The sequence below is a fragment of the Agelaius tricolor genome, unplaced genomic scaffold (genome assembly GCF_023055355.1).
Source record: "Agelaius tricolor isolate 1412-34295 unplaced genomic scaffold, bAgeTri1.0.p SCAF_4, whole genome shotgun sequence".
NCBI lineage: Eukaryota > Metazoa > Chordata > Aves > Passeriformes > Icteridae > Agelaius > Agelaius tricolor.
The window spans coordinates 43,929,053-44,073,231 of NW_027269264.1; the positions used below are offsets into that span (position 1 = coordinate 43,929,053).

At 38.2% G+C, this 144,179-nt stretch overlaps 4 protein-coding genes across 11 annotated transcripts; 3 read left to right on the top strand and 1 right to left on the bottom strand.

Annotated features, from left to right (window-relative positions):
- Positions 1 to 45,346: 45,346 nt before the first annotated feature.
- Positions 45,347 to 88,312, bottom strand: NNT (nicotinamide nucleotide transhydrogenase). Of its 3 annotated transcripts, none has more exons than XM_071425449.1 (22): positions 88,267 to 88,312; positions 87,086 to 87,280; positions 79,772 to 80,001; positions 78,442 to 78,659; positions 77,803 to 77,890; positions 77,114 to 77,202; positions 76,110 to 76,297; positions 75,222 to 75,355; positions 73,293 to 73,484; positions 72,200 to 72,353; positions 71,184 to 71,345; positions 70,286 to 70,396; positions 69,411 to 69,556; positions 67,686 to 67,881; positions 66,867 to 67,100; positions 64,753 to 64,913; positions 63,650 to 63,829; positions 59,462 to 59,621; positions 58,016 to 58,097; positions 50,363 to 50,481; positions 49,552 to 49,667; positions 45,347 to 48,271 (listed from the first exon to the last, which is right to left on the bottom strand). In XM_071425449.1, exons 2-22 carry the CDS (start codon positions 87,234 to 87,236, stop codon positions 48,122 to 48,124), a joined length of 3,261 nt encoding a protein of 1,086 aa, XP_071281550.1. In that variant the 5' UTR covers positions 87,237 to 87,280; positions 88,267 to 88,312; the 3' UTR covers positions 45,347 to 48,121. The 3 variants fall into 3 exon arrangements, with proteins under 3 accessions (XP_071281550.1, XP_071281549.1, XP_071281551.1); XM_071425448.1 differs by having other exon boundaries at positions 88,182 to 88,298; XM_071425450.1 differs by lacking the exons at positions 45,347 to 48,271; positions 49,552 to 49,667; positions 50,363 to 50,481; positions 58,016 to 58,097 and adding an exon at positions 60,818 to 60,955 and having other exon boundaries at positions 59,483 to 59,621; positions 88,182 to 88,298.
- A 57-nt stretch (positions 88,313 to 88,369) lies between these two features.
- Positions 88,370 to 115,348, top strand: PAIP1 (poly(A) binding protein interacting protein 1). 2 transcript variants are annotated; one of them, XM_071425454.1, is made up of 12 exons: positions 88,370 to 88,524; positions 89,846 to 89,963; positions 93,282 to 93,463; positions 98,650 to 98,838; positions 102,175 to 102,287; positions 105,441 to 105,552; positions 107,118 to 107,243; positions 109,232 to 109,338; positions 111,305 to 111,422; positions 111,557 to 111,611; positions 112,220 to 112,313; positions 113,952 to 115,348. In XM_071425454.1, exons 2-12 carry the CDS (start codon positions 89,933 to 89,935, stop codon positions 114,043 to 114,045), a joined length of 1,221 nt encoding a protein of 406 aa, XP_071281555.1. In that variant the 5' UTR covers positions 88,370 to 88,524; positions 89,846 to 89,932; the 3' UTR covers positions 114,046 to 115,348. The 2 variants fall into 2 exon arrangements, with proteins under 2 accessions (XP_071281555.1, XP_071281554.1); XM_071425453.1 differs by lacking the exons at positions 88,370 to 88,524; positions 89,846 to 89,963 and adding an exon at positions 91,659 to 91,920.
- Positions 115,349 to 118,212: 2,864 nt separating this feature from the next.
- CUNH5orf34 (chromosome unknown C5orf34 homolog) lies at positions 118,213 to 128,673 on the top strand. Of its 2 annotated transcripts, none has more exons than XM_071425451.1 (12): positions 118,213 to 118,540; positions 118,816 to 118,905; positions 120,898 to 121,541; positions 122,139 to 122,234; positions 123,286 to 123,409; positions 124,255 to 124,346; positions 124,561 to 124,630; positions 124,928 to 125,098; positions 125,493 to 125,581; positions 126,314 to 126,406; positions 127,293 to 127,333; positions 128,085 to 128,673. In XM_071425451.1, exons 1-12 carry the CDS (start codon positions 118,346 to 118,348, stop codon positions 128,276 to 128,278), a joined length of 1,899 nt encoding a protein of 632 aa, XP_071281552.1. In that variant the 5' UTR covers positions 118,213 to 118,345; the 3' UTR covers positions 128,279 to 128,673. The 2 variants fall into 2 exon arrangements, with proteins under 2 accessions (XP_071281552.1, XP_071281553.1); XM_071425452.1 differs by having other exon boundaries at positions 118,213 to 118,393.
- Positions 128,674 to 128,906: 233 nt separating this feature from the next.
- On the top strand, positions 128,907 to 143,719 carry TMEM267 (transmembrane protein 267). 4 transcript variants are annotated; one of them, XM_071425457.1, is made up of 5 exons: positions 128,907 to 129,075; positions 131,100 to 131,274; positions 131,664 to 131,708; positions 132,831 to 133,218; positions 139,230 to 143,719. In XM_071425457.1, exons 4-5 carry the CDS (start codon positions 132,895 to 132,897, stop codon positions 139,563 to 139,565), a joined length of 660 nt encoding a protein of 219 aa, XP_071281558.1. In that variant the 5' UTR covers positions 128,907 to 129,075; positions 131,100 to 131,274; positions 131,664 to 131,708; positions 132,831 to 132,894; the 3' UTR covers positions 139,566 to 143,719. The 4 variants fall into 4 exon arrangements, with proteins under 4 accessions (XP_071281558.1, XP_071281557.1, XP_071281559.1 ...); XM_071425456.1 differs by lacking the exon at positions 131,664 to 131,708 and having other exon boundaries at positions 128,910 to 129,075; XM_071425458.1 differs by lacking the exons at positions 128,907 to 129,075; positions 131,100 to 131,274 and adding an exon at positions 131,284 to 131,520 and having other exon boundaries at positions 131,666 to 131,708.
- The last annotated feature ends 460 nt before the right edge of the window (positions 143,720 to 144,179 follow it).

The following is a 144,179-nucleotide window of genomic DNA, read 5'->3' on the forward strand; positions in this document are numbered from 1 at the left end:
TTTTCCACTAGCTTTTCTACCAAGATGTTTAGAATCCATTTGCATGGGAAATGCATTTCATCAATAAAAGGTTCCCCAGTTGCAGCTAATACAAGCAGTTGTACCAGCCTCTGGTGTTTTTGAAATAGTCTGGACAGTTACATACGTATCAAAATTATTAGAATGGGCTGCTAACTTATGATCACTAGTGGGAGAGGATTTGCAAGAGAGGAAGAAAGTGGGTAAGGACAGGATAAATGGATGTCAAATAATATTTTATTGTTCCTTTTCTGCTTATTTTATTTTGACTACTCTGGTTTACTGCCTCTTTTGTATGTGTCAGAAGCTATACCAAAATGAACACTCTTCCATAGCAGGTGAGGCTGCAAGATGTATGTAGGCTGTTTTTATGATAAAAGCTCCTTTAAACATTCTAGAATTATGAAAAAAAAAATATTAACAATATTCAAGTGAATACATAAACCATGGTCTTCAATAGACAGCCAAGATCTGATACCAGGGATATAACTGATCCAGGAAGGGAAATAAAGGAAGTTTTCTTTTCTTAAAGGATAGTGTAGTGACAAACCTATTTCATTTTTTAAAGAGAAATAATCAAAAAATCAAGAAAAGGGCGGTTGGGGAAAACAAGCAATCAAAGGTAGTAAATGCAGCAGTTTAATGGAGGTGGCAATACATAAGGAAAGTTTAGATCACCTAGATTAAAGTTGTTAATGAAACTTAAATTCTTACATCAAATTTAACAGTTTGGAACTGGGCTTCACTGAATCCTGTAAATCACCAAGTTACACACTTGAACATTCCTAAGACACAGATTTTCCATTTAGAAGCAGAACTCTATGTGACTATAAACGTTTTAGCAATGGAGTGGAAATCATTACAATGCTTTGCATTTGTATTCTGCATCAACAGGAACAGAAAATTTACAGCCTGTGCATGTCTTCCTGTTTTTTGTTTTCATGTTGGAAAGAAGTCAAGGACCTCACTTTGCAGGCCCCAGCTAGAAGTCAATAAGAGCAGGAGCAAACCTCCAAGCCTCGGAACACCAGACACTGTTACATCACAAACTAAATGCACCACTTGGATTATCTGCTGTTTAAAATAGAACTCTTTAGCATGCTATCTATGTGAATAAAAGCATAAACATTTCAGCTATCAACTCATCAAAACCACTTGAGCAAGCATAAAATATCTTCTTGGCACCAGGTAGTCACTCTGTCCTCTTAACACGATTTCTCTCTTTCGAACTTACTCTTCAGCCACATGCTAATGGGTTCATCTTAAGATAGCAAAGCCATGCATGCTTTTAATATCAGACTTCCTTGCATTGGCAAGAACTACAGATTTTTTGCTGACAAGACATTTTTACAACTATATGAATGGTACATCTTTGTTTAGGGGAGAAAAATGAGGTGAGTAAGAATTCTGAAACACAAATGATGCCATGTGAGTCTAAACCAAGTGCAAGCATTACAAACCACTTCACAAATGCAAATGAAGTAAAGTGAAGAAGAAAATGAAAGTGCAGCTCATCCCCAAAAATGCTTTCTTTGTGTTTTTTCTCTAAATAGCCTTTATTTTTTGCAATTTGGTTTACATTTCCATGCTTATTTTCATATTTTATTTTTTATTTTCCATGTTTATTGAGCAGGAGTATCTGAAGCAAACCAATTCTTCACATTCATCTATTCATCTTATTTTTTTAATTTCTACCTCTGTCCTTGGCTATTGTTATTTATTTGTTTCGAAGAACTAGGCATGGCCTCTAAAACCACAGATCCAGCCCTTCCTGGGGCTGGTCACAGAGTCTACCAGGCACAGACTGAAACTCTCTCATGACAAATGCTGCTGGTGATTGAGTGCATCATGAAGTGGAGCACAAGACTCCTTCTGCTACAAGAGGTCTGTGATGACAGGCTTACAAGGAAACAAGGATGTCTTCCCTTTTCATCCCTAAGACAAATCAGCATGGGTTTCCTCTGTTCTGGCTATCCACCAGAAAGCCCTCACCCATTACTCTTCCCAGTTCCCTTCGCAGGCAGGCACATACGATTTTCAGTCCACTCAACCATTAACATCACCCCTTCAACTACACTCGTATATACACACACCCTCTTCCCCTTCAACTGAAAGCAGAAAAATTAGAGGCAACTGGGGAGAGCAGATTTCTCCCTAAATCTTTGTTGCTGAAGACAGCAAAAGAGCTTAATGAGTGCCTTGGCCCAGAGCCCCAGGCTGGCTTGAGCCGGCTGCTCCTGTGACGACAGCATCAGCACGGTTTTATTCTCAGCTCAGTCAACACCTCCCCAGCAAAGGACTTCAATCACACCAGATGCTGCATTCACACAGCAAGGCACACTGTCTTCCTGTCTATTCCTGCGGGTGACATACCAGAGAAGATCAGGGAGAAATACAAGAGAAATCCATGCCTGTCCTAGACTACTGTGGTCAGATAATTCTTTTTGGATTTGTATCAAATTCCATTTAATGTCATCCATTTCTGTGGTCTCTTTTTTCCCCCCTGCCACTGAGGTCCTCTCAGCTGTCCCACTGACAAGTCGGCCTTTTTCTGATGTCCCCAAACGCCTATATGGACACAGTATCAGATAAGCACTGGGATGAGTGACTGGGTTAACTGATAAAGTTGTTAATTAAAGCTCTGTTTTCAGCACTGATGAAAGATTAACTGGGCCAAAATTTAGAGCACAGGGGAAGTTTTACTTTTAACAATATACACTGTTTGGTAAATAAAAGGCTCGAACAATTTCAAAGATAGTTGTGCCAAGAACCTTGCAAAAACATTTTTTTATTTATCTCCTCAGATAATTACACAAACGGTGCAATTCACTGTAAAGCTTTGTAGGTTTAACTTTGCAAGTCTCTTGTAAACACTGAGGCTAATTCACTAAAAACACTATGGACTGAAAGCACAATCATTTCATAATCTTAACCATTCATTCCCAATTACATATTCCTAGCATTTCAAACTGGCCAAAAATCAAAATTACTGGAAAATTGAAAGTGGGTTTAAAAATAAATTCTGTTTTCTCCGGTGTGAGGTTAGATATGCAGTTGTTGGCAGGACTGTACATGTAAGATAATGAAATCATATTAAGATAATACTTATCTTAAACTATGAAATGGACCCAGTATAAACTGCATGGGTCTCAGGATGAGGTGACTGAGCCTGAACTGAGTTCCTGTGCAGTCCATAGAAAGGCTGCTGCTTTTCTTTCTGGCACTGTCACAATCACCAAACAGTTCATCATTACTGGTTGTATAAAATACTATGGAAAGTCTAACTAACATAAGCTGATATACTCCTGAGGTTTAAAAATATTCTTTGGCGCCCCAAGTGCTTACACACCTGTTTTGTTACTTTTTCATAATATTCTCAGATGGAAAAACACGTAGGTAAATTGTGAAGCAATGTGATGAGCTAAAGTGAACTGTGATGAGCTGGATTGTCTGAAAATAAGCACAGTTTTCCAAGCATGTTTTTTATTTAAATGCTGCAACAGTGATTATTTACTGTGAGGATAATAGAACAGATGGTGAACATTTAGCTGACCAATATTTACTGGTTGCACATGCAGTACATCAGGACTTTTATAAGCATTGAGGTAATGACTTCAAATCACAGCTTGTTTTCTTCCTTTTAGGCAGGAACTGTTAATAAATAGAATGGAAAATGAAAAGTGATTACCACTTAAAGATTACACTTAGGTCTTGACTACCTTGCATTTGATTTGTTCAGTTTTCATAACATAAGCCTGGGCTGTCAGGTCACAATGAAAGCAATCATTTATAGTCTATATTAAGTTTAATTAAAAAATGCGTGATGCAAAAAATCTGATTGCATGTTCTGATCTGATCCCAGATTACAAGGACCTGAGAGAGGTGTCCAAAATGGCCCCATCTCTACTGATAAATTCTAAAGGTGCTTTGTTTTGGACTACTCATTTAAGAGCAAGCTTTAATTTGCTGAGACTGTGCTCTGTTGGCATTATCACTTGAGATAATCTACATCAATACACAGGTTTTTTGAAATGTCAGAGCCATCACTGATGGTGGTTTTGCTCCTTGCTAATTACATTTTGAAACAGGTGAACTCATTCCTTTCAGTTACCCTGCAGTAGTTAATTGACCTCTTTGTGTTGTATTGTCAAGAACCATTGAGAGATGTTTATATTGTAGCTGTGGTCTGTCTGTGATGAGGCAATTTCAGAGAAAAATTAAAAGCCACATGGGTGTTTCTTGGTAAAGTGTCTGGCTTATCTTAATGATCTAAAGCTGTTTTGCAACACAGATATCAAGTAATCATTAAAAAGCTTGGCTTGACACCACCAAGGATGGAATATCTTCCCTATCCATGGAGCAAATACATAACAGCACCACAAGTACACTAAACTGAAAACACAAGGTCTATTCCCTAATTTAGTCCCCAAATGGAGCATGCCAGGTGGCACTGCTGTGTGACTCTTCTTAAATATCATTCACATTCATAGCAACAATTTTGTATTTCAACAACCAAGGCTAAATTTTTTAAGGTTTTGCCAGTCTTTTACTTCATAAACATTTATCTTTTTTCTTCATAAATACTTATCTCCTTATAAAGCTCTGTATTCAGGTACCAGTCTACTTTTTAAAAGCTTTTTGATTTCCTTCCTTTCCTTCCAAATTAATTTCTACTTTTATTTGAATAATTTAAATATTTCCCCTTTAATTTCCAAACTAATTTATTTTGTTTCCAATTTTTTACCACCTCCTGTTCCACACTGATGCCCACATATTTTCAAATTTTAATCCTTACATATTGTTTTTTACTTAAGATTGCTGTTATCTAAAGCACTCTAAAATTGTCTGAGAAGTAATTGCTTAGGGATGTGGAAGTGAAAGGTCCATGGAGAGTTTTGTTAATAATTTTTACATAGAATGTACAACATAATAATTTTATGACAGTAAAAGGAAAGCAATTAAATCAATAAAGCAAAAGAAAATATGGAAATTTATTTTATAAAATATATATTAAGGCTATTTAGATTCCCAAATTCTAAAAGAAAAACTCTAAAATAAGTACTACTGCACAGGGTGGTGCAGTATGATGAAAGAATGATGAAAAATGAAACACACACACAGAAAGGAAGAACTCCCGGCCTAGGAGGAGTGCCTTCAACCACAGACCCACAAAGAATGGACAACTCATTGGCTCACTTCCACATACAGATAAGCTGACAACAAAGAGAGGGACTTGAAAATGGCAGAAAACAAACATAAAAAATTCAGAGGTCATTTCTGTTCAGAGAAAGATTCAAAACTTGAAGAATTCAACAAATCTGTAGTTTGTCACATTTTCTTCACACCTTTTTGATTCTGTAATGTTGCAGAGCATTTTGAGAGCTGTAAATAACAGAGATGTAGAGAAGGGATTATTCTAGCAAACCTGTCAGACACATATTATCACAGATGTCTGCCCTCAAGTACCTGGCTCATACCAGGTTGCGGTATGACTGCTCTTCAGGTAAAAAGTGTGGAGGGGATTTTCCTCGACCTTTACACTTCAACCCTAACCCAGCTGAAGGTTCTATGGAATGGGGTAGGAGTAGCAGCAAACACTAATACGTATGCACTGATATTGGCAGAAGCCCTGAGAGGCAATGCCCTGCTGAAATGGAAACAGGAGGCTGGCCAAGCAGAGTGCATTGGAACAGGAAAGCAAACCCTGTGAACACAGGAAAAATAGGATGAGGCAAAACACTGTAATTTTGAAGTCTTGTTTACAGAAAGGCCTGTGGATTACTTTCCATGAACTGCTTTTCCTCTTAACTGTGATTCCTACCTATGCAGGAGTTGGACTATCAGCTTCTGCAACACCATTTCACACACCACCTTTTTCTCTCTAGCCAGCAGCATGTGTGTGCTATCTCTACAAGGCTGCTTGGACCAAGACATAAACATGATTTCTACCAATACTATGGATTGTACAATACATCACAAATGAACAAACTATTATCAACACTAGGAGCTATCACTATATTTATGGTGACAACTGTGTGTATCCAATGGGCAATTAAAATAATGTGCTATTTAAATAAATCAGCTTATTTTCTTTTCCTTGTTTGTTCTCTGAATATCCAGTCAATTTCTAACCCATGGGGGTTTTTTTGGAAGTAAGGAGGTTGTTTAGGAAAAAAAAGAAGAAAACACTTAATTGTCCACTTTCCCTCATAGCACTGCTCAAAAGAGCAGTGAATAAAATCTAGCTTTCACTGCCTTCTCAAGAATCTTCCATGATTTCTGACTCCACCAAGTAAGTTTCAATGATACCGTCCAAGGTAAGACATCAAATGTTTCATGTCCTTGACATGGTGCTGCCATGGCTTGATACTAGCATGTATGCAATGCTCTGATTTCCTATGTGCTTGATTAGAAGTACACAGTTCTTCTCCAACTGAGCCAATAGTCTTACAAGAGATCCTATAAGACCAAATGCCGAGCCAGCTGGATATATTTTCCAATGACGTAATTCAGTTATGCTGTCTACTCAGAAATTTGGTTCAACACAGTATATCACAGAATAACTTCTTTTATGGTTTACCTCACAAGCAGCCTGTGATCCTCTACTACCTGCACACCCCACACAAAAAAGACTTTACATATGGCAAAAAGAGTTCAGCTCTTCTGCTGCCTTCAGCAGGGTTCACAACCTATGAAAATGGCAAAATGCACTTCTGGATCAAATATCCCTTCAAATGCTCTGACAGGGAGATGCCTTGTTGTGACAGACTGGCTTTTACCTGTGCCTGCAGGGAACACATTAGCCACTTTCCTTCCAGCAGTAAGTAAACAGCCAGCCTTCATGTATGGCCTCCAAAGGAAGGTTCTTTGCAGTCATGTTTGTACTGACAGCTGCTATTTACATACCTTTGAGAAGGGCAGTGAGTCTAATTCTCCATATAAGTCAATAGGCCTACAAGAGTTCTAAATCAGGGAATAATATTTCTTGCAAATAAGCCTAGAGTATTTAAAATAATCCTAAATAAGACAGCATGATTATTTCTCAAAATAGCAGGAGAATGGATTGACTGGAAAGCTGGATTTCAGTTCGTCCAGATGTATGCAACAGAATCACTTTTGTTTTCTTACAGCTGTTAAAAAGTTATCCATCTTAGCTTTCACCATGGAAAATTACCAAACTCAGGGCCAGTCATGAATGGCACTAGAGTCAATTTAATAGAGACAAAAATATGTCTGAGGCAAAACTGATTCAGATGCAGAAATGATTTATAACACTCTTTCCCCAGTTTCAGCTCCTCTTTCCCCTACAGTCCCTTTAAGCTCAAATATCTGTAATCTGGCATGCAGCTAAAAGAGGCCTCTATGGCCTGTTTGAAAAGACAGGAGAAAGAAGTGTTCATGTATTAGAACAAAAGAATTTGAATAGGTCTCCAAATATGAAATAAATACTTACATATTTTCTTTTTCTACCACACATGACCAACATTACTGGAGCCTTTTCTGAGCTGAGCAGAAAAAAGGCACTCTTTCCTGTATACTCAAAATTCCTGTGTCCTTTCTAGCAGACAAGCAACCCCATAAAGCCAAAAGATAAAAGACAGCAAAACAATATTTTGGGGTTTTTTTGCCACTGAAATCACGTGTTTTACCAAACAGGCTTCTGTGAAAGCATAGCAGTATATAACAAGTAAAATAATGCTATGGGAGAAAGGTGTTCACCTGTTATCTTCTTCATCACCTTCCTCTGCAGTCTATTCTAGATTTCCAGCCTTAGTCCATTCATCTCAATTTAGGACAGTTTAATCATCTATTTGCCAATTCCACGTGGAGTTCTAAAATACCACTGCAAACAGCATGCTTGGATCATCACAGTAAATTATTCCCATGGTGGCATTTACAAGTGAAAACTGAAATAACATTTTAAGAGCTTTTTCCCCTTTTTTCTTTGATGCAAGGGTTCTGCTGCTTGGAAGCACTGCCAGACTCGGCATTGGGTGGAGTCCTCTGTTGAGCAGAGACCAGACCATGCAAGAGGTAACAAAAGAATTCAGTCCCATGATAAATTAAATCATTGGCCTCACTTCTCAAAGAGTCAGCAAGGATCTCAGCTAAAGCCAAACATAGTAGCAGTTTTTCTCTGTGATGCAAATCCATCTTCATGATGATCTGGACCAAGACAATCTGAGAAGCTTTAAGTTAGCTACAAATTGAACACTTTGAAAGAAAAGAGGTCAAACTAAGATGAAAAAAGATCAATAAAAGAAATAATTACAATACTGACCATGCAAGACAAAGCCTGGTCTCTGGAGTACATGAGAGCTCATCATCTTCTCCATTGACTTGGAAAGAACCTGAGCAGCAAAGTGGGCTAGAAATCGACAAGCACCATTTGTAAATACATCATGAAGTTGTTAATGTGTAAGTACCTCTAAAACAGGTTGGTTGTGGGGAAAAAACTTTATGGTGCAGCAGTGTGTCATACTTGCACTGAAATTACCATGTTCCTCCTTTTTTAGAGACTGAAAGTATACTTCTGCACTGGAGTCCATCCACATTATCCCAGCAATGACTCCTCCTTTGGGAAGTGTCATTCTGGCATATCACTTACTCATATCCTTGCTTGCTTAAGAAAGCAGCCAAGATCCATTGGTTTCTGATAATATTTTTTTACTGGAAAAGTGGGTTTTCTACCACTAAAGCCACTGCTTTGACAAATTATGTAGAGGAGCCAGTGGAGGGTGGAGAGTATGCAAAGTACACCACTCCCAGTTGAAGAATGTGAGCAAAAGAATGACAGAGACCATGATAAAAGTTGATCGTGTGAGTAAAAAGGGCAAACCACTACCACATGCATGATGAAAAGTCAGGAAAGATGTTGTCCAAAACACGACTCCCAGGAGAGATGAGATCACACTAAGCGGGGGAGGAGGGTATGTACAGGATGTTGTTTTGTAACTGTCTAGTGTTTTCCAGAGTAAAAGTGATTGTGGTTTGGCTAAACACAAGTTTCTTGCCTACCCACTGCTTTATCCCTAAAGTCTAGAAACAAGAGCTCCACCAGCAGGTAGGCTCTCTGGAAATGCATCCAAGCAACATGGATGGTGCTGGGAATACCTCTTGTCATTGAAGTCTGTGTCTGACCCAACCTCCCTATTGAGATGGAAGTGACTGCCCAAGAGCTGTAGGACTGCCTCACAGCCCTGAGGGATAGAACCAGACTGACCAATACCCAAAACTCAGAAGCTCAATCCAACTGATTTGGTCATAAAACATCCACTCTCACAGTGGAAGGAAAGGACTGTAACATCCTGCTTCCAAGCTCAGTCTACATTCTAAGCAAGTTAACTGCTCTTTCCTAAAGAACTGACAGGCTAACAGTATGTCACTCTAAGAGTGAAGCAAGTTTGTTATATAATAGTTCAAGTGTTCTGTAATTTGCTAGATTCTTTATTTGTGTTAAATTGCTTTTGTAGGGGCAGAGCTTTAGAAGAGATTTTAGTAATTTTTAACTTTTCTGGCAGTAAATAAATCCAAGCTGCTCTTAGAGGCCCTTCTCCTTCCTTTACAGACTTCTCATCTCTCATCTCCTATCCACTCTCCTGAAAATTCTATTATCTTAATCTCAGGGTACTCATTTCATTTGCCAGTATTGCTTTTCTTATCTTTTACACTCTTGACTTCACTATGTAATTGTTAACATTTCTCCTCCGCATTTAATGTTTGATTCCATGGCTGTATCTCCTTCTTGCTTTGCATTACTTTTCCTAGTTCTCTATTTCATAAAGCCTTCTAGTCTGTTAGTTTTTGCAGAGTCAGCTTCCTTAAAGGACTCAGCCTCTGTTTCCATTACTGCCAATGATAAGCTCTGGCATTCTGTTCAGAGTATGAGTATTGATACTAATTATTCTTTCAATCTTTATCTTTTGTTTATCCCTTCAAATATTTTATTCCATCTTGTCAACTGCTCTGTCATGCTACTAAACTTTCCTCTGGAACAGCGTAGTTTTCTTTCTCTAATTTTTTAGTCTCACTCTTTGCTCAATAATAAGACTGGTTAAGTTCTAAAAACTAGCAGTCTTGTACCCATTTTTATTAATATCTTGTCATAGTTTAGGAATGGTACTCTCCAATTTAGTGTTCCCACTGAAACCACTCTAAACCATGCAGCACTGCTTACTCCTCCCTCCCTTCCTTGAGGCAGGGACAGGAGAATTGGAGGCACCAAAGGTAAAGATCACAGGCTGAGATAAGAACAATAAACTAGAAACAGCAGTGGGATAAGAAAACGAACAGTAACAGTAACAGTAACAATAAAAAAAGAGCATGAGAGGCAATTGGTTCTCATGGAAATGCTCATCACTATACCCTGAGGAACCCAAAAATAGCTGGCCCTCCTTACCCTTACTTGAAAGGGACTCCCTCCACCACTCCCAGAAAAAGAGATGAGGTGCTATAGAATAAGGTCTGGATCCTGGCCATGCCCCCTCCTGGTTACTGCAAACATTAACCCTGGACAGAACCAGGATGTGGTCCTACCTGCCAGTGTTAGACGTGGGTTTCACTTCCATTAGAAAATCACAGCACAAAAGTGAAACAATTATCAGTTGAAACAAATTTCACATCACTTGTTTTATACTTAAATCCACTACCTTGCCTTGTATGAGAGAAATAACCCTCTGAAACCTTCCTACTCCCTAATTTTCTAGGTTTTCTTATTTCTACACATTCTCTGATATTGCAATCCATTAAAACCACTGTAGGCTTTGTAACTATATTTTGGAATTCTGCAAACTTAGCTACACAGCAGGATTTCATATTTCTGACTTTCTGTTTCCTACCCCAGTTTTCTCTAAAGCAAGTTTACACTACTAAAATGTATTTCCTTGTGAAAACTATTTCTTGTCTTTATTTCAAGGTTCTGTCTATCTCTGTTACTTTTCATCTGCAAAGACTTGCATCTATCTATGTCAGCATGCCATTTTTGTTTCTCTCTTTGTTATTGATGCAATTAAGAGTTTGGGTCAGAAAGTGTCTTGCTTTTTTCATAATTCACTCTATAAATATGTCACTATCAAGCAAATTATTCCAAGTTACAATACACTTTCAGTAACAACTGCTCTGTGATTCATTACTTGGGATAATCAGAGCTCAGAGAAAGTTATTATGTTTTCTTATACACCATGCAACATTTAATGCAGTCATATAGTGCCTATCAATGGTTAAAAGGATCTTCTAAGTCCATTAGGGTGACCCATTCCTTAGGTTCCCAGGAGGGTTCCAGAGGCCCTGCACAGAATATGTGTGAGCCTCACTACACTCCCAGCATTGACCTAGGGACCAAAGACAGCCTAAGGATGGAACAAAAGTGTCTGGTGTCCTGTGCTCAGCTCTCATAGCTCCACACAGATTGGAAATTAAATGTAACTTGGCTGAGACATCAAGCTCAATGAGAGCTCAAGAAGACCGAGGAAAGCAAGCTGTTTGTTATCCATCTGCCTTCCCAAGAACACAAAGAATGGGAACAAATGTTTTGCTAGCAAGATGGATCCACAAATCATCAGGATACTCAGAGTGCATATAAGGACAGTCTGCCGTGAAGAACAGAGTACCTTACACATCATTAGGACCACACCATGCATGTAATCACCTAAAGAGGTGGATAAAACAGCACAAAGGATTCACACAAATGTTATTTAATCCAAATGCATTTCTTTTTTGGCTGTGTCTGGACTCATTGCAACAAGAATCCAAAGTATACAGTTGTCCAACATAAAATACATGTAAAAACCATCACAACTTATCTGGTGATCTGACCTAGTTAGCTGAAGGCAATTTTATAGTGTCATAATCATAATTTAGTTTTATAACCTAATATATTTAGTAGACTGTTCTTTTGGGGACAGTTACAATAGACAGCCAAGATCAAATATTTGATAAGATTTTATGGCCACAGTGGCATGTAAAAAAAGTACAGGCTGCAACCTCAGAGTCATGCAGTAGTAGACCAAGGTGAAGGTTTTCCAGACATCCAAGTCAAAGAGGAATGCAACTCCCTTGGTAAGTTAACAGATATACCCAAACTGGACGAAGGGCTGACGAGCAGCAGTGTATTTTCCTGTAACAGAAAACAGCTTCCAAACCCATTATCATGTATTTTCACTTCCCACCAAGGTTGTAGGGGAGACCAGTGCCTCTATATGGAGGCTTTAAGTTCTTTTCATGCTGGAGAGAGAGAGAGAGAGAGAGAGAGAGAGAGAGAGAGAGAGAGAAGAGTAGCATAGAACATCAAGTGGATTCCTACTTATTGTCTTTTCTCTCAAAAAGCACAAATAAACTTTCATTCTTGGAGTGCTCCTTTATGCCGAATCAATAGGAACCCTTTTTTTGTTAATGTGGGAGAAAGAGTGTGTGGGGTCTGAGTGAAAAAAGAGCACGGGATGTTCAGACTTACTAAGCTGAAAGGTCACACACCATAGGCCACCAAACAAGAGAGTGGCATTGCTGGAGGTAAATCAGCCTCACACCCAGAGCCCTTTTCCACACCATGACATATGCCTGAATTAATGTAGTTAACTTTTTGACACAAGAGAGGACATTTGAAAATGAGAAAATTCAATTGTAGAGATAGAAGAGCTACACAATTTTGGTTTTACTCATCAGTGGGAAGGTAGTTTTTATGTCAGTGAAATTGGCAAGACTTACTTGCCTATGAAAGCAAGATTTAAAATTTTACATTCTCTTCTGTAAAAGAAAAACATGTACCAAGAAATAAGCTCAGAGATATTAAAGAGAGATGATTTTCCATTGGGACTTGAAATTAAACTGCCACTACAAATTTATTAGATTTGGAAGTGGCATGAATAAATATTCCAAACATTTATTATGATGGTCTTAGTAATGTTCATTACTATCTGTTGTAAATAGCTACAAAGAGAGGTTTTTAGCCAGCTAGATGCACAGAACCTCAGTGGCCTGCAGCCAGAGAGGTCAGTCAAAGCATTGCTTTGCATTAACGTCTCACAGGCTACCCCAATTCCTGCCCAGCTGCCCAGAGTTCCAGTGCTGCTGGGGCAGCTATCAGTAGGAGCATCAGTACAGCATCATAGCAGCCCTTGTTTTCACCAGCAGTTTGCAATTCCCGAAGACTTTCTTCATCCTTCTCTGGAAAAATTCCCCAGCAAGAAGTGAAGCTGCTTATTCTTCTGCTTATCATTCACAACATCACACAGAGCAGGAGAGGGAGTCATAGTTGGTAGCAAACGATTTCCAGAGATATGACCAGCAAAGGGACTGAAGAAAGGGGCCTGCAGTTCTCAGTGGCATTGCATCTTTGCTAATCTGCATTTACCTCCCATTGACATGAACAGATTTTCATCTACAAGAGTAGATTCTGTCATGCTCCATGGCCTCTTTAAGTTACATGAGCTGCTGTACTTTTCTGGTGCCTTGCTTGACAAAAAGAGAGTTTGCAAGCAAAATCTCTTTTTGGTCCTTACAACATACTATGCATTTTTCTCTTTCATCTTTGGATTGAAATTTCTAAAGAAATTAAATGAGCAGGGCAAAGTAAATCAGCAGAGCATAATGTGACCATTAGCGTATCAACTGTAGTGTGTGCGTTTATGAACCTGTCACTCAGAGATTAGACCAGACATGATTCTCTCATCAAAGGCTTCAAAGTCAAGCCTGAATACTCAACTGACTTTCCCAAGATGGGATTCTCCTACTCTCAAAACAATCATGTCATTTCTGTCTGTGCTGGAGAACCGTCTCATATAATGCCACATCAAGTATCATTAGTTTGCATTACTGAAGCCAACTGCTCCAGCATCAAATTTTCTGGTAAGTTCCAGTGTGGCTGACTTCCTGCCTTGCAATTTGCTGACAGAGAACATTAAGGCATCTTTTCCATATGTGTTAGGACTGCTGTAAGTTCATTTACAGTTCCAGTGAACTGTCATCCAGTGCAGCCCTAAGGCTTAGAGCATTTGCTGGAGAGCTGTGTTCCTAAATCAAGCACTGGGTTATTGTACTGGCACATTGCTTAGATAATCTTTCATCTAAACTTAACATCACTATATTTATTGTACTTACTTCACAAGAATTTTATAAAGCTTAATTAATACTTGTAAGTCTTCTGGCTTAGATAACAGTTCCTGATAAAATGCAAAGTATTATCACACGTATTAAAATGGCTTCACAAATTTATAGCTATATCTAAAAGTAGCATTGGAACCGTGTTAGGGCACTCTTGTTATCTTGTCAAGAGAAGCTAAACTGCTTGCACAACTAATAAAGCTACCAATGTGATGAACCTTTCTGCTCATATTTCATAAAGATTGATGCCGTATTTTAAAATGCGGAATTTTTTTTTCAGTTCACAGGTTTGTTAGGGCAAGGCAATGCTTTCCACCAATTAGAACAGAAACTCAACTTTTATTCATAAAGCTCAAAAGATGTTCTTCTGCAGATTAGTGGAATTTCATCCTTATTAGAACCTGCTTTTTTACTTCTGCATTTTAAGTCGTGAACAAAGTCAAAGGATACAAAGTGACATGTACAGAAAAATGTAATAGACTTTAGCTGTTCATGCTGGTCAGATGCTGTCTTGGGCATAGTGACCACAAAAAGACAGGTTTTGACTCTTACCAAATTAAGAAAGATGACCAACAAAACCTCTACCTTCCAGAGGGTGGCCTTGCGCTGTTCAGGACACTGCCTTGGAGAGTCCCCTGGGAAACAGTCCCTAGAAACACAGGAAGACTGAAAATACTAAAAGAAGGAAATCTTAAAAGAACATGGAAGCAGGCCGTACCTACTGCTGAAAAACAAACTATTGAGAAAGACTGGCCTGCCTGAACAGGGAGCTTTTGCTGGAACTCAGAGAAAAAGCACAGTTTATGACTTTGAAAAAGCTCAGCTAAAACTCCATCTGGCCACTGCTGTGAAAGGTAATAAAAAGGTTTTTTTATAAATACATTGACAACAAAAAGATGGACAAGGAAAAAATCTCCATCCTTTATGGACATGCAGAGGAACACTGTCAGGAAGGGTGAGGAAAAGACTGAGATACTTAATGCCTTTTTTGCCTCAATCTTTAACAGAAAGACTGGTGATCCTCAGGGCAACAGGCCCCCTGAGCTGCTTGACAGGGATGGGGAGCAGAATGAATTACCCATAAAGGAGTAGTCAGTAACCTGCTGCATCACTAAAATACCCACAGCTCTAATGGGCTGGACAGGATTTGCCTGAGGGTACTGAGGGAGCTGGCAGAAGAGGCTACCAAGCCATTCTCCATCCTTTATCATGAGTCCTGGCTAACCAGCCAGGTCCCAGTTTGACTGGATGTTGGTTATTGTGATGCCCATCCAAAAGAAGGGACAGAAGGATGCAAGGATCCTTTGGTTGGGCTTTTCATCCCAACCTCATTGCCAGGGAAGGTTATGGAACAGATCATCTGAAGAGCCATGATTCAGCACAAACAGAACAACCAGGGGATCAGGCCTCAGCACAGGTTTAAGAAGGGCAAGTCCTGCTTGGCCAACCTGATCTCTTTTGATGACCAGGTGACCCTTCTGGTGGATGCTGGAAAGGCTGTGGATGTTTTCTACTTGGACTTCAGTAAAGCCTTTGATACTGTTTCCCATGGCACTCTCCTGGAAAAGCTGGCAGACAAGGCTTGGATAGATACACCCTTTGTTGGGTTAAAATCTTATGGGATGGCAGGGCCCAGACAGAGGATATTAATACAATTGGTCCCAAGTGGTGTTCCCTAGGGCTCAGTGTTGGAGCCAGCCCTGTTTAATATCTTCAGTGTTGATCTAGACAAGGGCATTTAGTCCACCCTCAGTTAGTTTGACAGACACCAAGTTGAGTGGGTGTTGATCTGCTGGAGGGCAGGAAGGCTCTGCAGGGGATCTGGACAGGCTGTGTTGATGGGCTGAGGCCGATGGTGTGAGGTTCAACAAGGCCAATGCTGGGTCCTGCCCTTGGGTCACAACAGCCCCAGGCAGTGCCACAGGCTGGAGAGCCACTTGGTGGAAAAGCACCTGGGGACACTGGTCAACAGCAGCTGAACATGAGCCAGGCTGTGCCCAGGTGGCCAAGAAGGGCAATGGCATCCTGGCCTGGATCAGCAATGGTGCTGATAGCAGAACTGGGGCAGGAATTGTCCCCCTGTACTGGTGAGGGCACACCTCCAGTGCTGTGTACAGCTTTGAGCCCCACAGAACAAGAAAGACACTGAGGTGCTGGAGCGAGTCCAGGGAAGGACAAGGGAGCTGGTGAAGGGTCTGAAGGACAAATCCTGTGAGGAGCAGCTGAGGGAGCTGGGGTGTTTAGCCAGGGGAAAAGGAGGAGAAGACCTTATCAGTCTCCACAACTGACTGGAAGAAGGTTATAGCCAGGTGGGGGTCAGCCTCTTCTCCAGGCAACCAGTGGCAAAACAATAGGAAATTACCTCAAGCTGTGCCAAGGGAGATTCAAGATGAATTTCTTCAGTGAAAGGGTTGTCAAGTATGGGAATGGGCTGACTTGGGGAGATGGTGGACTCAACACCTCTGGAAGCATTCAAGCAGCCGTTGGACACGACAATTAATGCTGTCTATGATTGTGCCAATGAACACACCAGGTTGTGTTCAGTCAAAGGTTGGGCTTGATGATTTCAGATGTCTTTTCCAACCTAAATCATTCTGTGATTGTGTGGGGCAATTATACAATATTAGCAGTGATTGAGTAGCTAACATTACAGACAGCTTTTATGAAATAAACTGTATCAACCCTACGGAAATTATTTCCTTTTTCAAAGAGCAAGACTAATGACAGAAGCTGCTTGCCTCCAGTATTGCCCCGATAGTCAGGGACTGAAAACAGTAATGCAATGCAAATCCTTAATTTTCAACATGAAAAAAATTCCTAACCACAAAACAAAGAAACAACAACAAAAAAAAAAGTCATGATCGCTCTTCACAAACCTCAAGCTTGGCCATTTCTGTTATAAGTGATGGGAAAATTTCCTTTCTTACCTTTACTCTTTGCTGTTAGCTAAATAACATCTGTCACACACATTCATCTCATAATCACAAATAAGATAATTTTAAAGATCTTATTTAAAGATCATCTTAAAGATGATACTCTTTAAAGATGATCTTTAAATAAGATCTTTAAAATGCTCATCTTAGCCTCCATGCAGAGGGGAGAAGCACCTAGTGAAATTAATGGATAGGGTTCAGAAGACTAAGTTCCTGTTTTAGCTGCATAAGAGCCAAATAAGGTTGTGAGAACTGGAAAAAAACTGCATTGCCAATTCCTAGCAGGCGCTCCATAAGATTCTAGCAATAGCTAGATTATCCTAGGGCATGTGAATACACAAAATCCAGTGTGTCCATCCAGTGTGGTAGGTGCAGTCAGTAACAATCTTGCTGCTCCATAGACATACTGCAATAATGCAAACAAGTTCACCATTTGCACTTGAGAAAGTATTGGAAAATCAACTTAAGAACACTGGTAGCCATATATGCAACTACTTCTGAGTACTGTCTATAGTTTGACAATTAGTAGTATTTAATCATAATATAACAAAACTTTTAATCATCATTTTTGATTGGGGAAGAAGGTAAGGAGGAGGAAAGGAAAAAATAAGAAGGCAAGGAGAAGGTAAGGAGAAGATAAGGTAACTCTACTTACAACTGTAGAACTTTAAGGGCCCTATGTAATCCAAACAAAACTGTACGGTTGTTCTCATCTTCTCTTTCATAGTGTTAGCAACTCACAAGTTTTTATCAAGAATATTCCAGTACATTATAATTTTCTCATCATCAAAGCTCATGAAGAATCTTAGTTTATGGTTTACAAGAGTGGCATTCAGCCCTTACCTTAAACACTCAGCTTGTATGCCCAAGAAATGAATCCTTTCTACAGAATTTAAGCAGACAGAATCTCCCTCTACAGGCCTCCAAAGACACTCCTTGATTGGAAAGATATCCTGGAAGACTGTCCTGATGTGGTTAAAATGAAGCCACAGGTTAGGTGACCTGGGTACAACATGAAGTTTCTCATGCTGAGGTTTAAAAAATGCCTGAATGTCCCTTATGTCTAAAAGTTCAAAGTCCAAGGGGAAAGCATGGGGCATTTTATGATGCGTCAAGTCATGATTTTTAAGTTACTCTCAGTATCTTTGAAGTCTGTTTATTTAACATCCAGAAGTACTGCATAAGCTCTCGGATAAATATTTCAGCTCTCAAGTATGGCCCGTCACATGTTTTTCTCTTTAAATGAAGGCTGAGCAGTTCCTTTGCTTGATGACATTAATGGCAAGTGAGCAAAAGGCTGTCTAAGAGTAAGAAGGGCTGACCACATGCTTCCATGCACTCTCAAAGCCAGAAGGGAATTCAGTGTGTTTGGATGAGCAGCAGTGTGTTTGGTGGCTGATGTTTATGGCCTCTGCTGTGTCGAGAAACAAAATGTGAGTTAAACACTGAGGAATTTTCTTCTCTAACTTCAGTGTTGATGATAGGGATTTCAATGCTGCCATGTGGCTGACCAAAAGTTCTGCTCACTGTGAACATGTGTAAACACAAACACAAGCTTGTCAAGCTTTGCAGAAACCTTGAGCAGGGATTTTATTTTCTCCTCTAAAAGTCGGTAAACTTACAGGTGCATCTCAAGCGCTTCTGAGAGTGCCCCTGACACTCTTCCTCTCCAGTACCAACAGCAGTTCTGTGTGTTTTGCCTGCCTTGGTCACAATACCCCATAGAACAAGGGCCCAGATTCTCCCCATTTTATGATGTTAAAAATGGACTGTCACAAGGCCATCTGGTATATTCTTTGAAAGGAATTTGGAACATATTGTTTACTGGATGTTAGCAGCTACTTGAAATTGAACTTTTTCTGTGTGTATACATTACCATCCTCCAATCCCACAGGAATTATACACAAATATCCAGTTCTAGTGATGGAAAACATGACAGGGTGCATTTGGCAAGGATTTTTCATTTAGAACTGATTCCCTTGCCAGGAGGTTTCAAGGCTCATGCAGCATTGTTCAAATGGCACCTACCCTTCTGCAAACCATCAGTGTGGCTGAAAAAGCTTCCTGATTACATCACTTCTTTTCATTTTTATACCATTTAGTAGAAGTTTTCTCTGGTGGGAAAAAGGTAGGATTGTTTGCCTCAGCCCCATTAAACTTTCTCACACAGCCTCCTGAACCAGTTCAAATAGATTTATTTGAAAAACTCAGATGTAATAAGAGGAAAAATGGCCCAAAGCAGTGATTTTTGGCCTTTTCCATTTCTGGATCTTCAAAGTTTCTGCAGAAAAGATGGGAGACATGTATGGCAAACATAAGCTAAGCAAAGCCTTGATTTCATTAACTGTCTTTCAAAGACTCCTCATAGAAAAACACTGTACTAAATCGTTAATCACAGAAATTAACTCATCCAGAATTTTTCTCTATAAATCCAGGATGTTAGTCCTGTGCAGGGTTACTGCCCATGATTTGGCCTATACGGCCTTCGCAGATAGTTATTAACAAAATCCTATCATGGAATAAAGGAAAAGATGTCTTCTCTTCAAAGAGACATTTGTCCATATGGCCTCAGCCTCAAGAGTACATCAGAGTTTATAGATTTTGAATGTATGCTATACATACATGCAGCCTACTCATTTTTAACAGCGGAGAATTAAAGAGCAAGGGAATACCATTCCATGTATTTTCAGAAACTTAATTCCAAAGGAATTAGAAGCACACCAGAAATTTTCACTTCACAGTGGAGAGAAACTTCACAAGATGTGATGTGAAGCAAGATGCTCACATAGAACTATAAATCATAGAACATGATGAGTTGGAAGGGACCCATCAAGATCATACAATCCAATTCCTGCCCTGCAAAGCACATCCCAAGTGTCACACCATGTGCCTGAGAGCACTGTCCAACTACTTCTTGAATTCAAACAGGTTTGGTGTTCCAACCCCTTCCCTGGGGAGCAGTTCCAATGCTCTGGGTGAAAAAACTTTTCCTGACATCCAAGCTGAACCTCCTCTGACTCAGCTTCAGGCCAATCCCTTGGGTCCTGTCACTCATCATCACTGGTCACAGGAGTGAAGAGATCAGTGTCTGCTCCTCCATTATCCCTCGTGAGGATGCTGAAGACCACAACAAGGTTTTCCCTCAGTCTCATTTTCTCCAGGCTGAACAGACCAAGTGACTTCAGCCACTCCTCATCCAGTTTCACCTACAGACTCTTCACCACCCTCATGGCCCTCCTTTGGACCCTCTCTAATACCTTCTTTATATTGTGGCACCCAAAGCTGCCCCCAGCACTGGAAGTGAGGCCGCCCCAGAGCAGAGCAGAGCAGGACAATCCCCTCCCTTGCCTGGCTGGTGATGCTGTCCCTGATGCCCCCAGGACACGCTTGGCCCTCCTGGCTGCCAGGGCACTGCTGGCTCATGTTCAACTTGCCATGGACCAGGACCCACAGGCTCCTTTCTACAACACTGCTCACCACCATCCTATTATCAGCCTACACACACAATGAGGGTTGCCCCATCCCAGTGCAAAATCTGGCACTTTCCCTTGACAAACTTCTTATGGTTAGTGATTGCTCAGTCTTGTAATTTATTGGGGTCTCTCTGCAGGGCCTCCCTGCCCTCAAGAGGGTCAACAGTTCCTCACAATTTAGTGCTGTCAGCAAACTTACTTAGTATTCCTTTGAGTCCTGCATCCAAGTTATTTATGAAGATATTGATGAGCACAGGGCTGAGGATGGAGCCCTGTGGAGCGCCACCAGTGACAGGTCACCAGTCTGATGTCACACCATTGACTGTAACCCTCTGTGCCAGACCCTGACCCAGCTGCTTGCTCAGCACATGATGTGTTTGTCCAGTTGTGAACTGGACATTCTGTCCTGAAGGATACAGTGAGAGACAGTATCAAAAGCTTTGATGGCATCCAAAAAGATTCCATCAACAGGCTTTCCTAGACCAACTGGGTGGGTTACCTTGTCATGAAAGGAAATCAGGACTGTGTTGTCCTCCAGGTGTTTTTCAATACCTCCCAGAATAATCTTTTCCATAATTTTAGTGGGCACTGAAATAAGACTGACGAGACTGTAGTTTCTGGGGTCCCCTTTCTTGCCCTTCATGAAGATCAGGACAACATTCACCAGCTTCCAGTCAGTTGGAACCTCTCCAGATTCCTAAGATGGCTCAAAAATCAATATTCAAGAGGGGCGTTGTGATTAGCCGGCTCTTTGAGGACATGGTCCCATTCAGACCCCTGAGGGGCACAGCCCACAGGTGACTGAACCTGCAGCAGGGACACTCCCATGGGACTGCAGCCCTCAGGGGACCCACACTGCAGCAGGGACATCTCTGCAGAACCAAAAGGCCCAGGTGTTCCACAAGACAGGCAGACACCTGAGAGACTATGACAAACAGGAACCCACATAAAAGACACTAAGAAGCTGTGTAAGAAAAATAAACCCAAAACAAACACAAACAAAAACAAACAATGAAGAAGAAAATAGCAGCAAAAAAAAAATTAAGAAACAAACAGCACCAATTGAAATGCTGTAAGAAGCAAAGTGCAACAGAACAAAATAAATAAAAGCACAGCAGAAAAAACAGTTATATACACAAGACCCAGACCCAGATCTTCTGTGTCACCTATCATCTGACAAGAGTAAATGGAACAGACTGACTTTAACCCCAACAAATACAGGGGAAGTCAAGCCTGGGAAAGAGGGAGGGAAAAGTTTTTAGCACATGATTTTTTTTATGGCTGATTTTCTCATTTTTTCCTCTCTAGCCATATCAATGTTCAGAAGTCGATGTGAACTGGACATAGATTAAGCAAAAATGCCCTGAGAAGAAATGTTTTGCCCATTGACTGATTCTTGGATTCTCTGGACAATAGGGTGTGTGCTGCCACAGGACAGGTCAGCCCAGCAAAGCTCCCATTTCTCTGAGTGGGAGCACATATCCCTCTCCATAAACACTGAACTGGAACCAGAGTGCCTGACTCCCATCAGGTGTCCCAGCCAACAGTTCCCTTTAACTACTCCAACATAAAAAATCATACAGAGCTTATTAATCAGCCCAGCCCAAAGCTAAAGGAATAAGGCAAAGTATTAATTATTATACTTGGAGGGAAAGGGGAACAAGGATTTATATTTAGTAGTAAAGAACTGATGCCCAATAATAAAAAAATATACATTAGTATGAATACTATCAAACACAGAGTTAGGTGTTTGTCACATTACATATGAGGTTTTAGCATTCAATTCTTCTTTCACCATGGTGGATAGTAAAACATGCTTTTATTTCAATTGGAGGTGAATGGAGCCATTAAGTGGAGTTGAATTGTTAGGCCATATGGTCTCTCTCCTTGTAGGTTTCTTCATGTTGCAGGTATTTGTTTCTGTTTTGTGTTTGTATTTACATAGTCTTGGCCTTTTTAGTGCCCTAAGGAGACATTTATAAATGGTCATAACACAGTAACCCACAAAATTATAGGCCTATAAATTATTCCCTCAGGCATTAAAAGAGCCTGGGAAAATACAAACGCAGACAGACTCAAAACTTTTATTTAACAAATTTTACACCATATTGATTGTGTTGAAAAAAAAAGTGAAAAACTATTTGTCTTGTGGACATATGCCATTTGGTGTGTAACTTACAGCACACACAAGAACAAACTAGGCCTTCCATAATTTCTTACCAAATCCTAGCTGGTGTTTTTCTAACATGAATGTTACCAAATGACAGTGTACTTACTTATCACATCATTTCCAAAGTGAAACACTTAAAAGCCAAGAAATTAATAAAGGACATCTGAAATCTTAGACTTTTCACAGAGAAGAAAGGAAATACACTAATGGCCTCTATTGCAATGGTACCCTAGAATACCGCACTCATTGGTACTTTTGTTCTCAGAGCTCCTCTCTAAGACAAGGGCATGATGTTTTAAATCAGGGGAAAATCAAGGCATGAAACAACAGACTTGGAAAGATGCCCAACTTTGTAGAACCAGTAGAAACATGTGATCACTCTTCCTTTCCACACCAAAGGGGCTCCCTGCAATCCCTCAAGACTGTATTCACAGCCCACAGGAGTGCAAGCAGGTGGTTGATGAAGAAGCTTGCTTGTTTGGGTTGCCCATACAGGCCCCTAAAAGCAGAGCATACATATCTCAGAGATGTAGTACAACCACACCATTATGCAACAGATTAGGACCATCCCAGCCCCCATACTTTGGGGACCAGCTCAATAAAAGCCTCACAACCAGCTTGCACAATGTCTACCATGCAATGATGATGATGTGGTAAGGACAAGGGTAGTGTGGATGCAAAGCATTTTGACACACCACTGAGTGACCCAAAAACCTGGCAGCTGAACTTGGGCATGTCACCAGATACTGCCTCAGTCACACCAAGAAACGAGAAGCTGCATGAAAAACTAAGTGCAAGCCCAGGAAAGCTATGCTGTGACTGACTTTCCGATTGCCCTTAGTTTCAACTGCAGACTCTCCCCAGAGGTTTCCCAACATGCCCTACCCTACTTAGCCAGTGTACTTAGCCTACTTAGCTTTGGGAAGATCCCAAAAGAACGTGGTGTAGCCATGAATAGTCTCAATTTTAAGGTCTAGTCAAGAGATACTAGTTTCTTCACAGGAAGATTCAGACTAGAGACGCGGTGGCAGAACACTTTGAACTAAAGTTTGCAGAGGACAAATGTCTCCACATTAATCCCAGAAACAGTAACAACAAGAAAATGTCTTTTTCAGTTATATCCAAATGATTTTTGACCTCTTTGTCCCAGAGATTATGGATTTCAGATGGTGATATTGGAAGGCCAAATAAAACTCAAATAATTGGTGCCCTGGGGACCCCCCTCTCTCTGGGAGACTGAAATCATCAGTAGACTGTATTGCAGGTCCTGATTTTGGCACCCATTAATGTGAAATCAAGCTCAGGGGGAAGAATCTTAGATTTCACCGTAAATATTTTACTTACAAAATTCATGGTTATCCATTATTTTTCTTGCTACGGTACTACCGTCACAAGATTTGAGGATTTCTTTTTTTCACGCTTTCTTCTGAAAGGAATGAAAAGTGATTAAAAAACTATGTTTTTCAGTAAGATGAGCTACTAGGAAGGGACATTACATCTGCTGGAGAGATAAATGGAGCTGTCTGTCCACCTGCATTTATGGGAGACTCTGCAGGGTAGTATCCTGGGGTGTGTTAGCTCTGCATGATCTGCAAAGAAACAGTCCCAGCTCATGTCAGGAGTGAAATAAGGCCCAGAATGGCAAAGATACATCACAGTTTCTCAGAGGGGGGGCTTTGGGCAGAGCAGAGAGAAAATAAGCTGCTAAGGAGCAGACCCCTGCAAAATACACTTCCCTGCTAAAGTTCTGTGCACAGATTTTTTTTCTAGAGCGTAACAGAAATTTCTGATTCAGTGTTTTTCCAGAAGGTACTGATATATTGTTCCTGCCCACAAAAGATTTCTATAAGCAAGAGGGAGAGTGTTCTATTCAGCCTTGCTGAATGTTTTTGGCTATAATCACAGAAGGACTGATATAGTTTGCTGGCCCTGAGGCCAACAGCCATGCACAGTGCACACCACATGCATCCCCTTCCCTATCCACCCATGAAGAAAGGGTAGAAGAATCCAGTCCAGGTCCTGGGAATGGTTCCTGGAAGGTCTCACAGCTGGGTCTCCTCTGTGAGTGTACCAGCTGGTATGGACCACAGCCAGGAACTATGAGAGTTGTTTTATTAGTACAGCTATACATCTCATTAATGTATCTGCAGCCACTTAGAGCAAACTTGGGCCAAATGAAGGTAAAACAGATCTACTTAAGACCTTGATCCTTACGGTCATTGTGCTGTCCTCAGAGGAAAATTAAAAATCCCCCTAACCGTCCATTAAAATGTTTTTCTGAGTCTGAAGCAGAATTCCATCCAGTTCATTTTGTTTCTAACAGCAAACAATTTTAAAACTCAAGGGCTTACATTCACAGAAATGAAAGATTATTGGCATCATAAATTTTATCACATTAATACTTATAAACCTGCTTCCACATTGAGTGCAGGTTGTGCACAAGTACCAAGTATACATTCTACTGGATATTTTTATAAAATCAGTTACTTCAAAAAATATGAATTATCAACATTTGATAGCTAAGAGCTAATTTTTATTTGCAAGTGTATGTTCAGTAAAATTCACAGAAATAAGATGTGATTTAGTACAGACTACAGACTGATGGCTTTAAACAACTTCTTACATTGCAGAGGTCCCATAACAAAACAAATCAACAATTGTCTAGAACTTGAAAATCACACATTACTAATTTAAAACTTGTACAGAAAAGTTACATTATGTATTAAGTAATATAATTTAATCAAAACCCTGAATTCAGAACTTCTCAGAAGTGACCTCCATCTATATTTTTAAATGAAGTTATCACACCCTTTAAAATATTATTTGTTATTATTAGTGTCAACACAATAACATTGTTATTATAACTGTCAACAGCCCAATTTATATCATGGAAAATAAAATCTGAAGACAATAAATTACACAAGGAGATTTCATTCAAATGTTGGATACTCTTATTCTACATAAATTCTTACAGGGGACCAGATCATGCAAGCAGATGCAGAAAACATCAGAGTTTTACTGAAAGAATATGCCCACACATAAAAAAAATTATTTATCTCAGGGGAATAAACTTCATTTAGAGGTTACAACAGAGCTACAGCTGTATGAATTTAAACTTTACTAACTTGAGTTTTCTGCTTTCTAGCAGGATTTTCACTGACAGCATGAGCATGCATTTCAGTTCCACATCCATCCTAAATTTAACTGAATCTCTTTTGATCACCATTTAATTTATTCTCCATGCAGAGTTGGAAGTTGGAGAGCCAAAGGCAGTTTTTCTACAAGGGGCAGAAGTAAAAGGCAACATTTTGCAAGCTGGCCAATCCAGCTACAGGCAGCAAAGGCAAGAAAATACAACACAACACTGCCTGTTGTGCTATAGGTCACCTTAGCTGTCCCAGGCTGATGAGCATTCAGCTTTGGGAGGGGTGTAAAACACTACTCTGGGCTCTGCACCAGCCTGCCAGAGGGATCTGACAGCTGGCTGCTGGGAAGAGGTGAGAGCCAGACTCCAAGTGCTAGCTGTCTCAACCAGTTCCATGGCTTCAGAGAAAATCATTCCTCAAGACTGTCCCTAGGAAGTGGCTTCTTTTCATTTAGAAGTTATTGCACACCAAACCATGTGACCCCTTTTATGTAAAAAAATTGTTTTCTATGCTTTGGTATAATTTTAAGATGATACTGTCATTCATTCATGGCAATAGTTTTGCTGAGGAAGACAGCAATTATGTACAGAAATCTCATACCAACTTTTGCCTCAGTTTAGAAAATATCAAATTTAGTCATTATTTGGAGTTACTCAGTCCCCAGTTACTATGAGCAATACAAGAAAACCCTCATCTTTTCAGAACCCACAGTAATTTGCATTCTTACATATTGCACATATTTATATGTCTACTTTGCTGTCTGTGTTTTGCTGTGCCTGGCCATCATCTTCCCACACCATCTCTGTTCTCTGCAATAAAAGTTAAGCTGTTGATTTGGGGTTTTTTGTGCTGTACTCTTTCCAATAACAGTATAGACAGTCCTCCAGTTTAACAGAATGAGGCTAACCACATTTGAAACAGACAACATCCAAAACATGAATGAGTTTGGTGCCAGCAATCTATTTAATACCTGCGAGCTGAAGAGTTTAGTTTCAACCTCTTGGTGTTGTACAACATTCAACCTGAACACAGGTTTAATCTTTTGCATTGGCTGCAAGAAAGCTCTTCCCAGTTGTTGCATTTCAAAATTAACCTGTTTTATTGCATTTTTTCTAAGTGCCCTTAAAGAGAGAAATCTTGCAAGAAAACATTATTTCCAGGGATGCATTCTGGTAATACTTGCTTTGCAGAAGTTACCTCCAAGCCTTCTATGTCAATGTTTCTGGTTTCAACAATAGTCATCATCCTTGATGATAATAAAATACACAGGTTTTAGCAGACTGCAAAATGTTCCATAAGAGAAGATGCAGCTCCACAGTCCCCTTCCTCCAGCCAGTTCTGGTTTATATCTACCTGACATTCTCTATTTGCATGCACCCTCTTTTATACATTGTTTAAATACAGAGTAAGGTTGCTGCTTCTCTAGCAGTATAAATATACAACCTAGATTAGATAATCTCAGTCTCAGTTCATTATTCAATCAAATAATGAATTAGCATAAAGTTTCAGTTCAGCAGCTGAGGAGTCAAGCAGCATATTACAAAGAACTTTTTGTCCTGATTTTATGAAGATTTAGAAGTGGAAGAAGAAAAGTATTGTCTTTCTTAAGGCTTCATTTTAAGTAGCATTTCAAGACTTTCATTGAATACATAGTTCATTAAAAATGGTAAAGTTTTACTCAAAGGGTACTTTCAGTTCTTTGCTCCATTTAGGTTTTAACAGGATTTTGGCTTTCTTCCATTGTCAGAAAGTATTGTTTCCAGAAATCATCATTTATTAGAGCAGTAAGTCCTTAAAAAGTACCAAGACATGCCAAGAGGTGAACACCATCCTTTCTTTTTTGAAATTTTCTTAGGAATACAGGAAAGGTAGTTCAGCCTCTATCATCATGCCTGGATCTGTGTTTCTTCCTTCCAAACAGCTTTATTGATCCCTGTGTCATTCCTCCCAAGAGAATGGCTGGGGTGCCTCGGAAGCCCTCTCATTATGTAAGATGTCACATCAGGAGCACACTGGAGAATAGCTGCATCATTACGAAATGTCAGTCTGTGAATCAAGGCTCCCTTGCAATGCCAGTGCTTCACAACAGTTTGGTTGTGTCTCCTGTAGTATCTCTCTTCTGGTAACTAAATATTTTAAAATCGTTTATATTGACTCCAGGGACAGCTGTTGAGGAGAAAATTCCTTATTTCAAGCCAAATATGGAGTTCATGGCTTAGCTCAGGAATTGGACAATACCCAAGAATTTGTTAGGTTTTCTTCCCCTATGCTCTGAATTGTCCAATATCCCTCCTGCCTTCCCCTCCGCCACAAAAACCCCTCTACAATAAGAAAACCTAAAGCATATCCAGAGTGCTTACTATATGCTGACATTCCCTTAAAGATACAGTGTCAGCATACCTTAGGCCTAAATTTTGAATTTAATAGTAAAATTTTAAACAAAAATGTGAAGTTAATACAAAATCTAAGGTGATTTCAAACCGCCCCAGCAAAAAGAACTGTTCAAATTTAAAGTGTTCTCTAATGTTGTTGCTTTTCTAAGAAAAGTTTTACACTATAAAAGCTGGTAATTGAAACCAAATAGATTCTTTTTCTAAAGTCCAACACACAGGCCTGCTCTCACTTCACAGGCAGGAAAAAAACGCAAGGGGAAAAAAAATCTAACTAAAATATATTCAGAATTTTCTTTTTTAATGTTTTATCTTATATTAATCACACCTCATATCAATATTGCTTTTCATTAAAGCACCTACAATCTGGAAACCTATCACCCTTTAAAAGAAAATACATTCCTTTGTCCTAAGGAAGTGAAGCTACCATTGGTAATGAAAACAATAATATATCTTCCATTTCCACTAGCCAAATGTCTAGCTACTTTTCCTGTGACCAATCATAACAAATACGTCAAGAGTATTAAAAACACAGGAAATACTGATCAAATTCTTTTCCAGAAAAAAAAGGAAATATGTTTATAAAGTGAAGCATTTCTTACAGGAAATATCTCCATCTGAACTTACTGTATAAAACCTGTGTTGCACATTTAATTTCTGACAATTTTTACCTTTGTTTTAAAATGCAGGACAACATAAGAAAGTTTCAATTTCCACAAGGTGTTTGGAAAATGATGCTTATCAAGATGGTATCACTCTGCACAGCTAAAATCAAAGAAGATTTTCTGTGAATCACATACATCACATAAATAATGTCACTGGTATTTTGTGAATGACACTATACATCAGTACCAATAGAAAGGAACTTGATAGCAAGGAAAACCAGTATTTTGTCACTAAAGTAAGGCACTATCAAGAGTAAAAGCAAATCTGTAACTGCTGGCCTCCAAGGCACAGGTGACTCAAACCAAATAATGCTTAATCCTTGTGATATGTGAAGTATTTTGAAGATATGCAATTGGAAATACCCGAGCAGTTATGAGTTTAAAAAAATGTTTCTTGGGTTTTATTGAGAATTCTTGGTGGAGGCAATATACCTGCGGGGTGTTAGTCCAGCAAAACCAGCTTTACTTTGGCCACTCACAATGGTCAGAGACCTCCACCCCACAAAAGGTTTGTTACAGATGTTTATTTGTGCACGATCAGTTTGAGATAGACATGGCCAGCAGGAGCAATAAATTTGATCACAGCACTAAACTCACCAAAGATGAAGATGCACTTACTCCCCTCTCACAACCCATACTTGTACACCCCTTTTCTAAAAGCGTGTGCCTGGTATAATTACAATGCCAACGTGTTAGGGGTTAGTATTTTACCTTTGGTTTCCCTCTCAGGGAATTTTGTCCCATTTGTTGATAACAGAGACAATAATGACCGGTACTGAAGAAAACAGAAGATGTTCACACGATGGAAGGGCAGGAGTGCGCCTGGCTGCACTTCTATGTTAGGTGTTTCTCTTAGAGGAGTAGAGATAGGGCAGGATTTGGGCTGGGGTTGGGTGCAGCTCCTCGCTCGCCCTGGCTCTCCCGGTGTTCAGGGTGCCAGAGGCCGCGGTCGCTGTGGGGAGAATTCGCCCCCACTGCGGGGCTCTGTCTCCACTGCCTTTCTGCTCCTGCCAGCAGAGCTCTGCTCACAGCAGCGGCCGCTGCTCTGGGACCTCATCCACACCCAACCTCACCAAGGGGGACCCTCCAGCATCTGCTCAGGGCAGATGCTGAAGGGCAAACCCCAGTATCCTGAGCCCCTTCTCCCTCGAAGGGAGCCTCTCCCTGCCCTGTCTGGGAGCCGGGCTGCCACTGGCCAGCCACTGCGGTTTCTTTGACACTGCTCTGGGTTTTTTGCTACATTGTAGCCACATACCCTCTGCCTGCAGGGACGCCCTGCGGTTCCTGATGTCTCTTGCTGCCCCGGGTGAGCCCGCTCTGCCCTCCCAGCTGCCGCTCCGTGGTTTCTGCTGCCAGTCGCCTTCCCCACCCAGCCCGCCGCCATTGCCGCCGGAGGGAACCGCGGCCGAGCCCGCGCAACAGCGCCCCCTGCAGGCGCGAGGAAACAGCGCATGCGCCCGGCCGGGGGCCAGCAGCGCCCCTGCTGGCGGCAGCCGGAACTGCACCAAAGGGGAGAGCGCCTAAAGAGCGACGAGAGCTCCCTGGACTTTCTGTGTCTGTTTTGTTTTGTCTTTGCTTGTTTTCCTTGTTTTCCACACATACACCGGTAAAGAACAGTTGTTCCTTCTCCCATATATTTGCCAGAAAGCCCCTAAATTTCAAAGTTACAATAATTCAGAGGGAAGGGGGTCATAGTCTCCATTCCAAGGGAGGTTCCCGCCTCCCTTGGCAGACACCTGTCTGTCGAACCAAAACACAAGGTCAGTTTGAAATACAATAAAAGTGTGAGATGTTTTTGAAGTCCATTCTTTAAGGACTTTCTTGGAGACATGTCTTAGTCGTCTGAAGAGGCAGTTGTCTCCTCGTGGCTTACACACTCTACTTCCGGAGCGTGCTCTGAGCAGGAGGTTATTTTATAGTTATTTGCTGACATTTTGTGTGCCAATCTTGTTTTAAGATGAAGCATCTGTATAACTGTATTTTGAAAGGAATATAGTTTCACTCAGCCACTGGGGTTAAGTGTCCTGGGAGAATTCCCAGTGGACTAGCATCCCAAGGGCATCACTCAGCCCAGGCTCAAGAATTTATTTGAAGAATTCTCTGGTAGGCAATACCAGAATTGTTGGCACAACAAATGTCAGGAGACTTGCTTTACATATAGTGGCCCTCTTAACATTGATAGAGGGGGACCCAAAGAAAGGGAAAAATCAAGGCTGTCTTTCATGGATCTCATAGTTCCACACTTGCTGACTCTGAGCTCCTCAATCGTGTTCTGGTCTGCCCTTCTAACACGGATGTGGTAAAACTATTTGGTCTGACAAATTTGCAGTGCTCCTGTTTAGCAAAGTACTTTTCATAACACCTACAGGTTATCACCTACCAGCGCTTTGGCTTGTATAAGCATGGGGCCATGATAAAAAGGTCACAGCTTACACATGAAGGAAAAGAAAAACATGTAAGTGTTGCTGCAGTTTTCTAAAGTGGAGTCCTGGAAAAATTCATGTAAACTGTGCATAGCTGTAATGTGAAAGGGGACATTTGTTTCTTCAGAATGAATTACTATGGTGCAAGAATTGTCTTGGCAGATAAACAGAACATATTTGCCCAGTGTGTAAATAAGTTTTTCTTTTGTAAAACTTCTAGTGAATAAGTAACTTTTTGAAAGGCAAAAAACACTCCATCTCTTTAATTTCTGTATCGAGAGACATACCTGTTCCTTAAAAAAAACAAAAAAAAAGGAAAGAAAGGAAAAAGGAGGTTTGGAATTTTTTAATTCTACCTTTTGACCCCAGTGGTTTTGGCACAAGTTTCAAATGTCAGACCAAAGAGTATTGCTCATGAAAAAAAAAAAGCTGGCAAAAGTAATTCTCCTATCAGGGTCACATTCTAGAGTTCAAAATGTGGGAAAAATGATAATTTTTCCCCATTTTCCTAAGAGATTACTCAAATAAATATTTTTTAATTAGAGAAAGCACTGCATGTGACTTTGCCCATTGAAATGCATTCGAGTGTCTCTCTGCACAGTTTTACTTGCACAGTTTCTCTGGGAGGAATGCCTGCCTTCCACAAGCTGTGTGCGAGCTGGCGCTTCCCCCCTGCCTGACCCGGGGGAGTGAAACCTCTCCAGACCCAGGCAGCTCTATAGACAGAGATTCCTCCTGCCTCCAGCCCTGAGAGGTCTGTGCGCAGTGAGATGCAGCGTGAAATGCGGCGTTACCTGCCGGTCACCCACAGCATCCGTGTGAGTGCTGAGGTGCACTGGCTGTGCTAACACCAGCCTGGAGCTTCCAGCTGGGCCTGCCCTCCTGAGCCCACAGTCAAAGGGGTTTTCTGCTGCAAAGGGATCTTTCACACAAGCATAACAGAGCTGAGGCTAAAATTTGCCTCACCAGAGGGAGAAGGGTGGGAGAAGTGAGTTCTGCTCAGCTGAGCCAAGATACCTTTTTCCTCTAAGCTATGGTCACCTCACCAGCCTGGATCCTCTGACAGAGGATGTTCATACTCCATGCAAAGACTTTTTTTCCCAGTTTAATGGTAAGTCTATCAGGACATGGGATTCAAAGCTTTCCTGGGTGGTAGCATGGAACCTAAGTGTACCCACTGTTACGACATGAGTAATTTTGATACTTGCCAGAACTCAACAAAATAATCTCATCTCCTTGCCTGCTTTCTTTGGAAAAATGACTTTTAGTTACACTATTTTGCCTGAACTTTTCTTCTCTCTACTTCTTTTTTGAGTTGCCGGTGGCAGAACTGCTTCATTATTTGCTGTACAAGAAAGAAGAATTGAAAAAGGGAAAAAAGCCTGTTTTAATTAATTGCCTATCAGGAGCTTAAAGTACATAGACACACACGCTTTAAAAAGATTCAACAAAACAAAACCTAAATAAGTTTTTCTTACCATTTTTTGACACTCAGCAGGTTGGAAGTTGGTATTTTCTCATGATTCACGTGGAGATCCACACACACTTTAAAAGAATTAATGAATATATCACCCCAGAAGACTAATGCATGCAGAACACTAATGCATGCATTACTCATTTTGCCTCAGCTTGTTTGAAATGTTTGCATGAAGAGGAACTCAAGTAGGTACTGTTTCATTTCATCACCTACAGTGTCTGTAACCTGACTGTAGTAAAATTTACAGCCCTGGGCTCTTTTATGACTAAAATACTACTAGCTTAAGGATCTGCTGTATTTTTGGTATCATTATGTACATGTGTTTCTGTTGATACCAATCTGATACCAATCTATGACTTCACATAATGTGATTTTAAAGCTAGGAAATGCTTCCTTAAATTATGTTTTCAATATTATGGATCAGAGGTAGGAGATACTCTGTGAAACTTGGAGAAGAGCTCCTTTGGAAGCAACCTATACAAATCAAGACCAGCAAGTTGCTTATGTCTACTCATCTGTAATTTAAAACTGGTTAACTCCACAAAACAAAAAGACCTATAGGAGTCCTAGACAGGTAAATTAATAAAAATCCAGCAAGGTGTCTCTCAGTTATCCAGCAAAGAAAACTGGGCAAAGTGGAAACTTCACAACACACCAACCCTGCCACCTTTTTGTTCTTGTTCCTGAAATTCCTTATCATATGAATTAGAAAGCTGCACAGAAAAGCCCCAACCAAAATAAAACTACCTGGAATAGCTTGTTTGTGATGAAATCCACACTGCTCAGAGGACAAAAGGGAAGTGGAGGAAGAGGACGTGAAACCATAATACATGTCACTAACTACCTGCAGTCCCCTGCCCCCCCAAATGTGAAAGGAGACTCAAGCTGAATATTCCTGGAGGAATATTCAGGAATAGGAAGTAAGAAACTGTGAATACAGCTCCTACTAAAAGCAGGGAAGGAGATCTAGCACATGAAAGCCTTCCTCCGTGAACAGCTGTCATGCAAATGCTAGCTGTCTCCTTCCCTATCTGAATTACTTTGGGAATATTTGAAATATCATGGTATAGCTGCTAGAAGAAAAAAATATGTTAAAGTGTACAACTATAAGCTAAAGGTCAATCTTTTATTTTTTTCTTTTTTTTTCCAGTCCTCACATGTGTGTGATTACAAAAGGTCCCCTCCTATTTTTAATTAAAATTCAGTGCCAGAAAGCAGCTTACAAGCTCCTACAGTTCTTGTAATCTATAGCACAGTCCTTTAGGGCATCATTTACCAAATTTGACCAATATGTTTAACTGTTGAAACAAAATTAGCAAAGGTTTGTATTATACACTGCTTGAATTGTGTGTAATTAAGAGTAAACAAGCTCTGTTGTTTCCATTGGTATCTAATATGGTGTTATAATAAACAGAAAGAGACAACCTTTGCTGTTGGGAAATTTGTACTCTACACAGTTATGAAAAACTGGGACTTCAGACTTCACTGTAGAGTATTAAGACACAACAGAACTGAGGAGACAAAATTCCTTTATAATAGATGTGATCACTGAAAGACCCTTGGAAAGAGACCATTCTTTAACAAATCATTCTCTAACAACAGTAAAGCCGGTAAGCAGCAAATACCTGAGACTCTACAATGCAGTAACCCTGACTTGAGTTTTAATGGCTGATGACATCAGATGCAGAAAACACAAATAGAAGGGAAACAATCATTATTTCAGTTTTAAACACCTGTAGTATTTGATAACATTGCTGTAAAAAAACTAAAAGTTGTCCAAAGCAGTAAATAAAACGTCAGGATAGCAATTTACTATAAACAGGTGAAAACACAATAAAAACAAACAAATACAATTGTATCAAAAACTTATTCATGGACCCTGCAAAGACACTATCACTTCAGTGTTTATGCACTGCACAATGCATAAGTGAACTTATGCATAAATTTCAAGGGAATAACAAGTAGGAGGAAATGGTTAACAATAATTACTGGTTTTTAGATTGGATCCACACTTGAGCTCCCATTCTTCAAGTCAAATGCAAGAATTTTGTAAGATGCAACAATATGTATTTTCATTTTGAACAAGTTTTGGTTAGAAATAAAAATCAGAATTTATTTTTTTCACTGGATGATTTTTAAAATGTTTTTTTCCCAGATGATAGGGAACAATTTTGTTTGGGTGTTTGTTTTTATTTCCAAGAATGCAGTAACACTTCAGAACAACTCAGTTCACATAAGAAGATCATTCTCAGCCTGAAGTCATCATGCTGAGAAAATTTTAAGAGCTGACACCTCAACAAGAAGCATTTCAGTAGAAAATCACATTCTGACACTACAGAAAGCCCGTATTGACATAAAGTCACTAACTATGGGATATTATATGTACATATAATTAATATTATGCATTCTCTATATTTTAGATTATTTTACAAGTCTTCATATTACATTTCATGAATATATTTGGAATTAATTTTTTTACATAGTTATACTGACTTATAGTTAACTTACAGTAAACTTTTACATAGTTTACATACTTACTAGAATGATGAAAATTTAGCCAGGAAAAGAAGTGATGGGACAATGTGCTCTGGCTGAGGGTTGCATTGACACCTAGGTGAAGGACTTGACACAGTTATCTGAGGATCAGTCAGGAAAAGGCCCTTCCTCCTTTTATAACAGTTTTTGATTGCTGTCAGATAGATGATGCAATTGCAGAATCACACAGACTCAGTTAGGCTGGAAAAGACCTTTGAGGTCATTGAGCCCAACCTGTGACTCAACACCACCTTGTCAACTAAACACTGAGTGGCAGTCCAGTCTTTCCTTTAACACCTCCAGGGACAGTGACTTCACCACATCCCTGGGCAGCCCCTCCCAATGTCTGATCAACCCTTCTGTGGTGAAATTCTTCCTGATGTCCAACCTGAGCCCTACCCTGGCACAGCTTAAGACTGTGTCCTCTTGTCCTGTCACTGGTTAATGGGGAGAAGAGACCGACCCTACCTGGCTACAGCCCCCTCTCAAGGGTGACAGACGGGCTGTACATCCAGGCACAATTCTGCTTGCACAGCACATGGCCAGAAAACTACATAAGCCCATACCCTAAAGGACAGTAAATATTTGACTGGTGTTGACATTGCCCACACATTTTTTTCCAAGATGTGAATTTCCTTAGCTAGCTTTTCTGCAGTGAACTGTCTCTATCTCAAGAGTAGAATATTTCCTCTTGGGCTTTGTTCCTTTCTATCTTTTCGCTGTCCTTATGGGGTTTTAGTTTTGTTTTGTTTGTTTGTTTGTTTGTTTTGGGTTTTTCCTGCTTTTTTTCCTTTTCTGACTTTGATGTATCTTTCTCTACACCCAAATTTTCATCCTTAAGGCAAACCTACACACAGAAATCAAAAGCACTGTTGTGAAACCATGTTTCTGTTGGTTTGCTGTGCAAGCAAACCAACATGGTGCAAGTCACTGTTAATGCTACAAAGGGGATGGAGACCAGCACTGTAGCAGGAGAAATAGGACCCTCTTTATGGCTTCCTCACAGTTCCACATTCCAGGAAAAGCCAGCATCCAAACTTAAGAAGAGTAGCATAGGCAAAAGTCAGCCACAAGCATCTTGTGGCTCCAAAGTAACAAGATGTCACTTCAAATTAAGTTCTCTTGATTTTCAGATGAAAAAGCATAAGGCAGGGAAAGGAAAATTCTGCTGCCCGTGCTCACTTAGGCACCATTTGCACGTTCCCAGCAGACACGCTAACTATTGTCTCTGCAGCCACATAATGAGCTGCTTAGATGTATTTATGTGGAACAAGTGACATCCAGTGGCCGGTACAGTCAATTACCATTCAGCTGTCAAGCCAAGTGCTCCAGCATCCACATCTTTCTTCTTCCCTTGTTCTGCTCCCTCTTTAGCCCAAGTGCCCAAACCAATTTTTCTGACTGAAAAGAGCTTCTTCAAAGCCCTCACTAGAAAAATCACATGGGAGACTGACACAAGGATTAGGGAGGCACAGAAATAGCCCAGACTACATTTAAATAAGGATTTTGATGTTCAGGTTTGCAGTGGAATTTGACTACAAGACTATATATTTTGCAGGTTGTTTTAATCCTCAAAAAGGCAGAATGAAAGTTGATTTCCCAAAGGCAGTCTGATGAAGTTTGCTACTTGTCTGATATTCATCAATTCTCAAAGTGCTGCATAGAATACTCTCAAAAAACACAGCTGAAATGAGAGGGCATATTAGAGATTGTATCTAAAAAATCTCGACTATTCTGGGACTAGGAAACAGAACATAGCTGCTGCATTAGGCATTTTTTCCTGGTATTCTGTATTCTGTTATGGGGTATTTTCACACTTATAAACTACATTTAACCTCATCTTTATGAGCTCAAAAATCAAGCATTTTCATACTAACTTTCTCAGAAGAGATGGTTACATAAAAACCTACTAAATCATCTCATTAACATGTTTTCCTGAGAACTACTCACAACAGCATCACATGGGCAGAATGTATACACCAGAGAAGATGGGGATGGGCAGATCTTCCACCTGGACACCCTGGAGTGATTCCTGTGCACAAGGACAAGGCCCTGCCACAGCATCAGGGACTTAGACCTTGCTGTTGTTCTTACCACCAGCACTCTCTGAAAAACGACACAGCACAGAAAATCAGGTCAGGTCCTATCAAAAGGCAGCTGCTGACCATTTGTGCCATGAAAACTACTACATGTCACTTAGGGACATGGATGAGTGTAAGGTTTATGGTTGGATGCAATGATCCCGGTAAGCAATGATAGACTACAAGATATGTAATTCTGTAAGAGGCTGAAGTGTTTCAGTTAACTTTAAAGATATATTTAATAAAACATTCAAAGCAAGTACTCTGATTTGAATGTTTTATTAAATATAAAAATATTAAATATTTTTATATTTAATATTTTATTTATTAAATAAAAATATTTAATATTAAAAAAAACACCATACAGTATTTTAAAAATTTTGCCCTTTTTTCCTCTCTTGAAATCTCATCTATACCTATTTACCATGCATACTCTTTTTTTGCTGTTGCTAACTTACAGGAACAAGATTAATTTGTGCTGTGTCAATAGAAACATGTGCATTCCATTTTAAATTCTTATTTAAGAATTTTCAAGATGTTACAATTTACAATAAGATTAACAAATATTTCTGCTGGAGAAAAAGGAAAACAGACATTCATTTAAGAATAAATACCAGAAAAAAAAACCACACTAGATATATTTAGTGCCATATTATTGTTCAATCATTTCAGATCCCACAGCAATAAGAAATTTTATAAAGGTTTGCCTGACATGCCATGGACAGCAAGTTTTGTAAGAAGAAATAATGTAAGACCTAACGATATAGCTTGGAAAAGGACCAGAATATTTCAAGCTAAGCATACTTCAAAGCTAAGTACAAGGCCATTTCTGACTAGAGGAAGAAAATGAGGGCTGAAAAAAATGTGTCTTTTCCCAACTACAGCAGTTGCCTAATAAAAGATGTCAACTCTCCCTTTCATTTTTAGTCTGTTATGACAACAGCAGACCACCAAACAATAGCAACGACCAACTCACCAAGAGGGAAAGGTCTTTTTCAGAAGACAATGCCATAGCTGCTCCATTACACATTCTGCACGAGGTTAATTCTCAGTGGTAATGCAAATACAAGCTAAGCCAAAGAAACCTAACTCATGTTTCTGGAACAAGCTTTCAAAAAAACTCTCTAAATATGCAACCAGGCAGCAACATATATAAAAGTCTTGGATACTTGAGCAAATATGTTTGTGGAGATACATATCTACTGAGACATAGGTTTTGACAACATACTGCAACACGTGCAGAGCACTCTACTCCCACTGTTTAGACATCAACAGTATTTATTTCTACAGAATTTTAATAAATGATGGCAAAACTTTGGCCTTTAAAGGTCTTCTTATTTTGTGGGAACTCGTGTTCCACACCCTGAACACTTAAGTAGTGATTGGGGTGACAAAGATCATAAGTCCTCTTGTAAACTAGTGCTACCATCACAGGGCAGACAAGAGGCAAACTGGGACTCCCCTGCTCAGAAAGGTCTGTTATTAAGGAAAGAAAGGTCTGGTATTAAGGGTCTTTCTTTTCCACCATCCCTTGTTTTGGGATGCTGAAAATATTTTCTACACAGCAAATACAATCCAGTAAGGGGATAATGGTTTATCTACTTATTAATCAGAAAACATGAATGTCATATAGAAACATCTCAACATTTACATTTCTTAAATGCCTTTTTCTTTTTTGAAAGCTTGTGAATACTGTAACAAATCATAAGTACTTCCTATAAGGAGTACAGAAATTTTTGGATACAGCATCAAATTTACACTGGATAAAGTATCTTTTTTATTTTGTAGAAACTTTCTTATAAAAACACCAAAATTTTTTTGGTAAAAAAGATGCTCTAGATACCCAACTCCTATTTGTCTCTGTTCCCTTCCTATTATATTTGTATTCAACACAATTTAATTGCTTGCAAAGCATGGTAATTCTTTCCCATGTTTTTATTCCTACAAACTATGGCCACCTCCTCCAACGCAAAACACAGACAATTAAGAAAATTACCAAAACTAATTTTCACCCACAAAATGAATGCATCAAAATTTATACTGCAAGATCATCAGAGTAATTTCCAAGGCAACTACAACTAGTCTCAAAAGTAAAAGCCATGAGGGAAACAAACTTTGGAGCTAGGTAGACAAAAGCAAGTTGATACTAACTAAGCTTGGAAATAGAAAAATATTAATGAACATAAACTCTGGCAGAATGCTTTGGTATTTCCTGCAAAGAACATAATTCTTCAGGGATGGTAAACCTAATGTCAAACTGATCAAAACCTGAGCTACTTCCCTGTCTTAACTTTGTAATATATTAGATAAGTCTTGAAAAGAATCAAATCAGTATATTTTGAGGATAGAATAAAAAAGATATTGGTTGAAAACTAAGGCTCAAATACTAACTTTTGCACCTCACTGGTGTGGGATTTTTTTTGAGGAAAGAAAAAGCATTGTCTGCAGGAACAATTTTAACAAAACATCCTCTCAAATACATGTCTTTCATATACTGAACATACTCCTAAATTAAAGAGACAAGTAGGCTAACAGCTTTTACAGTTGTTTGGAGTGAGAAGTTACCTTATCCACAGAAGCCTGTGCTACAGGTTTATTAAGATCTAAGGGTAGAATACCACCTTACAAACACAAGAGCAGCAAGGGACCAGTCTGTAGACTATATGTGTTCCAGGTTCTGGCTGGCAAAAGATCCAGCTTTCTTCTTTCTCTTTTTAAGAGCTGACAATTATGAAAACAATTATTTTGAAAAGAATGCATGCACAGAAACAATGTGTTGCTAAGGCTACTACTTACTTTATTTAAAAAATGGTTGCTGTTTGTAAGCCATTGTACGTTTTCTGAGATGGAAGGATATCACGCCCCTCCAAACACTGAGATTTAACTGTTCAGCCCAAAGCCACAGAACTTGTCCCTGAATAGAGTGAAAGAGAATTGACTGTTACAGCTGTCAAAATCACCCTCTCTTGAAAATTTTCTCATTTCTCATGTCATCAGCAAAAGACATAAAATTTCAGATGTCTCCTTCTTATTCAGAGGCATGCACTGCAACTCATTAGGGAGATCAATCCAGTGCATCTGCAGGATAACCAAAGCAAGGCTTTTTATGTGCACTGTTATGCCGTTTATTACACTAAGGTTCTAAGCTATATTTTGGTCTTCAGTCACTTCAACTTCATCCCAATATTGTTTTACTTAAACTTTTAATAAAACTAACTTCAATAAATTAATAAAATTAACTTCAAGGAATTGTAACATATGTCTAACATGAAGACTATGTAGTCCCAAAGTAACACAATACACTAGGGCATGTTTCCACATTAAAACTGGAGCTTCTCACTCATATCATGTCCCATCCAGGCTGTAATGAACGTAAGGGGCTACCTGTGCCAGTGCCTCACCATCCTCACTGTAAAGACAAATGAGCAGCGGGCAAGTAACGTTTTAGGAACAACCACAACAGCTGGTCCAGAAGAAATGAAAAGCTCCTTCTCTTTTCTAAAACTGGCAGCAGAATTAGAGATACAGGGCAGTAAGTTGGGGCTACTGTAGGGTTTCCTGTAAGAATAACTCCATAAAAATCTTGCCAAGATGACTAGCTCCTGAGGTAGACAACAGAAAGTAGGTGCCTCAGAAAGAGTTAACATTTAAGTACCAAATGTCATAATTTCTCACAGAACACAAAATGGAATGAGTAGGTAAAAGGCATCCTGCAGGAAAAAAAAAAAATGGTTCCAAGGTCTACAGCCAGAGTTCAGCAGCTCCATGGATCACCTTAACACTTTTCACAGATTAAATTAATCAGGTATAAAGTGTGGCTTATGATATCTCTTGAAAGTAAAAAAAAATAAGTCAGTGTTGCATCAGCAATATGACATGAAAATTATAGCAATTTATAGCACATTGCATTTGTTGACATGTTTTACTTTTTTTCGGGTTTCAAAACTCAGATATAATTCAATCACATGAAATTATATGGTTCACTAAAATAACCTTCAATTAGTCAATTATTCAATTATTATTTTGGGAGACAAAATTATAGTGAAAAATAAGGTTGTTGATGTTGATGAGAGACTTCCTGTATTGTGTCTGTACATCAATAAATCCACCATAAAACTCTTGAAAACTGAAGTTCATTGTTCCATGGTCCATAACAAAAATGAGCTTCTGAGAATGTAAAATCAGAAAATTAAATGGCTTTTCTTACCCACATCTGTAATATTTTAATAAGGCGAATAGGCAACTGCTAGTTATTACTGCATGAGACAACTTTAACATCTGCTTGAGCTTTTTATATTCATTAGCTGTTAGTTTCCCTTCTGTTAGGGATTTTTTTAAATTATGGGTTAGACTGACCATGTAATAGAATAACTTAATTTCATGCTGTGCTGAAGTTCAACCTCAATCTTCTTTCAGAAAACATTTCTTATTGAGTGTGAAGCCCCTTCAGTCCTTCTTTCCTCCAGTTCCTTTGTTGCTTCCTTTCATAGGGAAATGGATGGATAATAACCAGTTTTATGGGGTTTTGTCAACAAGGGACAGGAAAAAATGGTCAGGAGACAGACAGGGCCTTTTTCACAGTATCATGTCTAATTGCAAAACATCATACTTAGTAAATGTCATCCGTAGCACATCTAACGGAACCGCATCATGTATAACCTTAATTTAAAGCCATACTTACATGTGAGGTTTGATCTTTACAGCATGACCCCTTTAATTCTCTGACATACAATTCTTTTCCCCTTTTCTGGCCCATTTTCACCCTCTTATCAAAATGAGTAACAGACATATTTTGTACCTTGTTTACATAATATTCTAAAAACAGTTGTAGTTGGTAAATAAAGTTTAACAGCTATTTTCCATATCATTTTCCAATTAAAACTGCTTTTCAGAAGTACAGTCTACAGAGTTCAAAAAAGTGTCAAGAGGTGGGAATTCACTCAGTAATGGAGGATTTACACTGCCATTTCTCTAATAAGCGAGTAAAAATGGGGATTAACATGTAATTTATATATGCTGTGCAGAAAATTGGACTCTGAAGTGCCAGGTTTCAAAGTGATATAGAGGCCTATGTTCAGCCCGTGAGTGTATGGGGTAAAACAAAACTGATGAACTGTCACTAAAGGAAGAATACAAAATGACCTCTTCATATGTTCAGTTGAATAATATGATCCCACTCATTCTCAAGGAAAATGTGTCTCCAGGCAAAAGTGAAAAAGACAAAGCAGAACAGTTGTTTCCTCTAACACTTTTTTCTGATCGCTGTCTTCCCATTAGCTAACATTCCTCACTATCATTGCAACTGGAGAAAACACTATTTCCTTAGAAGTCATTAGGATGATCACCCTGGAATAAGGGCTATAAATTAGTCCCTTAATTTCTCAAGTAATACCTTAAATTAGTATTTTAGGATTGTTTCTGCTGCTTAAAAAATCATCTTTTTGAGAACTTAGAGCTTGAAATATTATTAACTCCATTTATGGAAATATCTAATTGTGTATTTTCCTCTCAGAAAGAGCCATGTATCAAAACAGCCTAAGACATCAATGCAATATATCCTCTGGGCAGCTGCAGAGCAGTTGGATTATGCAAGCTATTACCATTTGTAATTCGTTTATTCATAAACCACCCCACACTAATCATATTGATGGAACAATACTCATTGCAAGTCTTATGAAATGAGTATTTGAACTGCACTTCTTAGGTACAGAACAGAGGACTCAGATCTCCTACTACTCAAATCCCCTTCTGTAAAGTTTTCCTGCAAATTTGTAAGCTTACACAAAAACTCACATGCACTGATAGTGCAAAACACTCTTGATTTTGAGCATTTCTTTGAATTTAAACGCTCTGTTTACTTACTACAAATAACTGAGGCTTAGAATGGAAGATACTGAAATATTTCCCCTTATTGTTTCTCATCACTGCAGATCTGGAAGACTTCCTCAACTGGCACTCTAGAAACAAACCTAGCAAACAATGCCTTCTGTGCTGAGGATATGAAATTCATTGCTATTTGTTTGAGGATGTTTACTATAGATGACCCCTAATCTAAGTCCTACAGACTAAATGTTCCTTCATGGTGCTAATGTATCTTCTGGCTTAGTTTCAAAAACATCCTGGTTTATGTGTTCCAACAGTGCCCTCCAACAGAATCCAAAACTTAGCAAGTGGATAAAACTCCAGATGCTGGGGGTTTTAGTCAAACTTCAATACAGAAGCAGGTTCAGTCCCCAGTTTCTCTGTTTGAATGGACCAGAATTACATGCTTGCTGCATGATACCAATATAGTGGGATACACATGACACATTAGACTGGAATTTCAGAAACCACATCTTATACAGAAGCAAGAATCTGAGAGACACAGATTGATAGATCACATAATGGAAACCTTGTCATTTTGGAAACCTTGTTATTTTCTAAACAGTAAAAATGCCCTACTTACAAAAGATTTCAAAGCCAATTTAACAGCACAAAAAATGTTGTACTTCTCAGTACAGAAAGTAAGAAATGTTTCTTCGAAATACCATATTTTATAAATTTAATTTCTGATCTAAATAAGTCTCTGGCTCAAGAAGAGTGGAAAAATGATGGGAAATAGTTGTGCTTCAGTTCTGTTTTCAGTCCATCTTCCCCCCACGCATCCCCTCCTTTCAGCCTCCTCTGATGTTCAATGCGGTTTGTCTAAGATAACACCAGGTGGGTATTGCAGAGGGGACTGGACGCTTGCACAATTAATGCATTCCAGAGATGGGTAAGCACATCAGCCTGCTAAAGGGTATGAAGTGCTGCTGGAGACTGGAACAACTGGGCAAACTGGTCTCCTGAGGTTGCAGGTAATTCCAGTAAAGGAAATTCTAATTACAGTTGAAAAGGAAATTCCAATTACAATTTTAAAAAAATAATTCGTTCCCCACTGGAAGAATTGAACACTGCAACAACAGGGAGGCGGACACCTCCACCAAGAAGTTCAAATGAAAGCCTGTACCAATCTAATCAAATTGGATCTGTTTTCAGCAGGGAACTGATGCAAGTTAGCGGATCTTTCCAAACTAAATTTCTCTGTAGCTTTAGTACTGTAACAATTTGTATTAACAGAAATAAATTTAAAAAAAAAAAAAAAACAGCAAAGGTTGAAGTTCTCAGTGAGTCATGGACACACACTGCAAACTGCAAAAGCTCCACAGCTGAACAGAGACAAGTGTCCTACATACTCTCATTCTTGCTGCACTGTTTGCCATGGCCTGATCAGATTTTCATAGCCTGCTTGAGTCAGGCTAGAGCAAACACCTCTTGGGTGATAATAAGAGGTTGGAGATAGGGTAGAGAGAGTAAAATCTTCAAAGCAGCAGTCAGATCCACAAGACACAGGCTAGATCTTTACCCTCTGTCACACTACAAACCCGCAGGCTCTCTGTATATGCTTCCCTTTTTCCATTAAGGGCAAAGACAGGTTACTTCATGGGCCAATGCCAGGCTGCAGCCTCTGGAAGAGACCTCCAGTCTGGGCTTCACCAAAGCTTGAGGAAAACATGAAAGGTGTATTGTCAGACTTGTGATATTACTGAACAGACTGTCAGATGGCTAAAATTATTCACTTATCACTCCTTTGAAGGTAGAAACTGGAATCATCACAGCAATCAACTCAACAGTCTTGCAGAACTAAAAAACAGTGGAAGCAAATCTACATGGTATCTGGCTCAAAGGGATATTATTCATCTCACACTGCAGCTACTAGAAAATTAACTACTCAGTTAATTAGCTAGTCAGTTATTATAGCTTTTCTTTTAACTTTTTTAATCTCAAAAAAGCAACACATATCTTGTTCAATCACTCTCAGTGGTCTAACCCTTTTCATTCACTAGAAAAGCTAAGTGAAATTGCTATGGCCAGGTGACAATCAAACCTAGAATGAAAAAATGCAAAGAACCAATGCAATTAGAAAAGAAAAAAGAAAAATAATATTTTATTATGATTTCCATTCACTACAGCCTTTAATCTCAACATCTTTTGGTGGCAGCTTGATTATTTTAACTTTCAAAAGTAACACTGGACTAGTTAACTACTCAGGAAAAACAACAGAAGAAAACAAACACAGTGATCAACAGAGAAAAATAACTGGCTTTTTATTAGCACTTCAGCAATTATCTAGTGTTCCACGGTAAAGCACATGTTAAAGAGAACCGTGGTACTACTTACCCAAAGTAACAGAATGGGGTTTTTCTCCAAGTACAAATGAAAAAGTGTTCCCCCTCCCCCATTTGCTATTTTTTAAAGAAAAGCTAGATCTTTTATTAGCTATCTATGAACAGAGACATGATGCATACTGCAGCTGGATACTTGAAGTTTGACAAGACAAAAATTAATGCTTTAGCATGTTAGATCCCTTCAAATCCCCTTTTTTTCTTTTGCTTAGATAGGAGGGATATGGAGAATTAATCCTTGGTCTTCCCTCTTCTCCAATTTCCCTCCTATTTTTTATAGACCTGAAGGAAAAGTTGAATACAATGAAATTGAGAAGCCATACGTGCTACATTCAAATATAGCTGTCACAGTGTTTTAAATTAAAATTCAATTACAAGCCTTTTCCTGCAGTATACAACATAGTGCTTGCATGAAAAATTTTGTCAAATCATAGAAAAGAGATCTGCAAAAATGACAGATCTCCTATATATTGTTACATTTTTAATGTATTACCTGTTCAAAATCTGTGTTTTAAGTGATCTTCACATAAAAACAGAGGTAGCCAAGAAGAAATGCTGTATTTTATATGAGGTCTCTATGCATGGTGTAATAAAAAAATGTTTGTTCTCTCAACCAAGATGGATTAATTTCAAGACTTTCTTCGTAATAGTTTGTCTTCTCTAACACAAAGACAGTGATTTCTTTTTTGCCTTTTCACCATGGACAGTTGCTATATCATTATGGAAATATGACAAATTCATGTTATTAGGCAAATATTTGAATTTCAGTCAAGGATACTTACTAGAATAAAAATGAAACAGCAATCTATGTCATAATTTAAATTTGCTGGATTTATTATGGAAATTAAATAGTGCTTTTAATTAAATTAGCGAAAAGTCAATCAAAGCACTGGATTTTGAGTTTAGTATGTTTCTGTGCTGTCCAAACAATAGCTTATTTATTTAGAAAAAAATTCCAATGAACTTCAGCATCTTAAATATAGAAGCACAGAACAGCTTGGACTGTAAGGGACCTTAAAGACCATCCAGGTGCAATTGGAACCCCATGGGCAGGGAACCTTCTGCTAGATCAGGTTGCTCAGAGCCCCATACAGCCTTGGCAATTCCAGGGATGGGGAATCCACAGCTTCTCTGGGAACCTGTTCCACTGCCTCATTATTCCCACAGCAAAGAATTTCTTAACATCTAGTCTAAACCCATCCTCTGTTAGTCTGAATCCATTCCCCTCTGTCCTGTCACTACATGCCCATGTGAAAAGTCCTTCTCCCGCCCTCTTTGGGGTCCCCTTTAGGTACCGCAAAGTGCTACAACGTGTCACCCATGCCTTCTCTGCTCCCTGCTGAGCAGTCCCAGCTCTCTCAGCCTGTGCACACAGGAGAGCTGCTCAGGGCCTGTGATCAGCTTAGTGGCCTCCTCTGCATTTGTTCCAACAGGTCAACATCTTTCTTGTGTTGGGGGCCCCAGAGCTGAAGACAGCATTCCAGGTGGGATCTCACAAGAGCAGAATAGAGAGTGAGAATTCAAATGTGTTTTTTTCAGCATCACAAGAATATTAATTAAGAAAGCATCACTAAGCATCACTACTACTAAAGTAGTAAGTACAATTAAAAGCTAAGTGAACAAACTGAAACACTGTGGTCCAAATTCTGTGAACAGATAGGTATGCAAGACATTCTGCCTGTGCAGAATTGGACCATATTTTTTCTCAGACACTTAAAAAGGCAACGACTGGAAATGATGGACAATTTAGCAGCTGCTTAAAATAGGTAAGCAGTGCAAGTAAATGTACATTTCCTTGTCAGACTTGAAGATTACTTGGCAAGTGCCTGATATCCTGTGTTTCATTTAACATAAGTGTGCACCATAAAAAGTGGAACCGCATTTTAAAGTAAAGTAACTTTCCTAAAATGTTCCTGATTCACAGCATCCATACAATCCCCAAAAGAAAAAGAACATTATGCTTAGATCTCAAATCATGTACACATCTAGTTCAGAGAATGTCCTGAGTTTGAAGGGACATGCAGGGATTTTCTTCTGCTTGCATCTGTTTGAAATTTATTTTTAAGTTTTGATGAAATCAAAAGTTGCATTGTCCATACCAGCCAAAAAACAGCTTTGATGATAAGACTGAATACAGTTTTGGCACAGTATTTTTTAGTGAATTTCCATGACAGAAGTACAGACAGTAAGGAGAAGGAAGTCAGTAACTATTTAAAGATGGCCATGAGTTATTAGTTTCTTCTTGTAACAGCTCAATGTTGACCTTAAAAAAAAAACATTTTTATTCTCTTATGCATTGTCTCGTTGGAGATTTAGTTTGAAGGGCTAATCTGCCCATCTTTTTATAAAAGTCTATATCCCCTGACTGAACTACATCTCCTAGGAGTCAATGCAGTCTTCCCTAAAAGCCAGCTGCCTTAGGACATTGAGAGATGCTTCCACCTCTCATTTTCTGTGACTTCTGTGACAAAACTGTAGTCGGCAATATGAGCAGAATATAAATCAGTATTTAGCTTTGGTATGATTCCCTGACTTTGGCCTGCAGGGCATCACAGGTCTTTTTAGCATCTCCCAACAACATGGCAGTATTGGGCTTGTAGAAGATGGGATTGTCCACCGCTGCATAACCAACTCCCAGAGATCTCTTCATTACAATGACCTGCACATAAAGAGTTCATGTTTGAAACAGCAAAGCACAGCCACCACCCTTCCACAAACAAAGGCAACACAAAACCAACAAATAAAGAGAAACCTCTGACCAAAACAGGGTGCTCACTGCTATGAAAATGTATTTCAAATTTTAATATAGAAGACGAACTGATATCCAGACCAATTTCAGAAACATTTTCTTGTTAAAAACAATGTTATATTTCAGATTAAGAGATTGTGGACATTGCACTTTATTCCATGTAATATTCCATGCATTTACTTTATTCCATGTAATAAAGTCAAAGCATGGCATGTCCACTGATGACCATGACATTGAAGGGTTTTGAAACTTTAATTTTGAAGTGTTGAATTCCCTGATAGCAACAAAATTCAGATAAGTGTTCACACCAATACTTGGTGCAACAGTGTCTTTACTATTCATCTGTATTACTTCATACATAGGACATAAAAAAAATAGCCAGTTTTACCTATTGAGTGTATAATTAGTTAACCATGGCATCTTTAGCAGAGAAACTGAGAAACTTTATCTTAACTGTGTCCATTTTTATTTCTCAAATTGCAGTACATAGCACACACTGCTATAACAAATTGCAATATCAGCACACACTGCTAATAAATGTATATGCCTGAGAACTTGAATGGATAACCCACAGAACAACTGAGGCCAGGACTTCATTCAGAACAAAGTATCAAAGATTTCACACCAAAGAAACACAAGTATATGTACTTTAGATCAGAGCAAAACTGTTAAGGTAACTACCCTGTTGGTTCAATTTGGATAGTGTAAGTGCTCTACTTGTCTCAGCCATGCATTTTTTAGGGGTTTTGTTTGGTTTTTTTTGGAGGGATGTTTGTTGGTTTTTAATTATTATTTATTATTTTATTTAAGCATACTATTCATTCTTGTATTTCTACCTCAGTATTAAAGTTGTCAACTATAAACTTAACAAAACAGCAATTAGTACAGAAATGTTTCAGGGCTGTGGATGTAAGCAGACCACCATTTATTCTAATCACATTCTAGTAGAAGCAGCCTAACTGATCTTTTCTATTGCAGTCATCACTGGTCTCACTAAAGCACTTGATGATGATTCTAAAATCATGAAAAGTGCATCACACTTGCAAAGCACTGACCATTTTATTGGACAACCTGAAGAAAAGCTTCTTGTGGAAACCAGAATAGTGGAAGAATCCTGTTAGCTTATCCTACAAACCATGTTTTTAAAAGCTTGGTAAAGGTAGGTGATAATTCAACCCCATTAATCTCACCTGTTTGGACTTCCAGACCTCAAGAACTGGCATTCCAGCTATGATAGAGTTCGGATCTTCCTGAGCTGCTGAATTAACTGTATCATTTGCACCAATTACAAGGACCAAGTCAGTCTCTGCAGCATGACAAAGAAAATAACACTGATGAAAAATTATCTGAAATTGAAACATTGAGGCTGATGCACATTCTAGGCAGATCCTAGAATTCTAGGCCCCTAATGGTTAAGCATGCTCACAAGTATTTTACAAACTTCCCAAGCAAATTATATGTGAGAGTTCAAATGTGCTGCCAGCTACCTCTAACAAACTACACACATTCACAATCCAATTCAACCCTGCCACAAAAAATTTAGAACCTTTTTATATTTAAATGTGGTTGAATGCACACATCACTTCCAAATTTTTTGTGCCTGGCTTTTCTTTTGAATATTCTTCTGAAAAACCTTTAGCAGCAAACTTCTGCCTTTTAAATAAAAATGTAAAAAAGCAAGAAGTTGCCAGTACAATGCTGTACATGACAGGGTCAAGTCATCCACAATAACTGACCCAAAGAAGTAATAATAATTTTCCTCTGCAAGGACAGGGCAGTAAGAGATAAGGATACAGCATTTGCCATTTACTTCACAACTATAAGAAATTAAAAAAAAGCTCCCCCTACCTACCACCCCCACAAAAAGACCTCTAGTTCTCTACAAAGAGAAACTGAATGGCTTGACTTCTTGACTTTCTATTGTTAAAATCCCTGTGCAGTGCAAAAACAGAATCAAATCAATCATCTAATCTAGTGGAAGCTTATGGCTCATGTGCTAACCTGGGAAGTCTTCATTGATTTCATCCATTTCCAGTACAATATCATAGGGAACACCAGCTTCTGCTAGCAGTACGTTCAGCTGACCAGGCATACGGCCAGCCACAGGGTGAATACCAAACCTAAAAGGGAAGAAACTCCATTAATAAGTTTGGACTACTGTGTTTTATACATTAAAACTGTCACCTGTGACTTAGAAGGCTGAGAAGTTCTTAAGTATAAGCACAAATGGAAATTAATGAAAAGAATCTGTTAAAATTTAACAGTTCACCTTCCAAGCAGTACTGTATTTCAAACCTTGTGACAGATTCTTTTGGACTTTTAATAAACGATCCTTTTAACTCCAAAACTACCATCCACATTAATATGTTTTTCAGGTCCTTTGCATCACTGAAAACACCACAGTGTTTAAATAAAATTGCCATGAGAAAGGCAAGAGACCATGCCACCTTTCAGAAGCAAAACTACTCCTAGACCTAGAGATGCCCTTAACAAATGACTTTATTGACTCAGATATGTCTAGAGTATGTACAAGAAACACTTGTACGAACACTTTCAATCCAACAGAAAAATTAACAGCACAAGACTTCGAGCACAAGAGAATGTCTAGCTGAATTAGGTTAACATGCCACTTTCTTCTCCGGATTGACCTTAGGAGGAAATGAAAAGAGGACCAAAAAAAGGATGGGGAGTGAAAAGGTAAAGAGCTAAGAAACAAACAGTTTAAGCATAAACATTTTTTAAAATGTTTTCAGAACATCTCAAAAACAACTTAGAGAAAATACACTGCTCATGAGTTACTAAAGCTTCAGACAGACCAACAGACCTGGGGTGCTCAGGCATGTATGCAGCTCCCTAAGATTACAAACCTGAAAAAGCCAGAATGGAGATGTTAAACTGGTTTAGCTGCAAACCAAAGACGTATTTCGTTAGAAGCAAATCTGTTTCCTGTTGTTACTCTTCTGATCATCTACTGGCCCTTACAAGCAAGGAATATCCATGCCTACTGTCATGTGCACTTTCTGTCTTTCCATCTCCAAAGCTATCACCAGATGGAATACTGACTCATGCACACCAGAAGTGCCTCAGATTAAGATTGTATGGGGCTGAAGATAATGTTTAATTCAGAAGTCTACAGATACTTTGGAAGAGAAGGAAAATAGTCAAATAAATGCTTGGATTTTTGAATTATTGGATTTTGGAAGAGAAACTTCTGAACAGAAATCCAAGTAAGTCAGGAATTAAATGAAAGTAATTCAGAATTCTTCAGAAAGGAGAGAATTACTAATAAATCAATTTGCCATGACAGATAGATTGTCATATACTTCTATTTTCAACTCCACTGCAATGGGAATGACTGACAGACCACGAGTGACAGTCCAATCAACCCAGATCACTTGTGAATTAAAGACTGAACAAATACATCCTTAAATGGGCAACTGAGCACTCCATCATCAAGGCAACATTAATACAATAAAATACAAGACAATTGGAACTCCAGCAACAAAATTAAGGACATATGATTAATCCACATAATGCTAGATATAATACAGCTTTAAGCTCTAGGTCAAAGAGTAGGATAAAAGCTAGTTTTAGAAGGAATGCTTTTAAAGAAGAACGGGAATAGATTGTATTCAACTAGTAAACATTTGGAACCCTGTTGCAAAGGCTAATACCTAGAATCAGAAGGAGAGTAAACATACAGCACAAATTACTAACAGCTTATGTTTCACACCACTCACTCAGTAACACAAGCCATGTGTAGTACTGCAGATAGATCTTAAATATACCAAATTTGATCACTAACAGTACAGTAGGAGAACTCTTATTCTGAAGTACCCTTGAGAAAACTCATCACTCCTCTGGCAGTGAAAATAGATTTTCCAACAAAATTCTTTTTTGTGTCTAATAAAATTATTTGAGTGCCTTTGTGACCAAAGCTGCTTTGGCAATACACAAAACAAAACACTCGTGAGGTTTCTATTAAGTACTATATACACATACAATCTTATTTCAAGGGCTGGAAAGCCAAAATTTAAGCTGCCAAGAGAATGAATTTCACCTTTGACTTCGCCATTCCTGGCAAGAGGCAAGGAAAGAAGAAAAGAAAGGGCAAATTATCTTCATACAGGAAGAGTTATGGCATGAACCATCAGTAGTTAGAGACTTCTGACAGACTCTGCTTGAAACCACATACTGTGTATTCAAAAAGTTTGAGAAAGCTGCTCATACAAAAGCTTTTTTGGACAAATATTGAAGTGACTCCCAAAAGTCTGCTTGTAAGAGTCTGTTAACCAAATATGACAGTAGTCTGCCAGTACTACTCAAAATTGGATGTGCAGGAATGTAAAAAAAGAGAAATTTAAAATTATAGCTTCTCTAAGATGCTCACTATGTCACAAGGTAACACTTAGACACTTCTGGATTGAAATCAGCCTATCCAATAGAAAGCAGGATTCAGAATTCAGGTAACCATGCAAAATAGATACTAAAAATCCTTGATGGCTTCTAATAAGTCTAATAAAAGCAGCAATCTTGTCTCCAACTCACAACAGCAGCAGTTCTTCAAAGTTACGTGCATTTCAGCAGGAACATTTTGTTACATATGCTGTCTCAGATGTTCATAACATGAACCTCATTCATATTCAAAAATTTAACACAAATTATTTTAAAAGGGAAACGTTTTATGGCAAAAGTGCTTTCAAGTGAAAAATTGCGAAGTTTCTTTGATACTCTTTTGTCATCAGTAATGCAGGAACTCCCTTAGATTGGTCGGTTTGTTTAAAAATCAAGAAGAAATCTTAAACCACAACACATAGTTGTGTATGACTTGAAGCATTATTCTAGTATTTCACTGAAATACAGAATTCAACAAGAATTTTTTCTTTTGACCTTGAAAACATAATGTGGGGCTTGCTTACCACCAACAATTGTCAAATACTGAAGTAAGTGTACATCACCTTGCTACTTAGACTTCACAGGTAAACAGCTTGAGGCAAGGATATTCAACTCTTTTAACCAGCCTCTACTGAATACCTTTTAGATTTATAGTTTTATAACGACAACACAGTGCACAAGTTTATGTTTTGAACTTTTTTAAGTAATACAAAAAGTGCAGCATTTTATTTTAAATTTAGGCTAAACATCTAAAACATATGACATACACATATCTAGCACTTTCAGCACAGAAAACTGCATTTGGAGTTGAGGGGGATAGAAAGGACTGAACGTGGCTGAAGTAGTATGAACTCAGCAATATCAAAAAGACAGCTATAGCATGAAAAATGATTGAAAAATCTCAAAATATAAATTACTTTTCATACAGCTTATAAAGTCAGTATCTATCTTTATTACAGCTGGCTAAATAACATTCTTGTAATCAAAAGTGAAAGAGCTGGCTCACAATAGCAGCACCTAACTCAGTACAGAAGTGTTTCAAGATCACTTCATCAATGTGAAGATAGGGTTCCAGTCATTATACCAGAGCTGGGCAGAGCAAAGTAACATCTGCCTGGTGCCTAAGTGAGCTTACTCAACAATTTAAATGTCATATTTGCCCAAGGGTTTGGCTTCACTTACAGGTTCTCGCATCTCATTCACTTTATTTAGACACCTCTCTGCAGCTCTGTTTTCAGTAAAAACAAGAATCCATCACTCTAGGTAACGGGAAGGGAAAAAAAGCCACCAACAAACTATATGAACAGAGAAGTACATCATTCAAGTATTCCACATCTTGAATCCTGCCATGTAACAGTTGCAGTGCAGCATGACTTAGAGTATAATGTTTATCCTAGGTATGGACAACTGTAAGTTACAAGCTAGCCCAGCTAGCTTAGACTTACTGCCATGCTGAAGGCAACATATGCCCCCAAAACCAGTCCTATGGCATGGATCCAGCTTGGTGGCTCTGCTGCAGTCAAGCCAGTTACATTTAAATTAAGTTAGACAGCTAAATTACACATACTTAAGTAAGGGCTGGTACTGGCTCCCTATTTCCAACCACTATAGCTTATGACAGCAGGGGCAAGATGCAGATGGATCTTAGCTCTGCGCAATAGCCTTCCCAAGAACCCAACTACAGGCAAAAAACAGGACCCTGCTTCCACAAAGCATCATATACTGACCTAGTAAGGTCATCCAGAGGTGAGCTGACACATATGGAACCAACAGCCCACCTACAATACTCCCCCAGGAGAACACAGTTACAGCTGCATCCTTGCAGAAGCCATCAGACACTGCATGGCTCGCAAGTTCTAACTATAGCAATAAAGCACTGGAGCTAAACAGACCTGTTGGACTTCAGCTGTCCCTTCATGTGCAGCATTAATAATTCAGAACCCACACACCAAAGTTGATTACAACAAACCAAGAACTGACACACAGGTACAGTTTCTGTTTTCATGCTGTGTATAATAACTCAGCTTCCCAGAAACCTGCACCAGTACACACTGTCCTTATGCTTCCTCTCATCAGTGACAATAATTTCCATCTTGCACGGGAGCTACACAGTGTGTTAAGGCTGCTTGGGACAGCATCTTAATGGCTCATCCTTTAAAATTCTTCTAGATTTTCTTGTAGAGCCACAACATATGATGGTTTTAAATTAATACCATAAATAGTTTTAGGTAATCAGGCTTATTTATTAATTTGCAGATAAATGTGTAACTGATACTCACACACATGTTCTATTACTTACAAGAAATTAAAGAGTGGAGAAAAAGATCAGAACACTAAACACATCTGATTAGAGTTCAACCACTGACATATCAATAAGAAAAACTTTAAAACACAGGTACAACATTAAATCAATACTACCATATTTTCAAAAATGTAGAAAACTCTTGTTTTCATGTTGTTCAAAAGTAATTACATTCTCCATCATCAAAAGACAGAAATCCAAGTCCTTCAAGATATCTACCTTTAAAAAGGTAAAAAAACCCCAAACCAGTACACTAACTTCCTAGCAACTATTTTGAAAAGCTGTTAAAGAGGCGATGTGCATGTCCTTAAACTATGAATTCCCAGAAAATCAACTTATTAACTATGTCATTATTTAGAAAGTCTGCATGAAGCATAATTTTAGGAGTCCTTCCATACCAAAATGAATTTTTCTTATCAAGAACATCTTATTATGTAGGAGAACAAAACACAATGACAGAAAATGTCTCAAGAAAGTTATACTGTGGTAAAAACCAGGACAATTACCTGGATGTGGATATGGAGAGCATCAACAACCCTTGCATATACAAGAACATACAGTTTTAGACTGTAATTATGTTTTTATATACAAAATTACTACAGAACATAGTTTTATTATATTGGAAAAATCAGAATTTCACAACCAGAGTTCTACAAACAACATTATATGTGAACTTCAACATTACTGATGAACTTCAGTAAGGCAAGAACTTTCAACAATTTACTTACTTCTAACTTTGCAGAAATACAACACCAGTTGTAGAACAGCCATTTCCTCTCCAAGGCCAATAGATTCAGGGGGCTATGGGATTTAGCCTATAAAAAGTTTTGTTGTTTATCCATCCATGACAAGGGAAAGCTATACTCAAGGCTCAGTAATATCCAGCTTTCTCTGTGACTTTACTAATGCATTAAAGATGTGATCTGCTGCAAAACCATCTCAAGTGAGCAATGATGTTAGCTATGCAACTGAGTAACTAAAACAGTCTAAAGTTTCCAAAATCTCTCCTGTATTTCTAAATTTAAATCTTAGTCAAAGGTTACGCATCATGTTATATAATCTGCGGTCTTCAATGAGAATGTTATGGCTATAGGCAAAGCAAATTAAAACAACAGCTTCTCTGGATCAGTGGTGAGCCATGAAACAAAAAACCAGACCATATGACAGTCGCAATTTTTCTTGGCACACGATGGGCATTACAGACTGATGCAATCCTGTGTCCATGCTGGCAGCCCTCCACAGCGTGTGTGTGTGAGAGTGTCACTACATCTGGATGGTGAGTGCATTAGGGTCCCGAGGCACTCCAGGCCTACTGAAACCAGAGGACAACAGCTGCACTCAATGAACACCATGGGAGCTCAGCAAAGTGATGAAAGGCCTGAATTACCACAAACTGTAAATACAGATTTATTTCATTAAAATACTAGGTAACCACTGCAGCGATCCCTTCCTGAAATTGATTCATTTTAAGTATAAGCCATTTATTTCAAGGATTCATTCACTTTTCTCCCCTGCAAAGCCAACATAAAAGGCAAAACCAATTTTTTTCTTTTTTTTTTATTTCACCAAGGTTGGTCAAAAAAGAGCTAACCCCCCAGAAGCACTAAAAGGAAAGCCAGAAGTGTACAAGACTGTCATCGCATTAGCCATGAAAGGGTTTTTTTGTTGCACAACTAAGGCGCCCTCAAATGCGATCTGGACACAAACAGAGCTGTTGCTAAACATGGAGAATCTAGGTGTGAAGTCTGCTCCAGGAAGCAAATACACCACCACAAACCCTCATTTCTCATATATGCACAAACAAATACATCCATAAAGCAATTTTATATGCAAAATTGCAAAATCCTGGTTAAACACTAACAAGTTATTGCTGCTAAACCCTAGAACTCTACTGTTACCCAACACAATGCTGTAATATGCTGCAAAAGCTTACAGGCAACTTTTTAATAAGGTTGGAAAAGTAGTGGAAGAAGAAAAACAAAACCAAAAAACTCTAATTACTAGAGGAATGATTCCAAAGGGAAGTCACCATCTAATTGAAATAAACATATGGAAATCAGAGAATGAGTCTGGCTAACCAACATCTGCCAAAATACATTGTTTGAAATGAAAACTGAGCCTCAATTGATTTTAAAATATTAAGTTATCATAAATAGAAAACAAGCAAAATTTCAAACAATCAGCAAGATAGACATAATGTTTGCTTTCCAGTACTTTGAGAATCTATAAGGTCTACAGAAAAACTGAAGGAGAGGACTTGAGGCCAATACTGGAAACCTAAGAATTATCTCTGTTTTTTGGAATAGCACTCCAGCAGAATAAATTCATGCAACTGGAGACATGCACTCCCATAATCCTTTCATGAGATGCTCAACAAACTCTAATAGCAGTCTTGTCTGCAACAGCAAAATCTTACAGGAGCCCCATAAGTGTAGGAGTCCTATAAGTTGCTTAATGGTTAGGACTATCTGCCATAAGAGGAGAGGCTGAAATCTGGGATTCTTCTGCCTGCAGAAGAGAAGGATCAAGGGAATCTTATCGCTGTATATAAATATAGATGAAGGGCATCTATATTAAAAAAAAGATAGAGCCAAATTCTTCTCAGGGATATCCAGGGAATGGGCAAGAGGCAACAGCTGCAAATTGCAACACAGAAAAAACTGGTTTTACCCTAAGGATGACTAAACATCGTAAGAAACTGCCCAAAAGAGGTTGTCAGTCTCCATCAAGATATTCAAAATCCAATTGGACAAGATTCCAGGCAACTTCTCGAGTTGATCCTGGTCTGAGCAAGGGGGCTGGATGAACTAGATAATCTTCAGAGGTGTCTTTAACTTTGCTATTCTGTGCCTCTGTCAAAGCTGAAAAAAACGTTAAACCAAAACTAGCGGTTTTAATGGAATGAAAGAAAACAAAACAAACCACCTGTAATACTTCTCATCAAGAAAAGCACTTACCTAACGTTTTTCCCTTGTTCTCTCAACATCTTCACCAGATCAGCTATTGGGTACTGAGCTTTTGCTGCACACAAGCCATAACCTGAAAGAATTCCAAAATTTTAACATATTTTCCTGTTTTAGTGCAGAAAGACCAGTTGCAGACAATAAGCGCACCGTCCACACACAGAGATGTTCTCATAATTAAAAATAATGAAAGACATTTAAAAAACACACATCAGATTCTCCTACATTCCCAGCCTGACCACGGTAATTAATCTCTTTTTTGATCTCCTGACCACTTACAGTGACTTGACCAGTCAAACTACAAAAGCACTTATTTCACCTTCACAAAAAGACATGTTCCTTTCTATATCATCCAAAAGGATGTTTCAGACAGGTATTTTGAAAAATTGATAAAAGGGTGACTGTCAGGTTACTTCACAACCATTATCCTCAACAGAATTTCAATCTGCTTAATGCAAATCTAGTAGCTAGATATGGCTTTTAGCAGCAAATAATGTTTTCAGTCTCTCTGAGCTAATTCATCAGAGCAACCACGTCCAAGATAAAAATAAAAAACATTTATTATTAATGGTGTGCTCAAGGTTTGACCACAGGAGAAAGAGGCAAACTCCTTCAAGACAATTGCAAGCTTCATCAGAAAAAAAGATAGCTTACAAAATTAGAACCCTACCTCACTGATGGTCTCTTTAAATTTGAAGCAAAATTAAAGATAACTTTGTATTTTAGCATTCTTCACATTCCAGCGCTAAAATGAGTTTAACATGATAGTCATGCCATTTAGTTGAAGGAGAAGTCTTAAACTGTCCCCTATCTGAGTTTTCCTTTCAGGGAACGTACTACTAAATGATGTGAACAGCCAACATAATCATTTCAGACAATTCAGGTTTTGGTTTTCAGGTTGGGTTTTTTTACTTTAATTATGGTATTTATATTTACTACATTTTGGATGGGGGTTTTTGGCCTTTCTTTTTCATAAACAAATGCAGAATTGAACAAGTACATGAGAAGTGTAAACAAAATCCTGTTTTTCAGGATTTAACAGATCTGTCGGTACAATTGGTACCACTGGTACCACTACCACACTGTAGTTGTGCTTGGAATTCAGTTAATTTTGTGTACAGCTGTTATGGTGTAAGCTTAATTTACAAAAGATAGTCTTTGTTCTGAAGAATTTAAAATGCAAATAAAAAGGACAAACTTTGAGGACACATACACAAAGAAAAATGAAGTGGCCCACATCTCTGCACAGGGGAACGATATCTGACCGGGGAACAAAAACAAATCACATGGACCCAGTCAACGTTTGATATGCTGCTGCCATACTGCAACCTCTTTGCTGCTACCTTTTTTTGGTTTGTTTTGTGTTTTTGTTTGGTTGGGATATTTTTTTTTAAATCACATCTTCTGAACATCTTGTTGTATAAGTCAAGAGAGTCTTACCTGGAGTAATAATAATGCTATTAGCTTCTTTTATCATTTCAACTGCATTGTCCAAATTGATTTCTGTGTGAGTTCCAGTAATTTCCATGGGTTTCCCACCAGCTGTTGATGCAGTGCCATAGCCCCCAAGAATCACATTTGCAAGGGAACGGTTCATAGCCTAAAAGATAGGATGGTTTTGGTCATATAAAGATGAAATCCAAATATAAAGGTGAGACTCCACAAAGAAAACTTCTGAAAAAGACTTCTGAAAATATTAAAGACTTCCTGACAATAGTCTTTATAAGCTGGTTTTGCCTTCTTATAATCCAAAGACTCTTAAAACAGGGTCTTTAAAACAGTTTACCACGGCCATCACCAAACATCAGCTTCGAACACATTACATTACACACATAGTGGGAGAGCACCAATATTTCTCAAAAACAAAGAACAAAACTATGCAAATAGCAAATATTGGTCTCTTTTTGTTCTTAAAAGGGAAGAATATGAAAGAATGCATATTTGATGACAGAGTTTCTAAAAATTTTTTTACATTGATATATACACACACACATTTTTCCAAGATATTTTCCATAGTTTTTAACCAATTTAACATGTAAGCACAGCACTGCTCCATGACAGCATGGAATCCACAAAACTCTTACAGGTAGTACTGAAGCAAAACTGCTACAGCAACAAAACAGGAAAACACAAAAGCAGCTAATCAGTCGCACTGAACCAGCCACACTGTAAAGAACTGAAGGGGGCCATTGACTTACTGGCTGACCACCAAAGGAAAACAAGAGATTTTAACTAGAATGTTTAAGAGAAGAACACACCCTGAAAATCTGGCTCCATTAGACACATAGCCAGGAAAAGCCATTGGCTAAATGCTTTCTTTGGCATGCCTGCTTGTGACTGTGGTCCCAAAGCAATATCTGTCAATAACTAGAAATAGGAAAAACTTGTAACTGCAGGGGATAAAAAACTTTAGAAGCAGGAAAGGAAGAGGATAAAATGCTACTTTAATTACACATATGAGTCATATATCTTCTGTACTAGCTGAGAAGCCACGACAAAATTTAGGAATGGATCTGGAGAGTCACAAATATAAGTAGGAAGAAGCACAAAATTGTGCTTCCAGATGTCCATTCTCCACTGACATTTCAAATTATGCAGCTTCACAGTTTTTTTACTATAGTCTCAGAAGATGTGCCATTCTTTGAAATTTATTATCTAGCAAATAAGTAAAATGATGATGTTAGAACTTCTGTTTTTCCTGAGAAGTCCTCACTGTTTCAGATACTGTAAGGGATGCACACAAACATGGTGACATCAATATTTTTCACTGTCTGCAGCACACACTATTTCACATACCCTGAGAACGCACTGCCTTTGGCATCTATCTCAACATTTTAGCAGTTGTGTCAGGTAAGACAGCCTAGACAGAAGAATACCCTCTGCAGATGTTGCACATGCCAAGCTTACAGGGAGGAGAGCACTTCCTACACATATCTAAACCAAAAGACAACAGTTAGACCAAGTCAAAGGGGGAAAAAAAAAGAAGATAAAATATTATTAGAAATCTGAGAAACAGCTAAAAGCAAGCATAAGATTGAAGTACCCTTGCCTGGCTCCACTGCAAAGAGCCAAGAACTTCCAAGAGAAAATGCGGAAGGCAGAGAAGAGCCAAGACCTTATCAAGCAATCATTAACCAACATATCTGGGACAGTGTGAAAACTCTTCTGTAGCCTCTTCCACTTTCTTTACCACCACACACCACAAATATGGAGGTATAAAGTGCAAGTGGCAAAAAGCCCTCTACGCCGAGCACAGACAAATAACAACAATGGTCAGGAGTTTACAGTCCAGGGAAAATTAAATACCTGAATCCTGAGAACTGCAAGTGCTTCCACTGTGCCCACAGAAACTTCACAGCTAGTATACACAGGAATGGTCAGCATAAAATTTGTAAGACTAACACAGTTTGTCCCCTCTCTTGCTCTGTTTCATCAACCCAGTTAATGGTTCCTCTTCAACCTTAAGTTTCTTCTGCATCCGATAATGAGTCTAATACCAGAATTGCAATCATCAAGTATTCCCTCTGGGTAAAAAAGGAGGGACAAGGACATGCTAACAATCAAGTGTTCTGAATAAAATGTATTGTGTTGGTGTCTTAAAAGAGTCACAATTCACAGGATAAGCAAACAGTACAGGCCTTTGCTTTTTGAAGTTAAATTCCCTGTCTGTAACTCGGTTATCAACTGAGGCTTTAAAACATTAGCTGGACTGACTTTGGATAATTAGGTAAGTGTCAATAAATATACTAGTTTTGACAGAAATCATACTAAAAAGTAGGGGGGAAAACCCAAACCAAATAAAAAACCAAAAAAACAAAAAAAAATCCAAAAAAGCAAACTAAACAAACAAAAAAAAACCCACCCAAAAAACGAAAAAGCAAAAAAATAAAAAAAAAAACAACCAAAAAAAGAAATTGACAAAAAAATCCCCCCCCTAAAAAACCTAAAACCCACAGGAAAAAAAAAAAGGACAAAAAAAGGGGAAAGGGAAACTTTTGCTTCATTAGCACAGGTTGAAACACCAAGTGCAGAATTTATTGAAAGTCTTGAGCATTTCCTTCTCCTGAAATGCAGCTTCAAGACAATGATACTGAATCCCCTGATTATAACAATGCTTTCTAAAGTAATGATTTCCATTAAAGGAAGTACAGCAGAAAAGAAAAATTCTGGGCTAAGAGCATGTTATTCTGCTTACTGTGCAGAAATTATACAAAATTATTTTCATTTTACTGGTTGATAAACTTCAGTTGTCTAAGCTTATATAAAGCAGCACAAGATTTCTAGACACTACCTCAAAAACTAAACTTCCTGTAATCTGAGAAACATTGGGGAAAGCCACTCTGTCACTGCCTAACTATTTTGCTAACTACTCCCCCAGGCTTCCTATTTACCTAGGTTCCTCCAACCAACTCTATAAGTATTTCAAAACTCTCTTGTGAGTGCTAAGAGAGTGAGCAATATTAAGAAAGGAAAGAGACAGTAAAACAAAAATGAAGGTATAGATAGACTACTGGTAAACACACACCAAACAGTTCACATTTTCCCTGAAGTTTACAAGAATTTGATTCTTAAAAGAGTTTTTATTCTTGTGTTATCCATAAGCACTATTTTTCCACTGATGTGGACTAAATTCCTGAATGTATACAACTCAATACATGAGCTACATAATTTGATTTCCTTTTCATAAGGAGACAGAAAATGCTCAAGGAACAAGATTCTTTGCAATTCATACTTAGAATTGTTAATTTTAACTCACTTTCATGTAGTTTTACAAGAATACCTTTTTAAGTTTTTCTGAAGTTTTTCCTCAAGAATGATGAAAAAGAATGATACTGAACATTCCTAAAATGGTAACAATACTATTTATCAGTGGAGACGAAGTAAAAGATGATTGTCAGAGCTGACCAGAGGAAAACATCAGACAGGAGATCAGTGGCACTGATCACACAAGAGCACAGGGGCAGAAACAAAGCAGGATTACACAACAGAGAATGAGAAAGTTGGCAGCTGTGGCACTGCAAACTGTTCTCTTTAAACTATTACCTCTCCATCTTTGAATACAAGGCCTTTATACAAATGTTGCAGAGAAAAGGAGGTCATAACTAATAGCACAATACAACTCACACCGAGATGAAGCTCAAGCTTGCTGACACACAGCACTGAACTCGTGCAGGCCTGCTGCCACCCCGTGGTACTCCAAAGTAGCTGCTCTGAAGAAAAGGGCACACTTTTCTGCACTCCAAAAACCAAACTGTAAATCACTGCCTAACCAACGAACACACTTATTAAAGTAGCTCCTGCTACATATTAAATCTAGCTTAAATTTAACCACATTTCAGAAGCTGTATGACTGAAAAAAAATAGCTGACCACAAGTAATCATACTTTGAACCCAGATTCAAATCCTTAATGCTTAAGTCAATGCAAGGGCTTTCCTCAGTTTTGAGATATGTCTCTCACCAAATCAAAAAAAAATTACTGACATCTAGTCCAACAGTTTCAATCAAGAATTTTCTAGTCTGTAAACATCTAACAGTTTGAGATCCATTGGCTTATCTTCCTAAAAAACATGGTTAAAAAAGCTTTTTCATTACTCAGCAAACAAGCAGAGTTTCTATTGACTTCTTACCACACACATGATGTAAGAGAGGATGGCCCCAGAGGAGCCGATGAGTGCACCAACAATGGTCAGCAAGTTGTTGTTCAGGAGAAAGCCCTCAGCACACAAAGCCCATCCAGAGTAACTGTTCAGGACAGTAATAACTACAGGCATGTCAGCACCTCCAATAGCTGCTGTTAAAGTGACACCCTGGAGAAGGAAAGAAAATACTTCACATCAGCAATCACTAAGGAGAACACTCAGAAAAGACACTCAACCTGCAGCACCAAAAAATAAATATACAATCATAGAATGGTTTGTGTTGGAAGGGATCTTAAAGATCAGCCAGTCCCAACTGCCCTGCCTTGGGCAGGGATATTACCCACTAAATCATGTTGGTTAGGGTCCCAACCAACCTGGCCTCGGACACTTCCAGGAATGGGGCATCCACAACCTTTCTAAGCAACTATCAAGTTACTTAGAGCCTATTCAAGTATTGTCAGTGTAGGTATTCAGGCTGAGAAGTGGACTCACCAAATCTGCCTTTTTAGAGAGGACAGGAAGGTACCCCACCATTTAATGCTCAGCTGAGTCACGTTTTTTTACTTGCAAAATTATCCTACTAGCTCCATGGAACTGTTCATACCATTATGGCATTCATATTGAACAGTCTTGCAGGACTCAGTTTACAGAATGGCAATATTCAAGGTAAATTTTGCAACACTGGTGTACACTGGCATACTCTGGTGTAGGTGAATGGCAGAAGTTACACAAGGACATCATCTCAAGAGGTTATAATAATAATCTGTAAATCCAGAGCTCTTTTAGGTATTTTAGGGATTAGCTTTCTAAAAAGTCTTCTCTAACATCACTCTGTCGTATAAAAAGCTTCATTAATCAGCAGCTGCAAAAAGTAAGTATAAAAATGCATTCCAGTTCTCTGGAACACTTCTGGTTTACACCTAGATCTAGAAAAGTCAGTTGCTGACATTACTGCAAGTTACCACACAGGCAGGCACCATGCTCACTGTGACTCAGGATGGCAAAATATAATGCATAAAGAGGAAACTTGCAAGACTGGAGAATAAACTCCTTTTGTAACTTGTTTCACTTTCTACAATTCCTCAACTTACCATTATGGCTGAGAGTGCTGACACAGAACCCAGGCAAGTAATTCCTGTGGTGTAAGAAGGATCAAGCATGTAAGGTATCATCCCACCAAAGCTGGCAGCCAGCAATCCTGCATTCAATGCATGCCGACCAGGCAGGAGCAGAGGTGCAGAGTTCAGGATACCTGCAATCAAACACATTTTCAGACATGAACATGTGCATTCAAGGAAGCCTGTTGCTAACGTTCAGAGAAGACTGAATAACTCAGCAAAAGAAAAATTTAAAAAAAAAAAAGGGAGGGGTAGAAGATAAAACAAGTTAGTTGAAGCTGAGATTTTCTGCTGACTCAGAACTGCAATACATTCAAACGTCCTCTAGATTCTCAAATATTCTTCTTTAAACTGTATTTACTTCTTATTTCACTGAAGTGCTCCAGAATGGCTAGAAAAATCTCTTTTCCTTTTGAAAAGCCTTTTTATTTTTCCTTCAACAAAGCCCTTCCACTTTATCTCCAGGTCTTTGTATGTTGAATATGACATATAGTAAAAGGAAGCTTTTAGCTGGAACTTCTACACAAGGATTATCTCAGTCTCTCAAAAACTGTGTGCTTAAAAAAATATGACTACACAGGTAACACCAAGTACAAAACATTCCTATTTTCAAATGCATTAATTTCACAACTACCCTCAGTCACACGGAACTCCCACAGCTTCCCACATCTGCAGAAAGTTTAAGGGAAAAGGCAGTTCAGTATTTGTGTGATTCAGTTCAAAAAGACAATCATATTTATTTCATACTAGGGATGGTTTTTTTTCAAATCACATGGCAAAGGGCTGAAACAATGCATGTTTCCCAGTAATTACTTACATCAGAAATAAGTGTCTCATTTAGATTTGAGAAAAAAAATTAATTCTCATTTAAAATTCATTTTAATTTCATTCATTTTAATTTCATTTCATTCATTTTAATTTTCTCATAAAAATTTCAGAAAAGCTGAATTCAAGGGAAAGAATGAACTGACGATCTCAGCCAGGGGAGTCAAAGTGTGTGACTTACTACCCTTTTCCATACCATAGGATCAGTAGTTTGCTAATACAGACAAGCTTCATATTTCATACTATGATGATATGAAAATGCAAGGGAGAAAAAAGTAAACAGAAATAGGAGAGCAGGCTCGAACAGGCAATGAAGTTTACCAGGGACATGCGCACAAATCACTGAGGAGATACAATGGAGAGAGATAAAATAACTCAGAGGAAATAAATTAATAACTACTTAGCAGAGATACATCAGAAATACATACTACTGACAAATCCTTCAAAAGATTATTAGAGAAGACAGCTTTCCATCCTTGTCATATTTCCTCCTTCAAAGGCTGGTCTCACAAACATTGAAGAAAGCAAAGAGATGTTTCCCAAAGGAACTATTGCAAAGTTAACAACAAGATTAGTAATAGGAAGCTCTTAGCCCAAAATTCTTAGTACAAGTATTATTTCAGCTTCTCAAAAGCTGTGTCCTTACAAAACCAAAAATAAATGCAATAAAGAAACCTTTGCATGCATAACAACCAGGAATTAGTGAGTATTTAACTTAGAAAACATATTTGCTAAAACAGCAAGAGGCATGGAGCATGGAGTCTGTGCAATAGGTAAATAGACAGTGAACTGAATGGTTTAAAGTGAGGCAGCCTCAATACTGCAGGCTGCCTACCTTAATGAAGATTTCAGTGTTAAGAACAAAATCCTAGAAGTATTACTAGTGCTCACTGAATACAGTAACATGAGAGTTTCAATCAAAATTCTGCTCAGAAATACAAAGTTGTGATCATAAAAGTTCATTAAAATTAATTTGAGAAAAAGCATCAGGTAGTGTCTAAACACCAAAGCAAGACTTATTTCTAGACAAGATGAATAATAATATGTCAAAGCACTGAAGACAATCTTTCATAATTAAAGCTGTACACAAATTAAACAGAATTAGAAACAAAAAAGTACACTCATAAAAATTAAACATTTAAACTTTTACCTGGTCCAAAATACAACCGTTTTTTTCCAATTACATAGCAGTCTGAAAGTAGAGCCAAATCCCGGGGGAAGAAAAACCCTTTAACAAATATTTAATTCTCAGCAGGTCTCACCTTGCAGTTTTCCATACGCAACAAGAGAGCCACTGAATGTCACTCCACCAATGTACGTGCCAAGATACGCCACAATCTTGGTGAGGTTTGCAGCAGGGTTGCCGGAGAAGTGAGGATATTCAATCATGTACTCTGCTACACAAGTGAGCACAGCAGCCAAACCAACCAAACTGTGGAAAGCAGCCACTAGCTGAGGCAGATCTGTAATCTGGATGCGTTTAGCAATTGTCAAACCTATTGAGAGTTGAAGACAGAAGGGAAGTCTTAGAAAACACAGCCCACCTGTTCAGCTAGAAATTAGTACAGGATGGTTCAATGTGCAATGATTACACATACACAAGTCTGTTCCAACTAGAAATCCCTATGGTATTGAACCAAAGGTTGCACATGTGAATTTTGTGCATCATGAAAAATAGAAAGATTAAAGCATATCATGTGCTAAGAAGCTTCACCAAATATTGAGAAATTCATTGTTTTCTGTGACCAAGGCACAGTGTGAAAGAGAGAATTTCACAGTATTCGGTCAGGAACTGAACAGAAGTACAAAGTTGGGCAAGATCATTTACCTCTGGACACAAGTTTTCCTATCAGAGATGATGTGGTCCCACTTTTCAGTCAGCACATTCCTTATCACATTGTGAAGCACTAACAAAAGCCCTGACAGTTACAATATTTTGTTCACACAGTTGCCGAATAATTTTGCACAAGCCACAAATGTCAGTTAGTCAATTCACTTGGGAGCTATACTGTATTTTATGTATATACAGGTTGCACATATGCATGCATGGCATATAGATTGTTAGTTCATCATACACATACCTATGGTCCCACCAAGTGCCATTGCACCTGACATCTGTGCCAACAATGCAGGAGTGGGATTAAGGCTTCCAAGAGTTGCGGCTAAACCTCCTGCAACACCAATCATACCCAAAGCATTTCCAAGACGAGCTGTTCCTTGGGTAGACAAACCAGCCAGGGCACCAACACAGCACAGTCCTGAGCCTAGATACATCACCTTTAAAGTAAGAAAAAACATCAGCATGAAGTAGTGACAAATTGCATTGCTATAAAACATCTCTGATAATTACACAAAATGACTGATTTCTCCAGAATGTGTTTAAGTCACAATTCTTAATTAAAGTCAAGAAACTTTACAGGATGAGGTTTTGGCCAATTAAAATGTGATATCTATAAAGATTTTTCCTCCCTTGATGACCCTTTTTTATCTGCAAAATGACTATCAACTAAAGCCAAACCAATGTTTCTCATCAGTTCAGAAGCAACCTTTCCTTTAGCACACAAATCCAAAACTATATGGTCCTCTTCATTATAGGGATAGTTTCATAATTTGTTTATGGCAAATTTGAACTAAGAAATAGCTTTGATAGTTCTGAACTACCAGCAAGAGTGTGGCCAGAAGGAGTAAAACTGTGATCATTCCCCTGTAGTCAGCACTGGAGAAGCCACACCTTGAATCTTATGTCCAGTTTTGGACCTCTCACTCCAATAAAGAGCAAGTCCAGAGACGGTCAACTGAGCTGATGAAGCATCTGGAGCACAAGTCTGATGAGGAAGGATTTGGGGGTGTTAAGTCTGGAGAAAAGGAAGATCAATGGAGACTTTATTACTCTGTACAATTCCTCAAAATGAGATTGTAGCCAGGTGGGAACTGGTCTCATCTCCCAGGTAACAAGTGAGAGGACAAGAGGAAATGGCCTCAAGTTCATGGGGAAGGTTATATTAGCTATCAGGACATTTTTTTCATGGAAAGCATGGCCATACTTTGGAACAGGCTGCCTAGAAAAGTGATGGAGTCACCATCCCTGGAAGTGTTCGAAAAAACTTGTGGATGTGGTACTTGAGGACATGGTCTAGCGGTGACCATGGTGCAAGGCTGACAGCTGGATTTGATGATCTTAAAGGTCTTTTCCTACATTAATGATTCTGTGGCATTCTGTAACTGTTGTTTCCTAAAAGTATAAACAAACTTACATGAACTGAGCTATATATGTCCAGATAATTGACAAAACACAAATACATTACAAGCCTCTGCCATAACAGTATGTTTGGATTCACTTTTTCCAAATGCACAAGGCAATATAAAGTGATTTTTCTTACTATTAAAACAAATGCAAACGAAAGTTTACTATAAAAAGTGTTATAGGTAAAATCCCTGTACATCCCTCTGCACTGAAAACTGATCCCATCCTTTTTTAACTGTCATGCCAAGTTGAACTTTCAGAAACATTTAAAACAAAGTCTGATTTCTGAACTTACTGTATTATTTAGACTGCAGTTTAGGAAAACAGTCCAATAAATAAAAGCACTTGCTATGTTAACACAAAACCAAACAACAACAGAGCTTTTAAAGTATGTTAGCTATGTGACTGCAAGCTTACAGTTAATCAGCTTCAGATTGGCCTTGTGGGAACATGCAGCTGATGGAAAGACCTTGGATTATTTGTTATCTACTCCTCCACAGAAGAGGCATGAAGAAACATAACACTGAGTACTGGGCTAAGAGCCATGAAGTTATCGTCTTACTTGTTCAATGTAATAGCCACTGCTGAGAGCAGCTGCATAGCCTCCTACAAATACACCACCAGGGAGCAGGTACAAGTAGTTGTACTCAGGAGGGTCTGTAGGACGTTTGAACATATCCAGCATTCTCTGTGTAACTAAAAAGCCACCTGGACAAAGTAAAGGAGCAATTTTAAAAAAATAAAATCTGAAATCAAGCATATACCAAATTATAAGAGAAATATTTAGTAATACCATATTACCACATGATTCAGCAACCAATAAAGCTAGTAACCTGGAAAACTACATGAAACAAAGGCATAATCAGTGTTAGATTTTGCTGTCTCTTTTAGCCTTTTCAGAAGAAAAGGAGGAATTGCTCTAGCTCCATACTCTGCACTGACTGTAGGGTACAGCTTAGTTTATGACTGCACTCTTTTCCCAACCTGCTCTAGCAAAAGCAGTATTTCTAAGTCACGTTGCTCACTTTGTTGCCATTTTATTATTGAAGCTGGGACTTCTGAAGCTCAAAGAAACAGAATTTTATTCTATGCTGCTAGTATGTATTTCAAGTAGGAAAATTAATACAAGTACAAATCCTCTACAACTACCCCCTTGGGTTACACAGGAAAAAATATTGTATATAATCACCAGCCAAATTTATGAAAGGAAAATGCACATTTAAATAATTCCTAAAAGAGGTTATTCCACAGGGTATGCAAAATATCTACAATAACTACTGTGAAAATTGGAGGGCTGATGGGTTTTTATTGATAAATGCTCTCAGAGTCTATTCTCAGACTAGTATTTCTGTAATTATACAATTAAATAACTACAAGAAATTTAAAAATTACACTAGTACTTGAAGTTATCCTCGGGAGAAAAGCTAACATTCATACCTGCAATATTGACTGAAGATATAAAGGTTGAAAGCACTGCTAGGCTTTGGGAAATGTCTTGAGGGAGATAGTGTCCTCCCATGAGTACCAGCCCACCAACTGCAGTCAGACCTATTTAGAGGAGATGAAAGTGTTACTCGAAGAGGTTACTATGTAACCTTAAAAGGCTCTACACCTGTAGGAACTTTCCTTTCAACTGTTGGACAAATATCAGTCAACTCAAATTTTGACCCCTACTTCACACATTAATGCTTAAAAGAAGACAACCACAGTCTTTTTTAGGAATACAAACAAACATGCTTCAAAAGAAAAAAAAAAAAACGAGTAAATTAATGTAGTTTTGAAGAACAGTGTCCCAGGCACAGAATTAGCCAAGTACTTGTTCAATAAAAAAAACTTTGTTCATAATAATCAAAGCAGATCCACATATAGCCAAACACAGATACATAAAATCTTACTTATAAGAATTATGAATTTTATGGGTATTTTAGGATTTATTTTCTTTTTTCCCCTCTCTCAAAACACATAGTTTGAGTAGATGAATAGAAGAATGTAAAAAATAGGAAAGATTAGTTATTTTCAGGGCAATCTTTTGAAGAGATGGGAGAAAAGATGTGGTCTGTGAAAGGAGACTGCATCACTCCAAGTAAAACAAACTTTTAAGCAAATAGGACAATTGTAAAAATTACTTAGGGAAATTAAAAGGATATCAAAAGGATAAATTAAAACATCACATTTGCCTTTCTTTTGAAAAAATCATACTCTCAGAAATACATTGTTTCAGGTGTCCTTGCTATTTATGAAAGTAAACTCAAACATGCATAGCAGTACTAATTCAGGTAAAAGGAGTTGTGCCTGCTTCAAGTAGAAAACAAGAGGCTGTGTGACAGCCACTTACCTGAGATAGCATTAGTCACAGACATGAGTGGGGAGTGCAGAGCAGGAGTCACACCCCACACTGTGTGGTACCCCACTATCCCAGAGAGGCCAAACGTTGTCACCATTTGTGTGAAAGCATCATTAGGTGCTACAATGCCCAGCCCTAACATACCAGCTAAACCTAGAAGGAAAGCACAGGAAAGCTCTGTAACTTTTCAATGACTTCTTACATTTAAACTGTATAAAACAGGAGCCTAGTACTGACACAAAAGCAAAACTCCGCATGGACTGGTTTCAAAATCAGGGAGATAATTTTTTCAAATACACTAAGTTCTTTCTTTCCTTTGTAACAGAAAATAAAGCCATAAATATAATCCACACATATTTGTTACACATGGACACAATGCAGCACAGATAGGTTTCTACACCAACACTGAATCCTGTCACTCTCTTGTTCTGTAGAAAAAAAATGTAGAAGTCACACTTATGTTGAGATATTGCTTGGATGTATTAAAGCATATGTATGAAGAACAAGGATTAAAATTAAGATTACTGAATTCATTAATTACTTCATGCAAAAATTCTGATACACCGAGAGTAACAAATGAAATGAAGAGCCAATGTTTATTTGTCATAGTAAAGTCCTATTTCCAATACTTCAGTAGACTGTGGCCATTTAAGTCTCACACAATACAGTAAAACCTGAAGAAAGCAAAAGCCATGGAACTGAATCTGCTGCAAAGTAGAGGCACAGTCCCTGGCAGGAGTCCTAATATTTAAGTAGAGTCAAACACATGTATATACAGATAACCAACACTTATTGAAATGTCAAATACTTATGGTAAAATTTCAGAAGTTTTATTTTCCCTCTCAAGCAATTCTTACACTATACTGATTTTGCACCAGGATACACCAGCCAATCAATTGCTCCCCAAATAGCTATTCAATTAAATGAGTTAGATGATGGGTCATTCAAAAGTATTAGCCAAATGAGAAGTACCCTGCACTGATTCTCCAGCTATGGAAGATGCCTACCTGCTGTGTATACAGATGCAGTAGTCATGGTTTTTCTAAAAGGTGTAATAGTAGCTGCTTTTTCTGCTTCTAGCTCTGCTACAGTCTTCTGCTTCACTGGCGCTCCCTGAGGAATGTTTTTTGGTGGAGGTGCTGGGAAAATCACTTTGCCATCCTGACAAGAGACATTTACAGTTATGCCTAGCATGCTATATGCTTAGTACTTTTCTTCTCGATCCTGCAATTCAGGCAAGTGCTAACATCCTACAGCCATGCCCAGGAACAGGCTCTTTTTCTGCACCAGCAGAAGTTTGCAAGGCATGACCAAGTTAATCATACTGGTTTACACATTCTTCAGACAAGATTTGATATTAGTGTCCAAGAGTACCTGGTGAAGACACAGCACAAGGCTCCAGGGCAGAAACAAGAGAAAAGCAGAGATAAAGTTCCTTAAGTGGAAAACATCTAGGCAAAATAAAACTAAGTCTTGGAAATAACAAAATCTGCTACAGATGTGAACTGTAATCACAGCCTTTCCAGACCTCAGATAGAAACCAAGGATGATATCCCACATTCCTTGTTAATCTTCAGGCCTCTGTGGAGCTATCAGCACGGAGCTGTACTCACCACTTCAATGACCTGGGAGAGCTGAAGTCTATGCCATGCCCTGAGTTTTTATTTTATTATTTTCTGATAAAGCTTCAATTTTTTGCATATTCTAGTTTCACCATTTTTCTCTCTTACTATAAATGGAACACTTTTTTTTTAAAGGGAAAAATGTTTTTCTGGAAGAATGTTTTGGTCTGGTAAAGCCTCAAATATGTTTTAAATAGCTATGTTTTTATCACACGAAACACACAAACTTTATCTTTTTCCCTATTTTTCATTAGTAAATACATTAGGTTTAACCTTGACAAGAAGACAAGACTAAAAAGAAACAGAGGAATTTTCAGCTGAATAAACACACCATTACCCATACGCTTCACCAAGCCACCTCTGAAATCTGCTGACATGCAGTATCTCTGAACACATTTTGAAGAGACAGAAATTATAAATGATAGGTCTGTACTCACAAATTAAGAAGAGAGTATTTATAGAGTATTTAGTGGCTCACCTTCATTACTACAGTTCCTCTAATAACATGATCCAGAGTCCCATAGTCGAAGTCATCTTTTGGATCAAAGTAGAAGTTCTCTTTGTCAGGACTAATAGCTTTTAGAAGTTTGATAATATTATTAGAATACAGGGTACTGGCCTGAGTAGCCATTCTGCTAGGCAGATCTGTGTACCCAATGTGTGTAACACCCTGAAAAAAATCCAAGTAAAATAATAAGGATTTGTACAATCTCTGAAAAAGCGTCATCTCTTCCAGTATATCCTTCTAGAGATATCTATCCAAACTGTATCATTTATCTCGGTTTATAATCTCAACTAAATTGGTTACCTGCAGCTCTGATCCTACTAAGTCAGGGAGATCACTCACAATAGCTACAGAATCCAACATGATCAATTCAACACCTTAAACTCTATTAGCAACAAGATTTCACAGAGAGGAAGACGTATTGGTGCAAGACCTTGTCTTCTCCAAATCCTACATTCTCTCAGAACCTAAATTCTTTAAGCAATCAGGTAACAGATCCATCCACCTAATGCTTGGCATCTTCTCAGTTTTTCTGTAAGGCAGGGACAGGAGACAAGTTTCTGTATGCCACTGGAGTGAAGGGAGCTCCCTCAGAGCCGTGCAAGAGATATGTCTGAGTTCACATGTATGTAAAAATGTAGCCTAATATATCCTCACTGCTTAAAGAACTAATGAGAACTAAAGGATATCAGGTTTTAGAAAAGAATGGGAAGCTGAGGCTGGCATACACTCTGAGGTGTTCAAAAGCAGGTATGTGTTAAAACACTGCTCCCACAACTTACAGCTAAGATCCATACATGCTTCCAGAACTCTGGCTTCATAATGCAATGCTCTGGCGCAATCCTAATAGTTCTGCACTGCTCCTGTTTTCCATAACACAGAGCCAGTACACTAAATCCAGGGGTAATACTCCTCTGACTAAAAGTGTTCCATATAAACCCTTCGTGCAAGTATCTGCTTACTTCTCTTCTACATTCTCTAGTTTCAGGTTTTAAGCAATGACATCAAAAGCCCTAGAAAGCCACAAAGACAAGTGCAACATGTGGTTCTTTGATATAGACAAACAGAATTCTGCTTATGTCAATGACAACCATGGCAGCAGTGTCCTACAGGCTTCCCAAATAAAGGCATTATATCCTTGCATTACCAAATTACACTCTAGGAAATCTGCTACTATAAATCTCATCACCCAGATTTCTGTAATTGTTAGCAGACTTCCCATAAGCACCAAAACAAAACCCAAAAAGCAGAAAGACAAATTCTCAGCTGAGCAAATGAACACTGGAGCAAAACCAAAGTAGCTCAGTCCAGGCCAAAGGACTTTCTTTAAGGAACCAATTTATGCTACATCTACTTTGGGTTTCAAGTGCTTTGGATACTGTATGGGCGACACACTCACATTACTGAAGATAAAGAAAAGCAAAGTCAGCACACTCCTGAAGCTGAAATAGTACTGAGTAAGCCAGAGACTTTGTACTGAAGTAAACACCGAGAGTCTGAACCTGCTTAGCTTTGCCTATGACAGGAAACGTTAACCTCCAGCCATGGGAGGTGATAAGCAAATCAAAGAACCTATTGCTACTGCTGTGTTTTTTAGCTAGACCAAGAAATAGATATCAAATCCCACCTTCAACTCAGAAGAGACAAACACTGGACTTGGAATTTTAAGTAGCAAGAATTCTGTAATATCCATAAACAACCAAATTAACACTATACAAAGGTGTTAGTTTCTTTAAAAATATTCAAATTTATGTATTTAAATAGTGACCAAATGCAAATCTAAAGGATTACTTCAGCCCAAAGCAGCTGAGAGACTGTTGAAAATCCAGCTGCTTATTTTCAGCATGCAGTTTACAGTTTTGTTCAGGGGACTGAGAATGAACTGTAGATTAAAATGCTCACCTTATGAACATACATTTCTCCAGGCTTTGTAGTCTCAATATTTCCTCCTGCTTCTGCAGCTAAATCCACAACAACTGAACCTTCCTTCATAGATTCAATCATATCTTTCTTAAACAAGATTGGAGCTTTTTTGCCTGACAAAACAAGGCATAGCAAGTTAAACACAAAATACAGCTTTCTATCTATTGAGCTTAGGAGATGACTCCTCTTTGCTCTATATATAAGCTTTAATTTTGTTAGCAAAATTTTTAAGTAATTGGTACCTAGGATAAAAAAAACACAGAAGTTTTTTTTAGAAAGACAGAAGAAGTGTTAGAACATCCTGCTCCAAAAGCATACAGGAAAGTTATACATGGTAGGCTACCAAAGATAAGTCAAATTTTGCCAGCAAACTGACAGTCTTAACATCCAATCTTACCATTTTGTTCATAACAAAAAAAATTTTAAAAAAAAAGAGCCACCACATTGCCAGCTATTAAAATAGAGACATTGTGCAACACAAAGCACTAAAATCAAAGCTCTACTTTACTATGTTTCAATTACAAAGGACAGTTGCATTTCAGTCACACTTGTTTCAGTGCACGAGTTGTGTAGAAGAAGTAGCCACGATGCAATAGATAAGCGAGAGAATTATGTATTCTCACTTTATTACTAAATGCTCCTTTTTTAGTGAGAAAAAACATGACGGTATTTGATTCATACTGATAGTCTATGAAAACAAAAGTTGTTTAAAAAAAAAGGACACACTTTAAAACCAGGCCTTTATCACAGATGTGTAAAGGTACACACAGACATAATTCATTAACACCTCTGTTTTCATGCAGATTCAACCTCAAAATACAACTTACCTAGAAGAATAAAAATTGCCATTTTTCACATAAAGCATACCTGGAATAAGTGCTGTAGTGATGATAATGTCAACATCTTGGCACTGTTTGGCAAAGAGTTTCATTTCAGCTTCAATAAACTCTTTGGACATTTCTTTAGCATAACCACCTTGTCCCTCTCCAGATTCCTTTATGTCTACTTCCAATGGCTCAGCACCAAGAGACTTGAACTGTTCCAGGGCTGCAGCTCTAGAAAAAGAAAATTGTTGTTGAGGGAAAACCACTACTTTAAAAATGCATCATGACTTTACCAGTGGTTTTAGTAGCAATCTTCAGACAAGAGATGTAAAACTTATTCTAGTATTAAGGAGACCATAACAAAAATCCCCAGCTTTCTGTATTCAGTGCAAAAAATAATTGCATTGATAAATTTAGGTTCCGGTCAGACTTGAATAAGGAATGAAGCCACCCTATGGTTTCCTGTATAGTCAACAGAGTTGCTTCAAGAAAAACCTCAAAGCTGAGGCTCTGCTGACTAACTCTCCTCATGCATTTCTGTTGTCATGACTTGGTCAATCTAAAGCCCAAATGAAGGAGCCAAAAATGGGAGACAAGCACAGAACCAATGACCTTGTCTTTAAACTGTGAGATGGGAAGTATTAGTAAGTCTTATTTTCACAGGGAAAATTACCAGGGGGTGGGTGTTTGAAGTTGTGGCTTGCCAATATTCTGTAATTTATTTTGCATCATATAACATCACATTTAAAAAAGAGACTAAATTTCAGTGTTAGGTGAACAGTGACCACATGCAGAGAATTAAACATAAATGTCCTTGAATCTCAAGTTAGAAGTATCAAGAGTGCTTAAGAAGGGAATTAAAATAAAAATGGAAAAGTTTTAGACAGATTTTAAAATTAATAAAACATGAAGGACTAATAATGGCATGAAAATAGTAGGAAGTTAATTATGACTTAGTGTAGTAAAAATTATTTCACTCTAATACAGCCATAAACAACTTAATCTTCAAGTCATTTCAGATTGGTATTACAATTTTCACACCCTTACCTAGTATCAAATCCACGAACCACTGCACCCATAGATTTCGCTGCTCCTGCAGAAGCCAGGCCAGCAACCCCTCCTCCAATGATCAGCACCTAAAATGATAAAACTCATTAACCAACCATTTAAACTAGATACCTTATGTGGGGCAGAGCTGCCCCACATATCCAACAGTTTAAAAGCTGTAACTCCTAATTACACATATCTAAGAGGCAACTCTTCTGTAGCTAACAGTTTCTCCAAGTAAACATAGGTTTTCTCCTTGATTTTATCTTCCTTTTTTTCTTCCCTAATTCTACTTTCATTTCTCTTCAACCCAATCCACTTGTAATTCCAATCAAGTAAATCTTTCTATTGCACTCCTCAATGCACCAGAAATACCAATATCTCTGAATTTTCTTAACTGCTTTCTTACCCTCTCCTACTTTGAAAAAAAATAAATCCAACCCCTTACAGCTAATCTGATGTTTAAAACTAAGCAAGCTTAAATAAAATTCAAATTATTCTATTATTCCCCAAACAAAACCAGAACAGATGTGAACAAAAAGTGGTATGAGAATAATTACAGTAATTTCTGAAGTCTCTAGAAACAGCCGAAAGACAGGAAAAAAACCTTTTAACATAGTTTCAGCAACAGCTACCTTTGCTCCGAAATTCACATATTCTTTTGCCACAGTGTGTTTAATTGCACATACCTTTGCTGGAGGAACTTTACCAGCAGCTGTGATTTGACCCGTGAAAAATCGACCGAAGTGATTTGCTGCCAGGACCACAGCCTTGTAACTGTCAGTCAAGGATGAACACATATCAGTGCTTTCTCAGATTCAGTAAATTCCATTCATTACATCAATCAAAAAATGAACGTTTGACCACAGTATGTGTAGGATAAAGCAAGCTTAGTATTTTACAACTGAACACAAGCTTAATAGTCTTTATTCATATTTCTGTGGAGACATCTGACAATATTTGATCTTTTGTTTGTAACTGCCACAGCAATTGCATTCACACTGGGTGTTCTTTGGGTTAGTTAGCCTCTAACAACATCAGATCCCCATTACAGACAATCTGTATTCAACATAACTTAGTTCAGAGCAAAAAGGTACTAGACAAAACAGTCAAGGAATTAGAAGAATTGTGTTCAGTTTTGTTTATTTTAAAAGCACTGCTCTGATCTGCTATAAAGCTAACCATAAAAAACTTTAACACTACCCTGCTTGAAACAGCTCTGCATGAAAATAGAGATGTAAAATCATTTTAGATATACCTAATATCAAAGCCAATGATTTTAATCCAACTATACTTAATGAAGCAAAAAAAAAAAAAAAAAATCATACCCAGCAATGTTGGCCATGGAGCTAAGTGCATCATATCCCTGAGCAATGGTGACCCGTGGAACCTGATCCATAGCCAAGACAGTAGTTTTTTTTTCTGCAAGCTTTTTCAGGAGGTCTGGATTTTGTGCTGGGTAGATAAAACTAATCAGGGTTGCTGCTGTCTTAAAAAGATCTGCCTCATGTACACCTAGAGATGAGTTATATATAGGAGCTCTCACCTGAAAAAGACAGAAGTCTCCAAGTTAATCAGAGGAAAGAAATCAGAACACATTCCACTTACTTTCTCTCAGGTTGCAATCTATCCATTCCCATCCAAAAAGTACAGAAAGAAGAAAGTACATCAAAGGCTATTTACACAACTGAACTGAGTAACTGCACTTCCCAGCTGCAGTCCACATCATGGAATTGGCTCTAGGTGGATTGGTGACAGGGCAAAAATTGTCAGCACACACCTTCACAAAGATCTGATGACTTCTAGCTAGCAGTCGCTTGCTTTTGTAACAGACAGCTACCCTCAAACCCACCATTTTTAAGCAAAATGATTACTCAATAGATGTGACAATTTCTACAAACTAAGAATCACTAATAAGGTCACAGTGTATGACTATATATATACAGGGTGTTTCATGCCAGATGTCCAGCAGACACTGATCTTCATCTATATTCACTTCTGAGTTTCTCACTTTTCTCCAAACAGAAACCTACTTAAAAACATTGTTCACAAAGCAGCTCACAGAAATTCAATGTTCAATGCTGATGGGATAATTTTAAACAGAGCAACTGAAGGAAGTCTCAATATGGTAAAGGTATTTTTCTCTTTTTTTCCCTTCAGGACTCTGCACAACCTAAGACCCCTCAAGTAAGATTGCTTTTAGCTCTTTTCTCAAATTTTTAAAAACACCTTTGCTGTGGAATTCAGAGAAGTTACAAAATCATATTTTCTAAACCCCAAACCATGCTATTTAAAGAGTAACTAGAATTACATGTTACCAATTTTGGACAAAAGATTTCTTAGAGCAGGGATTTCATCTGACTAGATTCCAGAACTAGTCTACCTCACTCTAGAAAATATAACAACTCTTAGGTAGTTAAAAACTTGTTAGAGATATTATCCACATTTTTTTTCAACACTCTCATTTACTTTTTTTTAGTGTAGGTGCATGCCTGAGTTATTAAAAAAACCCCAAAACTCGAATCAGAACTCAAAATGGAAAACACTAATTTAAAGGACCTTACTTACTGAATTTTCCACAGATTATCAGAAAAAAAAAAATGCCTATACATTTCTCCAAAAACAATGTAATAGGAAATATACTAATAAAGCAATTACTTTCACAACCAAATCAGAAGCCAAGACTTCCTTGGTCCCCTGGATCTTTGCTCCAACTTCTCTGTAATGGTCATCAGAAAATTTAGAAGCTTCTCCAGCACCAGATTCCACCACAACATTGAAGCCTTGCTTAACCAAGGCTTGAACTCCAGCTGGTGACAGAGCCACTCTCTTCTCATTCTCAAATATCTCCTTGGGGACACCCACAGTCAGTTGTTTATATGGAATTCCTGTAAGAGTGGCAAGTAAGACAGCATTAGTTGTACTAAACATTAATTAACTGGTATAAGGGACACTCTCCAATGCGGTACAGACACATGCAAACACATGTCACAGTTAGCAATTCTCCCTCCTAAGGGAGGAGGAAGCAGAATGCTATTTCCTAGGAACATCTTTTACATTTCCTTAAATTACACCATCTTCCTAGAGATCCTTTTCTCAGCAATCAGCAGGTGAGCACAATCAGCCACACAAGCAGGAACAAGTGTTTGGTGCAGTTCATACTCATTGTCGTTTACACAGCTCTGATTGTGTAACTGGCATTCTGATTTACACAATACCTGGTGTACCGCTGATAACAAATGCTGCCTCAGGCCAGAATTTAAATCGCTTTCCAATCACTTCCAGGTTATTGTGAAGAAAGAAATAAATGAGCTTGAACAGTGGAACTGCATTTTAACTGAATATGTTTGTAATGTATATCGAATTATGCCAAATTATTGAATGCAACATACACACCACAAAGTACATTGAAAGATATAACTACATCAATAAGGTACTCTAAAAGTTGCCACAGAAATGAAAAATGTGAATTCAGAAGTAGTTGAAGAATAAAGGAATATCCAGCTACTAGTTTCTTCAAAGTATTTATCTTCAAAGTTATTTCCTTGTCTTAACTTGTTCAAAGCTCCACTAAGTAACACCAGGAAACTGATGAAGCTGAAATGTATGTTTTAGTTAAAGTTTTCAAATTACAAACATCTAACTTTATTTGAATACAATTTGGGGGCTTTCAGTCTCGTATCTGAGAGATAAACTTCTCTGATCCAAACAAGTGTTTAAATACATTATTTATGAATACACAGGCTCAAGCAGAAAAATCATACATAAAACTATTACATTGCTTTGATTACACTGACAGCATGCAGTCCAACACATACACTGAATCCTGTACCAGCTTTCACTTACATCTATCCAGAATTCAAACCTGGATTGTGACATTACTATGCAAGACATTTACACCACATGAATATTAATAAACTATAATTTGAGCAATCTAAGCAGTCACTCATATTAATGATCAAGCAACAACAACAACAAAACCCACCAAAGAAACCCCAAACCTAAAAAAGGAGAGAAAGTGAATGAGAGGCTTGTTTAAAATTACAAATCTCTTTTTAAGTTGTCCAACAATACTGTGTATTGTGCTACAAAAAATTGTACCAAGCAAAGAATGCAAATTTTAGAAAGGCCTCCTTTTGACTTTGAGATAGAAACAAGTAAAAAAAAACCTAAAAACATACTACAATATAAGAGCTTTGAGGAACTAGATTTAGATTTAAAATATCAAAATAAATTATCTGTGAAATTGAACCTGGATTACAATGTGCCTAAAGTCAGCAATCTGAAAATGTTTTTGGTTAGAAATTTTCAAGCTACTGTCAACTTACTATGTTCTGAAAAACCAGCACAGAGCTGCTAAGAACTGGTACTTAAACACCTAATTATATTTCTCAGCCTACTAACACATTAAAAAAAAATATTAACACATCCAACAAGACAGAATGACAGCTCACCAGACAAAGAAGATCATTACTTCTAATTGCTGCACCAGGGGAGGTTTTACTGAACCACAGGAAGTTCAGGTTGGACACCAGAAAGAACTTCTTCACTGAAAGGATGGTTAAGCACTGGAATGGGTTGCTAAAGGGAAGTGGTCAAGCCAATATCCCTGGAGGTGCTCAAGGAACAACTGGATGTGGCACTTAGTGCTATGGCTTAATTGACAAGGTGGTGTTCAGTCAAAGGTTGGACTTGATCTTAGAGGTCTTCTCCAACCTTAATGATTCTATGATTCTAATTACTTCTACTTTTTGTTTTAATCTTTGCCTTTGAAATTTGACTAATAAAATAGTAACAAATAATTTAAAGATAGAAGTGTTTTGATGTTTTATATGTTGCAGAACATCTGAAATATTTTAATCACAAGACAACACTCAGATTCAGAAAAACATACATTCATAGAACATAAAGCCAAAACAGGATCAAGAATGCACATCTAAAACAACAGATCCACAAAGGTAACAGAGCTTTGCAATGATTTGTTCCACCAGCATACATCAAATCTAAGCATCACCGTGCAACTCAGGCCATACCCACCACAGCAGCACTAACCACTTGTTACCAGCTGTGGTAACTGTTGCTGTCACTCAAATTACTCTTGTCATTTGAAGAGACTTTTCTCCTCATCTCTTCTAATTACTACACAATAAAGTACTGCTTCTGATTTTCACTAAATCAACTCGGTGCAAATGAGCTCTCTTGTCTTTTAGAAGCAGGAATGAAACCTAGAAGATTGAAATTTGTTAGGATAACAGGGACCAACCAGAATTTCAGAGAGGAAGCAGCTCTAGGGTAGGGTAGGATGCAAAACACTTTTCAAAAAGCACTTTAGAAGAACTAAAGTCCTACCTTCCCTTTCTCCTTTTGGAAGTTCTTGTAGCACAAGAATGCCAAAGGGGAGGAAAGGAAGGGGAAAAACATGGGGGAAAATAGGGAAAGGGAAAAACAAAGGGAAAGGAGGAAGGAAAAGAGGGGAAAGGAGGAGCAAACAGGGAAAGGAATAAATTATAGCATAAAGGAAATAGATAACTGCAAATTTAAAGGTACAAAGACATTTGACTAAAGCTTTTATTTTTCTCAAGCAAATCTTCTTCAGCTCCTAAGGCTCAAATGACAACACATGCTTCTAATTTCCTTTTGCTCATTTGCTTCTGTGTGGAGTATCAGAATAGAAGAGTAAATGGCTAGGAGTAAAAGGCCAGAAATATACATTCACTAGATGCCAGATGTGTTTCCTCATTCCTCACTTCTTTCTTTACTTGTTCATCTTGCATGCAATAAAAATTAGTACAACTTTTTCAGATAGAAAGTATTTGCACCTTATTTAGTAAGCAGAATGATCACAGACCAGCACTGAGGAACATGCTCTTCTCAGAGCTTTACGAGATCAAATCCAAGATAAATATCCAACAAGTCTCATCTGCCTACCTACCTTTCTTCTCTATCCCACTACCAGAACTCCAGCAGTCCATAAATATAAAAGCAAATGAATACATAAGCAAACTGTCAGTTTGCCAGCTTTTAGCTAGAGTAGGTATTGGATATTTTTCAAGTAGACTGCCCTGAGCTTCCACATGATTATTCAGCACCAAAATGGAGCAGATATCTACAGCTCATGAAAAACAAAGATCTATCTGAAAACTGCAGTACAGGTCTTGGGAAGAAAGGGTTAAAAAGTGGAACACTGGCACTGAGGATTTCAAAGCTCCCTTTCAGCTGGACATAACTCTTGATAAGCCTGTGTGAACAGCAGGTCTGTGATGATTTACTGGTGCCTGTGTCTCCGCTTGTTTTTCTCTGCCCGGGTGCTGCTTCAGCAATACCCTGTTAGCGAAGTAATGGAAATAAATTATAAATTTACCCTTTAGATTCTAGACATGACTTTATGGCTGTCCCACCTGCCTTTCTGTGCTGACATACACAACAGCGTATGATCAATATTTGAGCTGGAGGAAGCTTTGTGACTAACACAGATTTGGTTTGCTGGTTTTGGATTCAGCAATTTCATTAAAGTTGATAGTTTGGTTTTGGATTCAGCAATTTCATTAAAGTTGATAGTTTTGAAAGGTTGAAAACTAATACTATAAACTTAGGACCTTGATTTAGTTTTTATTTTGAGGAAGCCCATCTGCTATCCCTGCCAGGGATTTAAAGTCATGTTACAGTGTGAAGGCTACAAATTGTCTCTCTAATCCTTCATGTCAGGTAATCTCTTTAAGTACTGCCTTGAGTATGTTTTAGTGCTGCTTTACGACATCAGGGACATCTTCCAAATACTGAGTGATATTACATACCTGGAGCACCTTTTTGACTCATTAAGTTTTTAAATATCTTGAGTAGAAGATACACAGTACTTAGATTCTGCCACTATCAGAAGTAGAAACATTACATTTCACAAGTCTTGGAATATACATTCCAGTGAAATGCTCTGGCATATACATAACTTAGAACTTCAAAAAACTAGCAAGAAGCCACTCTCTCATTCCCATACAACAATCCTAACTGTGTAATGAAGACATTGTGAAACTTCAAGTAAACAAAACTATAACTGACTTTCTCCATGTAACTTCTATCTACAAGAATCTTAGAGAAGATTATAAGTCAAAACTTTAGCAGAAAATACAGTTTTTTGATCTCCTTAACCTGACTTTGGGAAGTAGTCTGCAACAAAACAGGATCAACCAATAGAAAGTGACTTAGGGAAAAGATAAAGGAGAAGTTTTGACTATATGCCACATGTTCTGGGATTGAAAACAGGATGCCTATTTTTAGTGTTACTCTAATAACCTTTAAACAAACCATCTCACCTGTCCTGGAGATGAGGACATATTCCGAAGAACAGCAATATGATGTTGGCAAAAAGAAAAAAAAAACGGTACAGAAGATTAAACGAACACCTGACCCTCCTATTACATAAATAAGGATTTTTTTTTTAAAGGGAAATTAAAGGAGAATATTTCTTCGTTTATAAATAAAATAAAGCTTACCTAGAGAACTAATTAAAAATGAACTGCTACAGGTTTAGAAAAAAGCAGGAAAATTTAAGAAAGAAGCCTCAAAATAAAAAGGATATTTAAAATCCCGAAATAGAGAGGGGTAAAAGTCATAGAGCTGTAGGACAAACTAATCTGGAAGGATACTGGGAAGCTCAGTCAATCACTCCATATGCATCTTTCCCAGGGCTTCAGAAAGTTTTGTACCTGTTTCTGAAGTAACTGGTCCTAGTGACTACCTGGCACAGATTATGGGCATACTTGTTTACATCTCTTTGAAAGTTCCTATGTTTCTATTAAGCAAGTAGCAGCATAATAGCTGGCAGTAAGAAAGTTATCCATGCTCCAAGTTCACTTTTCAGCTGACTCTATCTCTGTATTTCTTCTCCTCAAGCAGCTATTGCTCTTGCACATAACATAGCCTGGATGGAATGAAAGCTAACCTGAGTAAGTAATAACTACAGCCTTAAGAAGAATCACTGTGACACTAGTCTTTTCAGAAAATTTACTCTTCTTACTAATACAGTGATTTTACCAAGTGTTACAATAATCAAAGCTATTTTCTGAAAGACTAAAACACAGTTCTTTTGAATCTGTTCCATTTTGATTCAAGAGCACTTAAAAAGTAAATATAAGCAATAGCCCTGCTTCTAATTTGTCATTAAATTGCTGTTTTCTCCTTGATTTGTCCTCTACCAAATGACAAATCACATGTTACCAAAGCATACTACAAGGACAGCTTAATTATCAACCAAAAGACTACCAAACTTGTAATTCTCCACATTAAATACCTGCATTTCATGAATATTACTAATCCTTAAATAAGGGCTTCCACACAACAGATTTGACAGGGCAGCACTGAGCATTTAAACATGACACTAATCAGAATTCTTCATCCTTGTGGGAAAATTTTTCAAAAGTTATTCTTAAAAATAAGAAAATTCACACACACAGAGTAGCATACCAATTTCAATAAAACAGAAGAGACTCTTTAGTTTCATGATGAAATTTGCAGTCAAAGCCAAATACAGAATTGATTCCAAACTCAAACAAGGACACTTACCTGGGATATTTGAGAAAGAACTTTGAACCTAGTTTCCTATGTTCCAGTTTATGCTCCCAACCAAGGGACAATCTGCCATATGAAGACTGACAGATGTCTCTTTCATTCTGATATTTAATGTGGAAAAAAAACTGAAAGCATCCCAAATCTATCACAGACATTCTGGTTTCAACACACAACTGCGATACAGATTTATCAGAAGCCCTCAGAGTAAAGAAACTTCCCCTCATGACATTTCTTTGGAAGTTCCAAAATCTTCAGTCACCAAGTTGAAAGGACCACAAAATGCACCATTTTCTGTTAGTACTGCCACAAATTCTAAACAATGCAGGCTTCTCTGAACTACTACATGCTACTTTTGTGTCCCATGTTTTCACTAACAGACACTTCTGTTTCCAGCAGCACTACTTTCCTTATACTCTCAAGTACCTAATGCAGTTACCTACTGTCTACATTTGGAAGAACCAAATGTCATGTGTGCAATCCGTCCAACTCTCCACACTAATCTTTTGCAGACTAAGATCCTACATCTCCACAGAAGCAAGGTCTCTAAATTCCAAGGGACACATGACCCATTCAGTAATAATGGGCAAAAATAGCATTAAATCTGCATTAGGTATTCTTCAGTCTTCCTTCCAACTGTCAGGTTATATACAGTATAGAATAGAGAAAAAAAATTGTCAGGTCTGATCTTCATGTACCAAGCTCATAGCAGAAACTGGAAATAAGAGTGCCCCCTTTCCCAGTTTTTTTTTCCTGAAAATACCAGAACTTGTCCATTATCTGCTGAAATGCAATTTTTTGCAAATACACTAACAAACCTTACACATGAAGATACATATCAATAGTTTTTCAAAGTGATACAATGTGTTTCCTAAACAAAGTTAAGAGGTTTTTTAAAGATTGGATAATAATGTCTACATATACTCATGCTAGCAGATGCTGTCCTTGTGAGGTCTGTATTTCCTCACATGCATGCAAATAGCTGCACTACCAAAACTAATGAGGAACTCAGGATTTGAACTAAGAAAAGCATTTATTTAAATACTTCCTTCAAGCAAGGAAAGTATTAGCAGGAGCTCAAACCCTCTAACCACAAAAACTACATGGATCCAAAGTATTTATAATAAACACAAACACCTTCTGCGTAAGCCCTATAAAGCCAGACTAAAACTGTGCTGCAACTGACTCAAGTATGCTGTTGACATGATTTAAGAGTGCTCTTTCTAAGTCTAAGACTAAAATTGTGCTGCAACTGACTCAAGTATGCTGCCGACATGATTTAAGAGTGTTCTTTCTAAGACTTTCTAAGTCTTTTCTGTACTAATGCAGATCTGAAAGAAAGAAAAAAGAAAGAAACCATTTAAATTCATGTTTTAAAATAAAACATTGCTTACAGTACTTTAATCAATTTACCTGGCTTTGGAGCTGCCTGAGACCCAAGCACCTGGTGGGTTCTAAACATTCGCAAGCACAGCACCTTTGCAGAACGTGCCTTCGGAGGGAGCACATTGCCAAAAACAGGAGCTGAGCATCCACCCACAGCAACACGCAGAAGGCTCGCCATTGCACCCAGACCTCACAACAAATTCCTTGCCACGTATGGAACCCCTACAGCAAATGTGAAAACAAATCAAGAGTTATTAATGACACTGCACAGAAGGCATGTAAACGCAGCAGATTTAGAACCAGTCGACTGCCAGTAGCCACGAGACAATCATTCCTCACCACCTTTATCTTTCAGGCTAGGAAAAAAAAACACTTCTTTTTTTTTTTCTAAATTAGGTAAGACAGCTCTTAACCAAAGCAACTGGCGTGACCAGCCGCGACCCGGGATCTCATTTCTGCGACTCAAGGCCATTTGCTCTTTACACCGTTTCTTTAAAACGGGAACTTTGGTACAGGAAAAGTGCGGCGCCCCGAGGCACAAAACAAACGACTCCAATCCGTGCCACAGCTCCCTCAGGAGTCACCCTCAGGGACACAGCTTGGAGGCGCAGCAGAGCGCGCACTCGGGGCGGGACACCCCGGGCAGCGGGCAGGGGAGCCGGGAATGTGCTCTTCGCCCGGAATCCCGCCGGGCCCCCGCAGCAGCGGCCCCTTTTCTCTGCCGTCACTATTTATAGCCCGCGGCCACCGAATGACCTTGGGCGGGCGGCTCGTCCCCCGCCATGCACCGTCGCCGCTCGGGGGACACCCCGCAGCCGCCACCGCCCCGCTCCCGGGGACCCCTTCCTGGGCCACCTGCCTCCTCCCGCACGCCCGTCCCACCACGCTCCCTCCCTCCTTTCCTCCCTTCCCCCCGACAGCGTGGCACCGCTGTCTTCTCCCTAACAGCGGGTGGCCCCCACACTCAACAGGAGAATGAGGCGGTGCCGGCGCAGCCCCTCACGACGCGGCGCACACGCCCCGCGCGGAGCCCCGCACACGCTCCTCCCGCAGCCCCGCACCGAGCTAGCACCGAGCCAGCACCGAGCCCGCACGGAGCCCGCTCCGAGCCCGCTCCACGGACCTCCACAGAGAGCTCCGCGCACCGCCGCAGCCCCGCACGACGCCGCGCTCCCACCCGCGGTGCCGCCGCCGCGGCTCCCACCGACCTTGGGGCGGGGCGGGGGCGGGCCCGTGCCCGCCAACCCGGAAGGACTGAGGGGCACGCGGGGGTCGGGCGGCCGCGTCACGCGGCGTCTGAGGGGCGGTGGCGCGGGGCTGCCGAGGTGCTGGTCGAGCCCGCGGCGCCGGCGGCGGCAGAGCGGGATAAGCGTGCCCGGCTGGCTGCGGCGCGGAGGCGAAGGTCGGGGCTGGCGAGGAGACGTGCCGAAACGCGCGTGTTGGACGTGGGGCTAACGCCATAGCACGTAAGTGATGTCCTCTTCGTTATTGTTATTTCTTAAAATGCGGGATAAAGCAGCGAGGTGTCGGAGTGGTAGGCGCAGTATGGGAACAGAAAATGGGGAGCTGTGTCGGCTTTGGGCATTAGGAGGAATTTCTTCACAGAAAGGGTGATTTGATGTTGGGGTGGTGCAGTCGCCGTCCCTGGGGGTGTTTAAGGAAAGGCTGGACGTGGCACTCAGTGCCATGGTCTGATTGTCGTGGTGATGTTCCGTCATAGGCTGGACTCGATGATCTCAGCGGTGTTTTCCAACTTAATCGATTCTGTGATTCTGTAGCTGTTGAAATAATACATGTCTGGATGAAGAGCACATGGGGTTGGAGAGGCAGTTCCAGAGGACAGCTAGCCACGCTGCCCATTGCCTCCATGCATGGTCTTCACACAGTCCTGCATATGTTGTCTTACTTCACACGATCTGTGGGTTCCGTGTATGAGGCTTATTTTGGTTAGAGATTTTTTTTTTTTAATTTACTGAAGTCTCTGTAGCTGCTCACGCAAACTACATGTTGCTGGAGATGACACAGCTTCCAGACTTGTAAATGGTGACTTAGCAAGTAAAGTTAAGCACTGAAAACATGAGAGTTACCCTAAAAATAATTAATAGGATTCTCTACTAATAAATGTTCATTACTTTTGTGCTTTTAAATAAGCTTGTGTGAAATCTGTTGAGCTTTAGAGCTACAGATTATGCCTGTGGTTTATGTTTTGGGCTCAATAACCACTAACTCCTACAAAAACATGTCTTATCAGTATGGGAGCGATTGGAATAATTCCAGCTAGTAACAATAAATTACACTTAAAAAGCTAGAACCAGCCCTCTCCTTTTTTTTCTATTAGAAATACATTATCAGCATTAAAAAAAAAAAAAATAGAGCAAGTAAAAATGCCTGTGTTCTGAATAGTGACAAAAAGTGTGTGACTTTTTGCACCAGGCACTGAAGGTGTGTGTGGATTTGGTTCTGAGCTAAGTTTTAGATTATTTGGTAGGACACTTAGGACAAAGCAGGTATCTCCTAGTGACTGCCTAGAATTGTTCATAATTGTATTTGGTGAAAGTTTTAATCCAGTCATTGGGTGCTTAGGTGAGGTCTGTCTAGTTAATGATCTCAGGGGTTCTGCTGTGTGGCCTCCAAGGCTTGAAGTAATTCACAGGACTTCAGCTGCTCAAGCCAAAACCTTCTAAGCATAATGTTAAGCAGTCTAAAGGGGTGTACTGTTGTAGGCAGTATTTGGGGCTTGTTATTTTGGAATTAACTACCTGATTATTTTTCTTAACTTTGTTTTAGGTGTCTACACTCGGGAGAGGAAATTGGGTTCCCAACCAAACTCAACTGCGTTCATGCAAACTTAAGTAGTGCATCTCTAAGAAAAATATGGATTTGGGATCACATTCCACTTTAAATGGTAAGCAGTTGCAAAACGATAATTAAATAACATAAAATGTCTGCTAAGTGAAAAGACATTTGGACACATTTATGTCCAAAGGTGAAAACTTGTCTTGTTCCATAACTTAAGGCACTCCATTCCTCTTAGGTGTAAACTTTAAAGAATGAGATTTGCTAACTTGAAAGATTGGCATATTCAAAATTGGCAAATTCTCCATTAGAATATAATGATGGAGATTTTCATTTTTCTTCACATTAATGTAAGCTTTTCATTCTCCTCCTGGTAAGGCAAAGTCTACAGATGTGGACAGAGTCACAATATAGGCATTAAAACTGGAGCTGATAACACAAGAACACTGAATATTTTAATGGAGAAATTTAGTAGCTATTTTATGATCTTTAAAGAATTGGTAATGCTGCTTAAAATAGTTTTGACAATGGTTTACACAAGTGAAGTATTATAATGGTTTTTTAAGACTCATTCAAAACATCCTGCATTGGCTCACATTCCACTTGCAGAGTATAGATTTATTAGTTTACCATTCTATATTTCCAGAAGGGTTGCCTAGGAACAGTTTTCCCATGAGCCTCATTAATTTTAACTTATGACACCTTTAATGTCTGGCCACCTTTTTATCTTGGCAAAAATCAGTCCAATTCATTCCTTGGGGAGCAAACAAATATTTTATATCCTGCCCCTCCCCTGTTAATAATTGAAAATGGTAACATGTAATAATAAAACCAATAGGAACCTGACTACTAAAGGCACCATTTTACAATGCAATTGGATTTTTTTTAAATACAAGACAGCACTATTGTAATATTTTAATAATGTTTCATACATACTCGCCTATTTTTTTCAGCCCTTCATAGTGGTGAACAGAGCGGGACCCAATGCCACACAATCTTTTGATTTTTTTTTTTTTGTGGTAGGAACAAGTGGCAAGGACAGCACAGATCAGACTGTTCAAGGAGACAAAACATAAACTCCCCCAGAAGGATTAGCTGAGGTGTATTTGTGGCACACCAGATTACATTTGCCCTCCTCATTTTGAAAGCTGATTGTGATACAGAGTTTGCAAAACAATGAGAGAAAGACTTTGGAATGAAACTGAAGAAGAGTAGATTAATTAAATTGTAAATGGACATGTGAGTTGAACCGTTCTCAGTTTATGTGATAATATTAGGAAAAATGCATTACATGAACCATGTTCTTCAGTTGGTTCCTATTGGTGTGGAAGGTGGTTGTTAAACATTAAATCAGAAGAGCATTTGTTATCATATCATGCATAAATTATAAATGAAAATATATTTTTTCTGAACAACCATAGTTTCATTAAGTAGCCCTAGCCATACAATAATATGGTCATGTTGGAGGCTTAACTTTATGGGGTTAAATTTAAAATTTCGCCTGTAGCTTTTTCATCCCTCTCTGGTGTAAACAACTGTGTATGCACAGCGTGACGTGATGCACCTGTGGCTGCACGTCTCTCCTGTTGTAGCTTAAGCCTTGGCCCTGCCACGGTCACCTCGCCCCGCTCGTTACCGTGGAGATGCAGTCGCAGGGATTACGGTGCCTTTGGAAACGCTGTTTCCAGGCTGCCGCGGCTCGGGGCGGGCGCGGCCATCGCGACGCTGCGCGGGGGTGAAAGCGAAAGTGCGGGGCTGGGGCGGGCCCGCGTTCCGCCCGCCTCTCGCGGCCCGCCCTCCCCGCTCCGCTCCGCTGCGCTCCTCCCTCCCATGAGCGCCCGAGCCGCCCGGCCTCAGCATGTCGGAGAGTTTCGACCGAGCGCCGGGTGCCGGCCGGGGCCGCGGGTGCGGCGCGCCGGAGAGCGGCGGCGGGGCCCGGCCCGCGGGCAGCGCGTCCCGCGGCTCAGGCTCGGCCGAGGAGCAGCAGCACCAGCCGGGCGGCCTCTTCCCGCAGCAGGAACCATTGCGGCCTCCGAAGACGGCGCCCCTGGGCACCGGGATGGCAGGTACGGGCTGCTCTCCCCGCTCTTTCTTTTCGCGGGGCACCTGCGCAGCTCCCCGCCCGCCGCAGGGGCTCCGCCACCCGCCCTCGGGAGCGTGGTCCCGTTCCCGGGTGTGCGATGCGGGCACCGCGCTGAGGCCGGGTCAGCCTGGTGAGCCCTGGGGCCGGCGGACACCTGGGTGACTAGGGAGGGGTAAGAGGAAGAAAACCAAAGAGAATCATGTGATGCCCTGTGCAGTCAGCTCAGCACCTGCTGACCGATGCCCAGCCTGTCCCTCAGCAACAATTGCCAGCTCCTGGCCAACTCTCCCCCGGTTTATATACTGAACGTCACATTCGGTGGTACGGATTATCCCTTTGACCAGTTCGGGTCAGCTGTCCAGTCTTTGCTGCCTCCATGCTTCTTGTGCATCTGCTCACCATCACAGCATGGGAAACCCATGTTATCGACGCTTGCCTCATACTGAATCCAAAACACGGTGCTGTACTAGCTAGCAAGAAAAAAATTAACTCTATCCCAGCTGAAACCAGCATACTGGGTTATGGACCTGGACCAGGTAAAGGTGTCATGTTGTATTGCAGCTGCTTGCAATACTCTCTGTTTTCCCCCCCCTTTTGTGCCCCCACATCTGAGTGTACTTTTTTATCCATCTGTTAATCTGACTGCAGATGGTCTCAGACTTCCCCCACTGAAGAATTCCAGTCTATTTGCAAAAAAATAAACCCAACCCAACAGTAACACAAAGCAATGTTTGTTGGTCACGTTTTTCAGGTAGGTATCAGGTTCTGTTTTCAATTAACTTATGAGCTAATCTGTAAAGAAAGGTTTGGAAAATAGTGTTTTAAAAACAGTTCAGTTGGATGTTGTGGTACATGGTATATAAGAACAAGAATAGCCAAGTGTCCTTTCAGCATTTTGTTGAAAATAAGTGTTGGTGAAAATCAGTGATATCTGTCATTTATTTACCTTCCAAATGTATCTTGTATCTGTATCTAAAATCAATGAAAAATCACAGGATAATCAGATAAGCAGATTTACTAGTTGTATAGGTTAACTGTTAAATAATGTGTTTAGATGGAAAATAAGTTTTTTATCCACTTCTCCTGTGTTTTTTTTGTTCACCTGCACAAGAGCACTGTTTACTTTCCGTCATGTAGAAAGACATGTGGAGTGTGCTTAAATGAATATCCACACCTAAGAATAAAAAAAAAACCTATGCATTTAAAGGAAGTATATTTATAGTAAAACCATACTTTAAGTTAAAAAAAGGAAAAAATATATATATATATATTCTGTGTTTACTCTGTGTGAATACATACTAATTTAGTGATTTCTAAGAAAAGCTGTTAACAAAAATTTTTCAGAACACCTGCAAAAGACGGGAATTCCATCTGGATCTCAAGATAAAGTTTCAGTTCTTGATTCTGGACCAGAAATGACTGAACCTCAGTTAGCTGTGGATCCTGTAGTAACATCAAACTTGTCTGCTAAAGCACCTGAATTTTATCCATCAGGGTACAACCAGAACTTCAATCAGAATTTTACAGTGAGTGTTTTAACTTCATTCTTTAGTATGAGCCAATTTACTTGTATTCAAATTAATAATGTTTTCTTGAAATCTTATATGTCAGATAATTTGAATTCTGCATTTGCTAAAGTATTGCAAATAATCTGAATATAACCTCCTGAGTTGCAGCCAGGATATTAAGTGATATTGGGTGAATATTATGATGTACATGAGCACCTCTGCTGTGAAATATTTTGCCAAAGCTTGTTGCAGATAACCATATTCCTTTTTGACTACACCAGGCATTGGTTGCATACAGTATGAGAGTAACCTGTTCTTTTGGTGACTACCTCTGTTGTAGTTACATCTATACTGCATTTTAAATAAAAGCATAGCTTCACTCTTATGCAGAATTCACAGGGAGAGAAAGCTTGAACTTTAGCTTCTCTGAGCACAGGCTTTGCCTTTCCTGAATTTCCTCTGCCACAGGTACCATTCCTCATGACTGCCTAAGCTAGTGTAGCATCATGTGTCATCAGTGGCGTTGTATCACCAAAGGGCAAAAAAAGTTAACAGTTACCTACCAACACACCTAGTAAGAAATGTATTTCCAGCCAGACTCAGATCAATTTGTAGATGCGTCATGTAATAAAAGCTGGTACTTCTGTTTGCTGCTCCATTGTCATCCACGTTACTGCTTCAGTAACTCTACTCCAGGGAAGATGTCTGTGAATTCTTGGTATATCCTTTGTTATGCAAACAGTCAGACTCTGGTACTATATCTAAACAGATGGGAACTTTTACAATTACAATCAAGTGATTAAAAAAAAAAAAAAAGAGGGATGCTGAATCAAATTGATTTTTGATAACTGGTAGAAAAATACCTCATTTGAATGCTGAATATGGTGGTTTGGTATTCTGAAATCTTTTCCTCACCAGTAAAATTGATGTTACCTTAGTGTTACCCACTTTGCCTGTTTACTGAATGTAATTACTGTCCTGTATAATAAACCCCACAGCCAATATACAACTGTTAATGCCAGTGTGAGCGTGTTTTGGTGAATTGATAATCTAGGAGAAAAAATAACTGCTTTGCCCCAGCACTGGTTACATGTTTTCTATAAATAAAGTGTTTCAGTTTCAAGACAAAGAAAAACCCAAACAGCCTTTCCAATAGCAAACATAGTGCACTCTTAAAACTGCAAAGTTTCAATGCCAACAATGTTGCTTTTCAGCTGTTTTGCAAAAACACACAAGCATGTGGGAGTGCCTGGTTGCTATGTTGTTGGAATATGCTATGAATGTGACTCATCTATTAATAAAACTACCTCTGAAAATGTTAGGAAAACATATTGCAGGGACTTTAATCTAATGAGAATATGATACACACAAAGCAGTGGTATTTTTCTTTCATTCTTCACTATTAGAAAATCTGGGTTTTTTAGTTTAGTAACTGAAGTAATTTTATATACTGGGCTCATTTGTCATAAAAATAAAAAATTTAGCACACTTTACAGTTACACTGATTTTGACCATGAGTTTTAAAATTTGAATCAAAACAAAGTTTTGAGAAACTTCTTTTTTTACTTAAAATTAGTACTTAATAGGTTCCATTTGTAAAGATCCCTGAATTTTTAGATCTGAAATATTTTATTTCTCTCATAAAATACACAGTTGTTTTGCAATGGCAAAATAACATTTATTATTTTAAAAATAGTGTTGATTTGTTGTTTGATTGTGCATCATTATAATTACTGTGTCTGTCCACGTAACATTTGCTATTAGGTCAGTAATTTCCAGTCTTTCCAGTTTTTGATGCTCAAAACTATCAATTACCTGTGAAGATGGTTTAAGGAGTACAGCTTACAAGGTTTTCTAGAATTTTCAGAAAAACTTTACTAGGACTTTGAAGAAAGACCTCCATGGAATTCTCTGTTTGCATGCAGAGTCCAACCCATAGAAATTGTAGTTGTCTGCTGCAGAACTAGCAACTAGATGGGTTTGAATTGCCAGTAGGAAACACCAGGTTTGTTCCTTGGAATGGCTGCATGATAATAATATGGCTGTCGCTGCATCAGATGGGCATAATGACGTTCTTACTTCATAGCTTTAGGAGTGAGGTTTTTGTTGTTTTAGGGTTCCACAATCCTTCCCTCCTGCTTTTTTCTAACTTCAGTAATTTCCATCAGAAGACCAAACATGAAAGTGCCGCTTAATCTCATTCAGCATGAATAGGTGGTTTTAGTCTTTTTGGACTTGGGTTTGCAATAACTTTATTGGAAACTTGTTGAGTTCATTTAACTGAAAGGACAAAAAGCTTGTTCCTAAGAAGTCTGAAGAAAAATCAATATGTTGTTAAGTTATTGGTGACTAAGTTCATAAGTGAAAATATGAATTTACTAGATAAAGGAAAACAGCAATTGGTACATATTAAGAAACTGAGTAAGAGCAGATTTGTCTCATGAATCTTTGCTATAGACTTTCTGTTTTATCTTTTTGTATATCAGAGGAGTTCTAGTACCTATTTAGCCTTCTACCCTTCTGTATGTAAACTCATGTACTGACACATAATAAAAGAGAGGAAAATCTATAATCTTTTCATCAGTTACTCTTTTGTTGTGAATAATCCAGGACCCCATCCTATAGCTATCAAAGATTTGAGAAAGAAATTGGAGCACTGACTTAATGGAGCAATTATTGAAATTAACAGAAAATCTCTAGTTTACTTTTGTGGCTTTAAATTATAACTTTGTAGTGATGTGTAATCTTACAGGTTTCTGTTAGCCAGCTCCTCTTGAAAAATAATCAAGAGCCATTTGCTTTGTTTTCCTTGGGTTCATACATTGCGTGGTTCTACATTTATGTTAAATTTTAAAATCTGACAATGAGACGTGCAAGTACTTTATTTCTAGAAGCTAAATTTAGTTCTTCTTTAAGGAATCAATTATAAATAATTTTAATAAAGTTGTATATTTCTGAATTTCCAAAGTACTCATTTTTCTTTCTCATTTGTTCAGTTCCCTGGCATAGTTACTGAAACCTAGACTTCTTTTGAAGTTGCATATTTAGTACAGGTAGATGAATATGGTACAGAGTTTATTTCTGTGTTTTGCCTCTTAATTACAAACTGAAAATAAGAGTATACAAGAAGGACACTAGTATGCCAAATGGCACCTGGGATCCCTTACAACACAAGGATGTTCTCTAAGACTGGATTCTTGCCAAGTGAGTGTGAGAGGAAGATACCTTCCTCTCTGCTGAAGGAGGATCTTGTAACAATCTGATGGCTGTCAGAAGGAGCAGCTTCTTTTACTAGCTACAGCAATTGCAGGCTCTGCAGCCTGGCTGGAGAGTTTTCAGACAGGTTGTTTGGAGAGATGCTAGTTCAGCTGTATGTGATTCTGCTGCAGTAGCTGCACAGTAACAGTTCTGTGGAACAAACTAGTTTTAAATTTATTGTACAGAATTCCTACTGGGCTGTTTGAAATTGCCTTATAAATGTTGATTTTCTTTAGTGAAGCAGAGTATGTAGCAAATCATACATAGGCCTGTTAGCCTTTACTTTTTGGATTTTTAAGCTCCAAGCAATTAGAATCATAGAAAACTTTAGCTTAGAAAGGACCTTTGAAGTGCCCATGCTCCAATCCTCAGGTTGTCAAAGGCTTTATGTAGTAATAATTTTCCTTTGTTTACATAAACCCATATTTTTTTTCGTGTTTCTGGTGGGCAACATTAAGTTATTTAGCATTTAGTGTTATTAACTGGCATATCTTCTAGTTAAATATATTTTACCTCTGTTACACTGATGTATGTCCCACCTCACTAACTTACAACATATCTGAATGATTTTGGAAAGTCTACTTTTTTACCCACACATTCTTCACAAGTCATGCAATTAATATCAGGATGTAATTTTCAACAATGTGTATCTTGTATTTCTCATAGCTCATACCCAGCAAGAAATTTTTCACAGATCCGTGTTGCTTCTCAGTAGAGGAGAGATAGGCATTTAGAAGACAAAGAAATTAAAAATCCCTATTAAGGGAGTAGAAGGGGAGGGGGACAATATAGTTACAACCCTTGTCAATATATTTATGTACACTAAGTAAAGAAAAAGTGTTTTATTTTAGCTCAGCTTTACCGTGGATACCCTTTAAGCATTTTTAAATGGTAGAACAGTTGAGAATTCTGATTTTCTTTACATTACTCTTATGTCTTGAATTGCTAACTGTAAGCCATTTTTTTAGAAGTGCCACTTAAGGCTCCTTCTTGCATTTCTGAAATATATGAGGTGATTTACACAACCTTTTGTGTAGTGTGACAAAGTTATTTATTTGGACTGTGTTACTACTAGTGACATCACGAAGGATGCTGCTTTCTTTGCTATTCTCTTCATATACCTGCATTATAATCATCTGGAACAGTGTTGATTTTAGATACTCTCACATAGATTCATTTCTGAATGGACAAAAATTCTGTTTCATCAGTGGGAGCATAAATATCAATAAAGTGATCGTGGGTAGCCCCTCCTCTGTTTAGAGAGCAGTTGTGTTTACTGTCTTGTCTGGTTTTAAACCTCAATAGCTGTAAATTAATGCAATTCAATTTGAATAGTTTCATTTCATGCCTTGTAATCTTTAATCTTTTGTCAAGAGATAAAAATACTCTGACTTTAAAATAGCAGTTTTTCTGATTATACTTCTTAGATGGGAACAGTACTATGTATTTACTGTATTTCTCTAATTACTCTCACTTCTGCATATTTTTGAAGCACTATACACACTATCTAAGCCCAAAATACTTTGTTTCAAATTCTTCCTTCTTTTAACTTCTATGGTTCATAAATCCACAGTACAGTACAAGGAATGGGTGTTGACCCTCAGTTTGGTAGTTCTACCCTTAACAGATAAACTTGGTTTGTTAGTTAATCTTGTAACCAACTTGGGAAACTTATTTCTTTTTAATCCATTTTTAATGTATTGTCCTGGGAGACCCTAATGTCTCTAAAAATACTTTGCCCAGTTCTTAAGGTGATTGGAGGCTTCTGAAATCTACACTCCAGGAGATGTTGGGGTCTATGCTCTGTAAAAATGTTGAAGTGAACTGTGTAATCCAGTATACAGAGACTCAAAACTCAGGGCTGTACGGTTATTTCTGGAGACAGAAGGTGTAACAATTCTTCAAGGTTGTTTTTAAGGAGTTGCCATATTCTTTCACTTCTACAGGATTCGTCCTTTGAAGATAGATGTGATGGCTATCTGACTCTGGCAGAATATGTACAAGACTTCCTAAATCACCTCACGGAGCAGCCAGGTTGTTTTGAAACAGAAATAGAACAGTTTGCTGAAACACTGAATGGCTGGGTTATTGCAGATGAAGCTTTACAAGAACTTGTTGAACTCATCTATCAGCAGGTAATGTGTTACAAGATGGACATTATGCCTCTGTTACCCAGTGTCCAAGATAGGCATTCCAGTATTTGTTACATTATTGTATCAATGTAGTAATTTAATGCTTGATATTTTTTCCCTTTAGACTGAAATATATAGGGAAGGATTTTGCTCAGTAAATTGAAATGGTAGCTCAGATTTCGGATGCCTAAATTGGATACGTTTTCCCAGTTTGCTGTTTCCTTTGTTCTGTGTTTGTATCTCCTGGGTAGCATACTACAGTTGAAATTATGCTACTTAATTAAAGGAAGTTGTATTTTAATTTTTGTTAGTAAAGATTGAAGAAACTTATACAATATTGTACACTTTTATTATCTTGTGCAAAAAAAATTCTTCATAGTCCTAAGACACTTTTAATTCCTAGGTATTTAAAAAATTTAAATTCATACCTACTTTGCACACCATCTTTTGGGAAATACCTCCTTTCTGCCAGGCTTTTTCTTTATTTGAAATATACCTATTTCAGAACAACATTCCTTGGAGAAAAGGAAAGCTCCTGTAAGGGTAGCTAGGTCCAGCCCCATTGATGGCCATGGAAATGAGGACAGAGACCTTGAGCTGAACTCTGCACTAATTGGGGGAGCCATTGGAAAGAACAGCTTAATATGTGTTGCTTAGCAAATGAGCTGCTGTTACTGTCTTTTGGGCTTGCTGCAGAAAAGGAAGCCATGCTTCTGGCTGGCTCTTCATTATTTGTTGTTATCCCAACAAACCTTTCATAGGTTTGTTGCTTACAAGTTTTACCTTGAATAAAAGTAAGAAAGCAGACTTTTACTTAAGTGAAGATACCTGCAGAATATTTTAATCTGGTGTATGTAGAAGTGGAATGACTGGTTGGCCGTTGTACAGAACTGTAGAGTCTCAGGTTTCTCATTATTATACAGAATTAATGCAAATTTAATTGAGACCAGTTTAGTTAGACATGATGATCACCTGTGCTGCATTGGGCAGCATTATTTTACCCTTCTTTATTTGAACCCACAGAGGATAATTTATTGGAACGGAAAAAAGAGGATTTATGCTATTTTTAACTTCCTGTATTTTAAATACACTGACTTGCATTTAATAGAAGTCTTTAATGTTACCTCTTCCTCTCTGTCCCCTTTTAAAAGCAAAGGGGGTTTACTGTGACTTCCTCAACTCAGAAGTTCGACGTTAGTCTGAAAAATTTGCATGAAAAATAAAGCTTAATGCTGAAAAGCTCTGTTGGTATCCACAAGCATCTAATTTTAGATATCTTATGTATCAGGCTAGCATAGTGTCTAAGCAAAGCCAACTATACTTACTATTTTTCTTTCTTGAGCAGAGACTCAAGCATTTGTCTCCTGTTTTTTCACAAAACAATTAAAATTGCTGTAACTTATAAGCATCTGCTTCAGTGATACAAATTTGACCCAACTAAACAGATTTACAGATGTTAGGTTTGTGAAGGAAATTACTGAAATGAAATAAACCCATGTCCTGTAGGGTCTTCCAATCACTTCTGTGTAAGGTATCTTAGCCTGTTTATAAATAGTAATTATATACGTATCTGCTTATTTATGTCAGAACAGAGTGAAGTGACAGTTCTTTTGTGACAGTCTTCCAAAAGTTGGACACTGAATTCATAGTTTAAGAACCTTTACTTTTGTCTAGTTAATGCAGTGGATTGTTCCTGTTAGAGCAACCACAGTTTCCCAAGATATGTGTTGGTAGATTAGCCTTCATGCTTAGATTGTGACTTTTTTGAATTGGAGATAAAGTGGTATTACCAGCAATAATTGTTCCAAGAATATGATTTTGCAGTTGATTTATTGATTGATAATGATTGATTATTAAGAAGATATTTTTTTTTGTCTGTGTGTGCTACACCAGATCATAATACCTAAAATTTAGTTATTTCAATGTTTGGTGTAACCACAAGTGCAGACCAACTAATAAGGAAGATAATGTTTAAAAAATACAACTGAGATTAGAAGAATTTGTGTATGTGTTTGGATGTTAAAGTTTTTGTTTGCTGGGGGTTTGTTGGGTTGGAGTTTTTTTTGTTAGGAAAAAGTATTAAAAAGGCTCACTTTATAAAAAAAGGGGTACCTTTTCTAGTCAGAGCAACTGATTGAACCACAGCATCAAAGTGTTTTTAGGTAGTTCACATGCTCCTTACTGGAAAGTGAATTCCATTTGTCTGTCTTAATTACTTAAACTTGTTGTGTCTTCCAGAGACACTTAATTTTTTTTCCAGCAATTCTATGCACATAGAAGATTGTCTTTTTCTCTACCTGTAAGAGGTAGCTAGGTATAATTGCATTAGCAAGACTTTTTTTTTTCAAACATGTTGGAACAGCTCAAGCATGCAAACATATCTGTAGCACTGATAGATGATCAAGATGCAAAAAAATATTGAAAGATTATAACGCCAAAGGAGAAGTTTACTGAGTTCTTAGTATCCTCATTTTCTTTTGGACAGAGCAGGTGAAGTTATTTGCAGCAGAACCTCTTTTCACTGAAACTGCATCTGAGAAATAATCTGAAATTCAGATGTTAGAGGAGGCTTGAAAATGAGTGAACAAAATAAATTTCCACCTCTTTAAAGTTTTAATTATCAGATTAAAACAGAAGATTTTTTACACAATATCATTCCTACCATGTTTTTTTACATGACAAAGGTGTAGATGTTCAGCAGTAAGAGGACTTATTTTAGCAAAAAAAGGCTACATTGAGAGCTGTTACTTATAATGGTCTAGTCTTACTCTCTGATTCAGAAGTTTGCAATTCTGCAGATTGCTGGAGGATGTATGGGAGAAAGTATTTCTCTTTACTTGCCATGTTCTTACACTCTTTCCTTGGGTATTAACCATGACAAAAAGAGATTATGGAATAAATAACTGATAGACTGAAAGAAGACAACTTTTTATGATGTTGTTTGAATGTACTCATTGTTCCTCGAAAAACTGTCTTAATGTCCACTGTTGATTTTTTTGTATAAGCAGTCTGTAAGTGACTTTGAGACACTCTTCAGTTGTAGGTCACAGTGCAGAAGTAGAGTTACATGAAGACACGTGGCATAATGGTGGTTGTTTTCTTAGAGCCATAGAATTACAGTATAATTAACTTTTAAGTTCTGCTGAAGTGCATATATCAACATGCTGAAGCAATACAAAAATAAACATGGCAAATAGTAATTATTAATCATTAATTTTCTGCTCATGAGTTGTCTGATCAACATTAAGCATGGATTTCAAAAAAGCTTTTAAAAATATTTTCTGATAGCCTAATCATTACTTTTATAAATAATTTATTTTTCCATTTTTATTTTGGAAGGCCACATCTGTCCCAAATTTTTCATACATGGGAGCCCGGTTGTGTAACTATCTATCTCACCACCTAACCATTAGTCCACAAAGTGGGAACTTCCGACAGTTGCTGCTTCAAAGGTCAGTATCAGTCAATTTAAGCCTTATTCTCTTCAGTTGCATCTTTCTGGTTTGTGTGTTAACTCCTTCTGTAGCATACAAAGAGATACTTATTTAAAATATTACAGATTGAGGAGTATCAAAACACAGGTACATGCTGACTACTGAACACATGCATCTTAAAATATTTTAATATTTTTAAATATAAAAATAGGACTCCAGTTGAAGTTCTGTGTGATCTTTTGAACTGAGTATATTAGACTGATCCCCAAAATAGTGCAAATTGGAAAGTTAATCTATTTTAAAAGTATACTAAATGCACACATAGGTACTGTCCTTGTCCTTTGACTCTTGCCAGTACTTACTTAATTGTGGTTTTTTAGTTAGTGCTTTGGATTTTTGCCTGGAATTGCTGTGTAAGGTTTATTCACTGATAGGCTAACTGACTTTGTATCTATGAAATAGTTGTATAAAATCCAGAAGGATAATTTTTTTTCCGTTTCAGTTGTTGCAAATTTCCGGGGACCGCACTTAATAATGATTAGACTTTGTAGTTGACAAAAATGCAACATTTTTAAATTATTATATATCCTCTCAAATATTACTGCATGACATTTGAAGGAGTACTGTCTTGGACACTTCAGAATTCTTTAGAAATTTACCTTTTGTTTTTTGTTTAAAGACGGCTTTTTGTTTAAAGAACAGCATTCTAAGCTTTGGGGTCTTATTTGAAAAGTTTTTACTTAGTCCAGCAAAAGCGTGGTAAACTTTTACTGTAGTGCATTCCAGTGGTCTTTTATCATGAGTGGAATGTTGTGGTTTAACCTGGCAGGTAGCTTAACGGCTTGCACCCCCTCACTCACTTCCCCCACCCTCCCAATGAGATAGGCAAGAGATTTGTGGGCAGAAAAAGAAGTATTCATGGGTTGAGATAAAGATACTTTATTAGGACAGAAAAGGATGTGGATATAATAACAGTGATAAAAGAATTAGCATATACAAAACAAGAGGCACGCCGTGCAGTTGCTCACCGCCCACAAGGCCCGGAGAGTTCCTGAGCAGTGGCCTCCAGCAGCTTTCTCCCTGGTTTTATATGCTGAGCATGAGGGCACATGGGATGGAATATCTGTGGGGTCAGTGGTGTCTCCCCTCAGCTTCACCCCAGCCTCCTCACTGGCAGGCTGGGGTGAGAAGCAGAAGAGGCCTTGATGTAGTGCAAACACTGAGGCAAAAGCTAAAAACGGGGAATGCAGAAGCTGAAAACACTAATTTTTCTCTCTTTTTTTGGTTGTTGTTCTCCTTTTTTTGTTGTTGTTGTTGTTTGTTTGTTTTGTTTTGTTCTTTCTTTCAAAGTCATTGCTTATGATTTTTTTTAACTGTGTGTTACTTTGTTACTTGAACATGAAAGGAAATCCCTGTTAATGTTGCATTTTCTGCTTCTTGGTTTTGAAGCAAACCCAATGGATAACATTAATGTTAGCACCCTGAAGCTATTAATTTAAAGTTGCTTATATTTTGCTTGATAATATGGAGAAATTGGGAGCAGGGAGTGTGTGTGCAGATAAACAACCTAATAATGTGACCGTAAAGAGGTCATCTTCTGTTTCTCGACTAAGTCTCTACCTGAAACTTTGTATTTCAATTCTTAAGATTTTTCAGTTTCTCCACTTTTTTTTCAATCCATTACACAATCATTCAGAATACATTAAAATTTGTCTGGGTTTCCTTTTATCTCAAATATTTTTAATTTTGTTTTTGTACTGTTATGTAAACTTGTGTGGTTTGGCACAGTTGCTAAATACTAGAAAAATTACTTCACTGCCATAGTATGTTAATCCTATTTTTGTATTTATATTTAAATTACAGAATCATAGAACTATTGGGTTGGAAGAGACCTTAAAAATCATCTAGTTCCAAACCCCTCTGCCATGGGCAGAGAACCTTCTGCTAGACCAGGTTGCTCAGAGCCCCATACGGCCTGGCTTCAAACACAGGGATGGGGCATCCACAGCTTCTCTGGGAACCTGTCTCAGTGCCTCACCGCAGTCACAGAAAAAATTTCTTCCTAACATCTAGTCTAAACCTGTCCCCTGTTAGTTTGAATCCATTCTCCTCTGTCCTGTCACTACATGCCCATGTGAAAAGTCCTTCTCCCGCCCTCTTTGGGGTCCCCTTTAGGTACCGCAAAGTGCTACAACGTGTCACCCATGCCTTCTCTGCTCCCTGCTGAGCAGTCCCAGCTCTCTCAGCCTGTGCACACAGGAGAGCTGCTCAGGGCCTGTGATCAGCTTAGTGGCCTCCTCTGGTCTCACTCAATATGTTTGTGTCCTCCCTGTTCAGAGGACCCCAGCTCTGGATGCAGTGCTCCAGGTGGGTCTCAGCAGAGCAGAGGGGCAGAATCCCCTCCCTGCCCTGCTGCCCACAGGGCTCTGGTGCAGGATACAGTTGGCTTTCTGGGCTTCAAGCATGCACTGTCATATTGATCTTCTCATCACACCCCGAGTCCTTCCTGGCAGGACTGCTTTCAACCACTTCCCTGCCTAAGCTGTTCTTAATGCTTGGGATTGCCCTGACCCATATGCAGAACTTTACACTTGAACTTCATGAGTTGCACGAGGCCACCTCTCAAGCCTGTCAGGGTCCCTCTTGTGTGCCATCCCTTCCCTCTAGAGTGTCACTTAACACTGCTCAGCTGGGTGTCATGAATTATATATTACTGTCACTTAACATGGCAAGATAAAGAATTAATGAAATAAGTGTAAAGGCATCGAAGACAATGTGGTAAGCACCCTGAAGAAGAGCACATGTCTACTTCATTTCTTTGGGCACTGGTTCCCTGTGTTACTGTTGCAAATCCTGGACCCATATTCAGTTGTAAAAATTGTGTAACTATTAATTTCTACATGTTGTAAGTTGTTCTATTTAATTTTGCTGCATCAGATATCTCAGTGCTTCAAGACCTAATCATGTAATCATATGTTTTTCTCTAAAAGGATGCAAATCCACTGTTTCTTTGTGAAGGCCTCTCATTCCCTTCACAGATCATACATCCCAGCATTCAGCATGTAATAGTTTTCATGCAGTTCATAAGTTCTCAGTATTCCTTTAAATGAGTAGCATGTTACATATGTTGGAATGGCTACAGATGGTGTAATTGTGCTTTGATTTTTACAGGTGTCGAACAGAGTATGAAAACAGAGATGAAGCTACTAAAGGGGATGAGACTACTAGAAAACAATTTCATGCCTTTGTGCTGTTCTTAGCTGAACTTTATCTTAACTTAGAGGTAAGAAGAAAGTTGGCTGTCATGTGGCTCTTCATACATTTTTTGGTGTGTGTAGGTAAACACTGAAGTGGACTATAGTTTGAGGTGTTTTTCTAAAGGCAGAGGGGAGTAAAGTAAAAGAACTTTAGAACAGTTTCATTATATTGGGTATGTCCAAGAAATATATAAACAAAAAAGGACAAGATCATTAGAAGAGAAATGTATAAAAATGAAAGTGTAAGAATTTGGGTAAGAGCCAACCACAAACATCTTTGAAATGAAACTTTTATTTTCTTTTTTACTGGCAAAACTCCTAGATGGCTATACTTAACCAACATATTAAATGTTATTAAATGCCTAGCAGAAGCAGATCAGGATGAAAAATATGGAATTTTTTCAGTATTCAGGTGCTAATAAGAGGTGTTAACAAACACCTGAGGCAGATGTGAAAATCCTCAAAATGAGGAATTAAAAATGCACATTTTTAAAGGTACTTCTTCTGATTGTTGAGTCATTGGTGCATGCATGCATTGGTGCATGCAATCTTGTATTTAGACTTCATGCATCTGTGATATATTCAAAAATGTGTACTTTTTTTTTTTTATTTTTATGCCTGTGCATTCACCAAGTTCACTTCCTGCTGTAGCGTAGTTAAAAATACACATATAACTTGATTGTTTCAGTGGTTTGATTTAAGCAAACACTATAAAAATGTTCTGCTGGCATGAGGAAGATCTTTCTCTTCCATTTCTGGACTGTAAGTGGTCCTTGGAATCTACTTTTCACTTGCTAGATGAAAAAAATGAAGATTTTCAAAGACTTTGGAACAGGGGAAGTTGTCCGTTTGTGGAGTATACCATAGTCCTTGGAGTATGCCATTTGCTTTTAAACCATTTTCTGTAATTTTTTAATTATATAAATACTGCTTTCTAGAGCTAAACTACCACTGCTGTAGAGAATAGGCAATGCAGTGTGGAAAAGAGCATGAGGTTCTGGGAATTTGGTAATTTTTGGACCATTAGGCAGGCATTTGGTAGCTTTTCTTATTTTAGCAGAGAAACAAAATTCTAGACATGAATTGTTATGCCAGAATTGCAAGGAAATTACTCAGAGTAAGTTTTCCACTGACACTGAGCTATGTGGTGCAGTCCATGTGCTGGCAGAAAGGGATGCCACCCAGAGGGACCAAGACAGGCTTGGGAGGTGGGACCATAAAAACAAGGTCAAGTGCAAGTACTCATCTGGGCCAGGCACAAATACAGGCTGGGTGGAGAATCAGTCAGAAGCAGCTCTCCTGAGAAGGGTTTTGGGTGCTGGTGGATGAGGACCAACATAACATGCATCAGAAAATGTATGGCCAGCAGATTGAGGTAGGTGATGATCTACATGATATTTTAAGTCCCTTCCAACCCAAACCATGCTGTGATTCCATCAAAATCTGTGTTCTAAAATGGTTACAGTATTTGGCATATAGATGTCAACTATATTGATCAGAAACCAAATAATACAGCATTCAAGGGAGAAAATGTGCCCAAATTAATTTCTAAGTATTTTAAATATTGGGGGGTTTCTTATATGTTTTGCAGATTAAGGGAACAAAGGGACAGGTTACACGGGCAGAAATTCTTCAAGAAGGCCTTCGGGAATTACTGAATGCACTCTTCTCTAATCCTGTGGACAGTAATTTGATATGTGCAGTGAAGCTGCTGAAGGTGAGACAGTAGTTTTAGAAGGAAAAAAAATCATGTTTTTTAAGCTGTCTAGCTTTAATATAGGGAATAGTAGGCTAAATTGCAAATGAGAAAGTATTTATAGGGGTTTATGCATTACAGCATTAGCAGGGCAAACTACTATTTTTGTTTTCCTTAGTACCATTAGGAAATTGAGCCAGTAAAAAAAGTAACAAGATGCTCTAAAAATAAATTCAAGGCCATTTGTGTACAAATGAGCAATAGAACTGAAGTTGAGGTGCCAACAAATAAGTGCTTCCTCTAGATCTCATATTGCTGCTTCTGGTGTAGGAGAAAGCTGTAACATGTCTGAATGAATTGTGATATCTTAGGTATGCTCTGTGTTCTGAAGGACACCTGGCCATTGGGGTCCAGAACTTTTTGTGGCAAAAGGTTCTAAATATCTCTTCCTTCCTTCTGTGCTATGTCATTACTATTGTAGAAATATACAGATTTCTCTTTAATGTGGAAAATAAACCTCTTTGCTCATAACCCATAGCTTTTCTTGTAAAATTTTTAGCCTCTGTGTAGGAGAAACTCTTATCTTCACTAGGTATCATTATACCTGTAGTTGGGAAAACAGTTTAAAATAGGAATGAAGGTTAAATGCTAAACAATATTTTTCTGAAGATTTTTGATTGGCTTAGTTTTTTTCCTCATTCCTTACCTTCCTCATACTCCACTGCTTCTCAGCCTGCTCTATCTTGAATTTCATTTCTGACAGTTTCTCTTTATATCATAAACATAAGAGTAGGGACGAGAGATTTTTGTAATTTAAAACCTTCATTTGACGTTTGGATGTTTAAGGAGGTTGCTTCACAGCAAGTGTGAGATTGAGCTCAGTGAGCACATTCCCTCCTGTGGTCAGTCCTTATGTCGGCAGTGCTTCCCTGAGGCAAGGCCCACTGAAGAACCTTTTTAAGCAGCAATACACAAATCAGGAAGCTTTGCAGTGTAGTAAAGAAGAAATAGTATCTACAAATGTTGAGTTTATGTGTAGCTAGACTGGGCTGCCTCATGAAACCTTCATTTCACTACTGAAGCAATAAATGTCTCACTTTGTCTTTTCCATTTTATACGGTGATAGATACAGGTTTTTCTCTGTTTGCTGTGCAATATGTTTATTTTAATTAATCTTGATGCTATTACCTAATTATCCAGGATTAAGGTGAGACCACTGTGGAATACTATGAATGTCAAGCAAATACTGACCAATACACTTGCTTTTCTCTTCGGATTTTATCCTTTGTATCATCAAGCACCATTCCAGGCATTTTTGATCATGAAGCATTTATGCTGAGGAGATTGCTATTAGTGGCAAACTAATTATTTTTCTGATTTAACTCCTCCTGTACAATTATTGGGTAATGAAGTACCTATTGTTGTAGTAAAAAGCTTTCATCCACAGCTGCTCTAGACTGACTCCTGCTAAAGCTTTCCTGGCAGCAGTTCTAGCCTCTTACACTTTTCTATATTAAAGTTCAGGCTGGCTTCAGATAATTCTGGTTTCCTTTATATATACCCAGAAGAAATTCTCTGGCATGTGTGATGCTGGCCAAGTTGACTGAAGTGTTTCTAAAGCTCAATAAAGTATTTCCTGTTGTCATGTAAACTGGTGGAATCAGCTGCAAAGTAAGATTTAAAGGAAATAAATGATGGTAGTATGTACTTAAATCAAGTAAGATCTGACCAATGTCACTGAAGAGTTGTTTTGAAATCGTATTTCAAGACTGAAACAAGTGGCTGTGAACTTCTAGGTAACATAAATATTGGACATGAAGCTCCTATACTGTTTGTAGTTTAAAATAAACTGTTTATGAGGTCTATTAATCTGTTTAGCAAAGAGATACAGGCAGCTGGGAGTGTCAGCCATCAGGTAGTCCAAGTGTCATGAATTGTTACAGAATCTCTTAAGTTGACTGTTTATTAAGGATTTCTAATTAAAAAAAATACTAATTCCTTGTCTTTAGTTGACAGGTTCTGTTTTAGAAGATGCCTGGAAAGAAAAAGGAAAGAATGATATGGAGGAAATGATTCAAAGAATTGAAAATGTTGTGTTGGATGCAAACTGTAGCAGGTGAGAAGATAAGTTTATGTGCAGTGTTTTGTTTATATGAAAAAGAACACCTTGAAAAAATCTTCAACTATAATGAACAGGGCAAAAAAATTATCTTTGAAACTTATAATTATGAAAATTGATGTGTTGTGTGTGCAGGTCATTTTCCATGTGAAAAAAAGTGTTTTTCAGTTGAAGGTAATGTGGCTTTTTTGGCAGTTGGGTTGATTTTTGAGGTGGGTTTTTGTATTTTATTTTTAACAGAGATTCAAGTTCCACTACTCAGTTAGGTTTTTTTAACCTATTAGATCTCAATATCTTCAGTGAGTGCTTTAGGCTCTTAAAGCAAGTATATACAAAGAGAAAATAGGAGCAACTTCTTATAGTTTATAGTTATCATTTTGAATTGAACCAGCTTAAATATACACAAACAGTACTAAATATGTAGCAGTATTAAATAGATACAAATTATGATAAATGTAAAGGCAAAATGAAATATACTTTGGGGTTTGATTTTTGTTTGGTTTTTTTTTTTTTTTGGAGAGCATACCTTTTTGGCAATGTTTTAGCTTTAATCTGGGAAAAAACAAGTGATTGACTAATGTATTAGTAATATATTAGTGACTGACTAATCATGAAATTGTCATAAAACCACCTGTGTGCATGAGGTTATCTGATTCTTCTGTGCTTCATCCTCAGCTTCTTGCAAAAAAACTTACTAAAAACCTCTAGAGGGCTCAAACACTGATCTCTTGCCATATGGAGGGAGGCCAAGAGTGGCTCATAACATCTGTAGGTTGTAATTGAGCTGCCCACAAGGAGGATGAGGAAATTTTTGCCTCAGGAACCAAAATAGATGGCACAAGCTGAGGCCTCAAAGATGTAGAACAACAAACAAATTTTGATGCCTTTTCACTGGTCCTAAAATCATGAGCTAGACACAGTTAGGTGACCAAAAGGGCTTATCTTACAAGGATCCTTAGGTGCTCAACTCACTGGGTGGAAAAGAGCTGAAGATGCACGCCCAGCATAATGTGCAGACAATGTCTGTATGTTTAGCAAATTAACATTAACTGACAGGGATCCCAAGGGAGAGACATAAGTGGTGAGGTAATTCTCCCCCAGGGCAACCCATTTCTGAATTCCTCCCCCACTCAGGTAGGAACTAAACTTTGTTTATGAAAATGTGTCTGGGACAGCTGGTCTCAGCCTTGTCTTTCCAGAGAATCTAATCCTGCACCACCAGCTTGGAGCTGCTGAGGAATTTCTTTTGTCTTTCTGTGTAATAGAGTAGATAAAATGCTAGCTGCAAATACTGTAATAGGCTATGGAGCTATAAATATACATGTAAAGAATATGGAGAATCTATAAAAGAAAAAAAGGCAAAAATCAATTTGGCATCAATTTCAGCTGGGAAAATAACTGATTTTTTTTAATGTATTCTTTAACGATACACTTCTCCATAAACTAGCTTAAAAGAAGAAGGAATTTTCTCTTATTTTAGGGATTAAATGGGTGTTGATATCTAATGTACTGGGGGCATTATGTCTTACTTTTGACTAAAACATTTCATTATGATGAAGAAGACTAAAGTTAGGAGGATAGAATAGATAAATAAAATTTGAAGATAATCTTCCTTTTTTCCCCAGTATTATCCTTTTATCAAAAAGGATTGTGTTCTTTAACTTGTATTTCAAGGTGTGGTATCTCAGTAAAAATTACAGCAGTTTCCTTTTTCATGTGAGTTCCCTACTTAACAGCAGAGGAAGTGAGGAGGTTGAATATCTCATTACTGACACATAAAGCATCTAGACTTGCAGTTGTAAAATTGAATGCAAAATGATCTACACAATAGCCCAAATATTATCCTTCTTGAACTTGTTTTTTTTTGATGGATTTAACTATCTTGTATTTGCACAGTAAGAGAAAGCCAAATTTCTTGCTTGGCACAAAACATTCTAACTTTTGTAGTGCTTTTCTATTTCAGAGATGTGAAACACATGCTTCTGAAACTAGTAGAACTGCGATCTAGTAACTGGGGTAGAGTTCATGGAACAACCCCACATGCAGAAGCTACCCCTGAAAATGACCCAAACTATTTTATGGTAAGAATATATGGACATTTCAGTTCCTTAATTTCATGTGAATTTGGTTTGGTTAATAGACAATTGCATTACTTGAAACTGCAAGCCTCTTTCTCTCTGAATACATATAACTTTCTGGATGACTTTATTTTTAGAATGAACCAACATTTTACACTTCTGATGGTGTTCCTTTCACTGCAGCAGACCCAGGTATGGCACAAGTTTAGCTTACCTGTCTTCTCAATCTTCTTTAAAAAGCTGTAATTAAGTTTACAGCCTGTTGAAGAACATAAAATGTTATTCTTCAAGAATCTAAAACCTATTCAACTTAAAAGACAAAATTCTGCCTGAATTCCTGGTAGAGCACAGGATTTATTCTGCGTTAAAGAAGGTAGATGTTTGAAATGGAGAATGTGCATTTGAGTTCATATAGGTCAGAAGAACTTGTTCAGTAATCCACAGCATCTGACCTTTCCAGAAAGGCAAAAATATTCAAGTCTTCTTTTGTTTGTCCATTGTTAGCATCAAAATCAAATAAAAATCCTTGGTTTCCTTATATGTAATCTGAGCACAGCGTGGCAGAACATCATTTGAGGTAAAGACATCTGTCACAACCTTTACATTTCTATGGGAAATTGGGCATCATTCCTAGACATCCATTCATGTCCTGAGAAAACACTGCCGAAAGATCTTTTCCTGTAAATACATTTCCTGCCTTTTGTGATTTCGTTAACCAGCCAATTTTCAAACTTGATATATTTCTGTTAATTTAGCAGAGTAGTCTTCTACATTACTCCATCTCACTTTTACTTTGTCAGATTATCAAGAAAAATACCAAGAGTTGCTTGAAAGAGAGGATTTGTTTCCATATTATGAAGAAAATGGAGCAGATCTGTCAGGACCTGGAGAGCTGTATGTTTTCCTTTTTAGTGACGTATTTTTTTAATAATGTTTATTTTTACTGTGATGCTGTGATAGTTCAGACTTAGGATTCCAATGTTGACAAAAATGAAACTAAATAATGTAATTGTTACTTAGTTCTACAGTGGATGTATTTGTTCAGGTTTAAAATGGTTTTTAATCACACAAGTTTGAAACTTATTTCATGTTTATTTTACTGAGTATGGTAATTACATTTCAGATGTAATTCAGATATTTATGCACATGTGCAAACATACTTCTGCACTTAAAAAAAAATTTGCAAGCAAAATGAAGCACCAAGCCTTTAAGTGTTTGTAGAGAGGCAAACTAAATTTGTTTGACTGATGTGCATGAACACCCCAGCAAGAGATGATTACCAAATTTCCAGTGTCTTTGAAAGGGAGAAAGTATTAACTTTCTCTCTTCAGCCTAAGGACTATCCCCTTCAATTAGAGGGCTAGCCAGTCTTCCTGCAGAGCAAGAAAAGCAACCTAATGGCAAAAGGGGAAGCAATAGTTGAGAATATAGCCTGACGTTTTGGCACCAGAATATAGCCTGTCCAGTTTGGTACCATTATAAGAAATATGGTCTAAAATAAATTGCTATGAGCTTTTTGCTCACTAAAGAGGACTTTCAGACCATGATTTGACACACAAGAGCATTTTCAGTGTTGTTTTTTATGTGTGATAAGAGTGCAGGCCTGGATCAGTATTTTTTTTAGTACATTAGAAAACTTTCAGTATGTACCTAGCTGAGGGGAACGTAAAGAACATCAAGAACTGGAAGATATATTAGAGATGTCATCAGAAATCAACAAGCTCATACTAAAGGGAAAAAAGGACCCATGTGAACCTCTGCTTAGAAGAAAAATGCAAATTGAACACAGACATCTATTAAAAACACAGCAAATCCTAAAAGTGTCATGTAGAACACACGGAGTCAACCTTCAAGCACAGTGACTGTAACCTTCTTTGTTGAAGACTTAAGAAAAGCTTAGACAAATGTCTGCTGATTCTCTGTCAGCTATTTCTCATGACATCAGGGAGGAGGGTTCTTTGTGAAGCCCCTTTCTTCTGAAGGCTACACTTCTACAAGAACAAAGGAACACATGACAAATATGTAGTCTGCTTCCTCAGTGCACATCACTTTGAAGCAAAAAAACTTTCTTACATATTTTCTATGTCCTTCTTTCACATATCAACAAACAGGAATGCAGGGTTTCTATATTAATGTATTCTGTCTTTGAACTAGGATGTTCACCAATCAAAATTACACTAATATGTTATTAATTATGGTTTTTTGTAATTGGATCAGTACAGATGCATTATTAAATTTTCTGTCATCTTGGAAACTGGGCAGCATAAGATGATCTAAAAAGGTGGCAAACACTGTAGGTATTTGAACAAATCTGTGCTGCTTTGAGGTTTCTGTTTATTTGTTTTCCTAGTATCCATTATTTTTTTCCTTTCCATTCCCTTTAGGAAAATGTCATAAATAACAGTCATTTATAAAGCTTTGTTTTATTCTTGACACCTACACAAATTCTAAAAATCTGCTGGCTCTGAAAATCTGTATGTAAATCTGTACGTAAAGGTGTTAACCTTTGGTCATTTTTTTTCTCCCCCTCAGGTATTTTGATGAGATTGATGATGAGATGGATCCAGAAATTGAAGAAGCATATGAAAAATTCTGTCTAGAATCAGAACATAACAGAAAACAGTGAGATGTTATGTATTAATGTTAGTTTATTTAACCACTTTAGGTATTGTTAGAGTGAAGGGGGACACAAAACATTTGTACCAAAATGAGAAACTTGAGTTTCTCCAAGTACTAAAGTTACACAATTTCCATTTTGTTTAACAGAACCTGCCAAAAAATGTAAACTTATGCCCTGTAACTTAAAATGTTGTGTATATATCATAGTTTATTTTGTGAAAAATGTTTTTTGAACAATGTTTTGGCTGCAATAAAAATTATTTAAAAGTTATAATTGAAATTAAAATTTAATGGGGAACTGTCCCATAAAACTTCCCTTGAGGAAGAAAGGGAAAGAATAATGATCTGAATTTGCTTGCTTGTTTGCTTTAGTATATATTGGGATTTACTCATCCTATTTACCATATACACTATATCTTGCATTTACTTCCTCCACTTCCCCGTCCAAGAAGAGTATGATCCAAATAAGAAAGAAAATTTCTTTTCTGTATATCACAATCATGAAAAGTGGCTTGTGAAAGTTTTGTGTATGAGTTTTTGTTTTGTTCATTTCCTTTTTCTTCTTCTTTCAAAACACACATGGGTGAGGTCTGGACTTTTCTTTTTTCCTGGAATAAATATGTTACATGTTGATATGTGAAAAAGCAAGCAGTATTTTGGAAGTGAGATGCTTTCAAGATCTTTGGTTCAGATAAGCTTATTTTCAAATCTACAAGAAAAAGCTATTCTGTAATTTGTTGTGTTCTTCAAGGCAATAGTAATACAGTTATGTTCTAAACCATGCTTCTCAAGAGTATGTGCAGTGCTTTTTTTCTTTTGCTTTTTTTTCTAGTAATGTATCTAACATGTCTAACCTTTCCCAACCCCTGTAACTTTCTTTTATTCTTCTAATTTTATGTAGTTTGATTTAATTTTGTAGTTGGAGTAAATTCATATATTTCATAAATGTTAACATTGTGAAGCCAACTGCTCTTTTTTTTGACTCCATATAATCATGTTAGTTTTCCTAGGATAGTCCATTGTTGTTGTTGCCAAACTCAGTTGAAGTGTTTCCTGTTACCTGTTGCTGGTTAGACTTGATTAGAAATCATTACCAAAACCAAACACAAGTATTTCCCAACAGTTAGCTACTCTAAAAAACACGCATTGTAAATATGCATGTAAATAATTCTGATAATATTTCACTGTTATTTGTTTGGTTAAATAAGTTGTGCATCTGCTAGTAGAGTAAGCAGTGGCTGTTTTCTGGATGTTTATTTAACATACTTATTTAGGTTGGAGTTTTGGAAAATAAAATTTAACTAGCTTTATTTCCTTTGGTATAATATCACTACCTTGTCTTCTTGCTTTAAAACAAAAATGATATTTTATCTTCTTTTATCTTTCCTTCACTGAGCACTCCTTTCTCTTGAAAGTACACAATTGCAGAGTCGATAATCTTTTGATTCTTGCTGGAAAAATAAAATGTATCAAAATGCAGTATGCTCATAAAGACTGTATTAGCATTCCAAAGTCTTTAAACTAAAATTCAGAAACTAGAAATGTGAAAATTAGATGACTTTCAAATACATATTCTCTAAGTTGAGCACAATTTTTATACAAAACTTTTAATCTAAATACAGGTCTGACTTTCTGCTGGCTTTACAAGCAGATGTCTTGTGGAAATTGTTTTTATTCAGAACTTAGAATCCCAAGGAACAAGCATTCATATATGCTTTACAGTAAGGTAACAGTGACTCAAAGGGACATGCATTTTACATGTTTTAGTTTTGCATGATTTGTGGTGAGTGGTCTTTTTCTGTCAGGTAGCTGTCAGCTCCAGATGTACTGTCAGCTTGTGGAAACAGTAATTTTATAAGTAGATAAGAAGCATGCCAAATCATTGGGTAAAAAAATCAGGAGCAGCTCAAGTCAAGTTTGCAATACAAGGTTTTTTCTCCACTGAAAATATTAAAAATCATAAAGTGAGACTTTCATTCAAACTAGTGTAGAAGTTTATAGTCTGTACATATGAACTTTGTAAGTGCTTTCAGTCTTTACTGCAGCAGGGAAAAATTGGTTTTAACTCTGTCCTGCTGCATTAAAAAAACAGGATAATATTTTTATTAAACACTCAAGTATTTCCCACTTATCTTAAATCTCAAAGAACTTCACTACAAGCTAGTGAATGTGAGCAAAAGAAAGCAGTAGGTTTCTCACTGTCAGGATCCCCTTTGCTGCTTGTCTGCCCACTCTTAATCACCCATTGTTCCGTGTACAATAGAGATGAGTCACGAGAGGTTTAAAGGTTATTTCACCTGAATTTTAGCATTTACAAATTTCACATGCACTGTGTAAAAGTGTTTCTCATCTCCAGGTTTCTGAACAATGCCTTGCAAATGTACAACTTTTTAAAATATGTATTTTCTTAATGGCATAATGGTAAATCAGTGAAGGCACAGAAGTATGGAAAGCAAAATTTGTGCGAGATGTGAAGCAAGGTTCTTTAGCACTGGTTCTGAAAAGAAACAGGCTTCACATTCAAATTTGAGCATGTGACCCAGACTTTGCAGATCAGTAAAGTATGCACACTATTTCCCACTCTTGACAAATTATTATGATTTAGCAAAAATGTTTAGTATTTGAAAATCACACTTTTGTTTAAAGGAATTTCAAAATCGGCTGCAAGAATTGCTGCTTTGCATGTGCTTTGCTGTTCTGTGATTTTCATATCCAGAAATGCAGCTTGTTCTCAGTATTTCCCTTTAAAATCTGCAAAGAAGTTCTTGCTACTGGCCTTTGGCTTTTTTTTTTTTTTTTTTTAACAGATGAGGTCACTGGGTTTTAACTGTTGGGTTTGAGAATAATTGTACCACCAGAGAGAAGCAAGACTGGCCCAACCACATGTGGTATCACAAACTGCACATAGCTAGGTTGTTTTCTTTTTTCAATAGAATAATCTGTTATGACACTGAATGTTAGTGACACTCAGTCTGGTTTGTACTAGTAATCTTTATTTTCCACTGGGACATTATTTCCTTATCACATTCTGCCATTCCTTCCTACTACACACAACTCACTGACAGCTGAAATTTGCAACTTCTCTCTGACTGAATTATAGTTCTAATCATCCAATTATCCAAATCATCTAGTTGATACCAGAACAGAAAATGGCTTTCCAGCCAAAACTCAGGGAAGATACCACACTGTACCCTGAACTGCTAATTTGCCACCTCTACTTCAGCCTGTGTCACCTACTTCCACAGTTCCTATGCTGAGGGTTCTAACCAAAGCAGCGAAATTGTGAGCAAAATGCAAGGCATCATCCATAAATAATAATATTCATACTCATTCATAATCCCAATATATACTTTGAAACTTGCTTCAGACAACTACTGAACAGAATAATACTCATTAAAAAGGGGTATTCTGAATAGAATCAGGGTAATATGATGCATGGCTATGTCAGCAGCCACTTGACTGGGTGTGGATCTACTCTCTGCTGAGACAACAGCTGTCAAGAACAGAAAGTTGTACTGAATGCAGTCAGTCGATCTGAGGTACTTCCCTAAGCAGGTCAGGGAGCTAAGAAAGACCATATGGACTAGTGGGGATATTCAACTCCATTTGCTAAGGGCTGGGAGTGGGGGTTGATAGTAATTGTCACTCAGCTGTGAACTGTCAAACAACTTAAAACAGCTTTGATTAAACTCTAAGTATTGGTGGAGGGTGTATTTAATAGTCAAAAAAGGCAACTAGTCATCATGTTAAAATAGTCCTTTGGCGTCTTGGCCTTTCTGTTCAGATAAGGCTTCTACCGCCCAGTTCTAGGTACAGAGCTGTGTGTTGGCTCACCCTGCCATTTTCAGCAAATAAAAAATTATTTTAAAATTTATTAAGAAGAAAAAAAAAAAGTACAAGGACACTGTCAGCAGTTCCCTCAAGCTTATTTTACAGATGTGTGTACGGAATGCGCTCATCTTGCCTGAGGGATCAGGAAGGCGCGGTTACCTCACCGGCGGAGGGAGCTGGGGAGGAGCTCGGCAGGAGATCAGGTCGGCAGCACATCAGGAGAAGCTCGGCGAGAGCTCGGGGGCGGAGCTCCGGTGGAAGTTCAAGCGGAGCTCGTGGGGGAGTTCGAGCGGCGCTCGGTCAGAGTTGGGGCGGAGCTCAGGAGGAGTTCGGGCGGAGCTCGGTCAGAGTTCAAGTGGAGCTCGGTCGGAGTTCGGGCGGTCGCCCCGCCCCGCTGTTCCCGCCGTGCGGCGGCGCGGCCGCTTCAACCGCCTGGATCCGGGCGCCGCCCGCGGTTCTTGCTCGGCCTCCGAGCGATGGAGGCGGAAAGGCTGGTAGTGCTGTTCGGGGACGACTCGGTGGAGGTGCACTACGCGGGGGGGTCCCGCTTGCTGCTGTCTCCTTGCGGCTCCGAGTATCTGTACGAAGCGGCGCTCCCCGCGGCCGCCCACCCGCTCCAGCCGGCGGAGACCACCCGCCAGCGGGTCGCTTTTGTCGTCAGTGCCTACCGGGTATGCGGTGGGCAGTGCCTCTGGGGACGGGAGCGCTATCCCTCGTCCCTGCGCCGTCCCGGGGAGCATCCCTTGGGCAGTGCCGCAGTTGCCTCCCTGCTCGAGAACGGGCCGGCCCGGGGATCACGGCCCCAACAGGAGTTCTTGTTTGTCTCTGTAAAAAACGGAGCGGGTTTCATAGCCTCACCTCCACAAAAAGTATAAAATCAGCATAAAATGTTATCACTGCATGTAAAAAATCGTAATAGGGTTTATTTTTCTCTGCACTTAAACAGGAACAACTTCTACGAGCGCTAGATTTCCGGAACGCGTTTTCTTCTCGCCCGTACTTGCCTTCACGTCTTATACCTCCAGAAAGAAAAAAGGTGGGATTGCACATTAGGCGAGTAATGCTTTCATAAAAAAAACTTATCCAGCGGATTTAATTTAATTTCACATGCCTGTGTGTGAGTACACGCCGTGAAGATCTATCGAATACAGTTTGGCTAATGGAGTTGTCATCTTTCTTAAATTACTGCCGTTTTAAATTACAGTTTTAACTGTTACTTAGACCTCTGTTAATGCATTTCCTTTGTAGAAAGAAATACTAAAACTTAGTTTATACTTAGCAAGTGTAAAACCTAGGATTTTTTTGTGTTGTTTTATTTTGGCAGTAGAAACTTCTCAGGGAGGTCACACTGCAACAGGATGGTATTTTCCAAGGCTATCAGATCTCCCCATTGGAAAACCCCTGTGAAAATGGTGCTGGGGTCTGTGGGAGGAATGGAACAATGTCCCGGTCAGACTGAACATCCATGTAGAGACCAATTTGGTATTTCTGGAAGCTTTGCTCCAGATCAGCATCTCTCTGGGTTCCCACTGAATATGAGTGTCTGCACAGCGTGGTGGGAATCTTAAGACAACTGATTAATCAGGCGAGTTTTAAAGCTTTTAGACTGACCCTTCAGAAGTAACACCCTTCATGCTAATGTTTAGCTGCCTAAAGCACTGTCACTCAGTGTCACTATATACTTAATTAAAAGACAGCAGTCCTTACCAGTCATGCAGCCAGTGCAAAGAGCTGATGCTCTGCTCTTAGCACTGAGGAGTAAGTTCCACCTTCTCTCAGGCCTTGAACAATCTAGCTCCTTTGGAGATTGGCTGGGTTTCTAGACTGTTTTTAACTTGCAGCATCCGTTTTGTCAACTTGCTTCAGAATGCTGAAGGATAGCTTTCCTAGGCCACAGCAAGCACTTGACCATATTTGTTGGCTTCTCCCCCACACCCGTTTTCTGTTGCTTTGGTTTCTTCCCCCTCACTTTGAGAAAAACTGCTTTTCATAAAGCCAAAATACTCTTTTTAGAACTCCTGACATTGTCCTTGTCCAGCAATTTACTGTCACTTTATTGTTGTGTGGCCTGTTATCAAACAGTACCTGTGTTTTCAAGGCCCTTGCTGTTTCCCACACTCCAGTGGTCCACCATAATAAAGTAAGAGTTACTAAGCTTCAGCTGCCATAACAAATTGTTAACGAGCCTGACAGGCCAGCCCAGGGCCTAGCAGAGGTAACCTAAGCCCTGAGGCCTGTTACTACCATGACAATACCTTCATGGGCACAAAAACACTTAGACTGTGTTACTAGCCTTATGCTTGAGTTCAAAACAACCCATTCCTGCGGTGTGCTTAGGCTCTCATTTGGCCACTGCAGCTAGTATTCAAAATGCAGGTTGGCCGTGAATACGTATTCAGTGGTAGGTTTAGTTTGCTCTTGTTCCATTCCGAGAACTTTCAAACATTTCATTGAGTGTGTTTTCATGGGACTCAGAATTACAACACCAGGATTCTGGTTGGTGGCAGTCAGCTCAGAGCCCATCCTCCTATATAGAACTATAAATAGTTAGGATTGCCTTTCCTCATTGAGATAACATTACGTTTATCTCAACTGAAGTTTTACCTGCAGCCTTGTTGTCTGGCATTGGTTATTTTTTAGTGTCCTTTTGCAATTCTTTATCAGATAATTGCTCTGAACAAGATAATTTCACCATTATCTCTCTTGTTTCTGAAGAGGCCGATGGAAACACAAACATGTACAATTGTGCCTGATCAGTTGCCCATGTACCTTATGTAATTTATGGCTGGATTAAATTAAAACATTATTGCTAGATAGAGCTCTGTTAATACAGGAGGAAGCAGATATGAAGATTAGATGTTTTGCTTCCTCTGAGCTCATACACGCAGGTAAATACAGAACAACATTTCTTGCCATTCATCACCTTGCAGAAGGACTGAATTAATTTAAATGTAAATGCTTCATTGAATTTCTGGGAGGCAGGTAATTTTTATCTTGCTGCATATTTCAATCCTTTTTCTTGTATTAGATTCTTCTCAGTGATATCTCAGAAATTAAATGGCCTGACCCTGTGACAGCTGATCTGACAAGATGTTTAGACAATGGCAGTGTGAAGATCTCATCTGTAGATGGCTATGCTCACCTTTACTTGTCAGAATTGCAGCAAGAATTTACAGTGGAGTTCTTATGCAAAGTCAGCCAGTCATCTGCAGCATCCTCATGCTCCTCTGAAAAGAACAGCAACTATCAAAGCAGAGATCAGTGTGGAAAACCAAGTAAAAATTCTGCTGCAGAAGTCTCATCAAAACAAAGAAGAATAGAGAATAGGAATAATTGTGGTTGTGCTGAAGGTAGGTATAGGGAACCAGCCAAACCAAAGGACCAAAAAGATGGAGATGGAGTGCCTTTGTTCCACACAAGTTGTTCTTCTGAATACACATGGGTTACACAGCGTTGGTCTGTTTCCTTGTGCCCAGAAGAATGGAAATACCCTTTGTCCTTGGCACTAAAATGCTGTAACTTACATACTGTGGAGAATGTAATAAAGACATATGAGACAAACAGCTGTACAGCTGTTGAAGGTGATGTTTTAGCAGACCCTGAAACACATGAGACAGTGTCTTGTTTACCCACAGCTTTGCCACTCAGCTGCAGAGCCCCACATCTACACAGGTAATTTAAACTCTTTACTTTGTAGTTGTTATCATATGCTTTACAATTCTGCATTTTGGATCCCCAATTTCTAGCAAAATAATTGAATCCTAACTATAAAAAAAAGTTTAAAATTATTTTCAGTTTTGGGTCTTTTAGAAATTTCTTGAAACTTGACCTTGTAAAACCATTCTGTAACCTACTCTAATGAAGCTATAGTGATTAGTTCAGATTAAAAAATATATTTTCTGACATGCTTTATGAATATGTAAATGAAAAAGAGAATATTGAAGAAAGAACACAGGTTTTGTATTGGGATGGGTTGGTTTTTCCTCTTGTTTTGAAAAGAGTATCTCTGAGGTGGGCCAGTGGCATATGTTGTCTCTCACCATCACTAAATAAAAAAAATCATTTGCGTGATTGAGAAGTTTAATTTGGTAACTGAAGTGGATCACTAAGGAATTGGAGGACTCTGAAAATATGTGTCAATTTATCATTTGAATAAGTGTGCACACTTCAGTTCTAGTTACAGAAGTGATTACCAGCAAACACAACACAAACAAAAGAACAACCAATATATGGACTTAGTGAGGCTGTCATTGTATTTTACACACACAGGTGGGCATTCTGTGACTTCTTTCAGAATGAAGATACGGAGGAGTATTCATTCCATCAGCTAATTCAAGTTGTGTGGTGCCAGGGTATTTTCTACAGGTATGTAAGAGGTCATCTGTTATCTGGAAGACTTTATTTGTATGGGAATTAAGCTCTAAGATGAAATGTCTTACTTTGTCCCTTTCTCGCTCTTTAAGAAATGGAGCACAGTCTTCATGTCAAAGTCTGTTTCTGCTTTTTTTCACTGGACTTAAAGCACAGTATATTATCAGGCCTGAATCTGAAGTCATGTTTAAGTGATCTGATAATCCGATTTCTTAAATGTTTACTGGACAGCTGGAGTTACCACAGATTTCACTTAAAATAATGGTACTTGGTTTCTTTGCAAATTAGTTCTCTCCTCTTGCTGCTGAAGACTTCACAGCTTAGAAGTGTTTATCTTGGTGACCTACATAATTCACATGTTCAGCTGTGGATTTTCCTGGCAAGTCACCTTGTCCATAGGGTTAAGGAAAAAAAAAACCAAACAAAAAAACCCCAACAACAGGACTTTCAAATTGAAATTGCTATAACTGCTATTAGCCCCTAAAAGTCTTTGATAAAAGCATCAAAAGCATCACTGGTGTTTAGCCCTTTAATCTTTCTGCTGAGTATTCTTAATTTTTCCTCAGTGTAATTCCAAAATTTTTATCTCATCTAAACAAAATGTTTAGCCGCACTTCAGAGTTTTTTCAGAAGTTTTTTTCTCAATTAAGACTTAGATTGTTCAGGAATTGTTCAGTCTGGCATTTTCCTGTGTACACTAGATGTGGCTGGTCTTCTAAGAAGGTTGGATTTTTCTTTACAGGATCACAGTGTTTTGTGGAATGAGCAGCTCTTGAATATGTTTACCTTGACACAAAAAAGCTTTCTTTAGCTTAGTAGAATTCCACCCCCATGCACATGTCAAAGAGCCTAGTAATATTAATATTCTGTGTTAAAAGACATTATCAGTACATTCTACTGTTTGTGAAACAGTAGAAATTTTTAACATCTGAGTTGCTGAAAATGTGTCTCTGCTTATTGTTTTCTTCAGGTTTAATAACCTGTTTTGCTTGTCTAGTGACACAGCATTTCAAATACTTGCTAAAAATCTTATTATTTTTCTTAGATTTATCCATGGTAGGACAAACATCATAGAAATTTATCCTGGTGATGACTCATTTTTCAAGTCAGAGGGAGAATTTTTGGGAAAATATTTTGTACGTTATGCAATCCAAAAAGGAACAAAAAAGGTATGAAACTATTTAAAAACTAGAACTACTTAAAAGGATGTTTCAAATTCCTTCAAATTAGCAGCTGCCTTAAGACATTTGTCTATGCAGTGTGTAGTGAAGTCCCTACACTGGTGATTACTATAATGCATTAATCACGCCATTAGTTATGCAAAAAGATGAGATTATTCCTTCTGTTTCAGAAGGTATTGTAAATTTTATGCAATAAGAAAATTCTTCTTCATTGTAACATTTATTTTATCAAACTCAAGAGTAAGATTCTACAACAACCATTTCTCATGAATTTTGAAGTTTAGTCTTGAAGCTAATGTTATTGATTAGAGTTTAATCTCTTTGTACTTGGAAGTGTTTACTACGGTATGAAGACAGAACCTAGAAGATGCAGGTTTTGTTCTGGCTTTGCTGCAGACCATTTGTTCAGTGGAAAAGGATTTTGCCTTTGTGCCCGTCTGTAAAGTTACCCCAGAGGAGAGGTCCTCTCAAGTGCTAATGCAACACCTTGTATTTTTAAAGCAGAATTAAGGATCAAATTTGTACTCTTGGAACCCAGCCTTTAACTTGTAGTCAAACATTGCTGCTCAGTAATGACCTGTAGGCTACTCTCTGACAAGAAAAGTTTCTGGTTCTTACTGACTGTAAAGAAACTGAATATTTGAATATTTCTTCATACAGGCGTAGGCTTAAGGATACAATTTTCAATCAGATATTTGTCTGTGTTCTGTGGCAGATTTAAATGTGATTATAGTTGGCTTCTGGGAGGTTAGAAATTTCATAACTTGCTTTTAATTCCATTTTTATGCTACAGTACCTCTAACTAACTAATCTTCTTTCTGCTCTTTACTCAGATGGAAGAAAAGATGTATTCAGTGAGCAGCCTACCTCCAGATGTGCCCGGACATCCATACTCAATATCCTCCATTATTACTCAGGCAACCAAGTAACTTTTGTTACATTAATTCTGCTGACTTAGAAAGGACAGGAGTTAAAATTACACAAAACGCTTATTACTTTAAGTATAAAAATTAAAGGAAGTTATATCTTAGCACTGAGGGCATATTGAAACTTACAGAACAAAGTTTGCAAGTGCTTAGAAGACACAATAGGAATTAAATGTTTGATACTTTTTTGGGGTTTTTTTTTTGTCTCCTCAGAATTCTTCAGTATTGCTGCAAAACAAAACTGTCATTAAGTCATAATTATTATCTCTGCTGCTGGAAAATGGTATGTAGCTGAAAATTTATAAATCTTGCAGTGTTATAAGGATGACTATACAGACTGTAGGGAATAGGACTTAATTTAGAGGGAAGAATGGTGAGTGTATCCTCACAGACAGGAAGGCAGATATTTGGGAACCAAAAGCATGCATTTAGAAGTTATATTTAAGAAGCAATTGCATGATGAAGAGAGCTGGTTGTGATCTGGAAAAACAAGTGAATAAAATTTCTGGAACAGATACAGACAGTTGTAATGACGTAAATAGCCTTTTTTCAACTTTTTAATGTTTTTGTTTGGTTCTAGGTATCTGAGACTGATGGACGAGAAATGTTGCCGGTTTTGCTGCATGAAAAGGTTATTCCCAGCACAGGAAGACTGGTTGTGTACTCAGATCATAAAGTCCATGCTGTTTTTTGGGATAGGATGATCCTGACTATGGTTTGGGATTTCAGCTCTTCCTGTAGTGAGATCCAGGTAACATGTGACTTAGAGAAAGGACTATCCATGAAAAAGTGTTTCTAGGAAATTAATGAGAATACCAAACAAAAGTTCTGATGCCAATAAAATTCAAAAACAAAAAAGACTTGAGAATTCTACAGGTTTGGAGACATTTTTACACACTTCTAGAAATAATTTATTCTTGAATAGCACAAAGGAAGAGTTGGGCTGTGCCAGGTGTTTTTCCCCTGCAATTGTCATAGCAGACTTCAGCAGATTCTATCCCTAGCAAATCACAGACTTGCAAGTTTTTAAAGTGGATTGTTCATAGATATTTCATTCTTAAATTGGCATATTATACTTGATTTTTTTTTTTCCTTTGGACTGCAGCAGAAAATTAATATTTGAGTTTGGTTTTTTTTCTTCTAAGATAAATGAAGATGTAGGCTGGTGTAAATTAACTACTCCTGATGGGCTACAGCAGCTAATACAAATAAGTCATCCTGGAGTTTATGAAAGGTAATTTAATTTAGTTGTTCAATTTAAAAAAATTAAATATAAAAATTTCTCTTTATAGATCCTCTTAGATGAAGAAACACTATTTTCTGATGATAAACTGGTAGGGGTGGGCCAAACATGTAATGATAAAAGCTCCATCTTATTTCTGGCAGAGATTCAAGACCTGTGTGACTCAGGGCCACTGCATGCTGTGATTCCATTATAACTGTTATGGCAATGTCTTTTTAGAAAAATAACTAGAGATGCAACTTGGCATTTACTACAGTGGATTAAAAAAAAAAAAAAAAAGGATTTGTCCTATATAGAGCTGATATACAGAACTGAACTGAACAGTAGTTTATCTAATTTTTGCTTTATTACAGATATTGACCTCTGTCTACAGATTGTTTTCTAATCTGCTTGCTGTAATACAGCCTCATTATTGGAATCATCAGAAGTTTTCTGTGCTGCATTTTAGCAAGGAAATATTCACAAACAAAAATTGACACTTGTACACTGTTCATTGCAAAACATACAGCTTTGTTCTAGTTTACTATAACTGTATAGATCTAAATATGAAGAAGATGCTAGACAAAAAATGGCAAGGCAAGCTAGGAGAAAAATATACATTTTGAATCATAGCTTTTTCTTTCCGATCCAGGTGTGTTCCTTAGTGCCTTCAGTTTTTCTCTCAAAAATGGAGTTTATTTCTTAAATAAATAACTACTTTTTTGAATTTTCATATTAACACAGGTACATCAGAACAGCAATAGAATGGTGCAGAAGTTTGAATGAAAGGAAGGAGATTGCTGAATATCCTGTACACTCCATAACTGAAGAAAATTGGTATTCATCTTTATCCCAAATAATTGACTTAAATAACATTGAAAACAAAACTCAAAAATATTATAATCTGAATTTTATATCTTGCATTTCCTAATGGACAAAAATGAACATTTATTTTTAAAGTCCATTTATTTTGTATATGGTTTCATATTTTTCATTCAGTGTTTAAAATGTTCAGTGAGTTTCAGGTGAAGGTTGTTTCGTTGTGCTTTGCCTGTCTTAAAAATCAGAATTATGTTAACTTTGTCAAAGCACAGTTAATGTTACAAAGATGGTGTCTTGCAGTGAAAAGATATCAGACCAAGAAAGATGTTTTTTAACAGAACATCAAGCATCTGAAACAGTACTTTGAACTGCCTAATGACAGTTGTTTCTCTTGCTGATGTATTTGTCCTAATAGATGCTGCGGACCAAAAATCTATTGACATCATCTCTAAACATATTGGGATATTAAAAATGTGCTAATTGAAATCAATTGCAGTTGCACTTGCTACTTACTGACCAAAAATCTACTGACATCATCTGCAAACATTAGAATATTAAAAATGTGCTAACTGAAATCAATTACAATTGCACTTGTTACTTAAATTATAGCAGATTCAGCTGATGTATTTTATAGCATCAGCTATGTTATATTTATAGCATTTTATAGCTGCTGAAATGAAAATTCTATCTCTATTTATACATACTTACAGCAAAGAGACTATTCTTAGAGCAGAGACCAAATTTTTGGAAACAAAAATGATTTACAAATGTCAGCCATTGAGCAGTGGTATCAAAGACAGAGATTTTGCTAATCTAATTCTCAGTATTGCTGGAAACTGTCAAAAAATAAAATCTGAAGTAGAAAATGTCCTTGAGAAATAACCTTTCTTTTTTTGGACAGGTCTGCTGATGCTGAGCTTGAAAAAATACAGAGATTTAATTGTATCCTTTTAAAAGCTGTAAAGATTTTTTTCACTTTTATATTCTGCTGTTTATCTGCATGTTCAACTCTGCACTTTAGATCATCAAAGGCTCTCTATCCTGATCTTACCTTCTTCTACTGTCTTACTTAAAAACCCTCATTTTCTTACTTATCTTTTTTGTTTTATCACTGATTTTGTGGAAAAGATTAAAAAAAACTTAAAAACAGTGTTGAAGTACAAAACAAAAATGAAAAGTTGCCAGAAAACAAAGCTCTTTAATGTGTATTGCATCAGTTTTGCTAAGAGTCATCTGCTGATCTGTTCTTGAAAGAGGAACAACACAGTTGCCTTTGGGCTTGTTGTTGCAGTACAGTATATTTCTGTTTATCAGCTACCTTAGTATTGTTCTATTGTTTTCAGCCAGCTGGAAATGTGCACTGTGCTGAATCTGCTTAAAGCCACTCTAAAACTGTCTTTAAGCCAGTGTTCAATTCCATTAGTATGAAAAGTGCATGCTGTTAAACTGAAGTGTTAACACCCTTTTTCTTTTCAAAGTAACTTTTGGATAAATTGAAGTCTAAAAGACATTTTTCTATTGATGTTGTAGATGTTTTAAGTAATACAATCTTTTTCTTTTTTTACCTGTATGTAATTACCATGCTACAAAATGTGAGACTTTGCAAGGCAGAATGATGAATACAAATGCCGAGACTAATTTTTCTCTTTAGGAGGAAGAGTCTGAATTTTTTTTCTTAACAAAGTAACACTAGTTTTATTAGACAGTAGCAACATTCTGAAAAGATCATCTGCCACAAAATCCAATCCATCTGGTGTCACTGTCAGACAAAAAGAAAACGGGTGTGAGACAGAAGAACTCAATGAGGATTGTGTCTCGGAGGCTTTGGAAAAAACTTCTAAAGTCATTCAGGATATTGAATCTCTGCTTGCCGCTTCTGGGAGGTGAGGCCCTGTGTTCCCTGTCCTCACAGGAGCTGTTCCAGCTGTGTCTGAGGAGGCTCTGCAGGGAGACAGGAATGAAGGCTGAGGCCAGAGGGACAGGCTGCCGGTGTATTCCTGGTGAAGTCTGTCAGGTGCCAGTGTAATATCAATAATAACGCCAGTGCTATATTTAGTATAGGCAAAGAAAACAGTTGCGATAATGGAGCACTGCTGTATAAATAGATCAGGCCTGACCTGACAGTGCTGCTTTTAATGTTTGAATATATATTCGAATCAACTTGATTGATGGATTGCTGCTGAAATGGACATGGGAAGTTTCCACTGTAAAAACGTGCTTTTGTTCAGATGCTCACACCAAGAAGTCTTAATACTGAATAAAATGTTTCCCAAATGCTTTCTATAGTGCTCTCTTTGTGTAAATAAGTACTAATTTGAGGACAGAAGATACTACTCTGCTCCGTGGTCTGTCAGAGGCGCACCATGTCCTAAATGACAAAACACTAAACTCTCATCATCGATTTCCCTCCCAGCATTTAAAGGAGCCAAAGCGCGAACACCAAACCATCCATGTAATAATCCAGGAAACACTTCTCTCTGACAACCAGCGCCGCTGCCGGCGGGGATGGGCGGAGAGGAGGCGGGCCGGGCTCCCAGCTGGCTCCGCGGCCACGCATGCTTCCTGACCGGCTCCCCGGGGCGCTCTTCAGCCCCCCTGCGTCCGCGCTGCCCGCCCGCTCCGGCCGGGATCGGGCTGGCCGAGCCCCATGGGGCGAAGGGCGGACGGCGGCGGCCGCGCTCCAGGTGGGCTCCGGGGCGGGCGGGGCGGGCGGCCGCGGCTGCGAGGCCCGCGCCTCCCCTCACGCTCCCGCTGATCTCGGGTTCACAGGTTAATTTCCTGCTCGGTTTAATTTAGTTTGTTCTTCGGCGTCTTGGTAAAATCCTACCGTTTCCTTCTGGGATTTTGCCCTCTCCAGCCCCAAAAATGCGTTATAATTATATCTGGCCCAAAAATATTTGCCAGATCGCTGCAACGATGCATTGTAATTATCTGGCCCAAAAATATTTGCATGATCACTCCAATAATGTGTTATAATTATCTGACCCAAAAATGTTGCCACTGTCAGTTCTTCGCAGATAGTCTTAGGTTGGCATCTCCTTTTCCACGCGATTGTATGCTAAAGGTTTGAGCTGGTGTCTTAATTCTGCTTCATGCGGTTTTTAACATAAATTAACAGCCAATATCAAATAATGAGGGGTTTAGGAGATTATAGAATTGTGAGGGATTACAAGTCTTTTAACTTCCTGTGTAGAATGCGTAATTCTATTAGTTGGCAGGGTGTTGTCTGGTTGTAGGTTGACTAGATGATCTCAGATGTCTTGCCCAACCTAATTGATTGTGTGATTCTGTAACTTCATGCATTAAATTCCTATAGGTATTCGTGTATCTAATAGCGTCATGCAAAACTGGAGCCAAAATTATGCAGAGCGATATTTCTAAGTGATAATTTTAGCCATTTGATTTTTGTTTTCCTCATACACCATAGCCTCTTAGCTGTTTTCCCGAAAGTGTATATACAGTTTTGATCTAAATAACTTCTTGTGACAGTAGTTTAAAGTGTTAACTGTGTGTTCATTAAAATTATTTTGGTAATTTCCTTAAATTAAAGTAAGCATATCTACAAAATTCCATTTTGAGACTATAGACAGCGATTCTGCTCAGTGCCTTATCTCATTTAAAAATGTCATGAGAAACCACAACTCAAAGCTGGGTTACTCTGTCAGCTGTTACATAAAACCAACCTAGAACTTCCCTTCTGGGTGTTAACTGTAGTGACCACACAGAGGTCTATAAACATTTCCGTGTGAATTATTCCCCACTTCTCTGTTTTAGCAAAAATGTAAGCTAAACAGCTGCTTTCTGAGATTTATAGACTGGAAAAATCTACACTTTATTGTGGTATTTTGTAAAGAGCCTGAAAAGCATCATTTTTCAGGGAGAAAGAAATGTTCTAGTTTTACATTAAAATTTATAATTTCAGATATTATTTTGGTTTTCCAGAGTTTTGCTTTTTGTGGTCTGATTTCCCTCTTGATCTGCAGAAAAATTCTGGGAAATTCTGTTGTACCTGGGAATGTGAGTTGATTTTTACATAGGCGGCACTCATTTTTTTCTTAAAAGGAGGCTGAAACGGCTTAAAAAGAACAGTTGGACATGGCTCTTGACTATGGTCAACCTGAAGCCGGTTTTGCATCCTGTTTTTCATTCTGGCTCAAGGAACAAATGCTAATACTACCCATAGCACAAATGTAAGCCTAACACAGAACTGACACAGACCTCTGTTGCTGTATGAATTTCTAGGTCTCTCTTTGTCTATTCCAGGGTCACGAAGTGATGGGGTGGAAGTTAAAAAGAGATCCCTGAATGGGACTTAATAAATGTTTCATTAGGTGGGAATCTTCTAGGCACAAGAAGAAATCTATGAAAAGGGATTGCTCTGTCTGTTGAAATGCAGTTAGGTAGAAGACTGGACTTGGTTTTGGTTTTGGCAGTTAGGTAGAAGACTGGACTTTCTGTTTTATTATTTTTTAGGTACTATAATGCTCTCTTTTTATTTCTGCTCTTCTCTTGGTTTAGGGTTTTTTTCTGCTTTCTTTCACAGAGCTTCAAAGCTTAGCTGAAGTTGCTTTTACCTCAGTTATATTTGTTTACAAATTAATTAAATACATGTTTATTCTTTCTGGATTTTTTTACTGTTGTTCATATTTCATGTATGCTGTTTTGCCTAATATCAGTGCTTACTGATACCTGTTTTGTTTTTATTTAGGATGGAACAAGTGGTGTTTGGGCTGGGCAGACTGGATTCAGAAAGCACAGAGGCTCAATGCTGAGGCATAGACCACAGACATTTCCTACTGGAGTAAGGCACCTGTGATGGAAAAGAAAATGTTCTCCTACTCCCAGGGGAGGTTTGATTCTGATTACCGATGTGCTTTTTAAAGGTATGTTCCTACATCACCTCTTCACAGATTGGATTCTTACACAGCCTTTATGGTAATTTTAAGTGAAATCCAATCTGACATGATGGCTCATATAGAAGAAACATTTGTGAAGAGACTGCCATTTTTTTTTTTCCTTAACATGGAATTTATTCAGCCATGTCCTGTGTACCATAAAGCTGCCCACCAGAAAACAGCACTTCCATTGTTTCAGGAAATACTTTGTGTCTACTCATTCATTCAGAAGAGGTACTGTCATGGTTAACAGACTAAATTTGACCCACTTTTTTTATGTCTGTGCAAAGTCCATGTATTATTCATGCTTTCTTCTCTTTTATTTTTTTAAATGTTTTCTAAATAAATGATTCAGTGGGCTTTTTCTTTTCCTACAGAGAGTGCCAGTCGTTCTGTCTTGTGGATAATTCTACACCAGACAGGCATGTAAATAATCTGGAACAAACATTTATATCTGAGATTTTTATGTATGAGATAGATATTTATATATGAGATTTATAGTGTCTTTAATACCATAAATTGTTATGTGTCATGTTAGGAAGTCTAATACACTCAAAAAGGCCCTTTAGAATAAGAACTTACCTAGTAAAGAAGGGTTGTCAAGATTTAATGTATTGCACAAAAATGGTGAACTGATGGGAAGTATCCATTTTTAGGCAGGATGTAGGCTTTAAAACTGTGTTATGTCTGTATAGCTTCCCAAGAAGACTTGCATAACAGCTGGGACAGTTAGAACTTCTCTTGCAAAAAGAGGAGTTATGAAGGTAAGGTGGCAGACAGTAGATAAATCCTAAAAGTAACAGCCAGCTTCTCTGCTGGAGCACATGCTGAGGAAAAGCTTAGGTAGTTTTGCTCTATAAGGAAATGATTTTGATTACTTTGCTTGACTAAATGGTTGTTGTCTTTGTGTTTATTATAAATAATAATAAACACAAAGAAGATATTTTAGTGGGTTTGGTTTTCTTAAGGTTTATTCTACGTTCCAGTCTCTAAATTAAACAAGGCATTGCTCAGGAAAGGGTACCAGGGGAGTACTACATATGTTAACAAAGAATGTAAATTAAAGCAGTGGTTTGGATTATACATTGAAAACTCAGTTTTAGCAGTTGTTTTATAGAGAAAGCTGGGATTTTGAGCATCAGTCATAAGAATCTTCCAAACTGAATCTTCTTTTGTTATTATAGTGTAAAGTATTTAATTGGGTTAAATCATGTATTTAAGATAAGAAGGAATCTTGAAACACATTCAGTGAGTTATCACAGAGATGTTTGAGGTTATTTTGTAATATTTAAGGTTTCAGTAAGTGGAATTAGAGCTCTCTGTGTTACTTGTGCTGGTTCTAGTTAAAAAAAGGCAGGTGTTTTAATTCAAAGCTGTAGTGTTCTAGTCAGTAGACTAATTGAAATAAAAAATTCCCTGGGAATGTTAAATGCAAACAGTGAAATTGGGGTCTTAATGCCCAATTATAGCTGTGGTGACAAATGTTTTGTGCAAATGGATTTTCTTTGTTTAATACTTTCCTTTCTGATCTCTGACATTTACAGAACAACTGACGATACGAGGGACAATGCACAGTGTGTGTCCTGATGACATTTTGTGTGCTGCAACATGGCTCTCGTCATGGCATCCGAGACTGAAAAGGCCCACGCTCTTCTCCAGACTTTCAGCACAGCGTCAGTTCTTTCCAGTCTAGGTTTGGGGATATTCTGCTTTGTAGCAGACAGACTCCTGCAGTTTTCCTTCATTCAGCAAAATGACTGGCTAAGAGCCTTATCTGATAATGCAGTGCATGGTATACTGGGGATGTGGTCCTGGGCTATAGTGATTGGACTCAGGAAGAAAAGTGACTTCACTGAGGTCACCCTGGCTGGCTTCCTTGCCTCTGTTATTGATGTGGACCACTTCTTTCTTGCTGGATCTCTGTCATTAAAGGTAAGTCAGTAGATCAGTAATTTGTTAATTTATCACTGTTTACGTTACTGTTCTTCTACCATGTCCTAGACAAAAAAAGTTCCACTGGTAATTTAATTAAATAAATTTCATAGATATACAGGAATAATGTTTTTATGCAGTTGTTACAATTTTAAAAGCCATAAAAATATTTTACATCTAGTGTTCAGTTTCTGCTGTTTAGAAAGGAAAAAAAGAGTTTTGTGCATGTAGATGCTATTCTACATGTATCACATAGTTGCCTTGTTATCCAGCTTAAGGAGTTAAGTGCTGCCTGCACACTTTTGCCAATGAAGTGGATTATTCCACTTCACTTTACAGTAAGGGTTAGAAATACGTGAAATGTGGAGTAGAAATATCTGAAACGTAAATGATAGAGCTTCTGTTTTATTTAATTCAGTCATTATGAGTAGTACATTTGTTTTAGCCAGCCCTAAATATTTCTCCCACGAACAAGCTATATGTGAGCTGTCACCTTTAAAAAGGCAGTTTGAGTTGTATTTAAATATAGTTCATTGGAGGAAAAAAAAAACAATCCAAAAAATAGTAGGTAAGCAAGCATCAGCTTAATAAATATAAAACGGTGAATTGGCTCCTGTTAATGGATCATTGTCTATTTGCAGACCTGCTTGTTAGAACAGAGTTTCTCAATAGCATTAGTATTACCAGATTATGGCACTCTTTTCCAGAAGTTTTCCTCCTCTAGTTTGCTCATAGTATTATTAAGTTCATAGGGAATAGCTAACTGTTCATAGGCAAATAGGTAAAAGCCAGGGAGGGAGGGAGGAAGGAAGAAGGAACCCCTCTTTTTTATAAACATGTAGGTAAAGAAGAACAATGGTTTACCCATTTTTAAAAAATATTTAAGTGAGAGCTAACTGCAAGAGGCAAATACTGCTTTTAGTTGAGATGTAAAAATCAGATTTACAGTGGAAAAATAGTTTTTGTTTCCATACAGTGTCACTATTTATTGTAGAGAAAAGATGCCTCTTATTTGCGTGTTTGGTCAGTTTTCCCCTCTTGGCTTTACCAGTGCTGAGGGGAAAGGGAAGAATTGGGTCCCTGAACCTGCTGGCCACATTCCCAGTGCAGTCCAGGATACCACTGACCCACCATCTTGCCACATGGACAGTCAGGCTCCAGCATGTTCTGGTGCCTGGCAGCATTCTTCCCGGAGTAGTCCCTGGTTCTCCCCTTTTCTGTACTTCCTGCATATGGAAATACTGTGCAATTACAAAACTAAGTAAAGAAAAGGAAAGTTAGCTTGGTTGGTTAATGTATTGCATAATGTTACTACTGAATAACAATATGGAATAGAATTTAAATCTCAAATTAGTCTCATCTGTTTTTTCTTATTTTAAAATCAGTGAATGCAAGTAAATGAATGGCTAGCTGTTAGAAAGTATTAAAATTTTATTGCTGCTTTTTCATGCATTTGAGATGATTACCAGTATTTTCCTTAATTATGACCACTAGATGTCATACTTCACCGATGTCAGTTTGAGAAGCTGACTGTTGAATTTTGTTACGGAGTTGGGAGGTGACTTGCCTCTTGGTAGTGAGGCAAGGTTAAATATACTTACACCTTCCTTGATGGGGAATGTTTCTGTAGCCTAGCCTATCCCTACTATGTGAAACCAAGTAAATTTTTGTAATTTTGTGACCTAATTTCTTCCTGTGTTGTTTCAGTTCCCAAGCAGATAGCAATTAATTTTCTAATTGTTGATGACAGTTAGATCTAGTTCTCTTGTTCTTTAAGGTTTTTTTTTTGCAAAAGACAGCTCATTTCTGTGATCTCCTCCAAAATTTTTTTCAAATCAGAAACACGAAACATTGCATTTTAATAGCCAAATGTATTTAGCTGAGATGAGGAAAAGACAAGATGCCCAAAGGCTTTTTCAGTGATTTGCCTACCAACTCCTTTGCTTTCCATATGTTAACTGGGCTAATAAAGGAAATAATCTGGTGTAGGTCTCTCGACTCTCATTACAACTTGCAAAGCCCCTATGCTTTGCAAAGACTCTCTTCTCAACTAAATAACTTTAAAAAAAAAATCTTAAGGAAACAAGTTTGTGTTTTCTAAACCTCACGCTATTTTTCTCCTCTCCTATCTATGGCTTTTTTGCCTAAATTACCTCTAAAGGGTCCTGTCCAAAACCGTGAGTAGTATTTTAGGTGAGACTTCATTTGAGCCAAATACTGTAGTTTAATTCCTTTCAGTGGCAGAAAAGTACAATCCTTCTGTCCTTTAAAAAAAGAATAATAATCTGTTACAGGTTTTGTCTTCTTACAGTGCCATCAGAGTCTCTTTGGTTTGTGATGTAACATAATCCCCATAAACTTTTCTTCTGTGTGCTGTCCAGCCAGCTAGATCTGATTGTAATATGTAATTTTTCTTTCCTTGGCTTTATATGATGTGCTTGTCAGTTTCTTGGCATAATTTCAGGCAGTCACTTATATAATTTATCACTTCATGGGATACTTTTTTACTACATATTTTGTAGTTACAGTCCCATTCTTTGTCTTTAAACTGCATGGTTGAGAGTAACTGCTTTAAGATACTAACATGTTTACTGCTTTTGCAACACATTACTAAATAACTAATAAATTAATTCATATAATTAACCAACCACACCATTATTACTAATTTGTACCAATAGTATATTTCACATTACTGTACACAATCACCTATAAAGCTCATCATCATCACTTTTAAATCTGATGACAAGTTATTTTTTCTGGAGTAACCTTTCTGTGCAGCACAAGGCGGTACTGCCTTCCACCTCCAATTGCTACCTTCACACTACTCTAGTCACCTACTTCTGTTCTTGCTGACGCCATTCAGCACCTGGATTGTTTGGTCATTGGTCTGTTTTTCATGGTCATCATTATTTTTCTGCAGTATTCAGGGTAAATAGTCACCTGTGGTATTTGTATGTTTGCTTTGATAAATACTTGTGTACGAAGTACCATGTGATCTGACCTTTTGCCCACATTATTTTTGCAACGAGTATGATAGTCTACAATGACTTCGCTACTTGGAATTTGTAGTTCTTTGTGCTCCATGTGGTTTTTACTGTGCACACAAGTATAGAAGAATCTGTCTCGCTGACTACTGCAAAGATGGTAGTTCCAGCAGCCTGTTGTCAGTCAGGAGTGCTGGTATGACATGATGGGCTGCTCCCAGACTCCACCAGGATTGTAGCCCAGATGCTGACGTTGCAGAACAGACATGCAGAAATTGCTGTCTTGGTGTCACCAAATTTTGGAAGTGTAGAACATTCAGTTGGTGGCAAACATACATAACACTGGCTGGGAAATGTGCAGCCCATGACTGACCCGGGCTGTACAGGAGCATTTCTGGAACTTGAGAATAAGCTTTGCGCAAGCACAATTGATGTAGCATTGAATATCATACTATGTTGTTAATATTACTACTTTATGTTACATTGAATATGTTACTATGAACTAAAGACTTCAGGGTTGTGAAGCACTACAGAATATCAGTGAGGGAGCATCTGTTATTACATAACATCCATGGTGTTGCCGTGAGCATTAAAGCAGATCATTTGCGTGGGTTCTCCTGCGTGCAATTATTGCATCCTGTCTCCAGCTGCTCATTGTAGTTAGAGGGGCTGGAGGAGCAGCAACTGCAAGATGATCTTGCATCTGATTGCATATGTAGGCAAATGGAAAAGGTCATTTGTAAATAAATTCTGTTTGCAACTTTTTCCAAGAGGTCTAAGGCAGAAAAGGGAGTTTTTTTGTGTTTTGCAGTGGGGTTTTTTTGGTTTTTTTCATTGTTGGTGGGGTTTTTTTGGTTTTTGTGTTTTGGGGGATTTTTTAAAGATCTGGTGCTTTTTAAAGGCAAACAAGTTTTCCTGTTAGGAGAAAGAGAGTATAGCAGCTTAAATCAGCAAATGGACCTACCTGTCTGTGTCCAGGGCTTGGCAACTCAAGGATGTAAGTGTTCCTTTAGTCACAGAATGTAAAAGAGGAAACAGACTGTTCTCTCAGGCCTTGGGCAACAGCGTATCAGAAGCTTGATGGCTGTACTGCAGTTACAGAATAGGACTTTCTCTTGCTGACATTGAACACTCAGGTTTGCTATATGAACAACCCTGCCATCTGAAATTTACGTGAAAAGAATGTAAGCATCACCTTGGCACCAGTACTGATAAACTGTGTACCTAAGTATCATTAAAATTTTCCTTACTCACTGTGTGCAGTTGGCACCTAACCTTAATAGGCCAGAGGGAAGAGACTGATTAAAGACTGTACTACTGTTTTTTTCCAAAGTGCAGAAATATAGGCCAGTCAATAGATTATCTGCAGAAACATTCAGGTTTTTTCAAAATTAAGTTAGTATGTACTTTTGAGCCTTTTGTTGACAGTAACAAAAATTGGACTCTTTGTAAGGCAAGTGATAAACAATTTCACCATCACAAGATTTTTCTGCCTTAATCCATGAACAATCTGCTTGTGTGAAACAGAACTGAAGTTGAAGAAAATATACCTTTTGCTCCAACTTAAAGGAATTGCGTCCACAACATTAGAGTTAAAAATTGTTGAGACAGTTTGTGAGCTTTTAAATCCCATTACCTGATCAGGAGTCAAGGACAAGTGTGTGGTGGGAAGCTACTAGAACAAAGCTTTCTGCAGGCCTTTTATGGTTGGCTATGGTTTAAAACATGAGCTGTTTTATTTCAGGGTAGCCTGTAACTTCCCATCTCTAATCAGTTAATAAACTGGGTAAGGCTACATCAGAGCTTCCTTGCAGAGAAGGTAGTGTTCCATGCAGTTATCTAAGTTATGCCTGAGCTTGATGAACCTATTCCAGAGTCCCACTGCCAGGCCCTCTTCCTGTTGCATTCTGCAAGGATTAACACAACCGAAGAACGAACAGGTTAGAGATGGCTTTGTTTGCCTTCTGCACTAGGTGCAGTGAGGGATGTGTTCAACACAGCAAAGATACACTTTTGCTTAACATCTCTGGGGCCTTGTTACAGGTTTTCTGAGTTTTCCCCCAGCAACTGAATTGAGCCAATGAATATCACATCAGCACTTCTGTAGTCCTTCTGGTAGTGTGCTGTTGTTTCTCCTGTGCTTACAGACACAAGAATCTACTTATTTGTGAAATAGTAATCCAAAATACCATTACAGTTTTTTTATTGTTGCTGTTGCTACTGAGTACACATAGAATATCTCCTCAAACATGTATATTAAATTGACATTATCACTTCTTAAAATGGCTAAATCTAATCTCAATACCTAGACATTCACCAAATATCAGGCTTCACCAATATTAAAACCAAATATCAGGCTTTCAGCTGAGTTATTGTTAAACAAGTTGTTGACACAAAAATCCCACTCACAAATGTTTCAGATCTTCGTTCATGAACTTTGTTTTGCCTGTCCATGAAGAATACTGTCTCAAGGTGATCAAAATACATGTAACTTTGCTCATATTTTTGTCCTATTGAAAATTATTTTGGTATTTTAAACACTGTGCAACTAAACCAACTTTACAGGTGACAACTATAGTAAAATACAGGATGTATTTTTGGGAGTAAATGCCATTAAAGCACATGATTTATTTCAAGTAAAACATACTAAATATTTCAAGTGTATTGCATGGTTGTTTTCCTTTTAATTGTCTTGAAATTAAAGACATATAATCACTGCAGCAGATAATACAGGTTCCCGTGTTCCACCTGACTGTGTGGCAAACAGGATTCCTCATCCCTCTCCCTCCCTGTTTTGCTGATGGTAGTACTTAGTAGGATGCATGATTCATATCATACAGTAGAGACAGGGCAGCACACAACTCTCGTGCATAAAATTGGTTTTAAATTATTGCAGTGGAAAGGAACAGTATGTTTTTCTTTCTGCTTCCGTTTAGTCACCTGACAATGCACTTGTAAACACTCATGAAACTTTTCTTCTCTTGTCACAGTTGTAGCCATTGGCAGTAATATTTTTCTCTTCTGCAGGCTGCTCTGACTCTTCCACGGAGACCACTTCTTCATTGTTCTACTGTGATTCCTGTGGTGGCTCTGACATTAAAGTTTATCATGCAGCTTTTCAGGCTTAAGGACTCATGGTGCTTTCTTCCCTGGATGTTGTTCATATCCTGGACTTCTCATCATGTCCGTGATGGGATTCGTCATGGCCTCTGGATCTGCCCGTTTGGAAAAACTCCTCCCTTGCCATATTGGCTGTATGTGGCAATTACAGCATCTTTACCTCATCTGTGTTCATTTATTATGTATTTAACGGGCACTAGAGAATTAATGTCCATAAAACACGGAATCCGCATTGATGTATAGGAATAATGGCTTTTCAAGGTGGTTTGTGCAAGCACTTGAAATAACCTGCCTGTCTGTCACTGAAGGGCTTCCTTGTGTTTCCTACACCTTCTGAATTCAGCATTTTAAAGTTGTGGAGCCAGTTACTGCTCTTGTGGTCACAGAACCTATTTAATGAATGATAATAATTTTATATCTCTACATTTCCCTTGTACAGTGTGTGATCTTCCATGATAGTTCATGCATAGCGAGCTGATTATAAAGTACTTATTTTCTCTCTGTAGTAATTACATTACATTTTACTGTTATGGTGCCATTCATTTGATCACCTTTCACTTTGGATTTGTATTCTGCCTCTGGAGAATACATTTCATCCAGATAGTATTTGTATAGCACTTTAAAAATGTGAAGTTCTATATAAATGCTAGGTATAATTGAGGATTTAATAGTGTATGGCAATTCTAAAAAAATCCCTGTTAGCCTTTCTAATTTATTAATATGTTAGGAGTCCTGCGGGATTTTTTGCATTCAACCATTTTAAAAGAAACACCGCCTCTATTTCACACTGTCTATCCACACCTCTTTGACCCTGTAATCACAAAGTGTTTTACTAAATTCTGTATACCCCTGTGGTTGCTTAATACTAAATTTGCAGATAATTACTAGCCTCAAAATTAGAAAGGGGTATACAGATTGGTTATAGTATTATGGTGTGTTGGCCAATTTGTTTAATTTTTAAAAATACACTAAATATGAATACTGTTTAATTTGAAACCAAGGAATTTTAGTTAATATTTAAGAATTGTGTGAAGATTCAGGGAGACTCAAGAAAATAAAATTTGCTTATAACACAGGCTTGCTTAAAGACATTACTACTCAGTAAAGCATTTTCCATTAAGTGCAATATCATCCTCATAGGTGTAAAATAAAATGCATTATTATTATTATTATTATTATTATACTACAGAAATATAAATTTCCTCATAAAGAAGATCCATAAGGAAAAGTGTTATTATGCTGCAGTTTATGAGGTAGTAATTTGCACTATGGACTATTCAGTTTTTCTTTATAGACATCTCTCAGAAAGAGTCCCAAATTAAAAGTTGCCTGGTCTTGTGTAACTAGACAAGACTGTCTAGACTTGTGCAGTTTATGATGTAAAAGCTGAGAATGTCTATTAATAATTTTTAAATTTCTTATTCACTGCCCGTTAAAGAGTGGGGCCTTAACTACTCCAGCTTGTGATGAATAGCTGTCAAAAGGGGATCATTTTTATGGAACTGCATGTATAAGGTAGCATGTGTTAACTTAGGTTACCAAGGGGTGTAAGGGTTTAACGTGATGTGTACATTTACATTATTAAATGTATATTAGAATAAAGTTAAAAAAAAATTATTAAATGGGATGCTTGTCGCATAAGTACCAGAAACTTTCTGTGGCTGCAGAATCCTTAAGGCTCTTTGCAGCACTCTATGCTAATCGTGGAAAGTGTTGCACCTCTTTAAAATGTGTCTTTGCATCAAAAGAATAGTCACTGTCCTGTCTGTTCTTCACGTTAGAAATGTATGCCAATGCAGACTTGCCTGATAGTACAGTGGGCCTGTCTAGCCTTTATTATAAAATGAATAAAAGGTTTCTTTGTTGGAAAGAAGATTGGAAGAGCAAAACATTCCTTAGAGGTTTATCCTCATGCTGTGAATTTCTTTCCTTTAGAGTTTTCCAGAAACAGCATAAGAAATGTCTTGCTTTAGAGGTTCAGATCAAAACTGGCTTTTATCCAAAAGCATGATGGTTTACTAGAGGAGCATTGCTCATTCATTTACTTCTATCCTGTATTTTATAGTACAGGCTATGAAATGCCAATAATGAATAAGTTTTGTGCAAGGGGTGAACACTGAAACTTGTGTAGAAAATTTTCTCTATTCTTGTTTCATGGTATAAAGTTTGTATAATTTTGTGCTTTATCCAGATTTTTTGCAAAGGGAAATGTATAATAGGAACAAGGTGTAGAATTACACTTTCTCACTTTCAGATTGTAGCTGTAGTGTTTCTGGTAATTAAGTCTACCCACAGTCCTTAAAATCAGTACTGTACTGTTCTAGCTATGTTTAAGGACCATTTAATGGGTACATATTCAGTAATTTAAAACTACGTATTTTAATTCTCTTTAAAACTACGTATTTTAATTCTCTTTATGTCTCTATATTTCTGTGTGAGCGTTCACAGTAGCTTTGAGCTGAATTTCGAAACACCATTTTTTCCAGCGTGTTCTTACACCAATTCTACCCCAGCAATAGGTGAACCCCGCTTGAACTCAGACACATATTAAGGAAAATAGCAAGTACTTTGTACCATGACTTCTCTCCCTCCAGACATGGCAGTCTCTCACCTCAGCCTGACATTTAGGCAGCTTTCACTGAGGCCATCAGCAGCTGTTCAAGGTAACCTGACACATGGCATGTGCTGCTGTAATTTGTGGGTAGCCAGGGTAGGGTACAAAGGGGAAGTTAGGTGTTTGTTTCAGCCTGTGTGTCTGTGTGTTGTGGGCAGAGTGGGAGCTACAGAGATTATAGAGGAGCCCCCTGTTGAGTCACGAGGCACAGACAGGACCCTCTTGCTTTCTAAACACCTCATAGAGGCCTCTGGGTGCAGCTGGATCCAGCCTCAGCCCCACACCCTGTCAATGGTTTATGTTAATGGATTAAATAGGCATTATTGAACCTTTTCACAGCTTTGTCCCACAGGATTAAGGATGACAAACCAGAGGTACTTACATAAAAATAAATTAGGGTTATTATTAGGGTTAAAACTTTCTATGATAATGATGAGACTAAAAGATCTTAAAAAGAATTATTTACTACACAGTATAAGTAGCTATAACTACTAGTCCAGTTCAGTCCACTATTTTTGAAGCAATATTGAAGCAATTATATCAAAGGCAGTGAAAGAAATTATGAAGTAGAGATTGATTTTACCCACCCATACCGATGACTGTGGGCAAATCTCTTTCTCTTAGCTTTGAAGGGTAGCCTTGAGGCAAATCCCAACTCAAGGAAGGAACCTCCAGAAAGGGGATTGTTGGAAGACTCTCCCCATTCATTAAAAAGTGGGAGTGGGCCCTGTGTTTCCAGGCCAGCCGTGTCAGCTCAGCATCTTTAGATAAGTTAGTAGTACCACTTGTTTGTTGCTTTATCTGGTACCTTACCAGCTCTGCCACAGGTTCACCTTTCTGTGAGGAGTGTTTAACTCTGGGATTGATGAGGCAGGCTGGTTTCAAGCATTATTCAGCACCAAAAGCACCAGGACAACCCCTTCCTCCGTTCACCACTGGTAGCTTTGCAAACAGGGCATTATTCCAGCTGTTTTACTGCCATCCAGGCAGAGCATCCTGCTACACCTCCTCACCCAACACCTGCCTGCTACAGGTGAATTGCCCAACAATTCCTTACCAGTATTCCGTGTGCATTTCAAATTCACTGATGGATCCAACTATGCATCGATACCATGTCTAGCAAAACCATAACAAAAATAAACCAAGATACTAAAAATATAATGACTTTGTACTTTATTGCATGCATTACTATTACAGGTAAATGTAAAATACAAAAAGCATGTGAATTGCACAAAATGTGGCTTGCAAAGTCAAGCTAATGATGTTGTGCACAATGTATGATACATATCACTAAAATACTAGGTTTTTAAGTGATTCTTTTAATATGCCAATCTAAAAATTTTCCATGTATTTTCAAGTTGAACTTTAAAAGTTGAACAAAGTGTTGGGGTTTTGTGACTTACTTTGTTAGAACTGTGCCGCTTTTTTTCTTGCTTTGATGGATTTCTGCTGTAAAAAGTAGGTACTTTTTCAAGTTAAAGAAAAATATTTCTCAAGTTAAAGAAAAATATTTCTTCCCCCATTCCTGGAGAAAAAAGATAAATTTTTTACTAATTACCTAGTGGCCTTAACAGAATGCGTGAACATGTTTCCTATAACTTTGTATTCTACTTTAAAATCTAATCTGTATTTTCACCTGACTGTTGGCATCACTTTTTACTACAGTGCAGTATATGTTATATCATGTGCCCTTAATAAGGTACTGGTAAGTGAATTACTCATAACTGATCCCATGCCCCAAGGAAAATAATGCTAAGTTTGAATTAAACTGAAGTAATTTTTACAGCACGCTACTGATACTGACTTACCATGAGAAGAACATTTCCTCTGCTAATGGAAATGAAGTTCCAGAAAGAGAGAGAAGGGGTTAAAATTCAGTCTGAAGGAAATGTTAGTACACAGTTAACTTTGGGCACATACATTTTTATTCCATCACTGTCAGTATGAAGCTAGGTGATGAAATGCATCAGAAGAGTGTGTCTGTTTGTGTAATTGAGCCAATCTAAATTCTGTCAATTATGCAAATTTATTCAGGGCAGAAGAAACTTTGTATTCTCAGTGTTACATTGTGAGCTTTGATCAGCTGGTAATTTTGAGCCCACAAATTAGGTTTTGTTTCCCTGCTACAGGCGGACCTTGCATTGAAGCAGAGGAAGAGCTGTCAAGTTGAAGTACCCTTTGTGTTCATCACAAAAAAAACAGTACTAATGCTTTTCCTCAAAATTATAAGCTGGTGTCTTCAA

What these genes read in the sequence shown, in the direction of transcription:
- NNT (XM_071425449.1), bottom strand. Translation starts at nt 87,236, where the DNA reads ATGGCGAGCCTTCTGCGTGTTGCTGTGGGTGGATGCTCAGCTCCTGTT. An exon ending in TGCGTATGGAAAACTGCAAG is followed by an intron (nt 64,914 to 66,866) that starts GTGAGACCTGCT and finishes GTTTGATTGCAG; the next exon opens with GTATCCTGAACTCTGCACCT. An exon ending in TAGCATTATTATTACTCCAG is followed by an intron (nt 58,098 to 59,461) that starts GTAAGACTCTCT and finishes GAATTCTTTCAG; the next exon opens with GTTATGGCTTGTGTGCAGCA.
- PAIP1 (XM_071425453.1), top strand. Translation starts at nt 91,713, where the DNA reads ATGTCGGAGAGTTTCGACCGAGCGCCGGGTGCCGGCCGGGGCCGCGGG. An exon ending in CGACAGTTGCTGCTTCAAAG is followed by an intron (nt 102,288 to 105,440) that starts GTCAGTATCAGT and finishes TGATTTTTACAG; the next exon opens with GTGTCGAACAGAGTATGAAA. An exon ending in TTGGATGCAAACTGTAGCAG is followed by an intron (nt 109,339 to 111,304) that starts GTGAGAAGATAA and finishes TTTCTATTTCAG; the next exon opens with AGATGTGAAACACATGCTTC.
- CUNH5orf34 (XM_071425451.1), top strand. Translation starts at nt 118,346, where the DNA reads ATGGAGGCGGAAAGGCTGGTAGTGCTGTTCGGGGACGACTCGGTGGAG. An exon ending in TCCAAAAAGGAACAAAAAAG is followed by an intron (nt 123,410 to 124,254) that starts GTATGAAACTAT and finishes CTCTTTACTCAG; the next exon opens with ATGGAAGAAAAGATGTATTC. An exon ending in ATCTCTGCTGCTGGAAAATG is followed by an intron (nt 124,631 to 124,927) that starts GTATGTAGCTGA and finishes GTTTGGTTCTAG; the next exon opens with GTATCTGAGACTGATGGACG.
- TMEM267 (XM_071425457.1), top strand. Translation starts at nt 132,895, where the DNA reads ATGGCTCTCGTCATGGCATCCGAGACTGAAAAGGCCCACGCTCTTCTC. An exon ending in CTGGATCTCTGTCATTAAAG is followed by an intron (nt 133,219 to 139,229) that starts GTAAGTCAGTAG and finishes TCTCTTCTGCAG; the next exon opens with GCTGCTCTGACTCTTCCACG.